The sequence below is a fragment of the Peromyscus leucopus genome, chromosome 8b (assembly GCF_004664715.2).
Source record: "Peromyscus leucopus breed LL Stock chromosome 8b, UCI_PerLeu_2.1, whole genome shotgun sequence".
NCBI classification, from domain to species: domain Eukaryota; kingdom Metazoa; phylum Chordata; class Mammalia; order Rodentia; family Cricetidae; genus Peromyscus; species Peromyscus leucopus.
The window spans coordinates 91573368-91674463 of NC_051086.1; the positions used below are offsets into that span (position 1 = coordinate 91573368).

General features: G+C 47.6%; 2 protein-coding genes across 5 annotated transcripts; one reads left to right on the forward strand and one right to left on the reverse strand.

Moving 5' to 3' along the window:
- The first annotated feature begins 12669 nt into the window (after positions 1–12669).
- On the forward strand, positions 12670–67785 carry Stat3 (signal transducer and activator of transcription 3). 4 transcript variants are annotated; one of them, XM_028856799.2, is made up of 24 exons: positions 12670–12888; positions 40649–40799; positions 43127–43271; positions 43843–43941; positions 46126–46221; positions 46367–46448; positions 46755–46849; positions 47011–47162; positions 49383–49541; positions 49630–49722; positions 50382–50441; positions 56721–56750; positions 56840–56933; positions 57045–57092; positions 58890–58973; positions 59646–59744; positions 59848–59983; positions 60610–60662; positions 60904–60998; positions 61112–61251; positions 61620–61832; positions 64552–64594; positions 64886–64998; positions 65574–67785. In XM_028856799.2, the coding sequence occupies exons 2-24, from the start codon at positions 40672–40674 to the stop codon at positions 65627–65629; spliced, it is 2313 nt and encodes a 770-aa protein (XP_028712632.1). In that variant the 5' UTR covers positions 12670–12888; positions 40649–40671; the 3' UTR covers positions 65630–67785. The 4 variants fall into 4 exon arrangements, with proteins under 4 accessions (XP_028712632.1, XP_028712634.1, XP_028712633.1 ...); XM_028856801.2 differs by having other exon boundaries at positions 64936–64998; XM_028856800.2 differs by having other exon boundaries at positions 61620–61829.
- Positions 67786–69041: 1256 nt separating this feature from the next.
- Positions 69042–92255, reverse strand: Stat5a (signal transducer and activator of transcription 5A). Its single transcript, XM_028856845.2, has 19 exons — positions 91793–92255; positions 90875–91012; positions 90430–90586; positions 89202–89291; positions 86893–87067; positions 80195–80325; positions 79815–79966; positions 79235–79390; positions 78665–78844; positions 77237–77324; positions 77021–77143; positions 75502–75594; positions 74842–75048; positions 74244–74338; positions 74017–74147; positions 73415–73570; positions 72799–72850; positions 72314–72418; positions 69042–70437 (listed from the first exon to the last, which is right to left on the reverse strand). The coding sequence occupies exons 2-19, from the start codon at positions 91000–91002 to the stop codon at positions 70275–70277; spliced, it is 2382 nt and encodes a 793-aa protein (XP_028712678.1). The 5' UTR covers positions 91003–91012; positions 91793–92255; the 3' UTR covers positions 69042–70274.
- Between the last annotated feature and the right edge of the window lie 8841 nt (positions 92256–101096).

The window sequence follows — 101096 nt, forward strand, 5'->3', positions numbered from 1 at the left end:
TATGGCTGCCCAATTTCAGTTTCCTCCCTCCCTCCTTCCTTTAAACTTTTTTTTTAAAACCAAAATATAATTACATCATTTTCCACTTTCCTCTCTCTAATGACCCCTCCCATGTACCCTTGCTCTCTCTCAAACTCATGACCTCTTCTTCTTTGTCATATATATGACAATATTTGACATATACATACATAGATGTACATATTTTCTAAATCTATACATACATCCTGCTCAGTCTGTATGTAACATGTTATCTGTAGCTTTACGATTCCAGGGCTGACTCCTTGGTATTGGGGTAACCATTTGGGGGGCTCTTCTCTAGGGAAGATAGTTTCTCCCACTCTCAGCATTGCTTGTAGTTATTTGTTGGGGCCCTGTGAAATCCCCCCTCCTCCATGTTAGCATGTTAGTGTTATCCTTGTTCAGGTCTTGTTTAGGCAGCCATGTTGTTGAAACTTCACGGGTGTAGCGTCCCTGGATTTCTAGGAGCCTCAATCTCACAGCAGACATCATTTCTCCGACTCTTACAATGTTTCTGTCCTCGCTTCCGAGATGTTCCCTAAACCTTAGGTGCAGGAGTTGTGTTACAGATGGATCAGTTGGGGCTGGGCACCATATTAACACTTGTTCTCTACATTTTGGTCGGCTGTGGCTTTCTGTAATGGTCTCTGAGGCAATAAGAAGTTCCTTTGTGGAGGGTAAGGACTGTACTTATCTGTGGACATAAGGATAAATATTTAGAATGCGGGGTATTTGGTGAGGTTCCAGGAGTGACTTCTTTCTTTCTTGTTGAGTGGGTCTCAAGTCTAATAAGATGGCTGTCGCTTACCACCAAGATATGAGTACTACTATTACACCTTTAGAGCTCTGGTGGTTGTTGTAATTGATGGGTGTCATAACTAGGTAGGGTTATTGGTTGCTTCCCTCCCTTGGAAACTTTCCTGGCAACTTCTGGTACCATGAAAGATAGTTTCAGGGTGGAGGCTTTCAGATCAGATCCATCTCAGATCCTCCAGGTCTTTGTCTGAAGTTCATGGTATCTTCAGCCATAGGGACTTACTCTCAACCTCTGGGAGGGAATTAAGGACAACAGCAACAGCCTAGAATGTTCTGAGAGTCTTTTGGATTCCCCCAACCAATGACTCATAAGAGGGCTTTCATGCTCGAGTATTGGGATTTGTTAGAGTAGTCTATGTGCGTCTTGGGGGAGCTCTATGGTTCAAAGCCCTCCTTTAAAAAATATGTTTTTTGTGTGTTTGTTTGAGTTAGGATCTCCTATATCCAAGACTGGCCTTGAACTTGATATATAGACAAGAATGATCTTGAATTCCTGATTTTTCTTCCTCCAACTCCTAAGTGCTGAGATTATTAACATGTACCACCACACCTGGTTTATGGGGTGGTGGGAATAGAGCCTAAGAATGTAGGTGTGCTAGGTAAGCACTCTACCAACAGAGAAATGGTGTCTTATGCCAGCAACAGAAACTTAATGCAAGTTAACAAAAGGAAGAATTAACTTTATTCTCTCTTTTCTGATGAGGGTGTCAAAACTTGAGTGAAGTTAAGGAACAATGTATTGTGTGTCACCAGAGTCTAGATTCAAACCTAGTCCGTCTCTCTCACATCGACATTCAAGTTCATGCAACTGCTTCTACTGACCGCTGTGCTGGTCAAGGGATGAAAGAATGTCTCAGAGAGAAAATGTAGATGACTAACAGTATAGGATTCTACAGCAAAATCAAATTCTGGAGAAAAGACATCAACTCTGATAGCGAGGCTCCTGGTGACTGCAAGGGTCCTGTCCTGTAGCTAAAAGAAAGCAGAAGACACTTTGAAGAAAGTGTGGTAAGGACATGGGGGTAATGATGGAAGGGAGGCAACTTGAGGAAATAATCAGGGTCCAAGACAGAAGAAAGAAAGCATCTTCAATGACAGATGGGAGGGAACAAGAGGAAGTCAGGAGAGAGAAGAGGATGGAGACCAGCAGCTCATCTAGCTATTTATTCTTTCTTGAAGGGGTTGGGGGAGGAGGACAGGGTCTCAGTATGCAGCTCTAGCTGGCCTGGAACTCTGTACATAGAACAGGCTGGCTTCAAACTCACAGTGATCTGTGCCAGGATTAAAGGCAAGCCCCATTGTGTCCATTCATTCATTGAAATATTTATTTTAGTAGTTTTTAATTATGTACATGTATATGTCTCTGTGTGAATAGAAGCACATGAGTGCAGGTACCTTGCAGAGGCCAGAAGAGGGCGTCAGATCTCTTGGAGCTGGAGTTACATCCAGTTATGATATGACGGATCTAGAAGTTAGGAATCCAACTTGGGTCCTCTGCAAGATCAGTATGGTGCTCTCTTAGTCACTGAACCATTTCTCTAGCCTCTCACTTTTTTTTTTTTTTTGATAGGGTCTTACATATCCTGGACTAGCTTTGAACTCACCAAGTAGCCAAGGATGACCTTGAACTGCAGATCCTCCTGACTCTACCCCTTAAACACTAGGAATAACAGATGTGTGCCACCACACCAGTTTTATGTGACACTGAGGATCAAACCTAGGTCTTCATGCATGCTAAGGCAAGCATTTTACCAACTGAGTTACCTCCCTAGCCCTCACTCACTAGTTATCAAACACAAAACATATGATGTCCATCGTGCCAGGCACTAGGGAGGCAAAGGAACAGACATCCACTTTCCTGGAACTACCAGTATGATGAAGACACAGATAACACAGGTACAAAAGAATTGTGAGGAGTTCACAGGAAGCAGGACAGAGAGAAAGAGAAGAAGAGGTGGGAAGCAACTTTAGATAAAACCTGTCTGAGTAAGACAGAGAGTGTGAGAAGGAACTAGCTATGGGAAGAGACAGGAAGAGCATCTGCAGAGGCCCTGAACTGGGAAGTGGCCTGGCTGGAATCCAGTGGGCAGCAGAGAGGCTGGCAGCAAGCAAGGCTTTGAAAGGTGAGATAAAGAACTCTTTCTATCTTAGGGCCCTCCAGGAAGTCACTGCAGGAACAGAATGACAGGGTATAAATAATGTTTTAAGCAATAGAGGAAAAAACCTTGGCCTTGGTACTGAATGGGGAGGACCATTCTCCAGACAGGAGAAAAGAGAGATGTTCCAATGTGGATGCCTGAGAACTGTTTTGCAGGACAATCTGAGATGTTCTCAATGAATAGACTTGCTGATTTCTGTGACGCCGAGGACAAGGCTCAGGCAGTCCTGCCTGAGACACATGAGAACCCCAGCACCTACAGAGTAGCTTCTAGTACTATTTGATCAGTACAGCAACTTACCACCCACTTAGACACGTTTCCAAATCCATGCTTTCTTTTTACTTAGGGATCAAGAAGACCTCCTCCAGGGAATGGAACAGAGAGTAAATAAAATGTTTCTAGACCCTTACAAAGTTGGATCAATCTCAGTTCTTGAGCTAGCCTACAGCTCCTGAATCTTTCAGGAAACAAATGGAAAACTAACTTAGCTACCTATTGCCCTGTGATGAACCATCCCTGAGTGTATTACTTGTGGTTGTTAATTTTTACTCTTTTGGGTGGCCGCCACCCAGTTCCCAAACAAATCACACATGGAGGTTTATCCTTACTTATGAATGCTCGGCTTTAGCTTGGCTTTTTTTTTTTTTTTCTCCAGCTTTTCTTAACTTTAAATTAGCTTATCTGTCTTTTGCCTCTGGACTTTTACCTTTCTCTATTTTTTTTAAAGATTTATTTATTTATTATGTATACAGCATGTATGACTGCAGGCCAGAAGAGGGCACCAGATCTTATTATAGATGACTGTGAGCCATGTGGTTGCTGGGAATTGAACTCAGGACCTCTGGAAGAGCAGTCAGTGCTCTTAACCTCTGAGCCATCTCTCCAGCCCTACCTTTCTCTATTTTTTATACCTTCCTTTCTTACTCTGTTGCTTGTTGTGTAGCTGGGAAAGTTCAGAGGCCAAAGGTAGATGGAATAATTTAAAGTTAAGAAAAGCTGGCTAGCAACAAGTCAAGCTAAGGCTAAACATTCATAATTAAGAATAGGCCTCCATGTGTGATTTATTTGGGAGCTGGGTGGCAGGCCCCCCAAAAGAGCAAAGAGCCCAAAAGAGCAAAAACCAACAACAATTACTGTTTTTTTTTTTTTAAATAAAAATTTAACTTTATTTTATGTGCATTGGTGTGAAGTTGCCAGATCTCCTGGAACTGGAGTTACAGACAGTTGTGAGCTGCCATGTGGGTGCTGGGAATTGAACCTGGGTCCTCTGGAAGAGCAGTCAGTGCTCCTAACTCCCAGGCCCACAATTACTGTTTGTTTTTGTTTTGTTGTTGTTGGTTTTTTTTTTTTTTTTTTTCAAGACAGGGTTTCTCTCGGTAGTTTTGGTGCCTGTCCTGGATCTCAACTCTGTAGACCAGGTTGGCCTCGAACTCATAGAGATCCTCCTGGCTCTGTCTCCTAAGTACTGGGATTAAAGGCATACACCACTATTGTTTTTTAAAAATTAGGAAAAAAAATTGGGCCAGAAAGGTGGCTCAGAGATTATGAACACTGGCTATCCCCAGAAAAACCTGAGTTTGGTTCCCAGGTACACACACACCCACATCCACAAACATTTTTAAAAATTTATTTATTTTTACTTCATGCATATGAGTGTTTTGCCTGAATGTATTTATGTGCATCAGGTTCATGCAGTGACCTGAAGGAGGTCAGAAGAGGAACATTGGATCTTCTGGAATGGGAGTTACAGGTGCTTGTGAGCCACCCTGTGGATGCTGGGAACTGAACTCAGAACCTCTTGTTAATTTTTAATTATGTACATATATGTGTCTCTGTGTGAATATGTGCACATGAGTGCAGGTACCTCAAGAGGCCAGAAGAGGGTGTCAGATCTCTTGGAGCTGGAGTTACATACAGTTATGATATGACCTGGATGCTAGGAACCCAACTGCGGTTGATGTCAATCGATTAAAATACACAGAGCCAATGTGTCAGAGCTCAGAGTTGCAGTGCTCCTAACTTCCCGAGAGAGAGCTTCTTCCTGTTTGTCTGTCTTTAAATATGTATGACCACATGATGTCACTGCTGTAAGACCTGTCTTAAGGCGTACAATACTGGCTGTATCCCTGGGAATCTACCTAGCTCTTCTACCACCACCTCTTGCTATGGCTCTAATAGCTCTGACCCAGGGTCAGTTAAAATATCACCATACCCAAGTGATTTTTTTGTTGTTGTTTTTGGGGACAGGGTTTCACTATGTAGCTCTGGCTGGTCTGGAACTTGCTGTGTAAATCAGGCTGGCCTTGAATTCACGGAGATCTACCTTGCATCTGCCTAAGTGCTGGGAATAATGGTATGTGTCCAGACTCACACTGAGTGCTCTTAACTGCTCGTCCATCTCTCCATTCCCCATCCCTAAATTTGGTCATTCAAAGTAATGGCGGTTAATTTTGCTCGTGAACTGCTGTCTAGGTAGGCCTTAGCACAAACTGATCATCTCTGTCTCTATGGCCTCTATTAGGATGGCATAAAAGCTGGGATCTGGGCTCACCAGAGGCTGGCTGACATCCCAGTAAGGCTTGCTTTCTACTGAGCTTCAAGCTAGGTTTTCAGTCAGAACACCTTCACATAGCTTCCTCAGGGAGCCTGAGCTTCCACACAGCATGGTGGCTGGTTTCCAAGGGTGAATGTTCAAGCCAGAGTCAGGTGGAAGCTGTATAACCTCAGGAGATACACAACCTCATTTCCATTTCATTGCATTTGGGAGAGGTGGGGTATTCTGCTGGGTGTGGTGGTGTATGCCTGGAATCACGACACTCAGGAGATGGGGAATGGGAGGATCAGGAACTTGAGGTCAAGGCTGGCCTGGGCCACATGAGACCCAGTCTCAGAGAACCAGGAAAAATGAAGCAAGTCTTGGGGCTGGAGAGATGGCTCAGTGGTTAAGAGCACTGGCTACTCTTCCAGAGGACATGGGTTCAATTCCCAGCACCCACGTGGCAGCTCACACCTGTCTGTAACTCCAAGCTCTGACACCCTCACTCAGACATACATGCAGGCAAAATACCAATGCACATAAGATAAAATAAATTATTAAAAAAATAAAGCAAGTCCTTCAGAGAGTGGGGTTACATTAGTTATGTAGACTACTTATAGATGGGAGAATTGTAGGAGTTTGGAGAAATAAAAATCTCATGTAGCCCAGGCTGGACTTGAACTTGCTATGTACTACTACTATCCTCCTGGGAGCCTCCACCTCTGAGTGCTGGATAAGAGTGATAGATTACAGGTGTGCAATATCACCTATGCTAATTTTTCTGCCTTTTTGTGGTTGCTGTTGTGATACCCCCAAGTGGCAGGGCTATAGGTATGCATCACCACACTAGAGCAGTCTTTTACTTCCCAAATCTTAGCTTTCTCTGCAGTAAATTGAGAACTATGCCTGTAATCCTGCTACCTGAGAGGTAGAGGTAGGAGAATCAGGACTTTCCGAGACAGGGTTTCTCTGTGTAGCTTTGCGCCTTTCCTGGAGCTCATTTGGTAGCCCAGGCTGGCCTCGAACTCACAGAGATCCGCCTGGCTCTGCCTCCCGAGTGCTGGGATTAAAGGCGTGTGCCACCAACGCCCAGCAAGAATCAGGACTTTAAGACCAGCCTCAACTGCAAACAAGTTGGAGGCAAGCCTGGGCTATATGAGACACTATTTCAGGAGGGCATTGTAGCTCATACCTCTAATCCCAGAACATGGGAGGCTGAGGAAAGAGGACCATTGCAAATCTGAGGCCAGCCTGGTCTATGTAGTTTATTTTAGGCTAGCCAGAGTTACATAGCAAGACCCTGTCTCACATTCTGTCTCCAAGATGAGAATTATAATGTCTGCCTCACTGGCTTAGATGCCCAGTATAGTTTTTGGAACACAGAAATTACTTAATAAATGTTAATCATTAATTTTACTTACAAGGAAGTAGGCTAACAAATGGATTCATTGCAGTTCAAGGTGATGAATGTTATTCTAGATAGAGAGAGACCCGTTGAGGCAGTCTAGCAGAAGAGATTAACTTTGCTGGAAATATCTAGGAAAACCCAGAGGAGGTGATTCTTTAGAAGAATCACAGTTTTCTCATAGGGCATGAGAGAAGGTACTCTAGCTGGAAGAGAGGATAACCATAAAGACACAAAGTTACAGAGGACCTGAGCCATTCAAGAGGAAGGAGATACATTCAGTGTGGGAACTTAGGATACGTGGGAAGAGACTGGAGTTCAGATCAGACAGGATTTGCTGAGTCAAATCAAGAGGAAAGAAGGGGCATAGATTGAAGTCCTACTGTCTGCCTGGCTCTATGTGGGGTGCTCATTAATTTGTATTTAACTCTGATTTTTGTTAGTTGCAGAGATTAGCCCTTTATTGCAAGACAGGGATTTTGTTGTTGATTGTTTTTTTACTTTTTTTGGGGGGCCTGCCACCCAGCTCCCAAATAAATCATATACAGAGGCTTATTTTTAATTATGAATGTCTAGCCTTAGCTTGGCTTAATTTCTAGCCAGCTTTCCTTAACTTAAATTATCTCGACTACCTTTTACCGTTGGGCTTTTCCTTTTTTTTCTAACTTCTGTAAATCTTACTCTTACTCTGTGGCTTGCTGTGTAGCTGGGTGGCTACCCCCTGGAGTTGTCCTCTTCCTCTGGCTGCTAGATCTTAGATCCCCCTCTCCCAGATTCCTCCTTCTAGATATTCTCTCTGCCTGCCAGCCCTGCCTATCCTTTCTCCTGCCTTGCTATTGGCCGTTCAGTTCTTTATTAGACCATCAGGTGTTTTATACAGGCACAGTAACACAGCTTCACAGAGTTAAATAAATGCAACATAAACAAAAGTAACATACCTTAAAATATTCTACTACACAGGGATGGGAACGTTTCTGCTGACCTTCCGTTTAGTTCTGATGGCCGACCGTGACAGAAAAGGGGTGCTGTGGGTGCAGGTCCCACCAACCACTGTTTTTACAGAGGAACCGCAGCACCCACAGCTCATCTCTGCATCTCGGTTTTGCTACAGAAGAACAAGTATATTTGGTGTGCTGGTGGATCTAAATTTTCTTCACTGTTTTCTGGAGGGAGGCCACTAAACTGGGTCTGGCATTTAATGACCATGCTGGCCTTTATGTGTGTTTAGCCATGTATGTCTCTGTGATGTAGGTCCAAGTCCAGAGAGCTGAAGTCCGTGGGTTTTTTTTTTTTTTTCCCCTGTAACCATATTAGAGAATGGGAGAACCTTTTAAGCTGGCAGTGACATATTGAATGTTAGTTTATTTAACTTTTAGGGTGAAGTCCGTGGCACGTGGCAACAGGAGAAGATAGGCTAGAGTGAGGGAGAGAATAGTCTTGTGGCCAAGTCCTGTAGTGAGAGGAACTAGAGACTTTAGACCAGAAGCTTTCATGGAGGAGTGGAGAATGGCCAGTGGCAGGGTCTGAACAAGGATTTTTTTTTTTTTTTTTTAATGAGATGAGCCAAATAGACTAGGCTAGCATCAAACAATTCTCCTGCCTCAGCTTGCAAGTGCTGGGAATATAGCCATATATCGACTACCATGCTGGGCTTGAAGAGCGTCAGAAAGGTGGAGCAGATGGGCTCATGTGAGGTTGTGAGGTGATGAAGGTCTACTCCAAGAAGGCAGGGCTGGAGTGGTTCAACAAAGCTGGGCTGCAGGATTCAAGGTTGTGGCAGTTGGCATACTGCTGAGTCACTCAGGTTATTTGGACTTGAGTGTTCTGTGTGCCCCCACCTGGTGTGTGTGTGTGTGTGTGTGTGTGTGTGTGTGTCCAGTGCTGAAGGCCAAACTCAAGTACTCTACCACTAAGCTAAATCTTCCTCCCTCCTATTTATTTTATTTATTTATTTTTTTGAGATAGGATCTTCACTATGTAGCCCTGGCTGTCCTGGAACTCTCTATGTAGACCAGGCTGGCCTTAAACTCATAGATACCTGCCTTAGTGCTGGGACTAAAGGTGTGTGCCATTACACCTGGCCCTCTTTTTTTTTTTTTAAGTTGGGGTCTTATCTGTAGTTCAGATTGATCTAGAACTTACTATATAGCCCAGGCTGACCCCAAACTTTCAAAGCTCAAAGTCATTCTCTAAAGCTATATCCTCTTGAGTGCTGGGGTTATAGATGTGAGTCACCATGCCCAGCACTTTTGGCTATTTTTCCCTTTTCCTTTTCCTCTTTTTTTTTTTTTTTTTTTTTTTCTAGATAGGATCTCATTGTGTAACCTTGACAGGCTTGGAGCTCACTATTAGATCAAGATGATATCAGACTTGTAGGAATCCTCCTGCTTCACCCTCTCAAGTACTGGCCTTGTAAGCATTCACTACCATTTCCAACTCCAAGCTTGTGTGTGTGTGTGTGTGTGTGTGTGTGTGTGTGTTCAAGACAAGGTCTTGCTGTGTAGCCCTGCTTACCTAAAACTCCCGATTCTTCCACCTTAGCCTCCAGAGCAGGTGGGATTTGAGGCATTTCCTATCACATCTGTCTCAACTTTAGTTTTCTTTCTTTGATGTGTGGGTGCGTCTAGAGGTTGACTTCAGGTGTCTTCATTATCAATTCCTAACATATATTTTTTGAGACAGGGTCTCACTATCCTGGAGCTCATTATAAAGGCCAAGCTGGCCTTGAACTCACTCACAGACACCTACTTGCCTCTGCCTCCGAGTGCCCAGATCACCATATTAAAGGTGTGCAATACCACACCTGGCTTCCACCTTTAAAAAAAAATGCCTGTATACCATAGCATGTGTGGGAAGGTCAGAGAAAGGCTTGGGGGAGTCAGTCTGCTCCTTCAATCATGTGGCATCCTGGGTATTTGAACTCAGGTGGTGAGGCTTGGTGACAAGTATCTTTACCTGCTGAGCCATTTAGAAAGCCCCCCTCCCCTTTATCTTTTCAAGTGGTCCCTTACTGAACTTAGGACTCACTGATTGGCTAGACTGGCTGGCCAGCAAGCTCTGGGGATCTAGCTGTCGTCCCCGTCCCGTCCCCCCCCCCCCCCCCCGCCCCAGTGCTAGAATCACACTTGGCTCTTTTCCATGAGTGCCAGGGACCTGGCTTCAGGTCTTTAGGCTTGCATGGCAGGCACTTTTCGGACTGAGCCATCTCCCGGCCCCCAGCTGGGTTTACACACTTGAGCCACAGTGCTTATCATTCCACCTTAGTGTTCTTAGTGGATACTATGGCCTCTCCTATTTGCTAAGTGATTGGTGGAAGAAAGAAGAGTCAATGACGTGGGCAAGGTGGCACATACTTGTCAGTCATCCTGACATTTTGGAAGCAGAGTCAGGATTGTAGCTGTAGGCCAGCCTGACTAAAACAAACAACAACAAAAGGGCAACCAATATATGTGTTCTGTCAGCAGGAAATCATTAGACAAATACTAAACTACGTTATCAGGGAGCTAGTCAACTGCATGGGCTACCAAGCGCAAAGAGAATGAGGTGATGTGTGGGATACCCTGCAGCGAAGACGAATGTTTGTGCTCTCCCTCTCTACACTTTCCTATGTAAATATAACAGTTTCCACACTGGAGTGGATCTCCCCAGAGGCGCTCACTCTCTTCTTACTTTGAAAATAGGCATTGGCTATTCCAGACATCACCCATTCATAAAGACGGATCTCAGCTGGTACCTGAAGTCCCAGTCTGGAGGCTTTGGAAGGGTTTCAGGCATCTGGGGCGCCATTAGTGGATGTGAGTAAAAGCGTTGGCTGTCTATGTCCTGAGACCTAGAATCCATAGTCAGTGTCAGTCTTGCAGAATGATCCGAGACCCAGGAAAGGTTAAGAGTTCTTGATTTTTTTTTTCTCACCAGAAATGAATAAGAATATCTGTCTTTAGGGAAAAGGACTGATGGGGAAGGAGAAGATTTTTATTAATAAATTTCAACCTAGGTGGGGTGTGGTGGGCAATGTCTGAAATCTCAGCACACTCAGAGATAGAGGCTGGAAAATCTCTGAGAGTCTGTCTCAAGAAACCAAGTGATGGTAATAATAAAGAAAACAAAAATGTCAAGCTTCCTGAACTGTTTGGGTATGTATTAGCTGTGTTTAAAAAAATGTCATTGGGGTTATCTGTGTGGTGAGATAACAGTCCTTTTTTGATTTTATCTTTATCACTCTGTGTTAAACACAGGCAATACAAACACTATTGACATACTTGTAAATCTGCATCATCACATACACATCCAAATCACTGCACTATGCACAGTTCATCCTCTGTTACATAAAGCAAAGCATACACACATACCACGCACTGCCAATTTCAACTCGGTAAAATCTGCACACTCAACAGACAAGATGGGAAAAACATCAGATAACTTCAAGAACTTCAAGAACTCAGAAAAGAATAAATGAGTATTATCCTTCATTTCTTAAGCAGTGGTGGAAGAATGTCTCAGAACTATTGGTCTCAATTGTACTTTTAAGCTTAATGGCAAAAGACTAATTAATGATAACAGTGAATGGTAAGACCATCAGAAGGAAAGGAGAATATTTTATAGGTCTTCTGTTAGTTTTAAAAATCTGTACCTAATTTAAAAATTATTTAATGTGTATGGGTGTTTTGTCTGCATGCATGTTGTGCACCATGTGAGTCCCTGGTGCCTGCAGAGGTCTGAAGAGGGCATCAGATACCCTGGGGCTGGAGTTACAGATGGTTGAGAGCCATCATGTGGGTCCTGGGACTTGAATCTGAATCCACCAAGACCAGTCAGTGCTCCAAATTGCTGAGGAATCCCTCCAGCCCCTACAAACCAGTATCTTTTAATGGAGACAAATTGATCAAAACTCTGTTACAGAATTTTAAGAGCCAGTATAACAAAGTAATGAAAAAAAAAAAAAACCACAAAACTTAGACACGTGGAAATGGCAAATCCTGTATATTCCTGTCAGCTGTCTTGTGTACGCTTTCTGCATTTTGTGAAGACCAATAAGTCTTGCTGTTGAGTTTCATGCTTGAAGCGATGGAACACAGCACTGGGTTATATCCACTATTCTCCCCCACGCAATCTAGTAATTACTCTATTTCCACGTCGTATTTCCGGGTGTATGTCCAGACTCACGCAGAAATTGAAGTTCAGAGCAGTCAAGAGTCGCCCATGTTCTTTTTGATGTCCCCAGAAACCCAAATGCATATGTGGGGTGATACCCGGAGACCGCCTAACTAGCTGATTCCCACGTGGTAAGAGGCCCACAGTCTCGCCCCCACGTGGTGCCAAGGGCCGGGAAAAGGGAGAGCGGGCAGAAGCCAGCCGTATCAGGGCATTTAAAGTGTCTTGACGTCACGCACTGCCAGGAACTCAGCTGAGTTTTCAGCAGGACATTCCACTAATGTCTCCTCCCTCCCCCCGGACTTTTTTGTGAGCTGGGCCTCCGCTCTTCCCTTGATCGCGGAGGGAGGAGCAAAAACTCTCGGAACAGCCTGCACAGGGGGCGTGCCTAGACGCCTCTCGACTCCGCCTTCTCCCCTAGAGGCGCTTCTCATTGGTCGGTGGGCGGGGCTTCGGGAGTAGCGCTCTCGCTCCGAGGCCTCAGGGTGGCCTAGCCAGCTGGCCGTTCTTTAATTATGCACGGAGGCGTGTCTTGGCCAGTTGGGAGCTGGGTGGGGATTGGCTGGAGGGGCTGTAATTCAGCGGTTTCCGGAGCTGCAGTGTAGACTGGGAGGGGGAGCCTGGGGTTCCGACGTCGCGACGGAGGGAACGAGCCCTAACCGGATCGCTGAGGCACAACCGGTGCCCGGCTCGGTGTCGCCTGACCGCGTCGGCTAGGAGAGGCCAGGCGGCCCTCGGGAGCCCAGCTGCTCGCACCTGGAGCCAGCGCAGCCCGGCCAGTCGGGCCTCAGCCCGGGAGACAGGTGAAGGGGGTGCAGGGTGGGGCCACCTCCCCGACGGCATGCCAGCTGGGGACACCGCGGGGCGTCGCGCGGTGGCGGCTTCAGGGGCGCTTAGAGCTGTGAATGGACACTCAAGTGAGGCGGGAGGGTAGGAGACACGGAGGGTCGCCGGGCAGGGACTGCTCCGCAGATGACAGGAGTCGGCCTGGGGAAGGGAAAGGGGCGCTGGAAGTTTCGAGGGGGAGATGCGGAGGGAGAGTGAGGAGTTCCGGGGGTAGAGCCGTGGGGCGAGGGCATTCTAGGCTGAGGGTGGCAGAAGTGAACTACGGCCCGCCAATGCCTGCTCCCGGAGGCTAGGGACGTTCGGGCCACCAGAGCCGCTGTCACGCCGGCCCGGCGGTGATCACTGGGGTGGGGGGAGTTGGAAGGAGCCTCCTTCCCGCCCCCGTGCTGGGCCTGGCGGCTGGGTGCTGAGACACTTTCTTCGCCTTGCCCTGCTTCTGCTCCTTCAGTAGCCAGCTGTACCCTTTAGGAGGTGGGAACTAGTGTCCCCCCCCCACCTCAGTCTCTTGGGCTGGCTAGTTGTGGGTACGATTTTTCATAAGAATCATATTTCCTATAGGAAATTGACAAACCTGTTCTTTCTAAATTCTCACCCACCACTTTCTATGTTAAACTATGCTCACTTTGGTTAAAAACATCTTTTTTTTTTTTTTTTTTTTTTTTTAATTCAAAATAAATCCCTGGTCAAACCAGCTCTAAAGAGCAACAAAACCCCTTTCCTCTTTGACATTGTTCTCTCATAAACACCTGGTAAACTCGACTAGACAATAAATAATTGAGCCATTGCGTTTACTGGATTGTGGTGTTGCTTAATTGCACAGGACAGAATGAGCCAATCAAGAGTGGGAGTTTTCTGTCTCAGCGCCAAGCTCTTGAGTAAATGCAGAAGATAGGGAAACAAAGACTGGTTGGCCTTGACTGAGCTCTGTGTAAACTTTACCTGTTGGGGTGTGTGGCTGTGAGTTAGTGAGTTAGCAAGTTCAGTCACTAAGTCACTTTTTCTCATACCTAGTTCACATCTCTCTGTCGTATCAACTGCTATGTGTGCTGATACAGTCAGTAGTTAGTCTTTTTTTTTTCTTATTCAAAGTGTCTGTAGTCTATACCTGCTCTTTCCTCTATTGAAGGGCTTATTTATTCCGTGTGTGCATTGTTAATGTTGGGCTGGCAGGTAAAGCATTGATTTGAATTTATCAAAATAATAAATCATCTCCACCTATGTGGAATTAGACTGTAGGTCTTGAGCCAGCCATTTTTTTTCTTTTTATATTAAATAATGTCTGTATTCCTTGAGGCAACATGTTTGTTTCATTATTGTATGTGCCAGACCAGAACACTAGCAGAATTTTTTTTTTTTAGATTTTATTTCTTATTTTATGTGTATGGGTGTTTTGCCTGTATGTGTGTCTGTGCACCATGTGTGTCCAGTGCCCAAGGAGGCCAGAAGAGGACATCGACTCCTCTGGAACCAGAGGTACAGATAGATGACAACATATGGGTTCTGAGAATGGAACCCAGGGCTTTGGGAAGAGCCATTGGAAAGAAAATCTGGAATAATAATAATGAAAAAGTTGGAGTGGCTTGTTCTTCGTCTGTTAGCACACTCACCACAAAGAACCATTAGCAGATTCATGAATCTTTTATTTTATCTGTAGTTCATTGGGGACGAATAACCACTTAGAAATGTGAGGACCTTCAAAAGCCCTGTGAGGTAGTTTGTTCACAGAATGTTAACCTCATTTTGTAGATAAGGAAATTGAGGCCAAAAGGACAAGACACTTGCCTAAGGCATAGTGTGTCATAGTGGACATGCTTAGTGACCGCCAGCAAACTTACTGGTCTGTGTCTTTTTTTTTTTTTTTTTTTTTTTTTTTTTTGAGACAGGCTTTCTCTGTGTAGCCCTGGCTGTCCTGGAACTCGCTCAGTAGACCAGGCTGGCCTCAAACTCAGAGATCTGCCTGCCTCTGCCTTCAGAGTGCTGGGAGTAAAGGTGTGTGCCACCACCACCTGGCCCTGTTCTGTGTCTTACTTGGGAAGTAATTTTTTTTTTTCTTGTTAGGATAATTTACTATCAAACTTCAGCTATTTACTAATGGAGATGTCTAGGCAATTTTAGGCAAAGGGTAGCTGTGACTTCATTGTCATTTAAGCTAGAGAGCCTTGTGGTCAGTAGCCATTTCTGTCTGCAGAAAGTTCCTTTTCTTTTGACTTCTGTATGTCTTTTGTGTGTGTGTGTGTGTGTGTGTGTGTGTGTGTGTGTGTGTGTGTGTGTGTGGCTTCTGTATGTCTTGATGTTCAAATGTGAGAAGGGCAGAGGTGGTGAACACCATTCTAGATGCCCACTCACGCGCCCAACTCCAGCAGGGCCTGTTCTTGTTTAACTGGACCGCTGTTTACTGATGTTTTCTGAGAGATGGCGTACAACGCAGTGGATATGAACTCTCTTTGTGGAAACTGCCTAGGAAAGTAGGATATGTCTGGTTTGCAGAGTCTGCAGTCTATTGGGGCAACTTGATGAACGCTTTATCATCTAATACAGCCAGTTAGTGTCATTAAAGAGAGTAAGACATCACACCAGTGTCTCCCTCCGGCCTCTCCCTCCCCCTCCCTTGCCCCTCTCCCTTTCTGTTGGGATGGAACCCATCTTGCTAAGCAAGTGCTCTAACCACAGAACATTTTTTATGTCATTTGTATTTTAAAGTTCTAGCCAAACTTTAGGGTCTTTTTAAAAAAACTCATCTGAAGAGTACTTGAGGGACAACCCTAAATCTTGAAGGATTCCAGGTGTTGTGGCTCAGCCTCTATGAGATACCATAGGATGACATTGCCTTGCTGTCTTTGGTGGTGAAAAGAATGTCCTGCTGGGGAGCCTTGGCTTGCTGTGGTGCAGATAGTTGGGATGACCAGAGAGGTGTATTTGGTGGCAAATTCTTTTCAAGAAACCCTGTTTCAAGAAAAACCACTCCCTCAGAGGCAGAAGAAATGCAGCAGGTTTGAGGCTAGCTGGGTCTACAAACTGAGTCCCAGGACAGCCAGGGCTATGCAGAGAACCCGGTGCCGATGAACCAAACCAGATCAAAACAACAGTAGCAAAAAGCCAAAGCTGGGCAAGATCCAAGGAGCATGAATATTCAAAATCTCACCCCAGTTTTTATGCAACTGAAGTGGTGGATAATAGGTTTTTGTTTTGTTTTGTTTTTTGCCCCCGTGGAGATCAGGGTCAGGGCATGCGCTTAGTGTAGACTAAGGACTGGAGCTCAAGACTAAGCTACAGAGGCAAAGAAATCTAGGTTTGGATCCTGGATTGGCTGCTTCCGGGTCAGAATCTGAGCCTCAGTTTTCTTATCTGTTTATAAAAAAAGATGAGAGATGAGCTAGTGGCACATGCCTATAGTCCCAGCAGTTAGGAGGCTGAGGCAGGAGCATCTTGAGTCCAGGGTCAGCTTGAGCTGTCCAGGGAGACTGTCTCAAAATGAAGCACATTCATTAAGATGTTTACAGCATGCTGGTCCATAGCAAGCGCCTGAGTATCTAAGGTCTTAGTAAGGGTCCAAGAAAAGAGAGGTTCATTCTCTTCAGGGGTGAGAGGGTACAGGAGGGCTTGTTCCTGGGAGTACCTGAGCGCCTGCGGGATGAATGAACAGTAACTGCAGGAGCAGCAAACAGTTGTCTTCAAGGTGGAAGGAGCATGGCTGGGGAGAGCTTAAGACAGCCCCGTGTGTTCAGGGCTGTAAGTGGAAACTCTTAATTTAGGAGAAGGAAACAGAGGGAGGAGGCCACAGAGCCGCATCTCTTACTCGTTTGCTTCTGTTCGTAACTGCCTTGAAATGTCCTTCAAATAAGTTGTATTCTTTTCATAAAAGTAATATATGCTGTTGTAAAAAGCTAAACTTGCTTTCCTGTTTAATAGTGTAATGTGTGTTTCTCCAGACACTTTCTTAGTTTACCTGTTTATCTTGGACCTATTTATTAAAAATCATTTTAACAGCGTAACAGAATAATATGGAAGGCAAGTCTACCCCCAGGAGAAAATGATGTTCAGACTTTGGTTTTCCTTCCTGCTAGCTCTGTCTATGGTAATGAATGACTTTACTAACCACTGAACAATTTGCCTGACCTTTGACCTTTTAATTGCGTCAGTGAAGAAACTCACATTTTGAGCTCTCCTAAGGTAACCATCACAATGTCAAGCGCTTGGGTAATGTGCTTGAGGGTTTCGAGGTATAGTTGGGGTGGCATTTTAAAGAACTGCTGTGAGGTCAGGCTCCCTCTTTGTTCTTAGGCTGGTTGCTTTAACTGCTCTAGTTTCAATTTCTTTGTCCACAAACTGCCCACTAGGCCCACTCACAGAGTAGCTGTGAAGACTAAAAGAGAGACTTTGTTATAAGGTGTCTTGCATAGTGCCTAGAACATACCTAATATTCAATACGATTAATTATTATTATTAAAATCTGCAGTCTCTCTCTAGCTACAAAGTCGGGCAAGTTATGATTCATGGCACCATTAGTGCCCCAAAGGAAAGAAAGAGTAATTGGGAGATTTTGACCTACTGAGAAAAAACTAAACGAATAGGGACAGGGGATTTACACTGTGGTAGAGGAGACGGAGGTTTTCACATAAAGATGTAGACATGGCAAACTGTAAATTCCTGTTACCCAGAGGTCCTGATGGTAAGCCTCTTCGCATCTTCAAAGATCTATGATTACACTCCATTTATTTTAAGTAATAGTCAACACATTAGAAGTTGATCACCACTCAGTAATAGTCCCTTGAAGTTTCTCATGCCATCGGAAGTACAGCCGCAGGCTGGGAACGTGGCTCAGCTGGTAGAATTCTTCTCTCATGCATAAAGCCATGGCTCCCATCCCAGGACTGGGGAGACCTGACATAGTGGCACTGTCCTATAAAATCCCAGCACTTGGGAAGTGGAGACAAGATCAGAGTTGGAGGTCATCTTGGACTACAGTGGGAGTGTGAGGCCAGCCTGGGTGATATGAGAGAGACACCGTCTTGAGAAATGGGTGGTGGTGGGTGAGTGTTGCTGGTGGCGTGGCTCAGTGGGTAAAGGAGCCACCAAGCCTGACCACCTGAGTTTGATTCCTAGAACCTAGGTGGTGGAAGTTGAGAAGTGAGCCACAAGCTGTCCCCTAAAGTCCCTATCTGTAACACGATGTGTGAGTGCACACACGTACACACTCCTGTGACCCCAGCAATGCTGAAGGCTGAGGCAGGAAGACTTGAGTGTTTGAGACCAGCCTGGAATGTGCTACCTTTCTGTCTCAGATGTTTGAAAAAAGGGCCAGAGGTATAGCTCAATGGTGGAGGACATGCTTGCCCTGCACAGAGCTTTGGAGTCAGTCTCCAGTACCATGCAAAATTTGAAAATTTTAATTTATTTTGTTTTAATTGACTTATTTGGAGACAGGGTTTCAGTATGTAGCTCTGGTGGTGGCTGTCCTGGAACTCGCTCTGTAGACCAAGCTGGCATCAAACTCACAGAGGTCTGCCTGCCTCTGCCTCCCTATTGAATAGTTGAAGGGTAGAGGGATGATTAGGGTTGAATTTGTTTTAGGAAGAAGCTAACAGGAGGAGTCCCGTTTTGAATTAGGTAAGGAAAATGGGTCAGCTTTTACATTTTCTTTGATATTTATGTTGTAGAAAGCCATGAAGATCCTGAGTAGCCTCCTGAGTAGCTGGGACTACAGGCAGGAGCCACCACCTCAGTTAGTGCAGAACTTGCTTTGCGGGAGGGAAATGGGAGGAGGCACCCAGGTAAATACCTCATGAATGACCCTCATGAAGTTGATTTGCGTGTGCCCTGCAGCTGGTACTTCTCCCTTAACATCTGTACATGTGTGGACAAGCGTGTGTGAGGGTGTGTGTGTGTGTATGAATGTGCGGATGTTCACAGACGTCTTTCGCCGGACATGTAAAGCTTTATTTCTCTATTACTGTAACTTTTCTTTGAATGCTAAGTAGTGTTCAGAACGGTGTTACAGATAAGGAAGACTTGGCTCCTGTGTGGATGAACCAAATTCATTCACCTCTTTAATTTGGGTTTGGAGAAGACAGGAAAGAACCGGCAGCCCATCCAACCCATCGGCCCCTTGTGGGGCAGGAAGAAGCCAGCCACGCTTGAAAGAGAAAGTAAAACGTCTCATAAATAATGGCTTCCCTATTGTGGAGGAGGGGTACAAATTATTAGGGGGATGTTTGGGTAGTTTTTGTAGACGCCATTTCTGAAAACTGATTGGGATTAGGGAAGCAAAACCCTGCCCCCGTCCTGTGTCACCTGCTTTCCCGATGGGTGACTGATTTGATTAGTTTGTGGTGTCCCAACCTCCTGTTCTCGGTATGAGAGTCTGGACCCAGCACCAGCTTAGGTGAACCTTCCTAAAATGCGTGTTTTCCCACATCTTATCTAATGCTAATTTTGTTGCTTTTAGCAAGCTCTTCCCCTCCTCCATCTAAATGCATTACACTTTTCCTTTTTCTTCCCCTCCCACCTCCACGAAATCCCAAAAACCTCAAAACCCAAATGCAAGCTGTGTAATTACCTTTCCTGTAAACCAAACAATGTGAGTTATCATTAAAATAGTTAGCCTTTGATTTTTTTTTCCTGCTTGTGGTTTAGACACAATAAATATTTAATGTAAGGCTGACTTTCCTTGGCAAATCAGTTTTGCTGTGGTCTTCTTTTTGTCAAGGTGTTTAGGAAAAACAAATTCTTTCACATTAATCAAAATGAACTCATGCATAAAAGGGTGAGATAATTAAAGCATTCTGTAGCATACATCTATATAAATATACATTGTGTAGTATATTTTGTTTTAATAGGTTTCACTCTAGCCTAAAGAACTCTCAGCATTACCCTACATTAGCCTCTTTAATGTGTATTCCTAATTACATGGGAAAAAAATCCAGTGTGACTTCCTTCATCAGGGCAGGCTCTGTACAGGAGACTGATGGGGAGTGTTCTCAGTGTGGGACTTTCAAGCCCTAATGACTGCATTGAAAATTCTCAGGGTCATGGAGCCATCAAGAGATTCCTTTCTCACATGAGCTGTGGTTCAGAGTGTCTATAGAGTAGACACCGTACATGTGCCAGGCTGGGAGGGATTGGGAATGCTGTGAGCTAATGCTGTCCTAAAAGCTAACTGGTGGGCCACACCTGTAATCCTTGTACTTGGCGGGCAGAAGCAGGAGGATCTTGGTGAATTTGAGCATCTGGGCTGCAGAACAAGTGCCAGCTAGCCAGGGCTACAGAATGAGAGCCTATCTCAAAATGCCAACTGTGAGTAAATGAATAAATGTCAATCCCTCTATATTCTTTATATATATATAATATTTTACAATACCATTCAGTTCTACATATCAGCCATGGGTTCCCCTATTCTCCCCCCTCCCACCCCTCTTTATTCTTTTTAAAGAGCTGCTGTCAAAGTAAAGCTTGTTCATTAAAAAGTGATTGCTTTTTTCTGCAGAAGTGTTCTGTAGGGGTTTGGGGTGCAGCCTGGTCCAGTACATGCCTAAGCTGGGCAAAGCCCTCAAAGGATGACAGCTGGGGTGTGGTAGACACTGTCTCAAAATGAGAGAAGTTATTTGTCTAAGAGAAAAAAACTGGCAATGTTTTTTGCAATTTGTAAAATTTGAACTTTAAAAAAAGAAAAAAAAATTGAGCTTAGGAGTAAAAATTAAAATTGAGAAAACTCACACCTGATATTAACGAATGTAACTCTTAAGTGTTAACACATGCAGGGCTGGAGAGACGGCTCAGAGGTTAAGAGTACTGGCTGCTCTCCCAGAGGATCCAGGTTCAATTCCCAGCACCCACATGGCAGCTCACAACTGTCTGTAACTCCAGTCTCCAGGGGATCTGACACCTTCACACCAATGCACATAAAATAAAGTTAAATAAATTTTATAAAAAAAAAAAAAAGTGTTAACAAATGCGATTTTTTTTTTCATGATGGAGAATAAAATGTACCAGCATTTGGAAGGTTTGTAAATCTTAAAACTAATGTTTTCTAAGTGACTAGTGTATGTTACAAAAACACATGGGGACATTCTATGGAAAATACAAGATGGAGTGGATATTAATGTAGCTGCAAATGTCCCTAGAGTCCACACCTGCCTGACCTTTTAGGAACTTTCACCTGCCAATTTTTTGAGTAGCATTAAAGGCTCCAAATTACCTTGAAAGATTGTATAAAAACATCTTCTCTTTGCTATTTGCCATATCTTGGTGAAGCCAGCTTTCATTGGAGTACTTCCACCAAAACAACATCTGTGCAAGCGGTTATGAGACTCCAATAGCTCCTTCCCTTCTTGGATCTCATGTATCCTAGGCTGGATTCATACTTGCTTTCTGTGTACTAGCCCAGGTTAGCCTTGAACACCTAATTTTTCTGCCTCTACCTCTCAAGTGTTGGGATCACAGGCTTGAGGTAGCAATCCAGCCTTAACACTTTAATATTAAACCAGAAATTAGATTTCTAAAACTTTCTTTTTAAATAAATGCATTATTTATTATTATGATTCTGTGTGTGTGTGTGTGTGTGTGTGTGTGTGTGTGTGTGTGTGTGTGTGTGATGTGCCTATGTAGGCATGTGTGTCGAGATCAGAGAGCAATTTTGTGCAGGCTGTTCTCTCCTTCCACTTTTATGCAGGTTCTGGGGATGGAACTTGGGTCACCAGACATGTGCAGCAAGCACCTTTCCCTGCTGAGCCCTCTCACCAGCCCTAGATTTGAGAAACTTTCAGTGGTGCCACTTTTTCCACTAATTTCTGCCCCTTCGGAAAATGTGGTTACGTTTCATAAGACACCACTGTTACTTCTGTTAATGTGCACTGAGTTAATTGTTCAAATGAATTTTGTTTTGTTTTGTTTGAAACAATGTTTTCCTATGTAATCTAGGCTGGCTTTGAATTTAGGGAGCTTCCAGAGTGCTGGGATTACAGATGTCTTTGTCTGGCATATACATTTAATTTCTATTGATAGATAATATCTAGTAGTTTGTTTTTTCCCCCTTTTTAGTGTTTTGAGTCAAGGTCTTGTATCCCCAGGTACCCTTGAACTCACATATCTTAGGCTGGCTTCAAATTTGTGGTAATCCTCCTGCCTCCGCTTCCTTAGTGCTGGGATTACAAGTATGTTCTTACATGTCTAATAAATTTGGTCTCTGAAAACAAAACATTGTCCTCAAATTTTGAGGTTATAGAGAGTCCTAAGAGCAATGAGTTTGAGAACTGTTAAAAGAATTCTTGTGCTATTTGAGGACGTGGGGTGAGGGAAAGATATTGATTCTATGACTCTGATTAAGTTGATCTAGGGCCATTTCAACCCCTCTGCCAGGCATTACTATACAGACTGGTACTTAGTTTGAGAAACACTTTTACAAGGGCTATAAATTCTTCAAATTAGTGATGTCAGGTTCTGATTTCAAACAGAAATTACTGTTTTGAAGATAAAATGCTTTGGAGATTTCTTTTTATCTTCTTGATTTTTCCTGGTGTTTACTTCCCTGAGAATGAATCTTGACTGATAGAACCATATGTCACCAGATCAGGATTTAGTCTGGGGTTTGCTGACAGGTGTCCAGGAACATTTTCTCATAGCTTCTGAGCTCTTGGCTGATTTCTTTCCTTTTTGTTGTGTTACTTATAGACAGGGTTTCTCTGTGTAGCCCTGGTTGTCCTAAAACTCACTCTGTAGACCAGGCTGGCCTCGAACTCAGAGATACATCTGCTTCTGCCTCCTGAGTGCTGGAATGAAAGGCGTGCACCACTACACCCGGCTATAATTTTTAAAGATAATTCTAGCGTAGAATTGCAGTTCAATTTTGTAAGAAATATTGACTTACGTCAGATACATAGTAAAGTTAACTTCTCATTGTTGCCTTCTCGTGATTGTACAAGTTCCACCAGATACTGGTTAGTCTTATCTGCTTGTAGTCTCTGCTCCTTTATCTGTTGTGTTCCCTTTGCTGTTCCTCTCTTTCAAATGGGAAGGACTTTCACTGGAGCATGCTGATGTTATCTTGGCCCCCTCAGGGTTCCCTCCGGCTGAGTGTTTGACGGGAGATCCCAGGTGAATTCTTGCTTCAGGCCACATTCTCTGTGGGTGTGAGTTTTAGAATTTAGGTTACAAGCTCTCCCAGAAACCTGATTAGTGCTTCTTTCTAGTTTTGCCATTCCTTTCCTAAAAACAAACAAAAAACTTTTTTTTTTTAAATTAAAGTAATTTATTTAGAGTGTATGTATCCCCATGTCGAGGTCAGGGGACAACTTTCAGGAGTCAGTTCTTGCCTCTCCTCCTGTGGGTCCCAGGGATGGAACTTAGGTGTCCAGGTTGGCAGCAGCACCTTTCCTGCAGACATGGTGCTGGCCTTGATTTCCCATTGTTTTCACTTTCTGTGTGGAGCTGATGGATGAGGCCAGTTGCTCTCACCTATTTTCCCAGTGTGTTAATTAACTTTAATAAGATGTAATAGAAAAACTTGTGGTGTAATTAACATTTCTGGGCTTAGACGGATACGCTGTTGTTGTTGTTGTTGTTTTTTTTTTTTTTTTTTTTTTTTTTTTTTTTTTTTTTTTTTGTTGCTAGAGATAGGGTCTTTATCCCAGGCTGGACTCATTGTATAGCTGAGGATGACCTTGATTTTTGTTTATGTTTTGTTTGTTTATTTTTTGTGAGACAAGATCTCATTGTGTGGCCCTTGCTGAGCTGGAATTTGCTCTGTAGGCCAGGGTGGCCTTGAACTCATAGATCTGCTAGGATTACAGCACATGCCACCACATCTGGTTTATGTGGTGCTAGAGACTGAATTCAGGGCCTCTTGTGTGCTAGGTAAACCCTCTATTAACTGAGCTACATCCTGAGCTCTAGGCTTGTTTTTTTGTTTTGTTTTTTTAAAGCTTTCCTTAAAATTAAATTAATACATTTCAAACACACACAGACACACACACACACATTTGTTTGAGGCAGTGTCTTGCTATTAAGCTTTAGTGGGCCTGTTGCTCAATGTCCTCCTGTCCCTGCTTCTTGAGTGCTGGGATACAGGTAGGTTGACAGACACATGAGGTGGAAAATACCTCCTACTTTCCCTCTTCAATTTCTCCACTGTTAACTCTTGCATTAGTGTGATACATTTGTTGCAATTGATAATAACAGCTATATGTTGTTAGTAACAAGGAGCACAGTTTCCATCACAGGTTACTCTGTTCCCTGTTGTTAGTGTTGGAGACATAGTCTCAATTGTGAACATAAACTCAGAATCTGTCCAGCTCAGATTCCTGAGTCCTGGCATTACAGGTGTGCACCTCTGTGCCTGGCCACTTAGTGGATTATCACAAATGTGTGCTGTATATCCACCTCTTAAAGTAGACACTGTCTCCAAGTCAAATACTCTTACCTATCCACCCCTCCTGCAGCTCCTGCCAATTGTTCATCCTTTTCTGCTATCTCCATAGTTCTCCATAGGTCTTCCAGAATATTCTTCCGACTCTCATAATGCAAACAGTAAACCTTTTAGATGGAAGTGATACACTGGCTTCTCCAGTTTGCCTTCTTTCACTTAGCAGTGTGGATTCGGGTTCCTCCTTGTCTTTGGTGGCTTCGTGCCCATTTCTCTTCATTGCTAAGTAACACTGTTTTGTATGGCCCTTCCCTTAGGATATGAACCCGTTTACCCGAACAGCATCTTGCTTGCTTCCTAGTTTGGGCTGTTATGGGCAAAGCTACTTGTTACTGTTTTGATTTGCAATCTAGTGGCATCTGATGTGCTTCTTTTCATATGTTTGGCCATCTGTGTGTTCTCTTTGATGCGCTATCTGTGCAGATTTCCTCCAAGTTGTTTAGCTTCTTTTTGATGTACAAGGGAGATTGAATTTAGGATTTCACAGCTGGGTGTGGTGGTGCATGCCTTTAATCCCAGCACTCAGGAGGTGGAGGCAGGTGGATCTCTGTGAATTTGAGGCCAGCCTGGTCTACAGAGTGAGTTCCAGGACAGCCAGGGTTATACGGAAAAACCCATCTCAAAAAACAAGCAAACAAATAAACAAACAAGAATTTAGGGTCTCACATACTGGTAAGTGCTCTCTACCACTGAGATGCACCCCTACTCCTTTTTCAAAATTCTTTTTGAGACCAGGGTCTCACTGAGTTGGCCAGGCTAGCAAGTGTCATTGTAGCTCAGGCAGGACATGACCTTGAGAAGCACCTGCCTCAGTTTCCCCAGTAGCTGGACTTATAGGCTTGCTCTACCAGGCCCATCTCATACCCAGCTTTAAATGGAGTTGTGTGTGTTTTTGTTTTTTGAATGGTTGAGAGTTTGAAAAGTGTTCTCAGTATGTTTTGATATCTGAGCATATATATACTTACTTTTTGGTGCTAAGGCTACAACATCCAAAGCAAGTGCCGACACCGACCTATATCCACAGCACTCCTTCCAAGGAGTATTTAATTTTTTGTTCATGAAACTTAAAATCTTACACGTGTTAGGCTGAGCTGTGCCCCCAGCCCTCCTTCTTAGAACATCTTATACAGTTTTTTGTTTTCCTTGTTCTAGACTTCAGTCTCATGTAGACACTAATGCTGGGAAGCTTGCAATTAGTGAACTGGAGATGAGGAAGTGAAACACTTGTATCTCACCACCCAGTGCTGGTAATTACAATGGTAACCTTTAGCTCCCTTGTGTTTAGATACGGCCGGGCATAAGGCTTTAGTCCAGACTGTGCACTTAGAGGCTGACACTTCTGTTTAGACCAGTGTCTGCTCTTAGCCCTGTCCCCTGGATTATGATCGCCTCCTCCCTTGGAGCCAATCCTTGCTGAGCCTTGCAGACTTGGATCCTACGCAGCTTTTACTTTTCGTTGTCATTTTATTCTGATTTGGTTCCTTAACAGAGGGTTCTCTATGTAGCCCTGACTGGCCTGGAACTCAGTATGTAGACCAACTGGCTTCAGACTTGCAGCAATCCTCTGTCTCTGTGGCAGTGTTTGTTTGTTTTGTTTTTAAACAGGAATTTCTTGTGTATCTTCTAACTAGCTATGTCGAACAAACTAGCTTAATTGTATAAATGAACTTGTAAGTATTTGACAGTAACATATGAATCAAAATTAAGAGAAAGTCCATTTCTAGAGTTTCTTTTTTTTTTATTTTTTTAAAATTATTATTACTGTGTATGTGCATGATGTATATGTTGGTGGGATGCAGGTACTTGTGTGTGTGTAGAGGTCAGAGGTCAACTTTGTGGAGTTGGTTCTCTCCCCATTTTATGTGAGTTCCAGGGTTAAACTCAGTCACCAGACTTATACAACAAGCACCCTTACCTCCTGGGCCATTTGTTGGCCCTCTTGGGGTCCTTTTAATCCCTGTTGTTTGTTTGTTTGTTTTGTTTTGTTTTTTGGTGTGACCGGGGTGCGGAGGGCAGAGGGTAGATTAAAGGAGAGAAGTGAGAAGATAGAGAAGATAGTGTTCTAACGTGTCCAGGTTTTTTTTTAATTAAAAAATTTGAATTTTTTTTTTTTTTTTTTGTTTTTTGTTTTTGAGACAGGTTTTTGTGTAGCTTTGCTTTTGATCATTGGTAGCCAGCTGCTCGAATCACAGAGATCGCTGGTCTGCTCTGAGTGTGGATTAAGGCGTGCGCACAAGTCATAATTATTTTTATTTTATATATATGGGTATTTTGCCTACATGTATGTCTGCATCATGTGCATGCAGTTCATAGTAGCCAAAAAAGGATGTTGGATTTCCTGAAACTAGAGCTACAGATGGTTGTGAGCTACTGTGTAGGTGCTGGGAACTAAACCCAGGCTCTCTGGAAGAGCAGCCAGTGCTCTTAACTGCGGAGCCATCTCTCCAGCCCTTTCCTTGAGTCTTACAGACCTTTCCTGGTGTTCCTCCCTGTCATCCTCTCCCTGAACTCAAACACTGAAGTGCCTTAGGCTTCTCTTCTCTTCTCTTCTCTTCTCTTCTCTTCTCTTCTCTTCTCTTCTCTCCTCTCCTCTCCTCTCCTCTCCTCTTCTCTTCTCTTCTCTTCTCTTCTCTTTCTGTGTCCTCTTTGTAGATTATTTCAGCCCCTGCTTTGAAGGTGTATGTATGTGCGTGTTAGAGTGCTGGGAGCACACCCAGGGCATTCCCACGGGAGGCAAGCTATCCCCAGCTCCTTAGCCATGGCTTTGGCCACGATTCTGATGATGACTGCCAGGCGGGCATCTCCAGCCTCCACACCTGTGGGCCCCTCGCACCTGCCTGCTGCTGTTTCCTGGCATTTCCCCATGGGTACCAGTGTGCGCACTTGCCTCCTGGTCATCCTGTCGAAAACTTAACTCTATAGCTTTTTCTCTCTGAAAGTTTGTGCCTCTCTCTTAGTCCAACATTGAAATAAATGGTAGATCTTGGTCTACTGTGTTAATTGCTGCTCTATTGCTGTGATTAAACACCATGACCAAGGGAACTTATAAAAGAAAACATTTAGTTTGGGGCTTATGGTTTCAGAGGACTAGAGACCATCATGGCAGGGAGCGTGAGGCAGGCAAGCAGGCATGGCACTAAAGAAGTAGCTGACAGCTCACACCTTGAGATGTAACCACAAGGCAGAGAGAGAGAGAGAGAGAGACAGACAGACAGACAGACAGACAGACACAGAGAAAGACACATACAATGGGAAATGGTGCTAGTCTTTTGAAACCTCAAAGCCTGCCCCCTCTGTGTTGTACTTCTTCCAATGAGGCCACACCTCCCAATCCTTCCCAAACAGTTCCACCAACTGGGGGCCAAGTATTCAAACATTTGAGTCTGTGAAGGCCATTCCCATTCAAACCACCACACTATACAAGCCAGAAATCTAGCAGCTGTCCTTGATTCATTTCTTCCCTCATACTTGTGCTTCCATGCAGTGAGTCTTAGTTTTGCCTCTCCTGTTTTCTCAACTCCCTTGATTGTCATGTCTCTTCTGTGGTGGAGATGCTAAAATTGCTCTTGTACAAACTTCTAGAACTTCTGGATAAATGGAGCTCTCAAGTAAAAAGAGAAACCTTCAGATGCAAAAGCAAATAGTCTCCTCAAAAGAAAGACCAGAAGCTAGCCTAGAGTGGCAGAGATGGTGTCTCATGCTATACCGCTTCTAAGTACTGCTTCTCCATCACAGCCCTAAAAATGCCTTTACCTAACCTCCTTCCACCTCCCTCCTGTCTCGTCTCCCTCCTCCTCCCCCTTTTCCCTCCCCCTCTTTCTTTCTCCTCCTTTCCCTTCTTCCTTCCCTGTCTTGATAAATTGCCCAGGCTAGCCTCAGGCTTTGTAACCCTGCCTCAGGTTTCTAAGTGCTGGATTATAGGATGGGCCATCCTGCTAGGCCTCAGGAGTTGCCTCCTCCTTTCAACCCGGCCCCCCAATACCTCACACCTTGATTTGGTTTTACTGTGTAGCCCATAGTCCAGGCTGGCCTTGAACTCACCATTCTCCTGCATTAATCTCCCAAGTGCTGGGATTACAGGAGTGTTACCACACCCAGTTATATAGACTTTCCAGTGAATTTTCCCCATTTTTGACTCTTCCATCAATTATACCTTCTAGCTCCAGCTTTGAGCTGTTTGAGGTTGTACACCATACTTCTCCTCTGACAGGAGATGTGCAGGCACATTCATTCTATCTTTTCTGCACTTTCCATCCCTGACTTTCCAGATTCTAGAATTCTATTGACCTCTCACTTTGGTCCACTGTCATCTTATTTTTCATTCTTTGTCCATGTGTCATGTTAGTGGGCTTTTGGGTCATGATACTAGAAGATACATGTCATGCTGTGTCTGTGCATGTCATTCCCTCTGCTTAGACGGCTGGCTGCCCTTTCCTCTCCAGAATGACCATTTTTCTTGGAGTCCTGCTATCTTTGTGAAACAGGCTTTCTAGCGTAGCACCTGGTCCATTTTCAGGTAGCTCTCTGGTTCATAGAGTTGCCTTTTCATCAAAACACTGTTCACTGTCTTAGACAGTGGGAAGCAGATTGCATACCCTTTGGGAGAACACTGCCTTATTAGATGCTACATGAAGCTGCTACATGAAGCTGCCTCTCAGGCGTTCGTTCTTGTCCTAGTAAGGATTCTGGATGCTTTACCTGTGTTTCTCTGGGCTTTTGTCCTAGTAGGGTTCTGGATGCTTTACCTGTGTCTCTCTGGGCTTAGCAAGGCACCTGGTAAAGAGTCACTGAAATGTTCACCAAGCCAGTAGAGACCTTTTACTCCTGGTCTAAATCCATGTATCAGTTATGAAGCTGCAAAGGAAAGTACGCATTTTGCATTTCGCTCTAAGGAGGCCACAACTGTCCTCTTAGTTTTGTTTTTCCTCTTCTGAGATAGCCTCTGGGCAGCTGCTCTCAGACTCACGGAGTCTTAGTCATCTAAGTGGAGGTGTTGAGGAGGCAGCTGGACCTCCAGAGTCTGGTGGATGAGAGAGGATGGGGCTGGAGTGAGAAGCCAGGGACTGCCGGCGTAGAGAGTATGTTTTGAAGGAGTGGGACTGCATGAGTCATTCAGAAAGTGAGTTGCAGAGAAAACAAGGTTTATATTAGAGAGTGTTCACAGCAAAGCCTGTTCCTGTAAAATTGTGAAATATTTTCTCCTGAAAGTTGGACTCTGTAAAGATCACGTTCAGTCATTCAGTTGGCAGAAATGTCACGGGAATTAACACATGCAAGAAACCACCTCAGATTTAGTGGCTTAAGGGACAAATGTTTTATTGTGTCCACTGGTTCTGTGGGCAGGAATTTAGGTAGGCACAGCAGAGGGGCTTGTCTCTCTTATTAGATATTAGGTATCAGCTGAGAAGCCTGGAAGAGCTACGCTTTGCTCCATTTCCTAGTGAGTGGCTGGCCTGGGGTGATTGCCTCCAGGATCGCAGATCAAGTGGCTGCATGTGGCCTACCTGCCTGCCTTGTATTGCTTGCAGAGTGGTGGCTGAGTTCTGGAGAACCTTTCTCCTTTCAGGAGAATCTGACAGAGGCATTGGCAATTTCATAACAAGCCTGGCCTGGTGGCATAGGGCTGAAATCCTAGCTACTTGGGAGACTGAGGCAGGAGGATTTCAAATTCAAGGCCTGCTTGGGCTACAGAGTGATTTCAAGACCAGCCTGGATAATTTGGTGAGACTGTTTCATAAACCGTGGGGTGGGGTGGGGTGGGATTTAACTGGGTGGAAGAGCTCTTTCCTAGCATGCCAGGGCTCTAGGTTTCCTCCTCAGCACCACAGACGAAACAGTGATTTCAACACCTTTGGCACTGTGATGCTGAGGGGAAGAGGAAGGAAGGGGACAGATTGTTCATCCACCACAAAGATCCTTGGATGTGAGGCTCTACTGCAAATCTGTGGTGACTTTAAGGGAAAAGAGTTGAGTTTTATTGTTGATTTTTGCAGGGGGGGAGACAAGATTTTGCCTTGAACTCATGTTTCTTTAGCTTCTTGAGAGCTGGGATTGCAGGTGTCTGCTACCATACACATCCAAAGAAGGAGCTCCCCTCCCTCCCTCCTCCCTCCTCCCTCTTTTCCTTTCTTTCTTCCTTTCCTCCTTCTCCTTTTGAGACAGGGTTTTACCTTGTAATCCAGGCTGGCCTTGAACTCATGGTCATCCTCCTGCCTCAGCTTCCTGAGTGCTGGTACTACAGGTGTGAGCATATGGATTTTCAGCCCACATTGGCCTGTGCTGAGTGACTAGGACTTCCTTAGGGTCACTTAAAGGAAAAGTGACCTGAATAAATTTGGGAAGTTGCTTTCTCTCTAAGCATTGGGCCGTATCATAGGCTTGTGACTTTGAAATTCCAAAATTTGTGTTTTCTTTATCAGCTTTGTTTCAGATCCTATATCTCTACTTCCCAAGCACTGGCTCACAGACCCACACTGTGGGTGCTGGGATGCACACAGAGGTTTAGGCTTGTGTGGCAAGCCCATTACTGAGTCACCTCCCCAGCCCTGAAATGTTGCTTTTGGATTGAGTAACTTTTTTCTTGTTGAAAGATCCTTAAGAGGTCTGTCTTAGTTAGGGTTCTATTGCTCTGAAGAGACACCATGACCATACAACTCTTATAAAGAAAAACCTTTAATTGAGGCTGGCTTACACTTTCAAAGGTTTAGTCCATTATCATCATCATGACAGGAAGCATGGCAGCATGCAGGCAAATGTGGTGCGGGAAAGGTAGCTGAGAGTTCCTACATCTGGCTCTTCAGGCAACAGGAAAAGACTGATACACTGGGCCTGGTTTGAACATTTTAGACCTCAAAGCCTGCCCCTAGTAACACACTTCCTCCAACAAGGCCACACCTATTCCAACAAGGCCATACCTCCTAATAGTGCCACTCCCTATGAACAAGCCATGACCAAACACATGAGTCTGTGTGGCCATTCTGATTCAAAACATCACAGGGTCATTCTTGAGTTTTCCAAACAGCAAATTAGGAAGAGATGGACTCCTCAAAGAATACTGTTTTGCTGGGAGCTTGGCCTAACCTGGGAGAATCTGGTCCCCAAAATGCAGAATAATTTACTCCAGTTCATCCATTCTACTACACGTGCTTTTTGTTCATCTGTTATGAACTGGACATTGTGCTGGATGCTGGGGAGGACACATTAGTGAGTCAAAGCCAAGGCTCTTCTTGTCATCATGGACCTTCAAGTACAGAAGTTGAAGGCGTGTATGCATGAGGGCCTGTAAAAGAAGGAGCTGGATGACACTGAGGAGCAAGAATAGCCAAGTGAGTGCTGGGAACTTAGCCAGCAAGCAGGTGGCAGCTCAGACAGGAGCAGGGTCATCTAGGCCGCTGATCACATTCGTAATACTCACAGATACTTGCCATACATGCTTGATGGATCCTAATAGCTTTGTGGGCTTTGAGTCAAGTCCGATGGTGATCCTGGGAGTGAGTACACTTGTCTTCCATCATTATGCATAGGGAAATAGAGGCTTGAGGAGGCTAGATAACTGGCGTCCATCTTGGAGGGGGAATGGGGATCTACAATCTCTTGCTTTCATAGTTCATGGTTTTTAGTCTCAGAATAAAAAGTGGTGAGTGGGCCTTTAAAGAGACCCATAGCAGGTCTTTAGAGAGCCTGGAGGGATGCAGGCAGATGTGGGGAAACAGCTGAGCTCCTGTGTGTAAAAGCCCAGGAGTGTTTTAGAAATTCCAGATTTCTGGTTGACTTTTCTTTCAGCTTGACTCTCCCTGGGGACATTGGCGTTCCTGTCAACTGGAGCGCAAACTCTGGACATTTGACCCCCCCCCTTTTTTTTTGTCTCACTGCAGCATTTATTACTGAGCTGCAGGAATCTCAGTGTCTTGAGGGAGCAGAGCTGGATAAGCTTTAGAGGCCACGCAGCCCCTACCCTCCCCAAGCCTGCTATGTGACTGTGAGGCCTCTCAGGAAGGACATCTCCTCCTCAGTGTCAACTGCAACAGGAACGAAGGGGTTGTTCCTTAACTCTCCCATTCTCTGTCACTTTTGCTGTTCAGTCTCCAAGCTTGGGCTCCCCTACATCATCTGTAGATGTTCACCTCAAAACACTCATGCCATCTCCCACTGTGGTTATGCCTGGGGGACCTTCTGTAAGACGAATCACATTGTCACTTACCTGTACTGCCTTCCAGTCTTCTCCATCCCTGTTTCTCAGTATGGCTTTCCAAATCTTTTAGAAACCCCATCTCATGTCATAGTTTCTGCTTCTTGACAACTTCCTGGACCCCATTCTAGATATGGGGTAAGCACCAGCACGTGACTCCCCTTCTTATTCCTTTGAGACAGGGGCTGTCACTGAATCTGGAGCTCACCACTGTGTTGACTTTAGGCTGGCAGTCCAGTGAGCCCCAGCTATCCCGTCTCATGCTTCAGCCTGTCCTGGTGCTTGCTTGGCAGCACTCGTACCCACCAAGCCGCCCCAGGCGCTTCTGTGGATTCAGTGCTGAGCCCAGGTCTCTGCTGGGTTCCCAGGTTTTCATCTCAGCCACTCACTTCATTTACTCTGAGGAACTTTCCTACTGGAAACCTGATTCCCACCCTCACATTCAGATTGGCTAGCTGACTCAGTCCCCCAGCACCTCCTCTTTCCTCTTCTCTTTCTTTTCTCCCCCTATCCTGTGCTGCCCTGTCCTTCCAGTCCCTGACTTCTATGTCCTGTCCATGTCCTAATTCTAATCTGCAGCTAGGTGGGGACCTCTGGTTCTGAAAGAATTATTCCAAGGAGCAGAACTGGGTAGTTGATGTCAAGGCTCTGGAGTTAATCTTTGTGTAGAAATGGCTGAGTATTTGAAGAGCCACTCTGATGTGGCTTATATTTTTCTCTCCTAACGCACTCAACTGTCGACCACCCTGAGTGCTGGGATCAAAGGCGTGTGCCATCACCCCCAGGTTTAGAATTCCATTAAAACTGTGGTCTGCACCATTACAGTGGCCTCCCAGATGGGGCCAGGCACAGCAGGACTAGTAGACCCTTTAGCCCTGGCACCTTATGTCTGTTGGGACACCAGAGAGGTGCTTCGGCTTGGCACTGTGCTCAGCTCATGGCTTCCTCAGGAAATCCCTGTTTCCATCCCCGAGGAGGCTGGAGCAGCACTGCTGCCAGCACACTGCATCGGGATGCTGCGCCATGCCACTGCAGCCCGCGAGGACCTGCACAAACTGTGCAAAACTACGCCTCCATCACTCCTCTGTAAAATGAAGACAAAATACCATCTTGAGCAGTGAAATGGCCCTGGGGGTAAAGATGCTTGCTGCTGAGCCTGACAGGCTGTGTCTGATCCCTGCCACCTACACAGTGGAAGGAGAGAACCGACTCCTTGAAGATTGTCTTCTGACCACACACACACACACACACACACACACACACACACACACACAAATGTAATAATAATAATAATAATAATAATAATAATAATAATAATAAACCAACAACACTATCTCACAGGAGTAGCACAAGATGAGATGAATTAGTAAGTGTATGTCAAATGCTCACGACAATGCCCACCAAGTGGTAAAAGGTAGTAAGTATATAATATTTATTGTAGTTACTGCTCTTCTTTTTCTTTCTTCCTTTTCATGTGACCCGGGCTGTCCTAAAATCCCTGTATAATAAGGATGACCTTGTGCCTCTGCTCCCTCTGCCTCCACCTCCTGGGTGTTTGCCTCTGCCCCATGCCTGGTTCTCTGTGGTGTTGCAAATGGAACAGTGCCTCATGCATGCCAGGCAATCACTTCAGCAGCGCAGCTACAGTTCCAGCTTCTGGATTGTTCTTTAACCAAGGTTCATCTTTTTATTTTGAATAGTGAGTTTTTCCATTGTGATTGGTGGTGGTTGTTATTTTGAGATAGGGTCCCATGTAGCCCAGGCTGGCTTCAAACTCACCAGTTAGTAGAGGATGACCTTAAACTGGTCTTCCTGCATCTATGCTGTAAGGACTGGGATTGAAGCCGGCATGCATTTTTCATCTTTAGTGTGTTTTAGGGCCTAGAACTATCCTGTGCAAAATATCTGTGAAGAGATTGGATCACCCAACTCTCCTGTCCTTAGATGTGGTCACCAGATGCTAATTCCCTCCCTCAGGGTATGACAAAAGGGTCTATTATAGTGCACATGCTTTCCTGCATCAGGGAAAGCTCTGTGATTATCTCAGGTAACATCTTGCTAATTGGATGAACTGGGGCAGGTTGTTCCTGGGCTTCCTGAGGCACTGAGAAAGCATCATGTTAAGTGCTGATGACGTAGGGCTGTAGAAGCAGAGGGAGCAGCACAGGATCACTGGGCACCTGGCTTTGGAAGAGGCTCCTGTTCACCTGTGATGTCACTTAAGCTTAGATCTATCCTTCCAGGGCAGATAGTCCTTGTTCTGCTGAGGAGGAGGAGGCCCGTTCAGAGGTCAAGTTGCAGTCAAGTTGCATTCCTGCAAGCAGATGTATGTGGTAGGCAATATTTGCACCCAAGCCTCTGGCCCTTTTGCCTCTTACCGCATAGATTGGAGGGAACATGTCTGCTTGGGGGACTAGAAGAATTACGACCTGGGGAGGTGACCTTCTGTACAAATTTAGTCTCTCGTTGCTTCTTATCCAGAGCTCAGACTCTTTCTTAGGCAGCTCTGAACATAAGCTGTGCACTTAGTGGTTGACAAAGCATGGTTGGCTGTGTCTCTTTCAATCCAAGGTTTGCTAGCTCTTGCTCCTTTAATCTGAAATATTTTAGATCAAATATGGTGCATATCCCACGTCAACTATGGATAACACACCAGTTTTTTTTTTTTTTTTTCCTTTAACATGCTGGGCATAATGACTCACACCTTTAGTCTTGGCACCCAGGAGGCACAGGCAGTCGAGTCTTTGTGGGGTTGAGGCCTGCCAGGGCTACATACATGCCCCTAAAGAAGATTTTTTGACACATTGCAAAATGAAACAGGAATTGTCTTTCTTTTAAAAGATAGGGTCCCATGTAACTCGGGCTGGCACTGAACTTACTGTGTAGCTGAAGCAGCCTGACCCTCCTGTTTTGCCTTCCTAGTGCTGGGATTACAGGTGAGTCCCATTACACCCACCTTCAGAAGTTACTTTGTATTGCACCCACCTTCAGAAGTTACTTTGTATCGCACCCACCTTCAGAAGTTACTTTGTATCGCACCCACCTTCAGAAGTTACTTTGTATCGCACCTTAGTTACTTTGTTATTGCACCCACCTTCAGAAGTTACTTTGTTATTGTACCCACCTTCAGAAGTTACTTTGTATCGCTTTCTATTATGGGTTTTGTGTACATTTGAATTTTGTCCCTCTCTTCATCTTCCATCTCTTTTATCATAGGTTCATACATGGGGAATACATGCCTTAACTCAGAAAGCTTACCAGGCTGTGAGATAAACCCCTCTTGTATATGATCCCCTATAGTTCCCTGGGTTTCCTCCAACTAACTATACAAATGAGGACTGTTCCTTTAATGGTAATCTTTCTGGTAAGAAGTTCCTCATTAGACTTGAGTTATTTTCCTTGTGACTTACTGTTGGTAGGTTATCCCCAAGGGGCTAAGAAATTCCTGTTTTGAGAAGTCTAGAAAGTCTTTGGTAACTTGATGTTTCATTTTCCTTTTCTCTTTTGCTATAAAAACTAGGATCACTAGGGGCTAGAGAGATGGCTCAGCAGTTAAGAGCAATTATTGCTCTTGTAGGTACAGTTTCTAGTACCCACACGGCCATTCATTAACCATCTATAACTCTAGTTCCAGGGAATTCAGCACTCGTGTCTGAACTCTGCTGACACACACACAGTGTAACACATAATATGCAAACAAAATTCTCATATACATAAAAATAAATCTTTAAAAAAAGAAAAAGTAAATAGGATCACACTGTCTTAGTTACTGTTCTATTGCTGTGAACAGACATCATGACCAAAACAACTCTTATTAAAGAAAGCACTTAGTTGGGGGGCTTGCTTCCCATTTTAGGGGTCGGTCAATGATCATCATGGTAGGAAGTAGACAGGCATGGTGCTGGAGCAGTAGCTGAGAGCTTTATATCATGAGAGACTGGTCCTGGTGTGGGTTTTTGAAACCTCAAAGCTCCCTTTCAGTGACACACCTACTCCAACAAGGCCACACCTCCTAATCCTTCCCAAACAGTTTCTGTAACTGATAACCAGCATCCAAACATCCAGCCTATGGAAGCCATTCTCATTCAAGCCAACACACACTTTACATTGATGATCTGCTCACCGAAGCCTCATGAAAGCCAGCAGAGCAGTAAGCCTGTGTCGTGTTCTAATCTAGCCACTGTAGCAGTGATGTGATTTCTCTTCTGGCACCCAGGGTGGTACTTGGCATTCAAACTGTTGGGCAGATCACTTTGTGTGTTCTGGCATTCGGTGAAGTGGTTATTAAAGTGCAGGCTTCAAGTGATTTATTTATTTATCTATTTATCTATTATCTATTTATTTATTGTTTTCCGAGACAGGGTTTCTCTGTGTAGCTTTGGTGCCTGTCCTGGATCTTGCTCTGTAGACCAGGCTAGCCTCGAACTCACAGAGATCCGCCCGACTCTGCCTCCTGAATGCTGGGTTTAAAGGTGTGTGCCACCATCACCCAGCTCAAGTGATTTTAAAGACAAAAATACTTTGGTTAGAACTTAGTGGAAGCTGGGCATGGTGTGGTGTACCCTTATAGTCCTGGTACTCAGAGACTGAGGCAAGGAAATCAGGAATTCAAGGCCAGCCTAGATGACACAGCCAGACCCTGCTCAACAAAAGAACTTGGAGTCATTCAGACTAACCTGGGCTTTTTGTTTTTGTTAGTGTTTGTGGTGCTGAGGTTGGAACCCAGAGCCCTGAGCATGCTGGGAAGCACCGTGCCACCGAGCAATGTCCCCAGCCTCTAAATCAATTTGTAATTTGAACAACAGAATTGAGATTGTAAAGTACCTCTTTTAAATGTTTTCCAGTAAAACGATTACAGCAAAGGCGGTTGGCAGTGGTTTTCCTAGATGGTTGGGCTAGTTATCGCTAAAGGATACCCTACTCCTGTGAAGAACATTCGGTCCAATTGCCATGTGCCGACTGTTAATTAAGATGGTTTGTAGCTGAGCAGCATCTAAGGATGTGACTGTTGGATACTCAGGGCTAAATCATGTCAGCCAAACACCCATGCTATGCTTTCCCTGGAAATTCCACCTGCTCTTTGCTTTTAATTTAGAATAATTTTCCTTCATGTTGAGCAGTTTGACACTATTGCCTATCTTGGTTAGGCCAAAACAAAACACAAAATTAGTCTTTTTTTTCCCTCAAGACACAGTTTCTTTGTGTAACAGCCCTGGCTGTCCTGGAACTTACTATGTAGACCAGGTTAGCCTTGAACTCATAAAGTTCCACCTGCCTCTGCCTCCCAAGTGCTGGGATTAAAGGTGTACACTACCACCACCCAGCAAAGTTAGTCATTCTTGACACTTCAGTTTTATGGAAAAAGGCACAAACCAGTTTTGAGTGTAAGAAAAAGCCTACTTATTATACCATACTAGCTAAAAACACTCAAATATCAGCAATGAAACAAGTCTCTGAGTTACAGATGGGAAATAAGTCAGCTGTGGGCAACTTAGTATTTTTTATATTAGTCTGAAATGTGCACCTGACTGGAGCATCCATCTGTGACATAGAGTGGGTGCAGCTTTATGGTTTTATCTTGGGACTGACTCTGCAATTGTGTCCAAGATAAACCACAAAACAGTCTGTTTTTATAGTTAATTTATAGCACTGGAATTTACTGTTTCAAGCAGATGACTTGGGACCACAACCTTTTTTCATAATGTGGGCTCAGATCAACAGGGTCCTTATTTCCTTGTTTTTAAATAATACAAGTCAGGTCTTATTTGTTTGTTTAGTGTTTTTTTTTTGTTTTGTTTTTTGTTTTTTTTTTTTTTTGAGATGGGATCTTTAGTAGCTCTGACTGGAACTCACTATATAGACCAGACTATTCTCAAACTTAGAGATATGATTGCCTCTGCCTCCCAAATACTAGGATTAAAGACATGTACTATCACATCCAGCCTATTAAATTTTCTAGTCGCTGCATTAAAAGTAAAAAGAAATGGGCAGAATGATTTTAATAATGTATTTATCCCAACATTTTCAAAGTAATATTTCAACATTGAGATTTGCACATTTTTTTTCTCTCTTACTGTTTTCAAATGCAGCCTATATGGGTGTAAATCATCCTCATTTCCATTGCTCAGTGGCCACATGTGATTGGTATCTCCCATGCTGAACAATGGAGTCGTGGGTTTCAATGCAATCCTGTGTAGTGACGTTTACATAATTGGCATATAGATTTTATTTTGTTTTCTTTGTATGCATGCTCATGCATGTGTAGTGTGTGTGTGTGTGTGTGTGTGTGTGTGTGTGTGTGTGTAGGTCAGGGGACAACTGTGGAGGTCATTTGTCTCTCATTAGCCTGAAACTTTGCCAAGTAGGCTGGAGCAGCTGGCCTTTGAACTTCCAGGGTTCCACGGGTTCCAGGGTTCTACCTCCTATCTTGCCATCACTAGGATTATGGGCGCACACCACCACATCCAGCTTTTTATTAACAAGTGAGTTCTGAGAATCCAAACTCAGCTCCTCAACACTTGTGAGGCAGGCACGTTACCAACTAAGCCATCTTCCCAGCTCCAAATTGGCGCTGACTGTATACAAATCAGGTCCTTAAGAACACAGGATGACAGTAATGCTTTTAACCCATGAGGAGGCTGATTCTGAGGTGGCCTGTGTGGAAAAGGTCCTAATAGCTTCTTGTTTCTTACTAGGGGCACTACACAGAGAGTCATGGTGCTTTAGGCTGGATGCGGGCTGCGGCAGGCCAGCTTTTATTCCAGCTAGTGTTTGCTGTACTCATACCACTCCCTAATCTCGGGCTCTTACTCATGGCTATTTTTAGATCTCAAGACTACTTGTTCTAGAGAGACATTTTCATGAGTGGTTAGCTGCGTTGGTTTCTTAGAGCTGAGCATTTCAGTGGGTTAGTCCCCATCCCAGGATCAACTTTTTTCTCCCCAGATTTAGAATCTTTTTTTTTAAATTCCTTTCATTGAGTGGGCAAATTCCAGGTACCTGCCACTCACCCTTGTAAACCTGAAGCTCTCTGTCCTTCCTCAGCACCAGCCTGCATTTGACTTTAGTGCGGGTTTACTTTGTAGAGCCTCACAGATGGCCTGAGTGCAGTGTGGTGTGGGAAGGACCTGACATGTGTTGAACATCTGGTGGGTGCTGTGCTCTTAGTTGAGGGCTTTAGAAATATTACTTCAGTGGCCCTGAGGGGTGGAAATAATGATCTGCATTTTATAGATGAGGAAATAGAAACCCAGAAGAAAGAAACCATTCAGCTTCACATGCCAGTTTGTTAACCTCACTTGCTCTGGTAGATAATAGGTTTGTTGTTGTTTGGCTAGTTTTTTTTTTTTTTTTTAATTTTTTAGTTTTATTTTATTTCGTGTATATGAGTGTTTTCCCCAGATGTACATATGTATACTGTGTGCCTGTCTAGTGCCCTCAGAGTCAGAAGAGTGTGTCAGCTCTGATCCCCTGGAGCTGGGGTTATGGACGGTTGTGTGCTGCCATGTGGTGTGGGTGCTAGATATTGAAGCTGGGTCCTCTGCAAGAGTAACAAGGGCATTACACTGCTGAGCCGTATCTCTGCCCCTCTTTTTTTGGGGGGGGAGGGGGCAAGTAGGTGCATAGAGCTCAGGTTAGCCTTGAACTCTCCATCAGAATATCCTTGGAGTGCTGGAATTACAGGCAGGAGCCACTGTGCTTGGCTTGACTTGAGAGTGGATTCTAGAACTTGGAATCATGCCTAATTGCAATTTAAAAGAAATTGTGATACAGCCATGTATGGCAGCTCATGCCTGAAATCTAAGCAGCTAGGAGGCGGAGGTAGGAGATAACAAGGCTAGCCTGAGACTCTGTTTCAAAAAATCCATGGCCTGGGGATTTACTCAGTGGTGGAGAACTTGCATAGCATGTGTGAGGCCCTGGCTTCGATCCTCAGCGGGGGGGGGGGGGGGGGGGGGGGGCAGGGGAAGATGTGGTGGTAGGAATTGTGAATGTGCATGTAATCAAAAAACTACCAAAGCCACAAGATCCTTCTCAAAGCTACTGGGATATTTACCGATTCGTTATCCTTCACAGGGGCTTGCAGTGAACATATGTATGTTCTGATTTACAGTTACGCCCCCTGATTGCGGCAGGATGGCCCAGTGGAACCAGCTGCAGCAGCTGGACACTCGGTACCTGGAGCAGCTGCACCAGCTGTACAGCGACAGCTTCCCCATGGAGCTGCGGCAGTTCCTGGCACCTTGGATTGAGAGTCAAGATTGGTGAGTCCTCCTTGAGAAACTCCCTGAATTGGGGGGTTTGGGGTTGAGCTGGGATATACAGCCTTTTCTAGCTTCACACTGTACTAACCCTTTCATCAAAGACATGAGTGGGTGCAGGTGCTGGGAAGATCAGGAGAGCAAAGGGAATTTAGTCCCTTAGGGTTACAGCTCTCAGCACATTGAAACAGCTGAAGTCAGGTTTATGTCTCACTCTCTTGATGAGATCTCTGCATTTTGACTCTCCAGCAGTGAGATAAAGATTTTTTTTTTTTAAATCTGAGAATTCTGTCTCAGGTAGGAGTTGGGATCCATCACACACGTGGCTTCTTCTATTCAAGGGGAGACATGGGGTAAGAGAAACAGAGTCATGGGGAAATGATGCCAGCTAATTGCCTCACTCTACTGTAGTCAGGCTTATATTGATGTGTTCTCCTTTTTCCAGAATACATACCCTGATTAGTGAAGGGCCAGGGATGTGACACAGAGTACCCCAGCCGGGTAGTGCTGGTTATGATACTAAGCACTTATATATATATACTAATCTGACCACGGGTTCACTGAGAATTTAAGGCAAAACTACCTTATCTGTCCCTTTTTTAAAAATACATGTGTATGTATGTACAAGTTTGTATAGATGCGTGTGTGGTGTAGGCCAGAGGACAACCTCAAGTTTTATCCTTAGGAATGCCTTCTGAGTCCTTTGAGACAGGTTCTCTCACTGAATTAGAGTTCACCAATTAGGGCAGATCCTCAGGGATCCTTCTGTCTTGGCCTCCCTAATGTTGGAATTATAAGCATGTGCTACCATGTCTAGCATTTTTTTTTTTGAAAATAGATTTTTTTTAAATACAATATATTTTGACTACAGTTTCCCCTCCCCCAATTCTTCTCAGATCTTCCCCAATTCCCCTCCCACCCAAATCCAAACCCTTTATCTCTCTCACTAGAACACAAACAGGGCACTAAAAAACAGTAATAAAATAAAATGAGACAAACCAAAACAAACTGGAATAAGATGAAAAAAGCAAACACCAACAGAAGAAAAGGAGCCAAAGAAAGGCAGAGAGACCCATGCTCGTGCACACACAGAAATCCCGTGAAAACACAATACCAGAAACCATAATATAGACCTCCAAGGAAAGAATGCCCAGACAAAGCATTTTGAGAGAAGGAACCTCAGAAATGCTGTTGAGTTGGTCTGGTGTTTACCACCTACCGCTGACATGCCCAGCATTTTTATGTGAGTCCTATGGATGGAAATCAGGTCCTCATTGCTTGCAAGGCAACTCCGTTACCAAATGAAGCATATGCCCAGCCTTTATCTGTCCTTTTTCTTTGTTTGAATATCACTTGTTTCCTTGTTTGTTTATTATTATTGTGTTCGTATGGTGTTTCGGGCGCAATGTGTTTTTGTTTTAAAGCAAGGTTTCACGTAGTCTGGGCTACCCTGGAGCTTGCTTTATTTAGCGAAGGATACCCTCGAACTACTTATTCTCCTACCTCTACCTCCCAAGTATTAGGGTTGTAGAAGTGTGCTACCATACCAAGGTCTGTTTTTGTTTGTTTGTTTGTTTTTTTGGTTTTTCGAGACAGGGTTTCTCTGTGTAACTTTGTGCCTTTCCTGGATCTCACTCTGTAGCCCAGGCTGGCCTCGAACTCACAAATCCGCCTGCCTCTGCCTCCCGAGTGCTGGGATTAAAGGCATGTGCCACCACCGCCCGGCATCCAAGGTCTGTCTTTATTTTGTTTTTGAGGCAAAGTTTTGCTCCATAGCTCAGGCTGGCCTAGAACTCACTATATAGCCCAGACTGGTCTCCAACTTGCAATTTTCTTGCCTCAGTTTCTCAAGTAATTTTCAGATTACACCACACTAGTTCTACATCTGTCCATTTTTCTCAAATATTTTAGTCATATAGACTATAAGAATGAATAATATCTGGAATCATTCTCACATTAACATCTCTTTTTTTTTTGTCCTGGGGATTGAGCACACTAGGCAGGTCTGTGTCACTGAGCTACACAGCCACTTGATGGTATTGTGCTGAACACAAGGAATGGAAGATGATGAATGGGTTCTAGCACAAGCTTGTCATGTCCTCTCTGCCATCCTTTGATGGTGGCTTTCTGCATGTGTGTATTTTAAATTCCTGTTACTCCTGCTTTTGAGACAAGGCTACCCAGGCTGACTTGGAACTCCCTAGGTAGGGAAGGCTGGCCTTGAACTCTTGATTTTCCTGCCTCCACCTCCCTAGAGAGCCATGGTTCCAGCTATGTGCTATCACACCAGGCTCTCCAAATTACTCATGGCACACACTTCCTTTTCCTAGGGCATATGCAGCCAGCAAAGAGTCACATGCCACACTGGTGTTTCATAATCTCTTGGGTGAGATTGACCAGCAGTATAGCCGATTCCTGCAAGAGTCCAACGTCCTCTATCAGCACAACCTGCGGAGAATCAAGCAGTTCCTACAGGTACGATGGGAAGCTGAGTGGGAGATACTGGCCCCACGGAGTGGAGTGGTAGTGTTCTCTCCCGGAAGTATTGCTTTCCTTACTTGGCTAAATGATGAGCTCCTGACTTGTACTCTCAATCAAAGGAGAAGTAATTAGCTCCTTCTCAGTTCCCTGTATACTGGCCCCTGGGTGCTGTTACCGGAAACTCACTTCTCATGTTACAGTTGAAGCAATAAGGCAAGGGCTTAATGTTATTCCATGTTATTATAGCATACTAACAACACCTACTCATCATAGGCACATACTCTTAGTTTTAAATGCTAAAAGTTTGGCCATTAATTGAGTGCTCCTGGGTAAAGTCAACCACTTCCCTGAGACCAGATGGGGTACTGTCTCCGATGGACTCCTGTGGTTCTGCCGTCGCTGTGGCCACCATTTCCCTCCCTTTCCTTCCCTATGGATTTCAGTCAGACTCTGAAGTCTCTTGTTTCACAGAGGCCCTGCAGAAGTGAGTTTTAAGTTAGCCAGGTTCAGTCCATTCCTCCTTAGGCGGCTCCAGCGTTCCACTCTCCGTCTGTCTTACTTACAGAGCAGGTATCTTGAGAAGCCGATGGAAATTGCCCGCATCGTGGCCCGATGCCTGTGGGAAGAGTCTCGCCTCCTCCAGACGGCAGCCACTGCAGCCCAGGTGAGACCTAGAAGAAACCAAGTGCAGAGTGGGGACCTCGGGAAGCAAGCAACAGTGAAATCGTAGTGGTTTAATATGGCTGAAGAGGAAAAATGGGACTAGATCAAAGCCTTAACTATACATTGAAAATGACAAAAAAAAAAAAAAAAAAAATTCACACAAGCCCCTCCATCCCACCCTCAACCAACAGTGCTACTGTAACCAAGGGTGAACCTGAACTCTGATTCTCCTGTCTCCTCCTGAGTGATTAGCGATGCACACACCATTTCCTGTGTATGTGGTGCTAGGGACAGAAGCAGGGCTCTGTGCATGTCAGACCGGCACTGGAAGCGTGTCCCCAGCCCTGGAGTTTGGTTGCTGTTCAGTCAGAGTCTTGCTGTGTAGAACAACTGACTTCCTGTTTGGGATAGTCTTCCTGTCTCTGCCATCCAGGTGCTGGCATTACCGGTGGATACCACCACACTTCCCACACGCCATTTTCTTGTCTTCATTTTCAGACGAGTCACATTCTGTAGCCCATGCTAGCCTAGAACTCACTGTGTGAGCTGGGCTGTCTCAGACTCATGGCAATCCTGCTTCAGTTTCTCTAGATGCTGAGATTTCAGGCATGGGCCCCCATGCTCTGCTTGCATTTGAGACAGTCTCAATACTTAGCCCAGTGTGGTAAACTCTAGATCCGTCTGCCTCAGCCTCCCAAGTGCTGATATTAAATATGTGAACCACCATGCCTGGCCCACAGGAACTTCCTAATGCCTGACCCCAGAATTAGAGCTTAAGAGTCTACAGAGCACACCTCCTTAGCCATTGGTATGGAGCTTGAGAGACCCTAGACCACTACTGGCTTCTAAAATTGCTTCTAGAGACTAGGCTTTCATTCCTGCCCCAGGCAAGTTTAGGAACTAGGAGAGGGGAGAGGCGCAGCTTTGGGGCTGGGCCCTTTCAAAGTCTCTGTCTATGGTACTTCTCTGCATCTTATCAGTCAGAGTTGTTCCCGTAATGGAGAGAAATGTAGGGGCTGGGCTGTTTCCCCAAGTCTTCTAAGTGGTTTGTATTCTATGTTTTGAGCAGCCATGAGAAATGGGAAAATTGTCTCTCTAAAGTTGGCCTGTTTAGTCCTACTTTGGAGACTTGTGGCAGGAGTGGAGAGAACAGACTGGAAATGAGAGATCTTAGAAGCAAATAATGGGGCTGGAGAGCTGGCTTGGTGGTTAAGAACACTTCTGCTTTTGAAACAGACCTGGGTTTAGTTTCCAGCACTCACGAGGTGGCTCACAACCATCCAGAACTCCAGTTCCAGGGAATCCAACGCCCATTTCAGACTTCTGTAGGCCCCGGGCACCCATGAGGTACATGTACATACATGCTGGCAAATCACTCATATGCATAAAATAAGTAAATAAACCTAAAGAACAGGAAACAAAATAAAATAGAAGAAGTAAAAAGCAGCAGTTGCAGCCTGATTTGAGCCCCGACGGTGTGATAGATGTGAGCCATTAGAGTGTAGACTCAGGGTGTAAGCATTTCTGGCTTGGAAAACTGGATGGATAACATCTCTCCTGGCTCTGCTTTCTCCAAGATTGCCATCTTTATCCCTGGCCACTGTCAAAAGTGCTGTCTTGTTTTTGTAGCTTTTACTTGTCTTTTCTGTCGTCAGATGCCTCTTTCAGTTTCTTGCAAAGTCTGTCGTTTTACATCTCACGTCCTAACTGACTTTCTCAGGGCAGCAACCTCTCCTCCAGGGCAGAAGCTATGGAGACACGATTTTGAAAATCCTTGGGAAATGATTTTTTTTTTCATGGCGATATGTTGCACTGCGCTGTCATCAGCTATTCTGAATTTATTTATTTATTAACTAGCATAATCTCTACTACTGAGCTGTACCCCACATTCTTTCTGGATTATTTTTTAAATTAATTTTTTTTGACACTTTAACCATGAGCTGCTTGAAGAATAGGACAGTGTCTTAGTTCATCATGTGGGCTCCTAGTTTAATGCAGAGAACGGGCTTGCAGTGTTTCCTGCTGGTAAAAGCCAGTGACACAGATTGAACAACACAAGGGTTTTTCCCAGCACCCTCCCTGCTTGCATCACCGCCCATTTCCCAACAGGGCAGGTAATAGGATGGGATGGTAATCAGATGACAGATTTTCATGAATTCATGTGTGTGTTAATCCTTTTTGGCAGCAAGGAGGCCAGGCCAACCACCCAACAGCTGCTGTGGTGACGGAGAAGCAGCAGATGCTGGAGCAGCATCTTCAGGATGTCCGGAAGCGTGTGCAGGTGACCAGGCCTCACCCAGGGAGCCTCGCTCAGGCTGTGGAGTGTGGTTCTGCATGCACATTTTCAATATCTTCAAAACTTTCTTTTTCCTCTCCTGAAGGGAACCTCTTTTTTACTTCTGTTTTTGGTTTGTTTGTTTAAACAGGATCTAGAACAGAAAATGAAAGTGGTAGAGAATCTCCAGGATGACTTTGATTTCAACTATAAAACCCTCAAGAGTCAAGGAGGCAAGTGAACGTCAGAGACGTTAAAATCTGCTGAGAGCTAGGCTGTGTCTTTGAGTTTCAGGACCTGGCTTCACTCATGTGACTGCACAGCAGGAGAAGCGGGAGCTTCTGGCACTTAGTAGGACAACCTTTTGTTTGTCCTTGAGATGGGATTTGACCATGTAGCTCAGGATAGCCCTTGAGCCTGCTGCCATCTTACCTCAGCTCTCCAAGTAGCAGGGACCGCATGTGCACACAGGGTTTGGAGCCTCATTGGGAAGGCTGCGAGCATTCCCCCTGGTCAAGGCATCTTTCCTCCCCTATCAGACATGCAGGATCTGAATGGAAACAACCAGTCTGTGACCAGGCAGAAGATGCAGCAGCTGGAACAGATGCTCACGGCGCTGGACCAGATGCGGAGAGTAAGCTTTCTGGACAGCTTTCTGGAGCTTCCCCAGCACCACACACCTGCTGTGGGAAGCCTTGACTGGGTTCTAACAGGTTCCCTCTCTGGAACTGACTAGAGAACATGGTTAGACATGGTCTGGGGAAATGTCTTTTGACTGTTTTGATTTCCAAACAGAGCATTGTGAGTGAGCTGGCGGGGCTTTTGTCGGCAATGGAGTACGTGCAGAAAACACTCACAGACGAGGAGCTGGCTGACTGGAAGAGGCGGCAGCAGATCGCGTGCATTGGAGGCCCTCCCAACATCTGCCTGGATCGCCTGGAAAACTGGTAAGGGTTGGAAGGAAGGCTTGTTTTCCTTCTAAAGAGCTGGGTTCGGTCACAGGCCTTCAGAGTGGGGCTACCTTGCTCATGCATTTGTTTTTCCTTTTTATTGCTGCTGGGGCGGGGTGGCGGGTGGGGTGGGGGAGACGACACCCATCCCTTAGACATGTGCTAGACAAATGTTCTAGAACCGTTGAACTACACTATACTCCTAGCCCTGGATACTCTATTGCTAAGACGGGCACTTAGTTTTTCTTCTTTCACTTTGAGAAAGAATCTCACTGACCACTAGGCCAGCCTCAAGCCCACTATATAGCCAGGCTCACCTTGAACTTGCAATCCTCCTGCCTCAGCTTCTTAAGTATCTGCAATTTTAGGCATGAATCACCACTCCTGCCATAAGGTAGCTTCTTTTACATACTCAAATTTAGTCTAAGAGTTAAAACCATTAGCTAATTTTAACAAAATTTTAATTAAAAAATGCTTATATCACTAATTTTAAATATATTTGATTTTTAAATTTAAATAATACTTTTAGTTGTATTTAACACTAAATTCTCTATTTAGTTACTTTAATAATTTAAAACATTATATATTCTTTGTAAAGGAGGAAAAAGTTGAAGTATATGAAATTAATAAAATGAAAGACAAAAATTCAAATCCATTGAGTGGTATCAGCGAGTCACCAGACTTTGTGACAATCATTTCTGTAGACATCTGTCAGTGAATATACATGTGATCTAGAAGTCCAGTTTCAGGTAGCAGCGGCTCCGTTTCCTGCCTCCTTTGCTGCGATGGGAAGGACAGCTCACGTGGCCTCGTGCATCCAAGGCGCAGGCTCAGCTCCTGAGCTCTCCCAGGCCCCAGTTTGTTCTCGCGTGCTCATCTGGTATCTGCTCTTTTCCTAATACTGGCCGTCTAGCGTGGTGAGCAGGGCCTCAGAGCTAGCGTGCCCCACCACCTTAAACTAGAAGAAGCTTGGCAGGATAGGAACCCCGCTCCTATCCTGGAACATGAAACTGGACATTCAAGAAAAGTCCACATGACAAGCCTGCTGTGTCGTCACTGACACTGAGTGCTGTTCATTTCCTGAAAGCAGTCTGTAGAGCTTCCTGATCAGGGCTCCAAGAAGTTAAGTTCTGGGAGATGCCAGAAAGGATGGGTCAGGAGTCAGATCCCTGCAGCTGTCCACCTTTCACCTTCTGCCTTTTATTAAACTAGTGATAAACCATAAAGGAGAGACATTAGATGTAAAAAGAAAGATACTAATATTCCCTATTCTTGGAGGCAGAATTAGTTAGCTTTGTTTCTCTTTCTGCCCACTTTTTCTTTCTTTATAATTTTTTTTTTTTTTTTTTTAAATATAACCTGCGGCGTGTGTGCACGCTTTAATCCAGCACTCGGGGCAGAGCAGCGGATCTCTGTGATTGAGCACCTGGTACAATGAGTCCAGGAAAGCGCAAAGCTACACAGAGAAACCTGTCTCGAAAAACCAAAAAAAAAAAAAAAAAAAAAAAAAAAAAAAAAAAATATAACCCTGACTGTCCTGGAACTCATTCACTCTGTAGACCAGGCTGGCCTCGAACTCACAGAAATCTGCCTGCTTCTGCCTCCCAGCTGTTGGGATTAAAGGCAGGTACCACCATGTCTGACTTTTCTAGCTGACTTTTTAAATTTTGACATATCATGGTATATCTTTATGATTCATCGAAGAAGAACATTGAATGGGTTCTTGATGAGGCTCAACCCTTTGTCTTCTCTTTCAAGGAGCACTAAGGCCACCATGGTGAAAGGACCTGGCCATGCTTATGCAGATCGTGAATGGCAGCGCTGGCTCAAGCCCACTTAGTGTCCTCTGCCTTCCAGTGTCATGTTTTAATACCTAGACAGCCTAGGATGGGGAAAGTGAGCACAAGTGTTCTTCATATTTGGTCTTGGATTCATTCACAATCCGGTGACAACTCCATTAATGCCTCCTAGTGGTGTAAGCCTTGACCTTCTTCCCTCAACTATATGCTTCAAATCGTTGAAGTGGCCAATCTTATGTGTATTCCCTGTCATTATTTTAGGGCCTTTTCTCCCTAGACAGGCCTCACTGCACAGCTCAGGCTGGCCTTGAGGTCACTATGCAGCCCAGGCTCAAGGGCCCTTTCCTTCAGTCTCCTGAGAGCTGGGGTTACAGCCAAGCACCAGAGGTAACTGGGAACTGCCTTTCGTTATTGGCAGGATAACTTCATTAGCAGAATCTCAACTTCAGACCCGCCAACAAATTAAGAAACTGGAGGAGCTGCAGCAGAAAGTGTCCTACAAGGGGGATCCTATTGTGCAGCACCGGCCGATGCTGGAGGAGCGGATCGTGGAGCTGTTCAGAAACTTGATGAAGAGGTAAGCTTAAAAGGCTGGGGTTCAGAAGCAAGGAGCAGGAAGAAGCCTGGTCCCCACAGCAGGTGACATGCTGTCCTTTCCCCTCCAGTGCCTTCGTGGTGGAGCGACAGCCTTGCATGCCGATGCACCCTGACCGGCCCTTGGTCATCAAGACCGGTGTCCAGTTCACTACTAAAGTCAGGTGGGCCCAGTCTTTGCACTTTGGTGGGGATTTTATTGATGTCCAGTCCTCTTCCTTGAGCATTTCCAGGGGAGGAGGAAGGCTCAGCGATAGGAGAGCTGAGGTGGGAGGTGAAGCTTACTCCTTGAATCAGAACAAATGCGGAGGGTTGTCCTGCACTATGAAATCTCCTTTAGAAACAGAGCTGTGTTGGGTTTTGTACTTAATGTAAGGAATGCCAGCTGCAGAGAGAGCAAGTTCGTGCAGGGTTTCTCATTAAATGCTTTTTATCATCCTTCTGTGAGTCTTGCAGCTTGGTTCACATTCTTAGGCATTTTCAGTACTTCTTGGTTGAAGGGTCAACATTCAGCTTTAGTGTCAAAGATGACTCTGGGTGGAGCTAGAATTTGGGCTTGTAAATATATTGATTGATTGATTAAATCTAGACAGGGTTTCTCTGTATAACCTAGAACTTGCTGTCCTAGAATTCATTTTGTAGTCTAGGCTGGCCTTGAACTCGGATCCACCTGCCTCCTCATCCTGAGTGCTGGGATCAAAGGCATGCACCAGCAATATATTTACTTCTTAGGAATTGAAGTATTAGGGGGTTTTATATTTTTTTAAACTAGAGGTCATGGTAGGAAGCCTACTAACTTTCCTTGACTATATGTTTTTAATAGGTTGTTGGTCAAATTTCCCGAGTTGAATTATCAGCTTAAAATTAAAGTGTGCATTGACAAGTAAGTATTCTTTATTATTTTAAAACAATTTTTAACTTTGAATATATTTTGATCAAATTCTTCCCCTCCCCCAAGTACATCCAGAGCCGCTCCTCCTCCCTACCCATCCAACTTTTAAGTTCTTTCTCAAAAAAAGCAAACCCTAACCCCCAAAGCCTACAAAACAAAGTACAACACCTCAAAAGAAACAAAGCAAACCAAACCATGTAACAAGATAAAACCATCATATCACAAGATAAAGCCATCATATCGAAGTTGAGCGGCACAGACCAAAAATGTAACAAGATAAAACAGAAACGGTCACATCAGAGTTGGACAGGGCGGACGAAAACCATGTAACAAGATAAAACGAAACCATCGCAGGGGAGTTGGATAAACCAGCAGAAGGAAAAGAGCCCCAGAGAAGGCACAAGAGTCAGAGAGCCACTTGTTCGCACACTCAGGGCTCCCTTAAAAACACTGACCTGGCAGCCATAATGTAAGCTCAGAGGACCTGGTGCAGCCTGCAGGCCCTGTGCATGCTGCCTCAGTCTCTGTGAGCTCATGGGAGCTTTGCTTGTGTTGATTCAGAGGGCCTTGTTCTCCTGGTGTCTTCCATCCCCTCTTACACTCTTTCCACCTCCTCTTCCATGGGGTTCCCTGAGCTCTGAGGGGAGGGATTTGATGGGGCCATCCTGTTTAGGGCTGAGTGTTCCAAGGTCTTTCTCACTGTGTGATGTCTGGCTGTGGGTCTCTGTATCTGTTCCCATCTGCTACAGGAGGAAATTTCTCTGATAATGGTTGAACTGATCTACGAGTGTAGCAGAATATTATGAGTCATTTTATCACTACATTTCCTTTTTTTGGGGGGTGGGGTTTCTAGATAGGGTTTCTCTGTGTAGCTTTGGCACCTTTCCTGGAACTCACTCTGTAGCCCAGGCTGGCCTTGAACTCACAGAGATCTGCCTGCCTCTGCCGCCTGCATGCTGGGATCAAAGGCGTGTGCCACCACCGCCTGGCTTTTTTTTTTTTTTTCCCTTTTCCTTTTTTAAAGATTTATTTATTTATTATGTATACGGAAGAGGGCGCCAGATCTCATTACAGATGGTTGTGAGCCACCATGTGGGTGCTGGGAATTGAACTCAGGACCTCTGGAAGAGTCCTTTTCCTTTTTTTAAAGACTTTTTTTAGACTTTATTATTTGGTTTTGCCCTAGGTTCTTGGGCTATATAGTTCTTGGGCTATCAGGTTCTTGGTCACCCAAGTATTGTTGGGTATGGGTTCTATCTCATGGAGTGGGCCTTAAGTCAGATCAGTTATTGGCTGGTTACTCCCACAAGCTTTGTGCCACCATTGCCCTAGCATGTCATCTTACGGGCAGGACACCGTTGTAGATAAAGGGTTTGTGGCTGGGTTGATATTCACATTTCTCTGTTGGCAGCTTGCAGAGTACTTCCTCTAACAAAGACCCTGGCAGGTAGGGGTGAAGGCTCTATGTAGGCACCAGCTCAACATCTCCAGGTTCAATGAGTTACGTAGATGTTGTCTTCAGCAATGGGGCCTTGCTGTCAGTTTATAGAGAACAACCCATAGTCTCGGCAGCAGCCTGGGTTGTTTGGGATTCCCATGAGGTCCCTTTGGCCAACAACTCAATTAGATGTAACCCAATCCAGTACTGGAAGCTTCATTTGGTGACAAGAGATGGCCAGGTGGAACTCTGTCTCTTCCATTATTTGGAGATTTCATTGAGGTTGCCTTCATATGCGTATATATTAGGAGGTTTCTACTATATTAGATTTCCATGCTACCCCACAAATGCCCCTTAAGTTTAGCTGTCTCTCCCCATATTCCCTTTCATCCACTACTCCCCACCTCACCCCATCCCCGTCCCCTCCCTTGATCCTCCCCATCCATAAATATCCATTCTATTTATTCTATACCCCCTTTTTGTTTTTTGTTTTGTTTTGTTTTGAGACAGGGTTTCCCTGTGTAGCCCTGGCTGTCCTGGAACTCACTATAGATAGACCAGGCTGGCCTCGAACTCACAGAGATCCTCCTGCCTCTGCCTCCCATGTGCTGGGATTAAAGGTGTGCGCCATCACCACCCAGCCTATTTCCCTTTCCTAATGAGATCTATGTGCCCCTCTAGCCGCTTACTCTGTACCTACCCTCTGTGGTTCTATGGATTGTAGCATGGTTATCATTGATTTAACAGCTGATATCCACATGTAAGTGAATACACACCATATTTGTCTTTCTGGGTCTGGGATACCTCACTCGGGATGATTTTTTTTCTAGTTCCATCCATTTGTCTGCAAATTTCACCCTGTCATTTTCTTTTTAAATGACTGAGTAATATTCCATTGCGTAAATATACCATATTTTCCTTATCCATTCTTCTGTTGAGGGACATCTAGGTTATTTCTAATTTCTTGTTGTTATAAAGAGAGCAGCAACATGGTTGAGCAAGAGTCTCTGCGGTAGGATGAAGCATCCTTTGGGTGGATGCCCAAGAATGTAAAGCTGGATCTGGAGGTAGACTGACCCCCTTCTTTCTGAGGAACTGCCGTGCTGATTTCTGTAGTGTCTATGAGTTTGCACTCCCCCAGCAGTGGAGGAGTGCTCTTCTTACCTCTCCAGCATGAGCTGTCACTTGCTTTGTTGATCTTAGTCATTCTGACAGGTGTAAGATGGTATCTCAAAGTAGTTTTGATTTGCATTTCCCTGATGGCCAAGGATGGTGAATGTTTCTTTAAGTGTTTCCCAGCCATTTGAATTTCCTCTATTGAGAATTCTTTGCTTGGATCTATACCCCATTTTAAAAATTGAGTTATTTGTTTTCTTGATATCTAGTTTCTTGAGTTCTTCATATGTTATAGCTCTTAGCCCTCTATCAAATGTGTAGTTGGTACAAATCTTTTCTCATTCTGTAGGCCATGACAAGTAAATATTCTTAAACTTAGCTCTTATTTGCAAATGAGGGATGGAAAAAACAGGAACTTTGACAGACATTTGACTTCAGAGATGTCTCCATTCAGGGATCTTTGTTCTGTAAACAATTGTGTTCAAAAACCTTTCAGAGACTCATCAATTTGCTTCAAATGTGAAAATAAAAAAGACTTGGAAGTATATACAGTATTAGAGCACTTCCCTAGCATGCATAAGGCCCTGGGTTCAACACCCATCCTGCAAAATTAGAGGTGATGGGGCACACCTTTAATTTCAACACTCAGGAGGCAGAGGCAGGTGGATCTCTGTGAGTTTGAGGTTAGCCAGGACTACACAGAATAACCCTATCTTGAAAAACCAAAGAGAAAAAAGAAAAAGAAAGATGTAAATAAATAAATTATACCTGCCAAGTTATATCACAGTTGAAAAAATTAAGCAAAGATAGCAAGATAATTTAGTTTTCTTCGTGCATGGGCGTGTGTGTGTGTGTGTGTGTGTGTGTGTGTGTGTGTGTGTGTGTTGTATATGTGTGTGTGTTGTATATGTGTAGAGCAGAAGTAGACATGAAGTGTCTTCCTGTACCACTGTTCACCTCATGTTTTCAGACAGGATCCCTGGACTTGGAGCTCACTCACTGGCTCGGCTGGCTGGTCAGCAAGCCTGGCATGCAGCCCCCGGCACTGGGCTACAGACACTGCTGCACCCAGATTTTGTGTGATGCTGAGGATCCACGCTAGGGTTCTCATGCCATGCAGCACGCACTCTGCCACTGAGCCATCTCCCCATCCCCGCGTCCATTCCTAAGTGTGCAGTCCGGTGGCCTGGACAGCCCCGCTGCTAAGAGCAGGTCTCCGGAACGCAGTCACTTTGCAAACCTGAAGTGTTGTCCAGAGGGCCGCTCTCCTTCAGTGTCTGACACCCACTGCTTATTCCCAAAGAGCTTTTTATTAAATGAAACTACTAGGAGGCGTGGGTATAGGAAGCTGCCTTGCCAGCTATTAAAACACAAGACGGAGTTCCAGTTGCTAAATGGGTGTGTTACCAGGACAAGAATGTGTTGATTGATCACTGTCACAAAATCTGAAGTCTAGAAATAGACTTGAGGTTAATATAAGAGGTCAGTACACGTTGTAGAGAGGGCAAGTGAGTGCTCAGCGAGTGGCGGTGGGACAGCTTGGTGCAGAGTGGAGTGAAAAGGGAGGGTTTTTCTTTTGCGGACCGTTAGCATAAACTCCGGGCATATTCACTGTATTTACATGTTAGCAAAAGCACCCAAAGAACACAAGTGCATAATGTCACAGTGGCACAGAAAAGTGACGACGCCACCACTTCAAAAGAAATTCTGACGGTGGTCTAAAGTAAACCATGGACCTACCCCATGACACAGCCATTTCACTCACAGATGTTAACACAAGAGCAATGAAAAATCCACGTGCATGTCCACTAACAGGAGTGAATGAACCGTTTGCACTCTGCCATACAGTGGAATACTGTTCACCATCAAAGCAAAGGAACTATTTTTTTTAGTTATTTATTTTTTATTTTATGTACATTAGTGTTTTGGTGCATGTATATCTGTGTAAGGGTGTTGGATCCCCTGGAGCTGGAGTTATAGACAGTTGTGAATTGCTATGTAGATGCTGGGAATTGACCCTGAGTTCTCTGGAAGAACAGCCAGTGCTTTTAACCTTTGAACTATCTCTCCAGCCCCATGAAAGGAACTATTGATAGTTGTAAAACATGAATAAATCTTCAAAGTATTTATGTTGAGTGAAGGAAACCAGGTCTCCTCCCACAAGAGTGCATACTTTACGTTTGCATGTGTATATTTCTAAAAATGCAAACAAATCTGCAGTGATAGAAAATGCAATAATGTTCTGGGGCCAGGGTGGGGTGGAGTATGGGGTTGGGGTGCATTACAAGTGAGTTTAGGGGTACTTTGGGGTGGCGGATATGTTCTGGATTATGCTGATGTTTCATTGGTGTGTGTAGCTTTTATAAACCAGTCCCATAGGTTGTACATTTAAGATTGTGCAATATATTGGTTATGAATTATAAATAAAAACTAATACAAAAAAGGGTATATAAAAAAAGAGAAGCCGGGCGTTGGTGGCGCACGCCTTTAATCCCAGCACTCGGGAGGCAGAGCCAGGCGGATCTCTGTGAGTTCGAGCCAGCCTGGCTACCAAGTGAGCTCCAGGAAAGGCGCAAAGCTACACAGAGAAACCCTGTCTCGAAAAACCAAAAAAAAAATAAAAATAAAAATAAAAATAAAAAAAAAAAAAATAAAAAAAGAGAAAGGTGATTCAGACATGAGGGAGAGCTGATCATTGGCTTGAAAATGTCATACCTGGAAAGACAGAATATTTTAAAGCTGATCAATTTATTCTACAAACCCACAAGAAGGTTCTATGTGTAAGTAAGTATATAGCAATCGAGAAGCAGTTTTATTTATTTATTTGTTTGCTTGCTTTTCAAGACAAGGTTTCTCTGTGTAGCCCTTGCTGTTCTGGAACTAACTCTGTAGACTAGGCTGGCCTTGAACTCACAGAGATCTGTGTGCCTCTGCCCCCTGAGTGATGGAATTAAAGGCGGGCACCACCATACCTGACTGAGAAGAACTTTTAAAATAGTACTCTAAAAAGAAGATAAAAACAGAGCTATCACTAAGGATGGCATAGTAGGGACAAAGGTAGCAGTGGTTACATGGGGACAGCCTTTCCAGCCATGTCATGGGAGGTGTTGAAAGTTGGCGGTCACAGCAGACCTTTACAGAAACTCCAGCGTGGCTTGGATAATGAGGAAATTTGCCACCTGTGTAACTGGAAGTGCAGTTGGGCAAGTACCTGAGATGAGGTCAGTGACTCAGACGTGTCTTCAGGAACCCCGAATCCTCGTCCCATCACTAGTGTACACCTGTAGACTGAGGTTCCCTTCCACGCTGCTCTGGGGCTGCTAGTAGCAGTTAACAAAGGCCATACGCCTTCTCACATACATCTGTGGAGCAGAACAGCCTAGGATACCATTCCCTCCTTGGTCGGATTGAGACAAGGCGGACTGCGGCCTCACTGCTCTGTGCTTCCTCCGTTCTGATGAATGTAGTGATCAGGGTTCCCTGGAGGTAGAGATGGCCTCTGCCATCCCAGGCTGAGCAGGATGGAGAGTTCTTAGGAAGGTAAAGAAGCTGTGGGGTAGACACCCAACTGAGGCTACTGCTTAAGTACATACAGAGTTTTATTTCACCCCTAAAACATAACTGGACAGCTAAAGGCATTTCCCATCAAGTAGGTTCTGGAAAGAAACGGGGTTGATGACTTCCGTTTTGTTAACCTTCATCTGTGTTCTTGACAGAGATTCTGGGGACGTTGCTGCTCTCAGAGGGTGAGTCCCGCCTCCTTTGTTCTGTTCCATCCAGCTTCATCCTCTGGCTGCTCAGTCACTCGTGTGTTGGTTTTTCTCCCATGATTCAGATCTCGGAAATTCAACATTCTGGGCACAAACACGAAGGTGATGAACATGGAAGAGTCCAACAACGGCAGCCTGTCTGCGGAGTTCAAGCACTTGGTGGGTCGTGGGGGGTGCTCCCGGGAGGGTGCTCCCCTGCACAGAGGGCAATGGCAGAGCAAGAGCTAGCGACAGCCACACATGACACTTGGCCTTTTTCCTTTCTTCCAGACCCTGAGGGAGCAGAGATGTGGGAATGGAGGCCGTGCCAATTGTGATGTAAGTTTTGTTCAGGCTGAAAACTGTCCGGAGCGTCCTCTTTGAGGAAAAGAGAGAAAGCGCTCTCTGTCTGCCCAGAATTAAAGACCTTGACCTGCTGTTTCAGCTGCTGTTTAGAAACGTCGCTCTGGGCCAGTGTGACATGCTCGGAAGTCACAGGTGCCGTGGGGTTCTCGAAGAGGAGCACTTCCCTGAGAGTTGGGGAGTGGCCCCCCTTTCAGCAGTGGGAAGTCCCTTGTTGAGCTGTTACCCACACCCATTTGGTAGAAAAGTTTCCACCTTGCCTGGGGCTTCCCAAAGTCCCTTGCTACCACCTGCCAGCTGGCTCCATTTTCAGGGCCTTGGTGAGATGGAAAGCAAGTCAGAGTTAAACTTAAGAAAACAGCACACACACAGACACACAGACACACACACACACACACACACACACACACACACACACACACACACACACACACACACGCACGCGCGCACACACACACACACACACACACACACACAAGCACTCAGGAGCTGAGGCAGGGGGATCATGAGTTTAAGATTATTCTGTCCTTCAGCACACACATAGAAGAACTGGGATTTCCTTCCTGAGAACTCATTCCTTAGTAACTCCTGTACAAAGCGAGAGGGCTGCACTGCACCCCTGCTCGTGGCAGGAAAGGCGTCACAGTCACTTTGGAAAGCAGCTCGGCATTGTAAAATGAGCATCCCCTGTGAACCAGTAGTCCCGGTCCCAGGATTATCGCTAGAGAAACCTTTGCATGTGTGCAGCAAGGACAAGGACATGATCACAGCCACCGAGTACTCTCCAAACAGCCAGATCTGAGAGCCCTTAGGGAAACAGGAGTGCGGTGTAGTCACAGCGGAATACTCTACACTGTGATAGAAGTGGGACCTGCACGTGACCACAGACCCACCTCACACTGGGGGTGGGGGGCCAACAGCTGGAACATACTAACAGTAGGACCACACATGTGTGGGGTTCACAGACACCCCGCGTAAAATGCACATGCTTGGAGAAACAACCATGAACATGGTTAGGAGGAGCTAGGAAACAATAGAGCCACAAGACACAGCAGTACTGTAAAAGGAAGGAGAAAAAAATCGCCTGGGGAATTTCAGTGCCAATGGCTTGTCCTTAAACTGGATGGTGATGTAGGCTGTGGCTCAGTGGTGGGGGGTGCTTAGCATGCATGAGACACAGAGTTTGCCCCCTAGTATGGATGGAAGAAAGGAGGGAGAGAGAAAAGGAGGAAGAGAAGAAATTCAAATAAACTTGCCTACGTGCCTCCCTCCCTCCCTCCTTCCCTCCTCCCCTCCCTTCCTTCCTTCCCTCCTGTCTGTGTTTGTGTATGGACACCCATGTGCCATGGTGTGCATGTGGAGGTCAAAGGACTACTTGTAGGGCTTTTTTCTTTTCACTGTGTGGGTCTCAGGAATTAAACTCAGGTTATCAGGCCAATGCCCTTGCCCACTGAGCCATCTTGCCGGTCCCCAAATGATAAATAAGTGGGGTGGTGTATCCTTGCATATCCATTGCTTTGTTATTCTTTGTGCCTTGAATCTGTATATTATAAAATACGATTATTTATTATGTAATACATACTAAAAGATCAGGCTTGAGGATCCTGCCCTTGAGGATCTTTGTGTTGAAGAGAGAAGGTACAGAGTTGTGTCCCTGACACTGTCCACAGCCACCTTATTAGTGTAGTGAGGCCATACATAGCATATCGCTGTCCTCTGTTGTTGCTGCTGAGAACTTGGCCATTCTCTGAAGAGGTGACTTTGCTGTTGCAGGCCTCCTTGATTGTGACTGAGGAGCTGCATCTGATCACCTTCGAGACTGAGGTGTACCACCAAGGCCTCAAGATTGACCTAGAGGTGAGTTCTGCACAGAGCCAGCCCGTGCACGTTCAGAGCGACAGGACAAAATGCCTGGTGGCATGTGACTGTTTGCTAAGCCTGTGTTTAGTTTTCACTGTCCACCTCTGAAAGTCCTTGATAGCCACCCACTGAGAAGAAAGTGTTGCTTGAGCACATGAATTGGAAATCTATCTTTAGTGACTGCTTAGAATTGATTTGATAAAGTTTGGGCAAGTGAATCTTAGTAGCCACCATTTCAGTATGCAGAAAGTCATGGCATTTAGATCTTGTTTTCCAGCCTTGATCTTATTACATTAGACCTGGAAAAGCAGGAATCCTTATGTTTGATTTCTAATACCTCAAGTTCATGGAAAGATATAGATAGATACTTTGCATTTTAGAGATTGCCTTCCAGGTCTCTGGAAAGTCAGGGCCAGGGACTAGCTTTGAGCCAGTTACATTTCATAAGTCACTGGTTATATTCAGACGTCAGTGAGTCCTGATGCCCAGGCTGATCATTCTTCTCCTCTGGTGTTGAGCTGCTTCAGTCACGCTCCTGCTTAGAGCTGGCATCTGGTGTGGCATGACTTTAATTCTAGCCTGTGGAGGTACAGGTGAAGAGGCTTTTGGAGCCGTGAGAGCCCAGCTGTCTTGCTAAGCCACTCCCCACCTGTCCCCCATACTCTACAGACCCACTCTTTGCCAGTTGTGGTGATCTCCAACATCTGTCAGATGCCAAATGCCTGGGCATCCATCCTGTGGTATAACATGCTGACCAACAACCCCAAGGTGAGTCCCCCTCTGAACACCCTCTCTGAAATCCCTGAGTCCTTGCGCCTTCTCAGCCCTGGTGGGGTCATCAGCGTTCGTTCCTCTCTCACCTTTTCAATAGAACGTGAACTTCTTCACCAAGCCACCGATCGGAACCTGGGACCAGGTGGCCGAGGTGCTCAGCTGGCAGTTCTCATCCACCACAAAGCGAGGGCTGAGCATCGAGCAGCTGACTACGCTGGCCGAGAAGCTCCTAGGTGGGTGTGTGACAGCTTCAGATGAGGGTCTGCTCTGGGCGGGTGGTCACGCGGGCAAGGTTTCCCAGGGTCTACCCAGGGCCAGGCACTGTGCCAGGCATAGCCTGGTGTTCATTTTTAGGATATGTGGCAGGGATCGGGAGGGCTTTTTTTCTTGATTGCCTTCCCAGGCACTGCTCTGACTAACCTATTTTAGTGTGTGTTAGAAGATGGGTAAGAGCCCATTTCTTTAAGAAGCCATAGATGATAGTTTAAAATTTTTTCTTTCCTTTAAAAAAATCCAGTCTAAAAGTAGCTTTGACCTGTGGTGCTACCAGATACAACCTTCTAACCCCAGCTGTCAGCTTGTTAGCGTGTGACAGTGGTCCTCAGAACACACGAGGCAAGGAAGAGCAGGAGCCCAGGGGGGCATCGGTGCTGGGCTCCTCCAGGGTCAAATGCTGGGGTCGGATGTGTGTGGGCATGTTTGTGCACATGGACACACACATACACACACGCACATGGAACTGTGGCACCCTGCAAGTACATAAAAGCAAATAACGGGACAAATGTTTGCAAATCATCCTTGAGAAATGAAACCTCTAACCAAGGCTGAAATTCCTCTGTTGATCTTCTCCCTCCTCCAGGACCTGGTGTCAACTACTCCGGGTGTCAGATCACATGGGCTAAATTTTGCAAAGTAAGTGATCTTGTTGATTCCTATGGTTACCTCCTGGGAGGCAGGTCTGGAATGTTCATTTGTCAGGTGGTTCTGGGGAGGGGCATGGATACTGAAAGTCTCGGACCCCCTTTTCCAGCAGCTAGTAAGAGCTGCCTGAGGATAGAGGAGCCTGAGGACATGGGCAGAGTACTGAGGTTCAGGAATGATAGGGCTGGAATGGATGGTGGTGGACTTGGCTCTCCCATTATTCTTTCTCCAGGAAAACATGGCTGGCAAGGGCTTCTCCTTCTGGGTGTGGCTAGACAATATCATTGACCTTGTGAAAAAGTATATCTTGGCCCTTTGGAATGAAGGGTAAGGCGGAATGAAACTTGGCTGTACTGTGTGACCAAGTAACCTGCTCCCAGCAAGCCCGTGACAGGAACAACCTTCTTAGCCCAAACAACTTTGGTTTTTCTCGGCTCCAGGTACATCATGGGTTTCATTAGCAAGGAGCGGGAGCGGGCGATCCTGAGTACGAAACCCCCGGGCACCTTCCTGCTGAGATTCAGCGAGAGCAGCAAAGAAGGAGGGGTCACTTTCACTTGGGTGGAAAAGGACATCAGTGGTAAGACCTTTCACCTGCCCCTCCTGTCTCCCTTGCGCCACCTGGTGGCCACTGCCAACACCTGGCTGCTCCTTGTTCTGTGTACTACTGCCCCCTGGAGGGCAGCGAGGGCCTGTGCCTCCTCCTGAAGGGCTGGCCTGCCCATTTGTTTACTCCATTGGCTAATATTCACGTAGAAAAGTGTGATTCGAATCTTATTTCCACATTCCCTTTTCTACCTACCTTGTTAATACATCTGAGGCAAGTGTTTGGCCTGCGATCCAGCTTGACAGCTTCTCTATAGCCAGCCTGGACACCGCCACAGTTCTAAGCCACTGGGTCTCCAGCACTTGACTGGCATAATCTTTCCTTCCCATGTCCCATGACAGGCAAGACCCAGATCCAGTCTGTAGAGCCGTACACCAAGCAGCAGCTGAACAACATGTCCTTTGCTGAAATCATCATGGGCTATAAGATCATGGATGCCACCAACATCCTGGTGTCCCCATTGGTCTACCTCTACCCTGACATTCCCAAGGAGGAGGCATTCGGGAAGTACTGTCGACCAGAGAGCCAGGAGCATCCTGAAGCTGACCCCGGTAGTTGTTGATTTTCCATGGTTCTGGTTTTGCTGTTAGGGAAAGGGGGAACAGTGCAGGTCCTTGGAGGAGAGACAAGGACATGACCGGGTGTCTTAGGGTGGTGAGTCCTGAAATGGAAGAGCCGTTTATTGGGTACTTTGACAGGGTGACTGACGGGATTTAAGAGAAGAACAGAATCAGGCCTCACAGGAGTTGTCAGTCTGGAGATGAAAATAGAAACACACACACACACACACACACACACACACACACACACACACACACTACACCCCCAAAACATCAGGAAGAGAAAATGAGGACAATTCTCTGATGCTTCTTACACGGTGGAGTCCAGAAGACGTGAGGCAGATTTGAGTCCCGTATGCTTCGCTTTCATGTGTTAGCACTGCCAGGCAGTCTGAAGAAAGGCTTGCTGGGACAGTGGCTGTTAGCAGCCTGGGGTAGAGTTCACGGCAGAGTGGGGAGTGTTGGGGTTGCAGGAGATGATGACTGGAGGGGATGGGGAGCTGGCATTTAGAATGTACAGCTGTTGAAACAAGATGCATTTTACTATGTGGGAGTGCGTGTGACTGTATACATTATACAAAAAAACAGAGATGATGTTGAGTTAAATCTGGAGTCCGTGGGGCTGTCCCCAGCATGAAGAGGCAGGGCTGTCTGGTCTCAAGCCGTTAGTACTTGCTGCATCGACTGTCTTCTGTCTGCAAGCTGGTGAGGAGGCTGCTGTGTTCATTTGTGTTTTCTGTGACTGTTCTTAATCATCGCGCCATGCCGAGCTCTGTAATGAGATGTGTGAGTTGGCCTCCTTGCTCTGGCTACTTTTCATCAACTGCTTTTGTCCATGGAGCACCCGTGCACAAATGTGCCAACTCTCGCCGGCTCTGTCCTCAGCGTTCTCCGAGGAATGTCCAGTTCTCAGGCTGGAGGAGCCGGGCTTGTCGACAGTTACTTCCCTTCCCTTTGTTCTGGTGTTGAGTTCTCTTCATTCTGTGGAGGAGTTCAGCTCTTACTTCCTGTCTGTCCCTTATCTCGGCCTCCACCTTGCCTTCAGTTGGGAGATCTGTCTATCAGCCTTTCTCACACTCCTCTTTGTCCTTTTCACAGAGGACCTTGAAGTCCGCGTGCTGCTGATCCTTTTGACTAATTTGCTTCCAAGACCCAGGCCCTTGGTCTGAGGCTGTCACCCCTTCCCATCTCTGCTGTAGCTGCCTAGAGACGTGTTCCTCAGGGGCAAGGCACTGAGCATGAGAAAGGAGTCCCTTACCTGAGGGGCTTGCCTGTGAGCATAAAGAGGGAGCAGTGGGGGCTTGGGAGCCTGATGAAGGGTAGGAGGTTCCGATGAGCCCCTCGGAGAGGTGAGCTGGGATGACCACTTCCTTTCTACTGCAAGAGGACTATGGTGTAGACATCGCTCAGCCTCTTCCCAGGACTTCCTTGCCTTCCTCTGGAGGGGTTTTGAGTAAGTTCAGTCATAGCTTGTCCAGACCCAGACAGGAATCAGCCATGTCTTCCTCTTCTCTCTTCTCTTAGTTCTGTGCTCCACACTCCCACCTCAGGCCCAAAGGACTTCTCAGAGAACGAAATTCTCTCTCTCTCTCTCTCTCTCTCTCTCTCTCTCTCTCTCTCTCTCTCTCTCTCTCTCTCATGTATTGTGTGTGTGGGGCTCTTGTTGGAGGTCAGAGGACCTTGAGGGTCCCAGCTCTTTCCTCCCATTGTGTAGATCCTGGGGTTGAACTCAGGTCCTCAGGTTTGGAAACAGCAACGTTAGCACCTCGCTATCTTACCCAACTATCTTACCCTTACCTCTGTCTCTCGGGGAGAGAGTTCTCATCCTAGAGAGCTCTTTGGACCAGGACAGTTGGATTTGTAGACGCACAATTGCCTCAGGAATTCCTTTGGCTCTATGCTAAGTTACCTGTTTCTTGGCCAAAAATGAACCTGGATTTTCACGATGGCCGCTTTTCAATGGCTTCTCGCTGCTTGTAGGCCCCGGGGTTATGTCTCAGCTTTTCTCAGCCTACCCACACTGCTCCAGGCCTGCCCCATGCTTTGTTGAGCTGAACTCCCAAGACTTCAGGCCAGTGCCTCCAGGGCTTTGCCTAACATTTCAGTCCTCACATTTCCAACATAAACGGCAGAGATGGAAGACAGCCAGACCCGCCTCTCCCTCCCTCCCACACATGAGAGAGAAGGTGCCTTGGCCAGGTCTCCTGGCTGTTGCAATGGACTCAGACCCGGCTGTCCTGTCTTCCTGGTGGCTGGGATGTGGTTGCTAGCTTGCAAGTGGCTTTGGAGCCTCCAGCATTGGCCATCTTTGTCCTCTTAAACATTCGGTCCTGTTGGTGTCCGGCTGGTCACCTGGTCAATTCACAAGCGTGATCAGGTCACAGTAGAAGCCTAGAACCACACAAAGGTGTCGAACACTCAGGCAGGGTGGGAAGGAAGCCTAAAGTTGGCGGCAGGCTAGGTGTAGGTACAGGTAGGCAGGTGTGCCCAGAAGTTCTGCAGCTGTGGAAAGCATAAAACTTCAGACTGCGAGTACCTTGGCTGTCACGTAGGTAGCACGTGCTGAGGGAGGGAGGACAGCCCTAAGAGGTGGACAGGTGTCTGGACAGTCTCTGTGTGAGGTTGGCTCCAGCCATCTGGAGAGCCAGGTGGACCTCTTGCACTGTTCCCAAAGCAGCTTGCCCTCAGTTAAAGCCCGGTTTCCTCTCTGCAGGTGCCGCCCCTTACCTGAAGACCAAGTTCATCTGTGTGACACCGTAAGTGACTTCCCTTCCCAGTTTGCATTCATTTCTACTGTCCTCAGTTGTCCCCAGGAATAGGGAGGACGCGGGGTCAGAGCCACTGTGAAGGGCTGGATGCTCCTGGGCTGCTTAGTGCTCAGAGTGACCTACTTTGTGTGTTTAAAAAGCTTGAGTTTTTATTTTTTTTTTTCTGTTGGAGACCAGAGTTTGATGGCTTGTGTGTGTGTGTTTTGTTCTTTTTTTTTCCCCTCCATTGTGTCTCGTCAACCCGGCCCTTCCCCCTCCTGCCGCCCCCCTTTCCTACAGAACGACCTGCAGCAATACCATTGACCTGCCGATGTCCCCCCGCACTTTAGATTCATTGATGCAGTTTGGAAATAACGGTGAAGGTGCTGAGCCCTCGGCAGGAGGGCAGTTTGGTGAGTGTCTGGAGAGTCAGGCCCTTGTCTGATGCCTGCCTGTACAGACAGAGCCAGAGCTGGCCGGCCGGCTCTGCTGGTTGGAGTCAGTTTTAGAGCCATGCTGCCCTATAGAAATGGATGGCACACATGTGTCATTTTCCAGCAGCCACAGTAAAAACAGTGCAAAGTGGCAAGTGACATTAATGCCTTATGTAAGCAGCACACTATCACATTAGCATCTGAGGAGAAGTCCTCAGACTATTTCTCCCTCTTCCCTCTCCTACTGAGTCTGTGACGCCTTGATTTAGACTAGTTTCAGGTGCTCAGTGGCTATGTGCAGTTAAGGCCATCACTACCAGGGCAGCCTCAGACCTTTGAAATAGAGTCGGGGCTGAAGTGGTGACTGAGCTCCGCTTCTACAGGGCAAGGCCCTGTAAGGAGCAGGGAAGCCTGCCTTTTCTGACCTTGCCTGGCCCCGAAGGGACAGGAGACTGGTTAACAGTAGTGCCGAGCCCCCTGGCAGAGGGATGGGGACTTCTGTAAGCTGGCTGCGGTCAGGTGGCTGAACTGGCATTGTCTCTGTGTCCCCGCAGAGTCACTCACGTTTGACATGGATCTGACTTCGGAGTGCGCTACCTCCCCCATGTGAGGAGCCTTCACTGGAAGCTGCAGAGATGACTGAGGCTCCTGCCCCGGCTTCCACCCTTAAGCAGTCAAACCCAGATCATCTGAAACTCCTAACTTTGTGGTTCCAGATTTTTTTTTTTTTTTTTAATCTCTACTTCTGCTATCTTTGAGCAATCTGGGCACTTTTTAAAATAGAGAAACGAGTGAGTGTGGGTGATGTGCTTTTATGTAAAGAGGAGAGGAGTCTCTGAGTCTGTGATGGGGGATGTGAGAGCGGGAGGCTGGAGGGAGAAAAAGGAAATGCCTTGTGTTCTGTTCCCCACCCTCCTTTCTCAGCAGCTCACGCCTCGGCGGCGTTTGTTTGTTGTTAGACAAGTGCCTCCCGGTGCCCATGGCATCTTTTGCCCATTTCTGTGAGCGGACCCCCCAGGCTGCCTGCAGCTGAGGACTCTTGGCATTGCACTTTTAACCTTGCTAATGTCCAAATAGAAGATAGGACTAAGCCCATAGGTTTCTTTTTAAATTAAAAAAAAAAAAAAGTAATAAGAATGAAAGGGCAAACCACACAGAGATAGCCTAGCCCTTCTGTATCAGAGAAGACATTAGCTCACAGCCTCCTTGGTGCTTTAAGCATATGAACCCTGAAATGGTTTCAGATGAAATCTTTAAAAGACATCTGAGGCTGTGGCTTGGCCTCTGGTTTGAACACGAAGGTTAGAGAGAACCTAGATATCCCAGACTCTTCATAAACTGGGTTTTTTGTTTTGTTTTGTTTTGGTTTTTGGTTTTTTGGTTTTTCGAGACAGGGTTTCTCTGTGTAGTTTTGTGCCTTTCCTGGATCTCGCTCTGTAGACCAGGCTGGCCTCGAACTCACAAAGATCCTCCTGCCTCTGCCTCCCGAATGCTGGGATTAAAGGCCACCACCGCCCGGCCATAAACTGGGTTTTATTTACCCAAGAGTATGCTCGCCTGTGGGAGGGGTGAGGCCAGGCGAAGGGCACTGAAAACCTCTGTCGCCTGCCTGCCCTCCCCCAAGACTCCGGACCCTGTTTCAGGGTCAGTCTGTCCTGTGGGTGCCTTACTGGGCCTAGGATCAACCTGGCTCCTTTCCCACTTGACCTTGCTAGTGGCATGTCTCCTTCCCATGGCCACAGGCTCCTGCCCTGCTTGCACTGGGAATCCTGGTCTCAGGACCTTGTGACCAGAGAGCCTGAGTTACAGGTTTGAATTGATTTAGACTACGGGTCCTCAGCAAAGCTCAGGGATTAGGGTCCTTATTCTGTTTGCTTGGTTCCCAGGGGTGCCTGTAACCACGGGGCAAAAGCTGACTGATAAACTCCAGGCCTGCCCCTCAAATGAGGGGTGTACCCTTGGCCTCCCCTGAGACCGGCGGTTGTCTGCTCCCCATTGGGGCCCCAGGTGAGGTGGGACAGGTGCCTCCACCTGCCGTGGCCCTCATATCACCTGCTTGCCTCAGCCACTCAGCTAACCTGCTCTGACACAGGGGCATGGCTACATTTAGTGACTCAGAGACCCATGCTCAGCTGACCAGTGTCTGGAATTCTGTTTGTTTCACTCAAATTAACCAGTGTCTGAATGAAGGGGTGAGAACATTGTCTCCAAGACAAACTGCTTGCCTTGGCTGCCCCTGGCCTTTTGCTTTGAGACAGTTATTGCTCGCCCTCCCCCAGCAACATTCTTAGTAGACAATAAGCTGAACTCATAAACTGAAAGGGTGTTTAGAAAGGCAAGGCCTGGACCTACTGACAGCTTAAATCCTGGGGACCCAGGGAGCAAGGGCTCGGGCTTCTCTGGGGCAGGGGTTGTAAAGTTCCCAGCGCTGGGAAGTTACCTGGGTAGCCTGAGCTAACCACCTGTAGTTACAGCTCCAAGGAGAACAGAAACTGGCCCGGTGGAGTCCTCAGAACCGCCCGCCCACTTTCGCTCCCCTGACCCTGCCTGTCCCCAGCCTAGCCCAACCATGCCTGCGGATTGCTTGGCCTCTCTGTACAGTGGTTTGTAGTCTATCCTGGCCACTGTGTTCAAATTCCAATGTATACTTTCTAGTGTAAAAATTTATATTATTGTGGGTTGTTTTGTTGTTGTTTGTTTGTTTGTTTTTTGTATATTGCTGTAACTACTTTAACTTCCAGAAATAAAGATTCTATAGGAACTGTCTGGTGGAGTGGGGGGCTGGCTGGCTGCCTGGTGGGACTGCCTCTGCCTGGCTTGTGCTCCGTCTGAGGAGGCCTTCCTCTCCTCTCGGGTGGAGCACATGAGCGTGGAGGGAGGAGCCCCGTTCTGGGGCTGAGGTTCTGCTTGCTTCTCATTGCCCCCACCCCATCTTCTGTCAGCCGCCCTCCTCCAGAGGAGGCAACCTAGGAGCCAAGGGTCATAGTCCGGTGGCAAGAGCGTGTCAGAGTGGCCTCCTCCCTCTGCCCTCCCAAAGCTGCTGTGTTTGTTCTGCAGGCAGATAAGCTGCCTAATGGAGGGTGGGAGGGTTGGGGGTAGACCCAGGCCTCTCCTTCCACAGTTGGCCCATTATCTTAGCCTTCTATTCAGTTCCACAAGTGGGGACAACTTGCAGACACTTCCCTGGCGGTGGCTGCAGGGCCCCTGGGCAGTCAGCGGTGATAATTCAGGGAAAGGCCACAGACAGGGTGCCTGCTCACAGCATCTCCCCACCGACTCCCCTCACCACTCAGTACCTTGGAGCCCAGCCCATCGTGCCTCTGTGAGAGATACCAGGCACCCCCCCCCAGCAGAGATGGAAGCAGAGATTAGTGTTTAGTGCGGCTGAGGCGGGGGCAGACCCTGCTTCCCACCCCCACCCCCACCCCCAGCCACCCTGGGCCCCTGGGCCTCACTGGGGCAGGCTGTGAACTGAACTCCTGCCCCCAACCTTGCTTTGGGCTCTGAGGTAACCTGCGCCTCAACTCTCAACTCTCAACCCAAGAGAGTGTGCCTCTGAGTCCAGAGATCCAGCTAGGGCTAGCTGGGCCTCTCCATCCTGTTCACCACAGCAGTGGGATGGTGCCACCTGCTGGGCTCTGGGAAGAGGCCAAGAGAGGATGGGCCGCTGCCCAGGCTGTCTGCTGCCCCCGGCCGCAGGCAAGTCGGCAGTCGCTGGGACACTGCCCTCAGCGATGCTTGGGTGCAGCCTGGGCTACAGTTTTGCTCTTCCCGTGGGCCCTGCCCCCAGTGGTTCTCACAGCTGCTTTCCTCAGGCCCTGGAGCCCCTGCTCTCCTGGGCATGCATCCCCGAACACACACTTTAGCTTTCTGACACTATTCTTGAGATCACAACAAGGAGAGTAGCGAGAACGCCAAGCTAACCCGGGAACGAAAGGACTTCAGCCCTAGAGAAAAAGTCCACCACCACCGCCCAGCGCTAGCCCACTGAGACAGGAGGCAGACCGGTAAATTTACCAAAAAACAGAACAAGACAAAAACTTTATTCAAAAACACTGTTTACATAAATGTGAGATCTATGTACAAAGTATAAAAAGAATCCCTCTGCTCATCCTCCGCTCCCTTCAGAGAGGTTGAAACCAGGGACTGAAGTCAGCCAGCTCTGGCTGCCTCGTGTGAGCCTCAGGGAGGAGCTGGTGAGAGGCCTTCCTGGACCACAACCCATGATGCAACAGTGCAAAGCCTGTTCCAGGTTCCACCTCCCAGCAGAGTGGACCAGACCGGACACTTCTGCCTGACCTTGCAGACTGTTGCCTGAACAAGTGGCTGGCCTGTTGCTTTTCATATGCCGCAGGTTTTTCTCCCCAGGTCTCCTATGCCCCAACCTTTAGTATTCCCCTCCTGCCTGATATTAAGCAAGGTTGCAAACAGGCACCCAAGAGAGGTTGAAGCCAGGTGCGGTCGTGCATGCCTGTAATCCTAGCATTCCAGAAGCTGAGGCAGGAGGATCATTCATGGCCAGCCTGGGCTACATGGAGAGACCCTGTCTCACAAAACAAATAAAACAAAAACCAATAGCAAGCAAGCTGAGTCCTCATGGAAGGATGAAGATATTAGATGGGGAAAAAAAAGTGTGGGGGGGGATGTTGGGAATGTGGACAAGGCCATGAGACTTGAAGCCCATGTCCACTCTGGCCCAAAGATAAGAGCCCAAGAACCAACAGACTCAGCTCTGATAGCCCTGACTCAAATTAACCCAGGGCTGCTGTGTTCATGGCTGCAGCCTAGGCACACTGAGGATTCACAAAGTCTGTAGGCCTATAGTCACTCAAGTCTAATGTGTTACTAGGAGTGAGCCCCAATCTCCCGCTGGATGGGGGTTACCAAGCAGGCTCCCACGTGCATGAGGTCAGGTGCACACCAACTCAGTTGCCTAACCGGCCTCCCTTCCTTTTCTAGAATGATTTCACTTAAATAGCCATTGAACTGATAAAGGACGCAGGAGAAATAGGTTTGTCTGGAATGATAGGTCCAGCTCTTTCGCGACAGACCCGGGGGCCTGAACGAAAAGGCCACCGCTGCGTTAGCCACAGACCCAGAACTGTGTGGGCAAGGTTGCGCTGCCGCTGCTTATGGCACCAACACACACGCACACGTGCAAAGCTGTCGGTATATACAGAGATACTACAGTCACAACGGACGCGGGCTCTTCACATTGAAGGTAGTTTTCCGAGAGAAGCGTGGCGTCCCTGCGTTCAGGACAGGGAGCCTCTGGCAGAGGTGAAGAGGCCAGCAGGTGGGGAGAGGCGGGGGTCCAGGCTGTCGATGGGCCGGCGTAAAAGTTCCTCCACGTGTCTGGCAACATCCATGGACTCATCCAGGTCAAATTCTCCATCTTGGTCGAGGCCAGGGTCGGGGCTAGCAAAGAGAGGGACATTGAGGAAACTGGTAGGTCTCATGGCTCTAAACCCCCATAGAGAGTCCTCAGTCTGCTCCTCACAAAGACGGGAGTCTCAAAAGGACAGGACCTGTAGCTCTCTGGCTGGAACTCCCACCAGGCTGGACAGTAGTCACTGGCTCCTGGGAAGATAATTTACCACCACTCGTATCTCGTGCTTCATTTCATGATCAACATCTCAAGGAGTTCATTTTCCCTCACCTGTACTCTTCTGTAAGACAAGGTGACTGGCCAGCAGGTTCTGCCAATCACCTGTGACGTCCTTCACTTACATATATTACCACACCGTCCACCAACCCACTGTGGTAGTGTTTGGCTATTTAACACTAATCCTCAGCCCACCTTAAGGTGAGCATTAGGAATAAGGAAGCTTGTTCTAAGCCATCTGCAGCTAGGATCAGAATCTAGGTCTTGGCTGGGTGTAGAGGTGCAGGCTTTTAATCCCAGCATTCACTTGTAAGGCAGAGGCAGGTGGATCCCTGTGAGTTCCAGCCTGGATTACATAGTGAGTTCCAGACCAGCCAGGGCTACATAGACCCTGTCTTTAAAAGAAAGAAAAAAGCGTCAGAGCCAATGCCATCGTGTGACAGCATTTCACACCATGCCCGTTGCTAGGAAGAACTTTAAAAGGAGGCTAGCTTAGTGAGCAGACTGCTTCGCAAGCCTGAGGACCCGAGTCGAGATCTGCAGCGCCCACATAAAAAGCTGGGTGTGGCAGTGCGTGTCTGTAACCCCAGCCCTGGGGGGTGGGGCAGGCAGAGACAGGAGGATCTTTGGGACTCCTGGGCCAGCGAGCTTAAACAAATGGATGAGTTTCAGGTTCACAAAAAGACAGAATCAGAAAAGAAGGTGGAAAGTAACTGAGAAATATATCTGATGTTGACCTCTGGCCTCCACATACGTGCACTCACACAAGCACATATGTACAGAGCCACATAAACACATAGATATATACCATATACGTAAATCATAAGAACAACAACAACAAAACCCAGAAGCTGGTGATACAGCTCAGTGACCCGTGTCAACAAATCAATCCGGGTGATTTGAGTTCGATCCCGGAACCCACGTGGTGGAAGGAGAGAACTGATTCACGCAAGTTATCACCCACCCCACCCCCACATACATTTTTAAAACTTACAAATACAGGCAGTTCACAATTGCCTGTCATTCCAGCTGCAGGAAGTCCGATGCCCTGGTTCCGGCCCCCACAGGCGCGCGCGCGCACACACACACACACACACACACACACACACACACACACACACACACACCACACTTCAAAACTCAAAGAATCTCTCTGTGATTTCTACACATGTGGTGGTCTGACTATAGCATGCTGCCTCCCTAATCCCAGCCATCCAGCCTAGGCTACTGTAGCTCAGAGAGGACTCAACACTCCCTTCTGCTCTCACCTTACAACCACCCCAACAGTGGTGACACTGTCCCAACAGTAGTGACACTGTCTCAAGCCCTCTGACAACTGTATACGGGAAAATCTCATGGCGCCATCTCATCTCATCTCAATTCCGTGGGGCAGGAACACCTGTCACCTCTAGGTTACACCCCAGAGAACCGTGCATCCGTGAAAAATTTCTCAGGATCACAGACTGCACCAGAATGAGGGCAGGACCCTGGTTGGTTAGCTTCAAAATGCTCTGTGTGTTTTCCTGGCTGATGTTCCTTTCATTGGGGCCGGGCTAGACCCTGGGCCTAGGCTAGATGGAGTCACATCCAGGGGACCTCTGCATTCTTTTGTCCCTCAGTCCTCCAGGGGCCCAGCCTGAGGCCAAGGCCCAATTCCTCCCCATGGACCCCCGTGAAAACAGGACCTACTTCTGTGGGTACATGTTGTAGTGAGCCGGGGGGCACACTACTGGAGAAGGGGCCTGGTCCATGTAGGTGGCGCTGGCTCCAGCATCTGCAGATGCATTGATAAACCTGTGAAAGGAAGCAGAACACAGCCTCAGTGGCCAGAGGGACGGGGGACACCAAGAGAGGGGCTTCTGGTCAAAGTGACCCCACTGGTCTCTGGGGCTCAGGCTGTCCATGGAGTCCTCGGTACCATTCCAGTACAGTGAGTCTTTCCTTCTCAGGGGCTAAGCCACATTTCCTAGTATCAGAGGAAGAGCTAGCAAAGGATAAAGAGGCAACAGGAGGTCAGGCAGTGGTGGTGCATCCCTTTAATCCCAGCGCTTGGGAGGCAGAGCCAGGCAGATCTCTGTGAGTTCGAGGCCAGCCTGGTCTACAGAGCGAGATCGCGGACAGGCACCAAACTACACAGAGAAACCCTGTCTCAAAAAACAAACAAAACAACTTACTCGGGGACCACTTGCTTGATCTGCGGCTTCACGTACCCGTCAACTGCTTTTGCTGCAGGGGTGGGGGGTGGGGCAGAGAACAACGCGCCATCAGGCCCTGCGCACACCGCCCTGGAGCTTCCTCGGGGATGAGTTCCCGAGGACTTCCGATAAACCCCCACCGATGGATCCAGCAGAGGGCCACCGAGACCCTTGCCATCCATCCTAACCCAACCCCCTCCTGGTTTCTTTCCCCGCCATTTGCATGCCTGCCAAGGAAAAGGCACGAGCAAGATGCAAACCCCACCGATGGACCAGACAGATAGGGAGAGCCTGTCCATCTGGCTCCTCTATTTAACTCGGGGTGGGTTGGGGGCGGCGGGAAGTGGTGAGAGCTGCTGACTAGAGAGGAATAACCACCCCTACACACACCCCCCCCCCCCGCTTCTTCCTCAACAGTTCTGGCTCTTTTTTGCAGATGTAGAACTGAGAACTTAGCTTTCTACTCAGCAGAGTAACAAGCTGGGGGCAGGTTTCACTTTCTCTCCTCAGGTGTGAGCCTTGAAATCCTCCATGCCGAGACCCAAAGCCCACAGAGGAGATGCCCCCGCCCAGCCCTCCTGGCAGCAGGACTCACCAAGTACAGGAGTGTAGTACTTGGCAAAGACCTCATCCTTGGGTCGGTCTGGGAACACATAGATGAGGTAGTTCAGGTCCCCCAGCCGGTCAGCCAGGGACCGTATGGAGAAATCTCTGGTGGTGAATGGCTTCAGATTCCAGAGGTTTCGGTCCGCTGTGAAAGGGACAAGTCATTCCCCAAGCTGCCCTCACGAGAGGATCGGGGTTGTGGGGTTTTAGGAAGGACTGCTGTGAAGGAGCAGAGCCTTTCCCAGCATGCACTGCAACCCTAGCCTTCCTGCTCCTCCATGCAGGGCAGCTCATCTGGAACATTATACTCAGCGGACTGCACGTGGAAGAGGTGTGGGTGACGTGAGGCTGCATGCAGGAACTCACCAGGTGTCTGATGTCTGTGGAGTCAGTGGTTTTAGGTTCTTGAAGACCGAAAGTGATGGGAAGAGGCGCCATTTCCCTTCCCATAACCCCCATACCTTGAGCTCAGGTCCTGCCTCTCCTGAAAGTGGGTGACTGCTAAGGACAGGGGCCTCAGGGATATGGGAGTGAGGAAATGGAAGACAGAGCTCACGGGGTTGGGTGTGGGGTGAGGAGATGGGAACTCACGAGAGTCAAACTTCCAGGCGATGGTGATGCCTCCGATCTCGGAATCGCTGAATCTCAGCAGGAAGGTCCCATCTGGCTTGTTGATGAGCAGGTCGTGGGCCTGTTGCTTGTTCACAAAGCCTAAGATGGCCCTGGGTGCGTGGTACATTTGGTGTCATTGCTGGGTAAGCTGACACCATTCCCAGAGCCCTCTCCCCGCCTGCTGGCCCTAGGACCCTGCTCCTCACCCATCATTCCAGTGGGGCTTATGATGTTTCTTCAGGACCTCCATCACCCCATCAAACCACTGCCAGAAGGTGTAGTTCCAGCCTGGCAAGTTCTCCTGTGAGCCCCAGGACACCCCAAGTCACAGTAGCCCAGGAGTTGGTGCCCCTCGGCTCCCACCATGCCTGTTCCTCAGCAGGCTGTGCACTGACGCCCCCCCCCCCAAGTCCCACACACTTGAGGCAATCCTGTGAGCGGGGATAGAGGATATCAAGACTTGTCTAAACTGGAAAGACCCGTCAAGGTCATCCTTGCCCTGCCCTTTCACGGCTGGATGAAGAAACGGAAGAACAAAGAACAGACAAGGCCTAAAAATGAGTGACAAGCCCACGAGTGGATCCCCACTCAGGCTCCTCTCGTCCTTCTTTGGCTCCCACGACTGGACATGATGCCTCGTGGCCCCTGCTTGTACTCTTGTGGTCTGAGAGCCAACCTCTCCTGATTATAGGGAGTGTGGTTGGGGTAGAGGGTCAGATGCTAGCCTCAGAGGGTGAAGGCCTGACTTCAAGATAAGAGAAAGCGTGACAGGACCCTGATGGTAGCTGGCAGCCAGCCGCTCACCCGGTTGAACTGGGACCAGGACACCGACATGCTGTTGTAGTCCTCGAGGTGGCTGCTGCTGCTGTTGAACAGTTTCTGGGCCAGGAACACCAGGTTCTCTTTGGTCAGGCCGCGGTTGCTCTGCACTTCGGCCTTGAATTTCATGTTGAGCGCTTCACACAGCTGCGGCCAGAGCACCTTGTCAGGCACGGCAAACGGCACCCTGCCCTGAGAGGGAGAGAAGAAGAGAGGGCAGGCTGAGGAGGCCGGAAATGTTCACATATGAACACACACACACACACACACACACACACGAGATATGCAGAGACTAAGGGACAGATATGCTGAGAATCATCCAGGAAGAATAAACAAACACAAAGGGGAAAGAAAGGCAGAAGGAAAGGGGTACTAGCGGGGTCCAGCAGAAGCAAAGGTCTAGACCGTGGGACCCCAGCCAAAGGGTAAAAGGAAAGCAAAGACCAGGCCCAGAACCCAGCCCCATTCCTTGAAGAAACCATTCAATTCCGAGTCCTGAAACCTAGCCAGGGCCTTAGTCCAGACCAGCAGACGGGCATTCACTTGACGCTGCCCACATCACCGTCCAGCACAGCTCTGGGGCCTATGGAGTTGGATTAACCTAAGGACGGTTGTAGGGCCCGAGGGCCAACGGGGAGAACTCACCGGCTCAGCAAAGGCATTGTCCCACAGCACAGTGGCTGTAGCATTGTGATCCTGGCTGCCATGAACGATGACAACCACAGGGAGGGACAGGGTCTGTGGAAGTCATAGAGGAAGAGCTGGGGGGTTTCGACACAGTATGCCCTCTGCATAAGCAAGGCCCTGAACCCTTATCACACACCCACCATTCAGCCACAGGCCCCTCCCAACAGTCCTAAGTGTAAGCAAAACCCGAGCCACAGGAGCTCGACTGGCCTGGCTCACGCCTGAACCCCAGTGCTTGGAAGATGGAGGCATCTTGACTGAGAAGTCAAGGCTAATCTAGGCTACAGAACAAGACTTTGCTCTAAAACAAAAACAGAGAACCCTGAGGATAAATTTCTTCTTAGCCTATTGCCCAAGTAAAATGGTGACGAACACAGCAAACGGGTGCCTGCAGAATCAAAGTGGGTTCTCAGGGCATGGCAAGAGGCAAGAGGACTCTGAGTCCTGTGGTGTTTTTACTGCATTATGTTACATACGCTTTTTGTTGTTGTGCTGTTTTGTAAACAAGGGTCTCATGTACCCCAGACTGGCCTTGAACTCCCTATGTAAGTGAGGATGACCTTGAACTTCTGATCCTCCTGCCTATACCTCTGAGTTATAGGTGTGTACCACTATTCCTGGTTTTATATGGTGCTGGGGATCAAACCTAGGGCTTCCTGCATGCTAGGCAGACATTTTACCAACAGATAGATTTCTAGTCTGCTTCCTAAATTATTTATTATTATTACAAGTGTGTGTGTGTGTGTGTGTGTGTGTGTGTGTGTGTGTGTGTGTGTAAGAGAGAGAATGCGCTACAGCATGCATGGGGATATCAAAGGACGGCTATTTCAGAGGTTATTTTCCCCATTTACTGGGTTCCAGGCTCAAATTCAGGACGTCAGGTTTGTATTGCAAGAGTTTGCACCAGCTAGGCCATCTTGGAAGCTCTACATTTTGCTTGTTTTGAAAAGGTGGTTATAAGCTGTCTCGTGTAGGTACTGAGAACAGATCCTGGGTCCTCTGCAAGAACAGCAAATGCTCTTAAGTGCCGCTGAAACATCCAGCTCCCTTTCAAAAGTAATTATTTTATGTGTACAGGTGTTTTGTCTACATGCATGTATGTGCCCCACATCATGCACTGCTCAGAAGGTCAGCAGAGGGCATTGGATCCCCTGGGATTGGAGTTACAGAAGGTTGTGAGATGCCATGTGGGTGCTGGAATTGAACTTGGGTCCTCTGGACCTGTGCTCTTAACCACTGAGCCATTTCTCCAGCCTTCCAGGCCCTGCTCTTTGGCTTTTGGGGACATGATTTTCCTTGGTAGCTCAGGCTGGCCCTGAATTTGTGATTCTCCTGTTTAGCTCCTAACTCCTGGGCTTACAGGAGTATACCTTACACCCAGCTCAGTCTGCGGCTTTTCCACAGGAGCCAGGCGAGCTTGGGCAGATCCCTTCACTGAGCTGGCTGGGCCTCGGGGATGGAGTAGCCGGAGGCTCACCTTCACCTGGAACACCAGCTCGTTGCTCCCGACACTGAACTGCGACTCAAACAGGACCGTGAACTTCTCCTCCGTCACGGACTCCGCACCACGCCTGTCAGCGCGCTTGATTCTTTTCAGTGACTACGAAGCAGGAGACCAGTGTGAGACAGAGATAAATGGCCACCAAGCCCCTGCCCTGGGCAGACCTCTCCTCCAAGGCAGACCCGGCCTCACCATGTTTCTGAAGTGGGCGCTGAGGGTGCCGGTGGCCTGGTGATACTCCATGACACAGCAGTTGTTCAGGATCTCGCCGCTGCACTCACTGCAAAGAGAGGGAGCCCAGCTCCACAGTGTGGTCTAAACCTGGGGCTCTGTGCACACCAAGCGGGCGTGTGTCAAAAGCTGACATCTCTGGGTCTGGGAGACACGTTTTTAATGGGACCATCAAAGATGAGACAAGCCTCCTGCATCACTCCATTCACACGTTCAAGCACTACATGGACAGCTTTTTCAGGACCTCGTGTGCTCTCTACACTTACAGCTCAACATGTGGGTTCTTCCTGAGAGACAAACAAACAAGCAAACAAACCAACCTTTCTCTCCAACCCCAGCACCAGCAACTCCCTACCCAACTGCTGCCCTGGTAGGACTCTTTGGTGACTTTTTTTTTTTTTTTTTGGTTTTTCGAGACAGGGTTTCTCTGTGTAGCTTTGCGCCTTTCCTGGAGCTCACTTGGTAGCCCAGGCTGGCCTCGAACTCACAGAGATCCGCCTGGCTCTGCCTCCCGAGTGCTGGGATTAAAGGCGTGCGCCACCACTGCCTGGCTGACTTTTTTTTTTTTTAAGACAGAGTCTCACTATGTAGCCCTGGCTGGCCTGAAACTATGTAGATCAGGCTGGCTTTAAACTCACAGAGATCTACCTGACTCTGCCTCCCAAGACTGGGGTCAAGGTGGACACCACCATGCCTGGCTGATTTTGCTGTGGGTTTTTTATTTATTTATTTATTTATTTATTTATTTATTTATTTATTTATTTATTTATTATTTGTTTGTTTATTTGTTTTTGTTTATTTATTTAATTGTTATTTATTTATTTATTTATTTATTTGTTTGTTTGTTTGTTTGTTTATGACAGAGTCTCTTTTTGTCCAAGCAGGCCTCAAACTGACTACGGAGCTGAGGATGACTTTGAACTCTTGATCCTCCCACCTCCGCCTCCCAAGAACTGGAAATACAAGGATGTGCTAACCCACCCACTCCAGGCTCTAAATATCATCAACTCTTATCGCCAGCAACATGAGCCCCTGTATGTGCGCGCCTGCATGGCACACAGCTGTGCCAGCAAACACCGCTCATGGAGCTCGGTATGCTCTGCAGGTCAGTGGTCTGGTTAGGGGAGAGGCAAGCTCTCTGTGGATCACAGTGGTGTACCCACTGCTCAGCGCAAATGATCGGACCACATGCAGTTCAGTGTCCACTGCCCTACTAGGGGTCAGACGCGGGCAAGGCTGGGAAAGCGCTCAGAGGGAGGGGTGTACTACGGAGAACCAGGGACACAAGACTGCCTGGAAGGGATGAGGGTTGGGCTAAGCCACCACACAGGCCCCACCCGAGCAGAAGAACAGGACCTGAGCCCAGGGAGGGGGGGCAGGCGCACGCACTTGCGGGTGTTCTCGTTCTTGAGCAGGGACTTGGCCTGCTGTTCACTGATGATGGTCGCCTTCACCTGCGGCGGGTTCATGTGCACATTCAGCTTCCCACCCACCAGCAGGCGCACGGTGGCTGCGAACTTGGTCTGGGTCTTCAGGACCTGGGGAGGTTGCTTCTCGATGATGAATGTGCTGCAGGGGAACAAGTGACCGGACCGTTGGCCAGGTGCTGGCTCAGGGGAGAGAGCTGGGAGGCCAGCCGGGAGGGGAGGGCCTGCCTGTGGGGCCTACTAGGAGAAGGCACACAGGCGGAGGAGGAGGGGCCTGGCCTCTGTTCCCGGGGAGGGCATGGGGGGTTGGAGACAGGTGTGAGGAGCTGGACACCAGGTGCTTCCTGCAGTGTCCCCAACACACACTGGGCCAGGACAGCCACAGCAGCGGAGCCACTGGAGCCACAGTGGGTGGGGGAGGGTGGAAGAGGACTGAGGCAGAGCTCTGGGTTTGGACAGCTCCTGGGCCTCAACATGCCCGCCCCCAGGAACTGCCATGACTCTCTGAGCATGGCCGGGAGGCAGCAGTCACCTGGTGACCAGGGCTGAGATGATGTCTGTGATGGTGGCGTTGACCTCGGCCAGCATCTCCTCCACGGGGCCTGGGATGGGCAGCTGCTGGCAGAGGTGCTCCGCCCTGCGGATCTGCTGCCGGTTCTGCCAGATGATCTCGGCCAGCTTCTCACACCTGCAAGGAGCCCGGGGCCCTCAGAGGGACAGTGGCTTCTGTTCCAGCACAGGCCAGGGGAAGAGGACACATGACACTTCCTCCCAACAAAGCCACACCCCCACCCAAGGTGCTGCCATTGGCCACCGCGACCCTGCACAGGCACAGAGGAGAGTCCCATTTTCCTAAAGCAGAGGACAGACAGGGTGGCCCCAACTTGGAACCAACCAGCCCAAGAGCAGCCCTGTCCATTCTGAGACACCACTGCCCCTTGGGGGAGGTGGCACGGGACTGAGGAGCCAAGTCCCACCAGGAGCCAAGACACTGAGAAGTGAGAACTGTCACGGACAGTGGGAACCTGCTGCTCAGGCCAACACAGGGACAGAAGAGGCAGCTGGCGCCACTGGCCAAGCCCCTGCCCACCCTGCCCACCTCTCGCCCTCACCAGGACTGCAGCACGTCCAGGCTGCCCTCGGGGGGACCCCCGTTCCCGGCCAGCTGCTGCCGCCGCTTCCACTGGATCAGCTCGTCGTCCAGGATGATGGTCTGTTGTTTCCGAAGCAGCTGCAGGGTTTTCTGGTGCTTTTCAGCCAGCTCCTGCGGGAGGGAGGGCACAGCGGCCTCCTGGGTCCCAGGGAGCAGCCCGCGGGCCCTGGCCTAGGACCCAGGGCTTGGCCCTACCCTCTCCACCTGCTCCACCTCACATGCACCCCAGCAAAGAGGGGGTGGGCCTGTTCTCATCTTGGCTCGTCCCGACCTGGTGCTGACTCTCAGGTGACAGAGCGCCCTCCCCTCCCGGGGCAGAGGGACGCAGGACCCACTGACCACACGGTACTGCTGCAGTGTCTGGGCCTCTCGCTGCAGCCAGGCCTCCAGGGACACTTGCTTCTGCTGCAGGGCTGTCTCCCGGCTCATGCGCTCCTGGGGGTTCAGCTGGGCCAGCTGGGCAAACTGAGCTGGAGGAAGGGACAGGACACCCACCACCGTCATCTCTTGTGTCCATCAGGGACCCGAGAAGATCTGCACCCACACACTCTGGAGTGAGCTTCCCCAGAGTCGGGCATTCCATCGATGACAAGTCAGGGTTCCTACCAGGCATGAGTGCCCAGTGATGTCCCCTCAGAACTGCTCACAAGCCTCCTGAGCGACTCTCCCCTGAGCAGTGGGAATGGGTGTCCAGAATGAAGAGCAGATGGTCCGGTGTGGTGGCCCTTGCCTGCCTCACATGGCTGTCACAGGGCTTGGAGATGGGTACAAGTGGCCCTGCTGTTTAAAAGCTGGATAAAGCTAGGCAAATACCTTGCTTTCCTGTACCTCAGTTTCCCCATTTGTAAAGGGGAGAGAATCCTGACACTAACAGAGCAGGCTATTATGGAGATTGAAAAAAATGATGATACTTTTTTTTTTCTTGAGAAGTGACTGTTGCATGTAAGATCTATGCAGTTTGGTCCTAATTGGTGGCTAAATGACAGAAATGATGGTCACAGAGACAAGCCCTCCTCAGTCCCATCCCTGAGAGAGGCCCTGGCTCTTTCATCTCATCCATTGGTCCCTTCAGTTCAGCAGTTTGCTCAGGAGCAATGAATCTGGGACTGCGTGGTGCCCGTGATGCCTGACCAGGGTGGGTCACCATGAGCTCAGCTGAGCACTCAACTAAGACGGAAGAAGAGATAGATGGACAGACAGACACAAGTATTTCCAGGATTCCCTGGGATACCATCAGCAAGATTCTCATAAGGAACAAGGTGAGAGGTGACAGTGTCTCACCACCAGATGCTGGGAAGCCCATGAGTGGCAGGAACAGGTGGTGAGTGAGGCCATGATACCTTTACCCGTGTGTGTGTGTGTGTGTGTGTGTGTGTGTGTGTGTGTGTGTGTCCATGTGTGTTTGTGTGTGTGTGTACTTGTGTGTGTGTTGTGTCAGGGGGTGGGTGTTGACACAGATCACGATGCTGAGGACGACCTCAAAGTCGCTGTGTGGCTGGGGATAATCTTGAACATTTATTCCCCTGACTCTACCTTTGAAAGTGCTGGGACTACGGATGTAGGCCACCATATCCCATCAGATGTGGTACTGGGAACTGAGTGACTTCCTGCATGTTAGGCAAGGACTCCCCCATCCGAGCCATATCCTCATCCCTCAGCTCAGTACCTTTTAACATTGGAGAAGAAATCCCGGGTGGGTCAGAGTCATGCAGGGAACACAAACTCAGCTCAGCTCAGCTCAGCATCAAACACATCCAGGGCTGGAGCTGCCTGTCTGTTCCCACTGCTGGCAACCCTCCCTTGGCCCACATTAAAAAGACCCTGAATGCTGGCATTTATCACTGTCTTCAGTGGCCCTCGAGCCGCCCTGAATCCTTACCCGGGTCTAGTCAAGAAACTGTACCAACTGGCACATCTTATTCAAGTTCCTGGCTGGCCTCTGAGAACCATGTCACACTGACCTGGTCCTTGTCCCAGGGACACACAAGCTGGGACAGACAAAAGCAACATGAGCCAGCCAGGACAAGCCCACAACAATAATTTAGGGATATGGTTCTCATCTTCCTGCAGTGTGGTGGGCAGAAGGAGGACTATCCAGATTCAGAACATCCTGCTGAACACAGGAGGGCCAATACCCTGGCCCAGAGTTCCCCTTCATGGTTCCATTTACGTCTCTCCTGGCCACTTGCACAGGTTTCTGGGACGGAGGCCAAAAGATCCATGACAACTATTGGCTCCCCTGGAGGAACTGGGTCTCCCCTTCTGCAAACAGATCAGTACTTTGTGTTTTGTGTAGTGCCGGAGATCAAATCCGGGGCTCTCTGCAAGCCAGCCAAATGTTCTTTTACTGAACTACATTCCCAACCTTCTGTGTGTACAATATTGAACAGGATAAAAAGGGCAGATTGACACCACATACACATGGATGCAAACATCACCCAGAATCCAAAGCTAGACCTGTACACAGCCGACGGAAACAGCTCTATTAAAAATGGATTGTTGGCAGCTGCTGGGTGGCACATGCCTGGAATCCCCAGCACTTGGGAGGTTGAGGCAGGAGAACTAGGAGTTCAAGGTCACTGTCAGTTCCACAGTGAGGCTGAGGCCTGCCTGAGTTTAAAAATAAAATAGAAAAAATACAAAACAACATGCTGTCTACATTACAAAACCTTTTTGTGTTACAACTGTTCTTGAGATATCATAAATTTTTTAAAAGCATGGCTAAGGGACCAGTGAAATAGCTCGGTGAGTCAGGTGTTTACTTGCAAAAGTAAGGGTTTGAGTTGCATCCCCAGCACCGACATAATAAAAGCCCAGAATGAGGGTGCTCATCTGAAACCCCAGTTCCATGGAGTGGGAGGCGGGTGCAGGAGGCAGAGAAGGAGGATCTCTGAAGCCCAGAGCTCCAAAATTATAGTGGAGAAAAACGAAGAATGACATTAGCTATCACCTCTGGCCTCCACAGAGAGAAGCACACACGGGCACCTGTGCTCACATGCTCACATGCTCACACATACAGAAGAAAAGAAGGAAGGAAGTAAAAAAGGATTTAAGAATGAGCATGATAAACTGGAAGTGGTGGCCCATGCCTTTAATCCCAGCACTTGGGAAGCAGAGGTAGGGGATCTCTGAGTTCAAGGCCAGCCTGGTCTACAAAGTGATTTCCAGGACAGTCAAGACTACATAGTGAGATACTGTTTTTGTTGTTTGTTTGTTTATTTTTTTTTAAGGCATGATAGATACTCAGCAATTAAGAGCTCTTACTGTTCTTCCAGAGGACCCCAACTTGGTTCCCAGAATCCATGTCCTTGCTCACAACTGCCTGTACTTTTTGCTGACACAGACACACATACACATGACTAAAAATAAAATAATACTAAAAGAAAGCAAGAAAGAAATGGGCATGACAAAGCACATTTGTAATCCAGGCACTTGGAAGGCTAAGACAAAAGGATCATGAATTCAAAGCCAGTCTGGGCTATATAGCACAATTCTGTCTCAAAAGCCTAAAGAAAGAAAAAAGAAAAACATTTCAGAAGCATCAGAATGATTGACAATTGACCAGAAAACACTAATCACAAGTGTGTCTACCTACACCTACTAACAATTTCAAAATTCATAAAGGAAATGCTACAAAAGCATTATAGAAGTAGCCAATTGCACAATCAGGGCAGGGTATTTTGATGCCTCTCTTTTAGGAGCTGCTGAACAGTCAGCTACATTTTTTTTTCTTTTTAAATAAAAGGATAAAAAAAAAAAGGATCAACCTGATGAGGTGGTCCGTGGGTAAAGGTGCTTTCTGACAAGCACTATGACCTGAGTTCAATCCCAAGGACCCACATAAAAGAAGAGAGTCAGCTCCAACAAACAATTCCCTGACCGCAATGATATGTGTGTGCCCACAAATGTGTACATATGCATGCATGAACACACACAATAAATAAATAAATAAATAAATAAATAAATAAATAAATAAAATGAATAAACAAATAAATAAATGTAATTTTTAAAAAATCAAAAGACCAAGATCAATGGTTCTCAAAGAGGCAAAGAGTCATCTAAGGAACCCCTGGTGAGTACCTGAGACCCTCAGAAAAGACCCACAAAGGGAAAACATTTTTTGTAAAGTCATAAGACTTTTGCCTTGCCATAGGTTTTTGTTTGGTCTTTTGTTTGAAATTCCCCACCCCCTCCCCACGCCCCCATCCCTCTCTTTTTTTTTCTGAGACAGGGTTTCTCTGTGTAGCTTTGGTGCCTTTCCTGGAACTCACTCTGTAGAACAGGCTAGCCTCGAACTCACAGAGATCTGCTTGCCTCTGCCTCCTGCATGCTGGGATCAAAGGCGTGGGCGCCACCCACCACCACCACCACCACCACCACCACCACCATCACTCGGCTGTTTGAAATTTCTTAACTTGTCAAATTGCATATTGAAAATATAACAACACAACAACAAAAAATTTGTTCACAAAATTTTTGAGTTTCCTTACTGTACATTATCAATGTTATATGTCCTAAGGGGCATCGTTGCAAATAAATCTTGGATTTTAACTGGTAACTTTGTGATTGGGGGTAATAATGACCTTTAATTTTCTTGTTTTAAAATAATTTTGGTTTTCTCTTTGATAATTTTACACATGTATATAATGTGTTTTGGCCATATATACCCTGTCCTGTTTTTTGAGTGGTGCGTGTGGTCTCACTATGTAACCCAGGCTGACTTTAAACTTCTTATCCTCTTGCCTCAAGCCCTTCTCCGACCCGGTGCTGAGATTACAGGTACGCACCATCAAGTTTGAATCTTCTATCCTTTTGTTTTTTAAACAGGATGTGATTTAGCCCAGGCTGGCCCTGAACTTCCTATGAGGATGACCTTGAACTTCTGATCCTTCTGTCTCCATCACCCAATTACTGGACTTACAGGTATGGGCCACCATGTTCAATTTATACAAGTTGAACCCAGGACCTCATCATACTGGGCACGCACTCTACCAACTGAGCCACATGCCCAGCCCTGAGTCTTCACTCTTGATAGCTAACAAGTGTACAGTGGAATTTTCCAGAGGCTACACCGCAGATTGAAAGCAACACACAGCTATCTTTTATCAAGGCTAACATGAAAGACATTTGCAAATATAACCATGAGTAGCTTAAGGATGTGGATACGTTCTGAGAAATGCATCATTGGAGGATTTGTCATTGTGTGGCTATCAGAATACTTCACGAGCTAGATGTCCTGGCTCACTACATACTTAGGCTATGTGGTATGTAACATAACTGTGTTCCACTGTTGACCAGCACATGACTCTCCGAAAGCTGCTTCTGTTCTACTCACTAACGTTGACTTTAAAATACATCATAGGGTATTTTTTCTTTATTTTCCTTTTATGTTAACATTATTGAATTTGGTGTGTCTCTTTAAGGAGGTAGCCATAGAAGACACATTCTTTTCAAGCACACAAGATGTATCTCCCAAGACAGAGCCTGCATACGCTGGGCTATAACGAAGCCTCAATAAGTCGGTAAGCTCCGAGAACATACAGAACACGTTCTCTAGTTCCTGCAGAGTCCAGGGAAAAGATAGCATCAAAGCCAGTAAAAAGTGCAATATCTACACATAGTAGACAGATGGAAATCAAACGATGCATTTCTAAACAAAACACAGGTAATGGGATAAATCACAAGGGAGATTAGAGATATTTCAAAGTGAACAGTAGGAACACACACCGTCTTCAAAAGCACGGGGTATCATAAAGCAGTTTGTAGAGGAAGATTTATATCTTTGAAAAATATACCTAGAGAGAGCATAAAATTTACTTTTCCCACGCCTTTAATCTCAGCACTCGGGAGCAGAGGCAGGTGGATCTCTGTGATTTTGAGTCTAGCCTGGTCTACAGAGTGAGTTCTAGGTCAGCCAGAGCTACATAGCAAGACCTTGTCTCAACAAAATTAAAATCACTCTTTCAGTTTCTGAGACAGATATATTTTATGTAGATAAGTATACATATATATGTATATGTAGTTGGGTTTTGATTGTACATTTATATATCTCAATACATACAAAGGGACTAAAATTGATATTTAAGTCTCTAAGAAACAAGGATAAAGGCACAGGAAAAGGCAGTACAGCCTTGCCTGTTCTCGCTGGAACTCGGAGTCAGCCTATCCCTAGAGCCAATCTCCAGACAACTCAAACTGTACCTGGAGCTAATTTACTCTGAGATAATTTTTCTTTCCCCACACCCTTATTGTGTCCACCGCTGACAGACTACAGAGCTGGGAGATAGCAGAAATTCTACAGTCACCTTGCCTCCAGAACCAGGTCCCCTGAGAACCTCGGCTAGGGGCAAAACTGATGTTCTAGCTTTCCTCAGCCCGCTCAACCAGTGGACTCCATGCCAAGTGCTCTTTCTGGTTGGGGCACAGTTGGTCCATGTCCTTTTATTCACTCACATTTCACTGACTGCCAAAGACTAGGGGGGGTCTCTTGGTTAGGAAGATGCGGGGGTTTTATGACCTATCTCTAGTTAAGCTCGGACTCTGCAACTTACAGGCAACCTTGGTCAAGTTATTTGTTCTCTTTAAACTTCCCTTGTAAAACAGGTGGCGCACACCTTTAGTCCCAGCACTCGAGAGGCAGAGACAGGTGGATCTCTGCGAGTTCCAGGCCAGCCTGGTCTACAGAGCAAGATCCAGAACAGGCACCAAAACTACACAGAGAAACCCTGTCTTGAAAAATGAAAAAACAAACAAACAAACAAAACAAACAAACAAACAAAAAAAAACCCAGGGACACCAAGCTATGCCCTCTGCAGGTTCCTTGTGAGGTTGCCTTGTATTATGATTGCAAAGGACTTAGCTTAGCGCCTAGACCACAGCAGAGGCTCAAAGCCCCTAGAAGCCATGATGATTCTTACTAGGCTTTGGACAAAGTGCCTAAGGGATGGCGAGCTTCCTCTCCTGCTGGAGATCTCAGAGTGCTTCTCCCCTCCACCCGAAAAATGCTCATGGCATCCTGGCCCGTGATGCAGCCTCACCTTGGATGCGCAGGCTCTCCTGATACTGGATGATGAAGTACTCCTGGGTCTGCTGCAGCTTCTTCAGCTCGTTCTCCGTGTCTTGTGTGATCAGGCGCAGCTCCTCAAACGTCTGGTTGATCTGAAGGTGCTTCTGGGACATGGCGTCAACCAGGACACCAGCAGGGGAGCTGCACTGGGGACAGAATGGATTGAGTGGAAGTGACAGGAGCAGTGTGCCAGACAGAAAAGAGGAGAGAAAGTCTGAGTTTCTGGGGAGCACCAACACTAGACACCCCAAACTCCAAGTCCAGGCTCAGAAGGAGGGTCAGAGGATAGTTAATAGTAGAAAGAGAAGAGAGATGGGAAATAAATGATGTGGCAAATAATGAAGACTCTGAGGCAGAAATTTCTGTTTCCGATCTGGTTTTATACTTGAGAATGTTGGAAGAGCCCATCACATTTCCTTTAGAGAAACTCCAACTGAACACATGCCGGGTGTCCCGTGGGTGATCTTCCTCCTAAGGATGATGTGCCTCCTCATTCCACAGTTATCTATCAACACCACTGATTGTACTAAGTGCTGGGGACTCACATAGCCTTTGTGTCTTCACTCACCCTGGAGGGAGGGGAGGAGGCCAACCTCTCATGGAGGGGTGTGTGAGTGAGTGTGTGAGTGGGTGGGAGGGGTTGGGGAGGTGGGAGGAGTTGGGGATGTGCATCCTGGAGACGCCCAAAATAAAGTGATAGGAGAGACATCAAGAAAGCCTCTTTGCATCTTGCCATTCCTAGAACATCTGGTTGAGAGGGGACCATGTGGTTAGGGACTTTCCAAGTAAGTGTGCTTAAAATAAAATCCAAAGTCCTAGTCAGCCTGGCATGTGGCCTCTGCCTGCATTCTCCCAGCTTCCCTGTGGCCAAAGCACAGCAGGTATGCGCACTTTCTGCATCTGCTGTTTCCTTCAAGCCAGCATGTGCCTGCCTCAGGGCCTCTGCACTCAAGCTCCCATCAGCCTGGAGCATTCTGGCAGCAGATCCTCCTGGAGATAAGTGCTTCAACCCCACGTTGTGAACGTGTGTTTCTTAACCCAGCTCAGTTCTTTTGTGTGGGCAGTTCCAACAATTCAGGAATGCAGAACTGGCCTGGAAGATGCAGCGCTTGGCTCCTGACTCCTTGCCTATTGGGACTCCCCATTATTGGGACTCTGCCCTCCAGCTGCGCTCCAACTGAAAGCATCACCAATACCTTCCCATCCCAACATATGCTGTTGTTACTTTGGGATACCAAAGTCCGCCCTCCATCTTTCCTCCGCTGCCCACTTAGGACACACCCCTGTCAGGGGCCCCATGTCTTCTCTTCAGCACTCAGGTTCTTTAGTCCTGACTTTGCTGGGACTCTTCTAGCTGGAAACTGCTCTGTTTTAATTTTTATTCTATTTTCAATTATTTATTTGTTTGTTTGTTTATTTATTTATTTATTTATTTGCTTATTATTTATTGGTTTTTCAAGTCAGGGTTTCTCTGTGTAGTCCTGGAACTCTGTAGACCAGGTTGGCCTGGAACTCACAGATCCACCTGCCTCTGCCTCCCAAGTACTAGGAGTAAAGGTACATGATGCCCCCTGGCAAAAATTTTATTTATTTATTTTAAATATTTATTTGTGTGTGTGTGTGTGTTTAAAGTTTCCTCTTCTTGTCCATCCTTAGCCTGCACACAATTTCATTTAATCCTCATGATGATCTTATAATGCAAGTACTACTACTGTACCCATTTTTACAACAGTGGCAGCCGGGGATGCATCTTGAGAGCACTTGCTTAGCATGTTCAATGCCCTGGGTTTCATCATTAGAAGCCAGGAAAGAAAGAAGGGAGAAAAGAAAGAAAGAGAGGCTGAAGATGGCTCCGTATACTGAGCATGAATACTGTTCTTGCAGAGGACCCGAATTTGGTTCCCAGCACCCATACCAGACATTCACAACTGCCTATAGCTCCAGGGCATCTGATGCCTCTGGTTTCCAAGGACACTGGCACACTCGTGTGCAAGCATGTACACACACACACAGTTAAAAATAAGGTAAGTCTTATTTTTAAGAAAGGAGGGGAAAGAGAAGGGAATGAAAGAAAAGAAGAAACAGAGGCTTGGAGGCCAGGAACTGGCCCCAGGGGTCACTCTGGCCACAGCCTGAAATACACTGTCTCTCACACCTGCTGATGTGTTTGGATCTCTTTTGTGTGCTCCTCATAGCCACGTTACATAAACATGGTGGGGTCTAGAGAGGAAGTCATATGGATGGCTCTCCAACATCTCTCCCATGCCTACAGACACTCACATTGTTGGCCTCCCGGACCAGCCTCTGTTCATTGTACAGAATGTGCCGGATGCAGCGGACCAGCTCCATGGGGCAGCGGTCATAGGTGTTCTGAAAGAGGACAACAGCAACCACCAATGGCCACCTGGTTCTGACCATTCCCATCCCTCCCTCTCCCTCAGCCCCCGCTTTTCCCAGGAAGCCCCAGGATTATCAGACACCTCCAACTCTCCTTTGCCTTGCTTCCCCTCCCGGAAGGCTTATAGGGACTTAGAAACTCATATTCTAAACACAAAGCATACCCAACCTCCCCCCAACTTTGACTCTCTGAAGCATGGAAATCCTACGACAGAAACTCAGAGCTGTTCTCATGTCATGGATGGGGAAATTGATGTTCAGATAGGCTAGGCATATGTCCTGAGGTAAGTGTGTGTGTGTGTGTGTGTGTGTGTGTGTGTGTGTGTGTGTGAGAGAGAGAGAGAGAGAGAGAGAGAGACTGGGGCGTCTGATGCCAACATCAAGGTACTTTCCACTAGGCACCTGGCCCTGGGTTCCTATTTTGCTTCCCTTCAGGCTTCTGCGGTTTCTTCCTTTCTCTAGGATGAGCTTTTATTTCCCCTGCACCCCGCTGTTTGGATGCAAGAGGGGTTCTCTAAGAAATACAAGTGAGTTCCGATAAATGCTTGACCGATAAATGCTTGATCGTGACTACCACCCACACCCCTTTCCTGCTGCCATAAAATCCCTGCCCCCCTCCATTGAAAGGGGGGGTTACTTTTTCTTTCTAAGCCTTTAATTCAAAGTCTTTTAATCCCACTCTTGCTCAGGGCAATGCTCCTTCTCTTCAGCAGCTCTCTTGCCTCTAAATGAGCCCCGAGGGGAATGTCTGCTTGCCTTATCCCCTCCTTTCTGGACTCTGCCAGGCTTCCATTCTCCTGCGAAGGACTCCACCTGACTCAGTTTGTTCCCAGCTCTACTGCCTGATCTGTCCACAGGGCTGCCTCCCCCTCCTCCCCCCCCCCTGGAAACACCTCCCTCTCCCTCCCCCCACTCCCACCTCTCCCTTTGTGGTATGTTAAAGGAATCTGACAGGTCTGACTTAGAAAGAGGGGGTGGGGGAAATTGAAGAAAAGTTGCCAGTAAGCTTTTGGTCACATGGTGACTCAGTGGCCAAGCCAGTAAAAATCCCAGGGGTTCTGATGCTGGAAGAGAGAGCTTAAGGGGGCAGAAGGCAGGCATTCACACCCACCTGGAGCTGCGTGGCATAGTGCCCCAGCTTGATCTTCAGCAAAAACCCATCTTCCCCCACCTGGTGCTCTGCCTTCTTCTGCAGCTCCTGCACCAGGCCCTCCAGGAGCTGGGTGGCCTGGCCTCGATCCTGGGGATTGTCCAAGTCAATGGCATCCCTTGGGACAGAACAAGGAGAGAAAAACTGTACCGAGGAGATCAAGCACCAAGAGTGCTTCAGGGTGTTCCAGTCCCACAAGACTTGCTCCTGGCGGCTGTGCATCAACGTCTAGAAAAGTCTCCCTTCGGTAGCTCCCATTTCCCTCTTCCCCTTTCCCAGGGACACCACCCCTTCCGCACAAGGACAGATAGAATCAGAGTCACACCAAACCACAAAGAGGAGACCCTTGGCTTGGATAGCAGGGACCCACCCTGAAGGTAAAGGGTTCAGGGCATGGAACACCTACCATGGCTGGCTCTCGATCCACTGGGCCAGGTAGTGGCGGACCTCGATAGGGAAGTGCTGCCCATACAGTACTTGCATCTGGCGTAGCGCATCTCCCTGCAGCTGCTGGGCCTGAATCCAGCCCGCCATGGCTGTTCACCTAGGGGAGAAGGTAAGTCGTTTGTGCCGCAGAGGTTCCTGGCCTGCCTGTGCCCTCCAGTGCCACCAAAGAACCTAAGGACTGCGGTGAGGTCAGGCTCCTCCCCTCACCCCAGGCACGCTTTCCTGTGCGGGAAGAGAGATGGCCACCCTTTCCTTCCAACAAGGAACCCTCGAGGCTGGGGGTGGAGATCTGAACAGGCAGATGCCCTCCTCTCTTCCTGTCCCCTCGCCCCATCGAGACATCCCCAGACTAAAGGAAAGGGGGTCTACAAACCGAAAGAGAAACTTAAGAGACAGAGGCCCACAGTCCCCCGACAAGAAACGACTGCAAAAATTCTTCCCACCCAGCCTCGGACCCACACTCTCAATTTCTGGGAAGGGAAGCTGTTCCAACCCAAAAGTTAGGCCAATGCGACGACTCAGCCACTCGAGGTCCAAGGCTCCTCAGGCACGTGTCTGGGACTGTCAGGGAGAGGACTAAGAGGTCGACTGTCTTTGGAGCAGCCCTGGGCTGCACTCCAGTGTCTGCCCGCTCTAGGTGGTGTCTGACAGTGTGTGTGTCCACTGAGTGTGTCCACCCCTGGCTAACACCTGCACGGGTTCCTTGTCCCCGATCCCTCTGAAGCTCCCATTCGAAGCCCAGACGGATGCTTGTCCCGTGTCAGGCCGGGGAGGGGGGGGGACGGGGACGACTCTAGGGTGCTGGGTCCCAGGGACGCGACTGCAGCCTACATTCCCTATCCACGCGCCCAGGGCGACGCCACGCCGACCCACCCACCTGGTGCTGCGGAGCGCCTGCGGCTGTTGCTCCCGGCTCGGGCTCCTGACGGTTCCTGACGGCTCTTGACGGCGGCGGCGGCGGCGGCTGCTACTACAGGAAGGAGCAGAGAGCAGCGATTTCCTCCTCAAAGGTCAGCTGCCTCCGATAGACCATACACAGCGCGCGAGCTCGCGCCAGCACCCCTCCCAGCGGCGGTCGCTCCCTCCTTGCCTCCGCCCTCGATCGCCGGCTCCCCGGAGAGTGCGCTGCAGCTACCGGGGGACCTGACGGACCACCCGGCTGGGCGGCGCCGTGCAGAGGGACCGCCCCGACAGCGGAGGTCCCCTGGGAGTCCCGGCCTGTGCTCCCCTGCGGCTCCGAGGGTGGGGGTGAGGAGGGGAGCGTCCTGGGACAGCTGAGCTGGAGCAGCCGAGGGTGCCGGGAAGTCCCGAACTCTGGAAATCCCAAACTAGAACCTCAGTTTTATCATCTGTTAACTAAAAAAAAAAAAAAAAAAGAATACGGGGAAGAAGGAAAAAGGTTACCTGTGGATGCCACCTACCTCTGTCGTCACCCTCTCTGTCTGTAGATTTACATAGTATGGTGTGTGTGTGTGTGTGTGTGTGTGTGTGTGTGTGTGTGTGTTGTGTGTGTGTGTGGCTTCTATGACCCTGCAGAGTCAAAACTTTAGAAAGATTGGGGATTCCAGAGAAGCCAAGCCCACCACTAAGGTCTCCCCACCTCTCTCCTTGCATGACACCCACCACGTGACCCTGCCCCTTAAAGGAGGACCAAGAAAGACCTTGGCAACCATATGCTTCAACCTTCCACCCCCTTCCCGACCTTTGCAGGTAAGAAATGTCAATCCAGAGAAGAGAAGGGGCCTGCCCAGGACTGTGGTCACATCATGGCCTCATCAGCAGACTGTGACCCACAAACTCTCCATTCCTTCTGTTCACCTAGAAGGCGCTCATCTGAGGCTGATTCTACCTTCACAAAAGGCCCGGGATGAGGGATTTTGCGTTTTTCAGCTTCACATCTGCCTTGGCAGCAGACCTGCTCCCTGGAGCTTTGCCTGGATCAGAGTTCCATCCCTAAGAGTTCCCCCTCAAGGCCCAAGGGTTGGACAAGGCCAGGCTGGAAATCTGCCATCCCCTTTGCCCAGCTTCCCTCTCCTCTGGGCCTCCTCTCTGCCTGGCAGCTGGCATGGGCAATGCCAAAGGAGGGGCCAGCCTGGCTGCCTACTCACAGCCCATCTGGGCCAAGACCCAGTCGCCTGGGGGATCTTTCTCATTGGCTTCTTTTCTCACTAATTCCTTCTTGTATCTTTTCTCTCTGTTCCTAGTTCCTGATCCCTCTTTCTGGCCCTTGAGACCTCCCCAGTTTTATTCTTTTTACTTTAGAGGGGGAAAAACCTGAAGTTTTTCTGCAGAAGTTGAAATGTCTGGGTTCTCCCCGCCCTCTGTGTGTGGTCACAGTGACTTTACTTGGCAGGATCACGAGGAAAGGAATTGAAAACCTGGGGGGGGGGTTGAGGAGAGTTGGGGGGGGAACCTTGCTTTTCAGATGCTCTGCAGGGACCAGATAGGGCAAGGGGCTCTGGAGGAGGAAACATAATCCTTTCTCCTTTCCTCTGTACAATGGGTTGGATAGGAGCCAGTCAGACCCGCAGCTCCCGATGAACATGAAAGAGTAAATGCTGGCGGTGCCCATGAAGGTGATGTGACCCATGGGAATAAAAGGCCAGATAGGGGGAGTGACTTGACCAGAGTCCTGAAGCCTGTCAGGGGCAGATCCAAGCCCACTGCCCCATGATAGATGGACCCCACTTGGCACCTGTGCCCACCAGTCTTTCACTGCAGGCCAGTGTGGAAGTATGTGACAGCAGATTCTTCAGATTCATTAGGTTTCCCAAGTTCTCTGAGCTAACTCTATAGGCAGAGAACCCCGCTGGTCATGCCCTCCATCTGGACACATGGGAGCCAGTAGTATGGAGCTGTCCACCCACTTCCAGGCTTCTCCAATCCTTCTCCCCAGGACCCACAGAAATCTGCTGCTCCCACCAAACACCTGGCTGGGTTGGGCTTGGCTTGCTGGGAAGGTGACTAGGCCTGTGTCTTAAAAAGCCAGGATGGGGTGCCCGTGAGCAGAACTGGAAGGGAGTGGAAGTGTCTTCAGAACCACTCACTCACGTCTCCAGACCCCACCAGGGCCCACAGGTCACCCCCTGGTTGGCCTCTGCCCATCTCCTCATTGGATCATTCTGAGCCTCTTAATCCTTTCTTTTCTTCTCTCTCTCTCTCTTTCCTTTCTTCTTCCCCCTCCTCCTTCTCCTCCTCTTCCTCCTCCTTCTCCTTCTTCTTCTTGGCTTTTCGAGACAGGGTTTCTCTGTGTAGCTTTGCCTTTCCTGGAACTCACTCTGTAGACCAGGCTGACCTCGAACTCGCAGAGATCTACCTGTCTCTGCCTCCCGAGTGCTGGGACTAAAGGCGAGCACCAGCACTGCCCAGCTCTTTTCTTCTTTTTTTATCATTATTATGTGTGCACATGCTGTGGCGCTTGCATAGAGGACAGGGGACAACAATCATGGAATAATGCCTCTCTGTCAACCTTCTGTGGGTTGCCAAGCTTGCTTAGCAGGAGATTTTACCCAGTGAGACATTTTGCCAGTTCAGCTTGTGCCTTTTACTGCTTAATTCTGCTTTTTTTCTATGCATTGTTATGTTAGTGAGACACAGTGGACAGTGGGATGCGGGGCGACTCTACAACTTTCCCAAGATGGGAGCCAAGGAGGGAAGAGTGTTGAACTGGGTTGGGGGCAGAGGTGACTGTGGTCATTACTCCAGATAACACAACCTCAAGTGTGAATTTTGGGTTTTTTTGTTTGTTTTTGTTTTGTTTTGTTTGTTTTTGCTTTCAGTCCCTTGGTTTGGTCTCTGCTATTTCCCACCACAAAGCACCCTGGTGGTTTTAGGGGACCAAGCTCTAAGGAAGAAAACTGAGGCCTGGGGGAAAGGGGTTTGGAAGATCAGAAACTGCCTGGGATCTGGATGGAACCAGAAGTAAAGGCTGGCTGGCCTCTTGCCTCTGATGGTGCTTCCTCCCCAATTCTGGCTTCCAGTAGTAGATGGAGTAAGGAGGGATTAACAAATTCTCTCTCTCTCTCTCTCTCTCTCTCTCTCTCTCTCTCTCTCTCTCTCTCTCTCACACACACACACACACACACACACACACACACACACACACACACACGAGAAAGCTTGATATGGTGGTGGTGTGTACTTGTAATCCCACCATGAGGGATGAGGGGACAGGGGAATTCTAGCCATCCTAACATTGTCAGCTATTCCAAGTCTCAGTGAGAGATCCTGTCTCAACAAACAAGGTGGACAGCTCCCGAGGATAACACCTGAGGTTGACCTCTGGCCTCCACATGTGTGTACGCACACGTGTGCCCATACACACATGGGCACCCATACACGCATATGTAACCATACACATGTACACACACACACCCCAAATCACACAGAAACAAATCCCCCTCCACTCCATCTTGACCTGAATCATGTCACATTTGTGCTAACATGTTAGGTAGCTCAACTAATCCTGCCAACAACCTTGGAAGGAAGGCAGGACTGGAATCAGTCCAGTGATTCATCCAGGAAAGGATAGCTATCTGAAGCTATAGGTCTGGTATTGCGTGCAGTCGCCACCACCAACAGAGTCTCAGTGACCATCCCTAGGTGTGCCACCTCCAATCCTGGGCCACACTTGTAGAGTGAAGAGGTCTCCTTTGGCTTTCCTAGCCCTCATGGTTCCATGTATTAACTATGGCTCTTGCACAGCTCTGAGCAGGGCCCTGTTGTACAGAATGAGCCCGTGTGACCATGTGCTGTATGAAGGTGGCTTTGAATTTACTGAGAAGGGAAACGTAACACTAAGTGACCATTTTGCCTTGCCCTCAGAGCCCAGGGCAGTCTGAAAGGCCTGCAAAGAGCCTGTTAGGGAGACTAGACAGAGGAAGAGGTCTCCCTTGGCCTCACTGTGCCTGGGGTAAGCAGGTGGAACAGAATCACCACTGTTTTTTCTGCTCAGTCTCTTCTTCAAGGAGCGTTTCTGTTGCTTGGGAGCCAGAGGGGTGTTCCCAAGAAAATTAGGGTGTCCCAGGAAGTGTTTGTGTCCTGTAGCTGGAAGGGGTGACCAGACACCCTTGAAGTTCTTAAACATCCTCCTTCACGCCATCTGAGTTCTGCGTGGACCGTCTACAACCGTTTCAGCTCCCAGCCTTGGCCACAGACCAGCGCTCAGCACCCACCCCCCATCTCAGTAGAAATGCTGTTCTGTTAATGGCCATGAAGCCAGAGCAGGAGTTGGGGAGTCTGTGTGTGTGTGTGTGTGTGTGTGTGTTTTCTCTGTGAATGCTGAGAAGGGAAGGGGCCTCAGGATTGGGGTGAAGCCCCTTTCTACCTCTGTCCTCTGGTCTCTAACAGTCTTCAGAGAAGTCAGTTTACAGAGAACTCACCAAGAGAACACAAGGCTGCCCTGCCTGAGGCACAGTGACTGTCCTTTGTTTCTGGGAATAGAGGGAAGGGAGGGAGAGTGTGGGACTAGCCCAGGGGGGTGCGGTGGAGGGTGGGAATCTTGCTTGCTTTGCCCAGCTGCCATGCCCACCTACCCAGAGGAGAGGGTGACAGGTCGGGTACTCCGGACACAGAGAAGAGGGTGCAGATACTATACTGGGCGCCCATCTCCTCTCTGGCCAGGTGGGCAGGAAGAAGCTTGCGCTTTGCATACCCTGCTCACAGTAGGCATAGGCCAGAAACATGGCGGGAGAGAGGGGAATGGGCAGGAGTGGGCTTGGCCAAGGTTCTGAGCAGCCCAGACCGGCCTGGCTTTGTGTCCTCAGCCTGATGACTATCGGTCCCTCTTCCCGCTGAGCTAGTTTTACCCTCCTTCCAGCCCAACAAGAACTCTTTTGTGCCTCAACCAGCCTGCGCCCAACCTCAAGTCTTCTGGGGGTATGTGGGACCTGCCACCCCCCAGGGTTCTGCCACTTTCCTTTGTTACAACTCCAAGGGGGTTTCTTCCTTACTGTCTGTTTCTCATTGTCCCTGGTGTCTTAAATCTCCATCCCACCCACATCTGTCCTTGCCTGCTCCCTGCGCTCCAAGCTTCAAACTAGGGCTCCACTGTCCCGGGAGCAAATGGAGACCACGACATCAAAAGAGGGCTGAGCCCATGCCCCAGCCCTCTTCTTTGGCTTTGGGCCTGGCCTCCGCGTACTGCTGAGCTCAGCCCCGAGCATGGCTCTTCCCTTCACCCTTGGCTTCAGCCACCCTAGCTCCTGGTACCCCTTTTCAACCCTAAGCCTTTACTCCCCCCATCCACCCACCTGGAACACCAGGGTTCCTTTGGTCCCTTGCTGAAACCCTATTGGTTCACAGAGTCTTCATCATCTAGAAGAAAATACAAAGTCTTTAGAGTCCTAATACAATCCTTGGCTCCGCCACATGATCTTGTGCAACCGTGTCTACCTCTCGGAGCTGAGCACCCTCTTCTGAAAATGGAGGACAGCAAGACCCATCTGTCAGGAATTCTGTTAAGACTCAGCCACAAGGCCAGAACTGGTAGCATCGGGGAGACTGAGACAGAAGTGCTTGGGCTACATAGTGAATTCCAGGACCACCTGGGCTGACCCTGTCTCAGCAAACCAGCAAACCAGCAAACCAGCCGGTCGACATTCAGTCGTAGTGCCTGGTACTACATGTGTTGTGTGCTATTGTGTGTGTTGTGTGCTATTGTGTGTGTTGTGTGCTCCTTCTTCCAGTCCTAATCAGGTTTTTTTTTTTTTTTTTTTGAGGATTGTGTCCTACTGCTTATTCATAACAGGGGCTTTATACATATTTACTGGATAAGAAGGCTCCTAAAACAGCTCAGGGCTTCCTGAAGCTCCAAGTTCAGGGCATTTCCCAGATCACTCTCTCCATCCTAGAGGTCCCCCAAGGGCTCTGCCTTTCACAGTCCTGGCCTATGCCTGCTCACATCTCACTGACCTGCTTTCCAGCCCATGGCAGCAGCAGCAGCAGCAGCAGCAGCAGCAGCAGCAGCAGCAGCAGCTACAACAGCTTCTTTGCCTGGTGCTAGCCTGACTTTGGAGTTCCTAACCTGCCCTGCAAGCTGGCAAGATACTGGCTGTGCTGGCACTGTTCTTTCCTCGGCATCGGCCACACCCTCCTTGGTTAATGCACCATCGCCCCAGGACTCTGGGTGTAGAGGGCATGGTGACCCTGTCCCAGGAGACACAGGGGCCCCAGAGCTTTCCAGAGAGCCACCCCTTAACTATTCCTGGAAGGATGCCCAGATAGGTGAAGTACACAGGTGCCAGATAGGAGTGCGTGAGAATCTCCAGGTGGTGAGTCCTGCCTGGATCTGCACCTCCATCACTCCCTCCCTCCCTACTCCTCCCTCCCCTCAGCAAAAAATCTGATCCCTCCTGACCCAGCAAGCCGAATGGGACTAAGCTGAGAGAATAAAAGAAAGTATGCTTTTATTGCATGCCTTCCTTAAACCAGGCAACATGCTTAGTTGGTTTCATGTGCATGTTCGTCTGTCTGTCTTCCTGTCTTTCCATCTTTCCAACTTTCTTTTTGCTGGGCTTAAACTTACAGTGATCCTCCGGCCCCTGTTTCTCAGGGGATTGCAGAGATACCTCAGCACACCCAGGCACATTCCCTGCCTTTTCCTTTAAAACAAAAACATTCATATAACTGACTTTTTTTTCATGGAATAAGAGGCACAAGGTCCAAAGGATAGACAGAGAATAACTGTTCTCTTTCCCTGCCTTCATGTCCCTTCTGGAGGGACACCCACTGATATTAGGGTCTTGCACATACCCTGAAAGATTGTATTTACTTCGCTTCCCCCAACTATGACTTATCCATGAGGGGATATTGAGGTTCTCAGAGACGTTAAGCAGTTCGAGCAAGGACACATGGTTGATACATTGGCAAAGTTAGATGAGGACCTGTTAATCTTGAACTGAAGCAATCCTGAATCCCACCAGAGCCCCTCCCAAAACATTGGCTGTGACAGCTTCCACAGGCCCAAGGACACTGGGATCTCTGTTGTCCTGTCTGGTAAGTGTCTGGCCTCCTCTCTGGCTCTACGGGCCTGCTCTGACTTCTTCCCATATCAAAGAAGGGAAATTCCCAAGAGTACTGTTCCCTGGCTAATGTGTGGCAGGTGGTTCCCCGGGGCCAGACTGATTTCTGGGATCCAGAGAAGTCTTTAGAGGGAAGCCACATAAACATGGGTATCTGGCTGAAGGGGATCATGGTTGTGGTTTCAATTACGTTTCAAGAGAAAGGTCTCATGATCTCCCTGTGGCTATGAAGGAAGGATGTGAAATGAAGTAGCTGTTCTCTGTGGCAGCCACATGGTCATCCCCAAGCATGAAGAAAGGAGGTTCCAGTTAGTCCTGCCTGAGAACCAGAAGGATGTATAGCCACAGGCCTTGAGGCTCTTCTTTGCAGTCTCTTTGTCTCTTGGTCAGGCTGGAGTGGACTGGGAGCTGCCCGCAGTGATCATCTCTGCACCTCCAGGTATCTTTCTGGAATCTTCCCAGGTCTCATTTTCTCATTCAGTTCTCTCCCAGCACTTTCTGTGTCCTAAGATCGATGTCTTCACAACTTAAAGAAGCATAATTCTGTGATCCAAAGAAGAGATGCTCTGGCTCATCTGAACAGTCAAGCAGGGAGGGAATTGTCGGACCTTTTCTTCCTGTCTCAGAATGACAGCCTTCTGTTTTGCTGAGGTAGCCACAGAACAGTCCATCCTTTGTGTCTCTAAATGCAGGACTAACTGGTTACCTAGTGAGCAGTCAGAGATGGGCCACGGTTTTCCTGACTAGAGTGGTAGCTGAGTTGAGTCCTAGACCTTATTCAGTGTTAGGGAAAGGGCTTTAAATCTTAGCTCTTATCAATAATAATAGTTAACAGAAATATAGTGCTTGATAGTGTTTGAAGTATCTCATGTCTCTTAGCTTACTTGAGTCTCAGGTTGCCATGAAATAGACAGTATTGATATTACTATGTAGTGAAAATAGAGATCAAGGCAGAAAGATGTTCACAATGGTATGAACTGTTTTGGGACCTTGTGCTCTTGATGTGTACATAGTCCTTGTAGTTTCCTTTTCCAAGGTATAGCATATTTACTGGGTGTCTACACAGGGCTGGGTGTGGGTGGGGGGATTTAAAGGTGAACAGGATATTGTGTCTGCCCTTAACGGAGAAACATGCTAACCAGAAATTGTTCTTCAATACAAGAGGTATGGTGATAAGGCATGGCATGAGGCGTGTGGTAAGAAACAGGAGAATAACAGTCATAGTGCCTAGACTCTAGGCCTTAGAGTAGCAATCTGTGGGCCATGACCCCTTTGGGGATGAAAGACCCTTTCACGGGGGCTGCCTAAGACCATCAGAAAATACAGATATTTACATTGCGATTCATAACAGTAGGAAAACTACAGTTATGAAGTAGCAACGAAAATAATTTTATGGGTGGGGGTGAGGGTCACCACAACATGAGGGACTGTATTAAAGCGTCCTAGCATTAGGAAGGCTAGAACCACTGCCTTTGAGCAAGCATCACACAGAAGGGTAGGCACAGAAGAGGCCAGGAGTGTGTTCCTGGAAGAGGGGACAGCTCGTGCGCGCATGCAGGTATGTAAGCTTGAAAGGAGGAATGTGCCTGAAGTTTTAACACATCCCAAGGAGGCTGCGGGCTGGGGGATGAAGGGCGGCGACGACCCGGGACCCAGGGCCGCTGCTTCCATCCAGCTTCCCGCTCCGGCTCCAAGCTCCCTTCCCGTTTTGTGCGGAGCACTGTGTTAGGTGTTGCTCAGCCTGTGGGGCAGGAGCAGAAGGATTCTGTGATCCGTTGTAGTCCCCCAAACCTTTGTAGCTGGCGTTATTCTTAACGCGAAGGGAAGACTGCTGGGAAGGGGAACCGGGAGAGCTTGCCTCTTGATCATGCCTGGCTAGAAGAAATGTCAGCTGAACAAATGGTAGAAAACCGGTGTTCTGTGTGTTTGTGTGGGGCTGGGAAGGGGTCCTCCCTCTTTTGCACCTCCGATGTGCCTTGCTTCCGGGCTGGCCCGGCTGGCCCTTGGAGGGTTGCCAGGGAAACCACTGGCCAGCTCCGGAGATGGAGCGCAGGAGAGTGGGTGACTCAGGTTGCCTTCTCTCACACACAACAACCCCTCCCCACCATCGGAGAAAGGATCATGGAGACCCTCTACCCCTGGAGTGAACATAGACGGCCC

Coding starts and splice junctions, on each gene's coding strand:
- Stat5a (XM_028856845.2), bottom strand. CDS start 91,002: ATGGCGGGCTGGATTCAGGCCCAGCAGCTGCAGGGAGATGCGCTACGC. Junction 80,326..86,892: donor GGAGAGCCTGCGCATCCAAG/GTGAGGCTGCAT, acceptor CCCTTCCTCCAG/CTCAGTTTGCCCAGCTGGCC. Junction 77,144..77,236: donor GCGCCCACTTCAGAAACATG/GTGAGGCCGGGT, acceptor CCTGCTTCGTAG/TCACTGAAAAGAATCAAGCG.
- Stat3 (XM_028856799.2), top strand. CDS start 40,672: ATGGCCCAGTGGAACCAGCTGCAGCAGCTGGACACTCGGTACCTGGAG. Junction 58,974..59,645: donor GCCTCAAGATTGACCTAGAG/GTGAGTTCTGCA, acceptor CATACTCTACAG/ACCCACTCTTTGCCAGTTGT. Junction 64,999..65,573: donor CTCGGCAGGAGGGCAGTTTG/GTGAGTGTCTGG, acceptor GTGTCCCCGCAG/AGTCACTCACGTTTGACATG.